We start from the raw sequence: 143,623 nt of genomic DNA, 5'->3' as shown, positions 1-143,623 counted from the left end.
GCAGCTAGCTACTCTCAGTTTGCCTTACCCTTTCTGCTTAGGTGGTTAGAGAACTAATATTCTTTGTGACAAAAGCTGAGGCTGAGACGATGGCTGTGATCTGCTTCACTGAATAAATAGGACAAGTGGAGCCAAGAGGAGGAAAACTGACCCCATCTGCTTCCTAGTCAGGAGCAGAAAGTAAGCAGGTAGGGCCTCACACGCCCTGAAGATTCGTGGCAAGGTCCTGGAGCCACAGCTTCTAGCACAGTGCTGAAAAGGGGCCTCTTTACCTACAGCAGCCTGTGAAATGTGTTCTCACCCCTTTCCTTTCCCTCAGAAACTAACAGGTTACTTCTCTGGTGTCTTCAGTCTGCTTCATATTGGTGTTGGTGACAGAAACATCTCCTTCATGAAGACATTACCCAGCATGATGAATGGCAACATCAGAGGGACAGGAAATAGGTCAGAAGCAATGCATGATGGCTGTTGGGGAGGGACGAGCATTCTACACACCTTGTACAGGCCTGGGGTACTGTTTTGAGGCTTCTTTGTGGTTACAAGGCTGAGGAGTGGCTGTGTCTGGCTTATCATATCAACTCTTACTGAGGAGAGCAAAGTGTACAGCTTGTTCTATGAAGGTATCCTGGGAAACAGTTGGAAGAAGAGATGAGTTCTTAACGCCTGGTGGTTGTGCTTTCCAGAGCAGTCCTGCTTGGATGGCACTGGGATGTGAAGGTTTCCTGGATATGGGGTTGACACCAAAAAGCTGGGAAGCATTTGTGTGTTTGAGTTGTGCCTGAGCCTGGCACGCTCCGGAACCTGGGGTTTAGGTGATTCATCTGATTAGGTCTGATACCTCACAGGGCCTGGAAGTAAACCGTGTAGCTAAAACTCCTCCCCTATCCCACAGGAGGGCCAAACAGAAGAGCCGGAAGCAGAGGAGCAAGCCCGTGAGCAGCAGCCCCAGCAGCAGGAAGAGTACTGAACCGTCTCATCAGCTCTTGACACTTCCATCGTGCGTGGGGACTTTCCTTCCGGAGATTGGAACGTGTGTGGCCTGGAGCGAAGTAGAAGCCAGCTGTTCCCACCTGCTCCCATCCACAGCGATCTTGCATCCGCCAGCCATTGCTCTTGGTTCCCACTTCCTCTGCCAAGATGCATTAGCAGATGGCCACTCTGGTCAGCTCCCTGCCAGGTCATAGGGTCACATACCTTCAACTTCACCTCCTGGCCTGCTTGAGACTGGTTCTACTCCTCCCTCATACAGTGTTCCCGCCCAACACCACCACCACCACCACCATCACCACCACCACCACCACCCCTTTTTATCCTGGTGTGAAACAATGGTAATTTGATATATTGGTATTTATATTGGCATTTTCAACCCAGTGTCAGTAGATGTCACGCGCATTTGTGGTGCTTTGATGTTTTCGAGTCTAACCTCTCATAAATTTGGTCAGATAATTAATTGGAACAAAGGGAAACAGATTATTTGATATGAAAGCCATATGACAGTAGCTTGTGTCATGGGGAAAACAGTTTCTCCCTCTACTCACAACACTAAAGGGAAAAAAAATGGATTCAGAACTATGACTTCAGGGCCAGCAGTGTTGATAGAACAGCATATTAGACCACCACACAGTCGTTAGTTTTTCAGACATTCGCTCACAAGACAATACCATCTCAGCTTTGCCCTTACTCCGTGTGTCCCCACCCTCCTTCCCCCCAGGTTCTCCTGTTATTTTCTTTCTCAGGGTCCTTTCTTTGGTGGGGGTCCACTCCCCGAAAGATGTTGTCATTGGCAGTCTGCAGTTGCAAAGGTGGGTAAGGGTGGTCTCAGAAGGCAACGAGGCTTCCTGCCTCTTCCCTCTTCCTCCTTGTAAGGGCTTCAAACCCAAGTCCTCCAATTCACATTAAGGAATCCATACTAAGGAAAACTTGAGGGAGGTACCCTACACGCCAGCCTCCTGCACCGCGTCAGTGCTGGCTGCCAAGGTTGGAAGCGAAGACTTGATTGATAGCATGGTTTCAAGAGAGAAGTGTAGCCACACACAAAACCACCCATGACTCCCGTCACCTTCTGGAGTAAGGACTCCACCCTCTGCCACAAGGGGCCCTCCTTGTCACTGTCATTTGCTAAACCATGGCAATTCATAAACGGGAAACATTAGTGAATTGAAAGCATTCCTTGTTTTTTAAACTAATATTTGCACATTTCTTAGTCTCCTTCCTGATGGTCACCTGTCCTCCCCTTTTGACAGATGGAATTCTTTCCTAACTCCTTCCATTTTATTTGATTTTAGATTTAGGTTTGCTGTCTCTGGCCATATGGCCAGCAAGTGCAGAGAAATGAGAAACAAATGTGCCCACCACCCACCTTCCACTTAAAAGAGAAAAAAAATCTCAAAATAAATTTCTGAATTATGCATCATAAAGCTTCGAAATTTTCTTTATTAATTGATGGGATACCTTAAATTCTAGCGTTGAAGCTTCACAACAAGAGAAAGCTTTCCAAAATAAACCTTCACAGCAGCGTTGTGTGTAACTGAGGTCCATGTGGCAAAGATGGCTTGTATTTCTGAAATGATCACAACACGCTGTGCAGACGTGAACAGATGTTCCATGGTGTTTGGTTCTCCTTCCTTCTCTCTCCTGCTCATTCAGCCCGTCAGCGCATCTCTCTGAGGCTGGGAAGCCTCTCCCCTCGCAGTGACGTCCTCCCATGCCTGGCCGAGGTAGTGGCTGTGCTCCACAGAGCATCAGGCATCATGATGCTTTCCTGAGCCTTTTTTAGTCACTCACTTTGTTTTTGGTTTTTTAATAGCTATTATAAAGAGGTACAATAAGCAGCTATTCACAGATACCTGGGTGGTTCCTGTACCTGCCCAGGACATCTTAATACCCAGGGATGGGGGATTCATGGCCACACTCCTGTGAATGGGTACCAGGGAGTCAGGATCTTTCTTCTCCCAATACCTCTTGCTGGAAGCACTCTGTTCCTCCACCTCCCTGCACTACTAAGCTGGAGACCTACTGGCTACATGTCTGAAAAGAATGTCACCCTGGCTAGTGTAACTCCATCTTCCTTCCTAGTGGCTCAGGCCAGGCCATTCATCCATTTTAGAGAGAAGCCGTACCTCCTGTGTCCATCTTAAATATCTTGTGAAGTGCTATGTCCCGGATGGTGCCATGGATGTTTTGGGGAATCCTTTGCAGCTATTTCCACCCCTGACTCTGGGCATCCACCATTCGTGGATGGCAGAACATATTCATTCTCTTATCTTGGCATTCAGGCACACAGTCCTCTAAGCTCCAGCTCAGCCACAGAACATCACATTGGTCCAGAGGCAACCCAGCATGGGTCCCTGCTCCTCCCTCTCAAGAAGTTGATTTTTGCCTCAGTTTGCCCACACCCACTGTTGGCCGTAAGTGCTTCCATTACCACTGTCAGATTGGAAGTGATTGAAGCAAGGGATGAAGAGAAAGCTCCCATTCTAAGTAGAGAAGCAGGAAAACAATGTTCAAATTCAAACACCCTGTTGAACTGAGAGAAGTAAATTCCAGAAGGGAACCAAGATTTCCTCCCTTTGCTGGTGAGTGTTTTCCATTATTCCGTTAAGGTTTAATATGCATTCAAATTACTTTTACTAAACAGTACACCATAAAGCTTTGTTATATATTAAATGTAAACTGAAAGGAATGTACACATATGTATTGTTAATTATAAATATCGATAAGTAATGGCATAGTAGATGAAGAGGTCTTATTCAGATGCATCACGTTCATTTGACATTACCCACCTATTGTCGCATGGTAGGATAGCTTTTTGTCTCTGAATATGTGAATAACTTGACTTGCGTTGATCTTTTTACATATTTATAAAAAAAAATATATGTTAAAATCTGCCTGGACTTAAAGATTCTTGCGTTCTTATCTGAACAGTTGTCTTCCAGTGAGTACTTGTCTGTGTGACAGGATATCTGTGTGGATTCACAGATCAGTAAATACTCTGTTGCTGACTTACACAGGGAAAGGGAAGGTTTCTTCATATGTGTTGATGGATAGTGTTTTAAAGGGAAGTACAGGTTCTTACTTGAAATCAAATGTAACAACTGTAATATCTTAGAATTTACTGTTGTTTCAATTTTACTAAGTGTCATAGTTAAGATTACTGTTTCGGTGATGAAACACTATGACCAAAAGCAACTTGGAGAGGAAAGGTTTTATTTGGCTTACAAATCCTGAATCATTCACTGAGAGAAGCCAAGACAGGAACTCAAATAGGGCAGGAACCTGGGGGCAGGAGCTGATGCAGAAGCCATGAAGGGGTGCTGCTTACTGACTAGCTTCACATGGTTTGCCTATTTTCTTATAGAACCCAGGACCACCAGCCTACAGATGGCACCACCCACAATGGACTGGGCCCTCCCCCATCAATTACTAGTTAAGAAACGCCCCACAGACTTGCCTACATGAAACGTTTCCTCAGTTGAAATTCCTTTTTCTCAGATGACTATAGCTTGTGTCAAGTTGGTATATAAGTTTCATTCCTCTACAGAACACTCACTAATACACTAATAATAATTTCTATCAGAAGGACCCCAGCGCTTTGTATGCTGTGTGTCACTCTCCATTGATTGCTGAGTCTCAACAGCAATTTAGCAACATAAGCTATAGATGGAATACAGAACTTAAAACTACTGAAATAAATGGAAAAGACATATACTAAAATTGGCCCAGCAGAGAAGGGAGTCCCTGAGGTACCAAAATATGTAAGAAACCAATGACAGAGAAAGGTAGGAGCCCCTCTGACCTCAGGTTACCTGCAGCAAAACAGAGCATGTGCAGGATGGGGGTCAGGAGGAGTCAAGATCACCAAGTGTTAGAGAAAGCAGATGCTGTGTAAATGAACGATTAGGAACTGTTTGGGCCCAGAGCCTCAGACCTCAGACCTTCCCAAGATCTCTGGACAACTGCAGTCCTTGGGAGTGCCTTTCCCTTTCTTTTCTTTTTTTCTTTTCTTTCTTTTTTATTATTATTATTAATCATTCCATTCATTTACATCTCAAATGATACTCTACTTCCCGGTTATCCCCTCTACCAACCCCTCATCCCATGTTATCCCACTTCCTGGTTACCCCTCCACCACCAGCCCATCCACATCTGCCCTCCCCCTCCCTTTTGCCTGTATGAGTTCATTTCTTCACCTGCACTAGAGCCTACTTGCGTTGGATTCCAGTGTCTACTGAAGACCAGCTGAGCCTTGTGGACTAAAGAACTTTTGGATTCTTGGAACTTACCTTTCATAAGCAGCTATTGTTAGGTTAGCTGGACCACAGCCTGTAAGCTATTTTAATAATTCAGCTTTAAGCACTGGATCTCATGACTTGATGCCAGTGCAAATATGCATATATGAGATTTGTTAGGATATATTAAGGATATATAATCTTTGTGTGTGTATTATATGTATGTATATATATATATACACACATTATATGTGTGTGCATCTCATACACGTGTGTGTATATAATTAATATGTATATATGTAGGGAAATAGATTCATCTTTTTTCTATAAATTCTGCTCCTCTAGAGAACCCTGACTAGTCCAGTACTCTAAAATAGGCAGCTTCCTTACACTGAACTTGAAGGCTGTCACCGGTAAACACTGCTAATGGTTTCCGGTGCTAAGGCAGTGCCAGAAGGCATCTCTGGGCCTCTCTGAGCCTCTCTGTTCCTGTTTTGCTGAACTGGGAACTCAGAGTTTTGCAGTGTATGCCTGAAGGGAAGCTGAGCTGAAAGAGAAAAACTACAGATGCCCCAAGGACCTTCAAGCATCCAGGACATGGGCTCTGAGTGCTGGCCTGAACTCTGACACACCCTCATAAGCAAAGGCAGGCCCAGCTGAGGTTAATAGCCTGACAGTCTGGCTTTTTATTTCCTCTGAAAGAAGATGTGATGTCTGTTCAGGTTGCCAAATTTTAATCTCATAATCAGGTTTCTTGTAATGTTTTGAACGCCTTTATCAAGACTAAGTATAAATTTTGTGTTTCTGAAAAGTAATGACACATTAATATACCTTTAAGTAGGAACCAGCCCTAGTCCTGTGTGCTCTTCCAGAGAATTACAAGCCAAGAGCATACTTCCTCCTGAGCGGTAACCTCACACCCTCACACAGTAGCCTTGCCTCAGGGCTGGGAGGTCATCTACACAAAACAAAGGGTTTTAAAGGTAGGTTTCTAAGGCTGAGTGTACAGCTCAACTCTAGAACACTTACTCAGAGGGTTTGAGGACCTAGGTTCAATCCCCAGGAGCAGATTTCTCTTGGTAAACGGTTGGTAACTCTGACTGCTGAGTGACCCTATAGGAATTAGGAAGTACTGGAAAATCCACTTTTATATGTGAAGAATTTCCCTTGATCTCTTCCAGTGTGATTTAGACAAACGTACTGTGACCTCCACTAATGGAAAGTCTGCACCCCAAAAAATACCAAATAGAGTGAGTTATGTTATTTTTTTTCAATTTTTTTGCAATAATAACATAAATAATAAGTTTATTTTCATATTGTTGTTCTTCTTGTTGTTGTTGAGAGAGGATCTTACTGTGTAGCCTTGGCTGGCCTGAAACTCAGGATATAGATCAGAATTCACAGAGATCCACCTGCCTCTGCCTCCTGAGTGCTGGAATTGCAGGCATGTGCCAGCATATCTGACCTTGTATATCATCATCACCGTCAGGGGTGCGTGTAGCACACGTGGAGGTCAGAGGACAACAGTCAAGAGTCAGGTTCTCTCTGTCCACCATGGATTTAGAGTATCACAGCAAATATCTTTATCTTCTGAGCCATCTCACCAGACCCTCATTAGTCTTTTTTTTCTTTTCTTTTACTGGATATTTTCTTTACTTACATTTCAAATGTTATCCCCTTTCCCGGTTCCCCCTGGAAATCCCCTAGCCTATTCCCCCTCCCCTGCTTCTATGAGGGTGCTCCCCCACCCACCTACCCACTCCTGCCTCCCTGCCCTGGCATTCCCCTACACTGGGGCATCTAGCCTCCTCCCATTGATGCCTGACAAGGCCATCCTCTGCTACATATGCACTGGAAAAATGGGTCCCTCCATGTGTTCTCCTTGGTTGGTGCTTTAGACCCTGGAAGCTCTGGTCAGTTGATATTGTTCTTCCTATAGGGTTGCAAACCCTCTCAGCTCCTTCAGTCCTTTCTCTAACTCCTCCATTGGGGACCCCATGCTCAGTCCAACGGTTGGCTTCGAGCATCTATGGGTTAAAGTATGTTGTAACTTTAATTTTTCAAATCCTATTTTTAATGATGGTTCTTAAACACTTTAACCTCCCTTATACCCACCAGAGGTAGTGGGAAAGAAAGGATACATGGGAAGTGGACCTGTTTAGAAAGGTTTTTGGAGCAACTCCTGTCTGTGTTGTCTGGAAATCAGCAGTTCAGTCCACACGTTGGTAGCAGCAGCTCAATCCACTCACAAACACTTCATGGATACACCAGCAGTCCAGTTGAGTGGAGTCAGGTTAGCAAGCAATTACATGACCTAGCAGAAACAGCCAGGCCTCAGCCTCAGCTTGAGTCAGCAGGAGGGACCCAGAAGGACACCAGGAGAAGGTCTTGGCTATGCCTCTCTCAGGGAAGTGAAGACCAGCGAAGATGTGAGACCCACAAATGTTGCACAGGTAGCTGTACCAGCAAGCCAAGCTCTGTCTCCATCACTCTGCAGAGTCCTATTTATACCCTCCAAACATCACAGGTCCTCCATGTGCCTTGACTCAGCACATTTATCTAATCAGCCCAAGTACAAGGAGTCCCAACTAATGAAACTCAACTATGCAATGTAAGGCGAACTGATACATGCTCGTCGTTAGCAAAGAATCCTTTATCATGTGTCTTTTCACGTGCTTGCTTTAGCAGAACATCCTCTCTCCTGTATCTGCTTCAGCCACACATTCCTTCACAAATCTACCTTAGTCTTTCACCTGTGTCTGCTCCAGGAAAACACTCTTTTATGTGTTTGCCCTAGCAAAACACTATCCAACACAACTGACTCTCCAAAGAACCCTTAAGTTTCCATATCAGTATGTCAAGACAGACTCATTGTCCAGTCACACTAGCCTGAAGAGAGAGTGTGAAAGAGAAAGTCAATATGGATTTTACCAGGGAACATTATTTTTTTCAATTTTCTTGAGAGAATAGTTCTGAAGTGAGACAGAATGCTTCCCTGTTCCAGCTTCTACCTGAGATGCTGAAGCATCCTCAGTTTGCCTGAGCATCTGAGGGTATGCTGAGAGGCTGCCCTTGTAGATCTAAAGGGTTTTCCCTTATTTGACAGCAAAATGAAGGAAATCAAGCAGTGTTTTTAGTAAGCATAATTTTTAGTAAGCAAAAACCACACTGCAGGTAACTCCTGTGTATAGTTAGAACAAATAGTTTTCATTACTTTATAGCCAGTTTACGTTTAGCTTCACAAGTTCACCTCCAAGGACAAGCTATACATTACATTTGTCAGATGGCCTTATGAAGTGACATCATTGACAGCCAAGAAGCTAGTGGTGTGGTAATCTCGAATGTCTATTCCCTACCTGGCATACAGGCTGCTATGAAGTCCTCCCCTGTCATATTCTTGTGTGGCTGTCTTCTGTGTCACATTCCACAAAGCAGTAAAAAAGAAAATATCAGGGTGGTAAATGGATGCATAGGAGCAGCCCCGGTCTACCCCGGGGTGTTTGGGAACACTTCACTGCAGGATTTATGAAAGCTATACTAGGGTTCAAAGCTGTGTCTCTGAGGTTTGCTGGCCAAAACCCCCTTACTAGAAGCCACACAACACGGCTTCTCTCTGAAAGAACGAGAGTAGAAAGGGACAGCAGGATGAGACATAACCCCTCCCCCTTTTTTCCTACCATAAGAGGGTTTTTAGAACCCTTCTGGGGTCTTCCATGGGTTGTCCCTGTTTTTACTATCAGCTGTATTTGGCCAATAAAACCAGCCCTCCTAAAATGAGGTTAGTCACAGGCTGGACCTGTCTTCATAGGACAAGTGAGGTGAGAAGCCAGGTCCTGCATGGGAGCTCAAGATCCACAGAGCCAGGGTGAGGGAAGGCTTTGGAAGCATCGCATGAAGATCCACCATCCACACAAAAGAGGCAACCTTGCCAAGGTCCTTCCCTGTCAGCTGACAGCCACTGGTCAGGTGACTACTCCAGAGAGCCTGTGTCCTACAAACCAGAGAAGCTGGAGGCTGCATCACAGATAGTGCCCGTTGGCAGGCACAGTTCTGGGAAGAGAAGGACATACAGCCTCATGTGTTGTCTAACTGGGATAAGACAACGCTTGGGAATCTCCCCAAGAAAGCACAGGAGGGGAAAATCACCACGTCCAATCTTCTGTTCTCCAATTTTGCTTTGTAGGCAGGCAGCTGTAGCCCTGCTGCCCTGGAACTTACTGTGTAGACCAGGCTGGACAAGAACTCACAACAATCCTCCTGCCTCAGTCTCCCGTGGGCTGAGATTATAGCATAAGCAACCATACCCAGCTTTCCAATTTGTCCTTAAAAAAATCAAACATCAAGTATGAAGGCAGACCAGCAGACAGAAGCAATCTTTTTCTCTTAAAACCATGTCACTGGTTCCTGTGTCCTGGTGGTACCTACAGGAAGAGAGTTCTGGACCTAGCAAGTTCAGGTTACCTGCCTCAGGGATGAGAGAAGACAAGCCCTTCACACTTTTTTTGTCATTTGTTCTTCTTCTTTTTTTTTTTTTTTTTTTTTTTTTGGTTTTTTGTTGTTGTTGTTGTTTTAAGCAGCATATTATACACAATTAAAGCAAAGAGAAGAGAATGGAAGAAAAGAGGGTCGAAATGAAACCAAACATGAGGTTTGTAGTTCTATACACACCCCATCCCCTAGACTCTACCAGGACTGAAGGGAAGACAATCCCGAGTATCCAAGTAGCCAACACAACCAAGGATAAAATCATCGCTTAATTGAAAGTGTCCATTAGAACTGGGGAGTGGCTCAGCTGGTAAAGTGCTTGCCTTGCAAGCCTGGTATAGTTGCACGTGCTAGTAATCTCAAGGAGATGGAGATAGGCAGCTCCCTAGAGCTCACAATCTCAGCAGCCTAGCACATGTGACAAGTGCCATGCAGTGAGAAACTATCTCTCAACAAAAAAAAAAGAAACAAGTGGTTGGCTCCTAAGGAACACCACCCGAGGTTGTCCTCTGTCCCCACCCCTCCTACACCCTCACTGTATATATCCAGTATATATCAGTAAGGGCACTGATGCTAAGGCCTGAGGAATTTCACATACACACTTATGCACTCTCACACACACACATGTACATACAGACACACATGCATATACACACACACATGGATACATACACACACACACTATCCATGAGATAAGCATATGCCAGTAAGCACACTGATTCTAAGGCCTGAGGGATTTCAGCATAGCTCCTGCTAGATGCCATCCTAAGGTGATGTAGGGAGCCTAATTTTTAACCACTCTTTCAACACAGAAAGTGACTGCCCTAGCTAATCCTGGTGGCACAATGGCAAGATGCACTTCAGTAGGATGCAGTCCTTCAGGGACCAACTGGGCATGTAACAGTTCCTGGGAACTGGCTTGCATCCCAAGACAAAGAAGTAGTCAAGGGTGGGGGGAGAGGACCAGCCCTGCCAACTGCTTGTAGTGTCAATGCAGCTACATACTGGATGGCAGGGTGTGGCCTTCTGTGGCCCAACTAACCAGAGGGCAGACGCTGAATGCTGCTGAGTAAGGGACCTGTCTTTCCCAGAAGTCAACAGACAGGGGTGGAGCGGCTCTCTGGGTAATGCTGGGGATCCTGGCCACACAGGCCACCTCCCCATCCTGGGGATGAGGAAGGGACAGTCTCACAGGGACACAAGCTTACCAGAAGCATGGCCTCAGCTTCTGGCAAGTTTCTTTTTGTTTGTTTGGTATTTCAGTGTAAAACAATTGGCTTTTAATCTTTGGAGTTTTAAAATTATGCTGGAGAAGCCATGGGTAGAACTCAGTGGTAGAGCGTTTGCTTAGCACACGCAAGTCCCAAAATCACCATCCTCAGCACCAAACAGTTAAGTGAAATTAAATCTGAAAGCCAGTCCTGGAGAAAATTCTCTGACAGCTGGTGAGTTTCCCAAGTCTAAATGTGAAAGGAGACTGGGAGACAGCAAATCATGCTGTATCTCCAAAGCCACTCCACTGTGCAAAATGGCTTCACACATGCTATCTATGCAGAGGAAGAAGACCTGAGAAGTGTGTGAGCGGGCGCCTCCCAGCTGCACTGCCTCTAACTGTATCATTTCAGTAAACTGACATCCATTCTTCCTTTCTTTGGTTTTGAATTTTTATTACATTTATTTATTCTGGGGTGGGGCATTCATGCCAGAGTTTGCACAGAGAGGTCAGAGGACAAGTTTCCAAGAGTCAACTTTCTTTTTCCATGTGGGTGCCCTGCAGATCAAACTTAGGTCTTTGTGCCTGGTGGCAAGCACCCTTACCCACTGATCATCCACCTTGTGGGCCCTATAAATTTGATAATATATAGTATACCTATCTTACACAGCTGTTTTGAAAAGCAAACTAAAATGACAGATATAGAATACTTTGCATGGAGTAGATAATAAGTTATAGCTATCTTTAGTAATCTTGACTTCAATAGAAGCCCTGTGAGGGAGGTAATATATAACATTGTTCTATTACTACAGTATATAAATATCACATGTATATTAATAGTGCTATATTACCCTTGTGCCAAGCATTGCAGCACTGTTCCAGCCTGCAGCTCAGACAGCCCCAGGCAATGTGTGCTAGTCACATGATCCTGAAAGGCCTTCTCACCCAAGAGTTGTATTAGGAACCCAGAAATCACATAGTTTGAGCCTCTAAGCTAAGTAATTAGATGTTCTCCTACCCACCTCTTTCTGTGGACTGCACGTCAGGAACCTTCAAGGTGGGAGCTTAAGCCAAAGGCTGGAAAGGGAGGAAGCCTCAAGGACGGCTGTGGTGATCAGGAGTCAAATATAAACTTGGTCTAAGACAGAAAGGCAAAAATGGCCAACAACACAGAAGAGCAGACCCTCAGGAGAGAACTAAGGAGGATTTTAGCTAAGACTTTCTAAGTCCAGTTAGGTTCACTACCCGTTCCATGCCTAACTCCCCCAGCCTGCAACTGAGCATCCAGCCATGTGACAGCACTTCAGCAAAGACTCCGAGTGGGCACTGCCCAGCTATGCCATGGGGCCATGGGAAACTGAAACATGCCATAGGCAACCACAGGCAATTATGGAACCATGATGATTATGAAGGGCAGATTTTATTTTGATGCGTGTACAGGCATCATACAAAAGGAATGTGGTTGCTATAATAGATGTCAAATGATTCAAGCGTATCGCTTTAGTAAGCTTCACAGAATATAAATGTAAAAGAAGAGAATTAGACCATATGATTTCTGAGTTACCCTCGAGGTCTAAGAAATTCTCATTCCTAAAAGCAATATGTCAAAAGAATGGCTTTGAGCTACATGCCCCTTTCCATTCACTCCCAGACTACATTAAAAGACCATGTGTTGACCGTGTACACTCTGTCTTGGCTGTGACATCAGTTTTGAGGCAGTGACGCCCTTCCCAACCTTTTCCAATGGCTTCACATGATGACTTGGACTGAAGAGCCAGAACCACACTGAACCAGAGACAGAACTCTGATGTCAAATTCATCTGGCCAACATCTTTTGGCACAGATGATTGAGCTACCATGTGTCAAGGTGGTAGGGAGGTGTCATAAGCTAAAGAAAGCTCATTAAAAGTTGCCATTATCTATAAAAGCTTCCTCTTCCTGCCCTGCTGTCTCTCCCAAACTTCCTTCTGAAAACACCTTCTTTGTATTGAGGGCTGGGAAACCTGGGCTCTGTCCAATGAAGAGGTTATAGGAAATGTGCCCTTGGAATAAATGTCTTTCATTTGTTGTAATTTGAAAACCAGCCTTGGGTCATTTAAAGCACATATTTTACCAGACAAACTGTTCACTTTTAACATAGAAATCACACTCCCTACCTTCCTCTATACTCCCAACTTGTAAACATTGGAGAAGAGAGACTAGCCATTGACTCATTCATCAGGATAACAGCTCTTGGTAGCCTGGTGAGATCTCAGAGCACACTGCTGTAGACACTTGTGATAACACCATGGGAATCTGGTGATTGTTATGGGTTCAATGTGTTCCCCCAAAGTGTGTGTTACCAACTCAATCCCCACACATGAGTGATGGCAGGTAGGGAGGTGAGGGAGTCCTAAGCACTAAATCCCTCATGAGAAGGGATTTAGTGCCCATCGTGAAAGACTTTGAAGATGTGATATATATATATATATATATATATATATATATATATATATATATATAATCTTACAGTGACTTAATAATGAGGTGATGCATCTCCCTCACCCTTAGTCTCCACAGCCTCCAAAACTATAAGAACGGCCATGTGGGTTGGCTAGTTGGAGTTAAGAGCAGCCCAGACAAACATGTCAAATTATATAATGGGATTATTGGCTGGGAAATAGACATAACAGTGTAAAGGATAGATATCTGTTCAGCCCTTGTGCTGATTAAGGCTTATTATAAATATAAAAATTGTATGTGTTTTTTATCTGGGAACTGAACATTCAAGGTGGGATAGAAACCCCAGATTGGGATTAAAATTTTCTATAACAACAACAACAAAAAATGATACCACTTTATCACAGGTTAAAGCTTAGAGACTGAATCAATTCTATCAACAAAAATTACAGGGCAGTGTTTAATTTAGACTCTTCTTATATAAATCCACATGACTAAACCCAAAAAGTGATGAACCAGAAGCAAAAAAGGCCAAGTTAGAAAAAACATAGCAACCTTGTACCCAATGTTTCTCACAAAGTGATCCTTGAACCCTTGCAGTCCCTAAGTGTCCTCCACTGAGTCCTTGGAACCAACACTTGTCTTCACGGTGATGCTAAGATATTATTTACCTTTTACACAACTCTTTCGTAGGTACACAGTAGATCTTTCCTACATCTAAATGTGGGGGGAGGTGGGGTATCCCAGCAAACAACACAGAAGCAGACACAATGGTCCACCTGGCCAGGAGCACACTCTCAGTAGCTGCAGACAGCCAGGTTGAGACTAGGAGAGAAGCTGTTGCATCCTAGGTTGGATGGCAGATGCTGTAAGCTGAGATGTCCTGCAAACTGCTGTGAAGGTGAGGAGTCAGAACCAGTGATGCTCAAATGACACTGTCAATAGGACAAAAACAATCTACAGATTGAGAAAAGACCTTCACTAACCCCATATCTGATAGAGGGCTAACATCCAAAATATACAAAGAACTCAGTAAGTTAGATTCCAGAGAACCAAATAACCCAATTAAAAATGGGGTACACTTACTGACACAAATTGGTATAGTTATACTTTAATTGTATTTTGAAAGGAAAGTTTTATTTTAACAGGAAGGGTAATATGTAGGAGGAGCTAAGGTGGGAGGAGTAAGGAGAGGAAGAGAAAGAGTAAGGAGAGGAGGAGGAGTTAGAAGATGGGGGGTGGGAACATGGAAGCGGATGTTCGTGTGTCAAAGATAGTTGGTATATCTAGGTAGGGTATTGGGTTACACTTCTGATTGTATGGGCCTCTTGTTATTGAGCATTACCAAACTTATGAAGCCTTTGATCAACATTTTAAAAAATTGTATAAAAGCAAAAAGGAGGAGGGGGGATGGAATAGGGGTTTTCTAGAGAGGGGAAATGGAAATTCTGGCATGGCATCTGAAATGTAAATAAAATATCCAATAATAAATAAATAAATAAAATGGGGTACAGAGCTTAAACAGAGAATTCTCAACAAAGGAATCTTTAATGGCTGAAAAGCACTTAAGGAAATGTTCAACATACTTAGTCATCAGGGAAATGCAAATCAAAATTACCCTGAGATTCCACCTCTCACCAATCAGAATGGCTAAGATCAAAAATTCAAGCTACAGTAGATGCTGATGAGGATGTGGAGAAAGAGGAACACTCCTCTACTGTTGGTGGGATTGCAAACTGGTACAACTACTCTGAAAATCAGTCTGGTGGATCCTCAGAAAACTGGAAATAATTCTACCTGAAGACCCAGCTATATCAGTCCTGGGCATATACTCAAAAGAAGCATTTTGGGAGCAAGGTGGAATAGTGCAAGAGAAACTCCATAGAATCTACACCAGTGAAAACTCTAGTAGTGGAGGACAAGGAGCCTGAGACAGCCATCCTTTCTACCCTGTCAAGGCCTCAGGTGGAGGGACTAGGACACCAACCAAACCTCTGACCTACAGTTTGTCACGCCTGGATGATATCCTGTGACTGGAGTCTAACATAATCATCATCAGATAGACTTCATCCAGCATCTGATGGGAGCAGATGCAGAGACCCACAGCCAAACATTAGGTTGAGCTCAGGGAGTCCTGCAGAAAGGAGGAAGGATCGGAGAAGCCAGAGGGACTGAAGATGCAAGAACAAGACCCACAGAATCAACTGACTGGGACTCAAGTACGCTCACAGAGATCATGAAGCCTGTAAGGTTCTGGCCTAGGCCCTCTGCATAAATATTATGATTGTGAAACTATGTGTTCTTGTAGGACTCCTAACAGTGGGAGTGGAGGTTCTCTGACTCTTTTGCCTGCCTTTTGGACACTTTTTCTCCTACTGGGTTGCCTCCTCAAACCTTGATATGAGACTAGATGCCTGGTCTTACTGGAACTTCTATGTTGTGTTTGGTTGATGTCCCTGGAAGATCTGCTCTTTTCTGAAGGCAGGTGAAGGTGGATGAATCTGGAGGAAAGGGGGTGGAGGTGGGGAGAGAGTGAGGAAAAGAGACTGGAGGGAGGAGAGGAAGGTAACTGCAGTCAGGATGTAATATATGGGAGAAGAATAAATAAAGGGACAAACAGAGAGTCCGTGACTCTCAGGGAGATCTGGGAGGGATATATGTGAGAGTCTGAAAGAGGACAGGGAAGAAAGACATTATATTATAACTTCAGAAATTAAACATGTATGAAAGACAAAGGGGGGCATAATTTGGCTCACAGTTTCATTGGATGTTAGACCATCATGGTGGCAAGACCATGCCAGAAGGAACAGTTCAGTTCATGTTGGGCCAGATCATCGTGACAAACAGAAAAACGAAAGTGAGATCAGAAGCAGACCCAGCTAAAACCCTCCAAGGCCTCACTTACTGACACACTTCTGCCAGACAGGACCTACATAACAAGATTCTACAACTCTCAAAACAGCACCACCTGCTGGAGACCAGGTATGTGAACACATGATCCTGTGAGGAATGGTTCACATAAAACCATAAGAATCTTCTGAATACATGCAGCTTTAAACTTAAATAAGATGCAGAAACCACAACACATCCTGAGACAACTATAATTACCTCAGCCCTGTGAGGCATGACCTGCTGTTGCCAAAGACAGATAGCTATGGGATATGCAGTGTCAAAGACGGCCAAGCTGATCAAAAATCTTTGTTCAAGGACTCAGACCACCACTTTGGAAGAGAATTTGTTAGAAATAGGACCTGCTGGAGCCTAGTGGCCTTTTTCACACTAGAGAAAGCATGCCAGATATCTTGCCTGACCAACATGTTACAAGGGATAAAGCCACCAAGAGAGGGAACAAGTTATGCTACATTGAGGGGAGCAAAGTTTCCTACAACCTCTTTAGGGTCCTCTTTTGATCAACTTTACATACACACACACACACACACACAACATACACACTTTCTCACACACTCACACACACTCATAGACTCACACACACAAATATACACTTTCTTGTACATTCATACACACCCTCACACTCATACACACACACACACACCATATTTCCTACTAATTCTCAGAAGTCTGATACACTTTCATTTTCACTACATGAATGTCTCTGAGCTAAATCCAACCTTATAAAACCATCCCAGTCCTCACTGTTGACAACATCCTGCTCTCCCTGTTTGCTGTCATTTCCTCTTACCTCTGACCTCCTACTACCCACTGGACAAGGGTGAAAGTTCATAACACATATGAGAAGAGAGAGTGCAGAGTCTTGGTATTGCCTTTATCCTGCCCCTTGTTCCACAAATTCTCTAAGCCCAGCTAGGAGCAGCCATCCTTCTCAGAAAAGATGTTCTTCTCTGGGCAGAGGACCCACGTCAAGCAGAAACTCAGCAATCCACATGGCTAGTGAGTTTCCCATGTGCTATTCTAGTTGACACTATTCTCAACATGTACTTTCCCCATCAGTACATTCTATTTACCTTGCTTTGTCTATCCTGCCTTATAAATGACGTGTAGAATCTGGCCAAAGGCAAGGCATGACAATCAGGAGTCGGGAATAAATTAATTACAAACTATACCAAAGTAAAACTTATAGAGGTAACAAAGTTCTTTACCAGATACACCATGTTGTTGCCCACAGTGGCAGTAGCATCATTGACACAATAAATGTTGCCATTAGTACAGTTTACATTTGTTATTTTAAAAGGACCAGCTGATATGGATTGTTTTGAGTTTTTAAAAACCAGATGCCTACCATTCCTAAAGAGCACAATGATACAAACTTTCAAAGAAAATTTCAAAGAAAATCTCAGTACCAAAACAATAAATGATGTTAGATGTTGTTTCCCAGGTTGTTGGTTCTACACACCATAGCTTTGTACCACATGTAACATTGGCACATTCACAGGTACACAGCAGAGGGGATGTGAATAGAACTTCAAAGTGCTTATTGGACAGTGAAGTTGTACAGATACTGCCAGTCCTGAGAGTCCTGAGCTAAATGCTACAAGAGTCTGTGGAAGCCATATAGACCAGCCATAAACCCCTGTTGTGGAATGCAGTCCTCAGGGCAGATCATGGTCATTACCCTCCTGAACTTTCAGCAGCTGTAATTACTTGTATGAGACCTGAAGAAGACTGGACACATTGACTTCCCACCATAGAATAGAGGAGGGCATCACAAGACCTTGCTCCTCCCAGAAGATATCTAGGCAGTTAACAATTGCTAGTAGGGAGAAACTTATGAGGTCCCTCTCCTTCCTGGTATATACCCAGTTAAGAGTTGCTGATTATGATCGTTTGGATATGCTTGGCCCATGGGAAGTGGCACTATTAAGAGATATGGCCTTGTTGGAGAAGGTGTGGCCTTGTTGGAGGAAGTATGTCACTATGGGGGTGTAGTTTGACATTTTATGCTCAAGCTCCACCTGGTGTGTAGGAGACCTCTGTCCTGGCTGCCTGAGGAAACCTCCTGACTACCTTTGGATCAAGATAGAGAACTCTTAGCTACCCCATCACCATGCCTGCCTGCATGCTGCCATGCTTCCCACCATGACAATAATAGACTAGCCTTCTGAGACTATAATCCATCTCCAATTAAATGTTTTTGTTTATAAGAGTTACCTTGGTCATGGTGTCTCTTCACAGTAATAAAACCCAAAATAAGGCACTGAGGAAAAGAGATAACTTTTTTTCTTCAATAACATAACTGCCTATAAGTTGTCCATGTTCCTTCTGTGATGAACCCCGTTTAAGCTTATTGGTTCACCAAACAACCTCTGGGTAGAATCATTTGTCACTAGTGCTCTCTATCTAGGATGAGTGAGCATTTGTTTGTCTTCTCAGGAAAAGTTCACATAACACATGCAGTTGCCTGGACGAATGTCAGAATGATGCCAGTCACCTGCCTGCTTTGACCAGTAGTTACCACATCCCAGGAGAAGCACTATTCCATCTCTGGACATCTCTGGCCATGTCATAATTAGTCATAATTACAAGAGCACAAAAATCTGTGGTGCCTGAGGACATATGCATGTGTTTATTTTCCTCAGTAACACAAATAAATACAAATGTCTGCCATCACATAAATCTGAAGGGAGCATACTTTTCAACAGGTTTTTTTTTTTTTTTTTTTTAGACTATAGAACATATCACTAGGGCAGTAAAGAATCAATACATAAACCACATACAAAGATTCACAGAATGTGCCCACACTATACAGTAGGTGTTTTCCATCTCTTAAATAAACTTGCTACTAAGCTGAAATAAAAACTCAGACAGTTGGTTAAGCAACAAGTAGACATGGATGGGTTCACTATATCAGAGTCACTGGTCAGATGCTATTCTCCTCTGATGAAAGACGGTTATAATGCTGCACAGAGAAGAACCTGGATACTGGAAGAGTCACTGAGCTGCCCACATGATTTGTGGAAACCTGTGAAACGGTGCAATTTAAAGGGAAAAGCACAGGCAGTGTGAACTCAAAGTGTGCTAGAAAGTGATATCTCAGCTACACCATCCAGGTAACAAACTGACACAGCTCAAAACAAGAACCCTCAGGAAGGGCACTTTTCCAACAAACACTTCATTTTTCTATCTCTGTTTGTTTTTCTGTGTCTTCCCCCACCCCCCCAGATGAGATGTTTTCCCCTCAAACACTGCAACAGTTTAAGGGTTTGTCATCTGTGTAAACAGCCTTAAATATATCCCCTCTCCATGTATATACTCAAGATTACAACTTGTAGTTTCTGAGTTTAATGAACACTGAAGTTAGACTGTTTCCCATTACAAAGAGAAGAGGAGCAGAGCAAAGTGAATGAGTGTTCAAATCAAATAAAGCCATTCTAACATCTGGGTTACATTAGAAGAGACACCAGACAAAACACTGACTCTTGAGATTAAATCTAAATTTCCTGCCGGAGTTCTGAAAGAGCTTGAGAGTCTAGGTCCACAAAGCAACAGAGAAAAGTGATCCAAAAATGTCCTCAGCCCAAGATTCAAGAGCTACTTAGCTATTTCTCTAAATCACTGATGCTGATTTGGAGAAATAGCTGATTTAGTCAGCAATTACCCAACAGACACACAAGCAAAATTCAGTAAGAATTCTGCTTTATGATCAAACCTCCCCCCACACTACAGGATACACACCTGGAGTGTGTGTCATGGGAGATGGCAAGGCTCCTCTCCAATTCTCCTCCTCCAGCATGTTCCAAATGGCTACATCTTCCTCTCCAGAAAATACTGGCAACACACTTAGATTTCCAAAGATGTTATTTCAGTCTTCTTTTGGGGTTGAGTGGGCTTTATGTAACATACACTTCTAGAAAGAAACCCAAACGGCCTACCAATCAAAGCAACAAAGAAAACAGCAAAACAACAAAACAACATCAAGCCATGCAGCTAAAACGCAACTTTAAGGAGCAGCTCTTAAGTCTGAAAGTTGCAAGCCGACAACGGCTTCCTTGATCAGCCTTAAAGATCTGTGATTACACAGATGCTTCTGTAAAATGCTACCATTGCACACACATGCACACAAGCATGCGCATGAACATATACACACAAATGCAAGCTTTCCAAGGGTAGTAATGTCATTGTTGGTTGTGTTTACTGATGGGATGGTTGTCTTAGATACTTTTATATTGCTGCTTTGAGACACCATGACCAAAGAAACTTATAAAAGAAAGCATTTAATTTGGGGGTCATGATTCCAGAAAATACTGGGAGTCCATAAGCATCAGGGTGAAGAACGTGGCAGCAGGCGGGCAGGTAGGCACAGTGCTGGAGCAACAGCTGAGACCTTACATACAATCCACAAGGCATGAAGCAGACAGAGAGCCCGGGAATGCTGTGGGCTTTTAAAATCTCAAACCCTAGTCCTAGTAACACACTTCCTCCAACAAGGCCACACCTCCTAATCCTTCCCAAAGAGTTCTGCTATCTGGGGAGCAAGCACTTAAACATATGACCCTACAAGGGCCATTCTTATTCTAACCTCCATAATGGTTAACCCTCACTTTTGCATTAACTATATGTAAAATAAGCATGGAAGCACATATCTGGGCATGTCTCTGAGACTGTTACCCAGATCAGCTCTCTACAATCCCTCACTTCTTAAGTCAATTGAGGTTTTTGGCTTCAGCTGCATCATTCAAACCACTTTCTAAAAGGGGGGAAATACAAGCTATTGTTTTAAAATATTTATTTCATTTGCAAACCAAGCCCAGCTCTTTTGGTGGCTGATATAGGCAAGTTACTGGATCTTTCCTACACATGAGAATAAGAATAAATTTCCACCCGGACATGTATTTTTTTTCTCTCCTACTGAGTCTTCAGTTCCCAGACATCTACCCAGCTTCATTTCTTCCTGGAGGTAAATGTGAAAAACGTGTTTCCCTCATTACTCAATATGCGCAGGTCTAAATGAGTAATTAAAGCTTAAAGATACATGTCAGATATTGACTATTTTCCAGTGAATGAAGAACCACAATTAGTATATTCAGATATGCAAATAAGTCACTGGTACTGAAAATTACAATAATAATTCTAGCGTGTGCTGGGCTGTTTGACTAAAGTTCCAGATGTTTTCTATATATTATCTCTAATTGTCATGAAAACTATACAGGAAAGATGTTATCTTCCATTTTACTACAGAGAAAATGAAATTCAAAAAGACCAAGTGCAGGCTGGGGAGTACCTCTGTCAGCAAACTGTTTGCCACACAAGTGTGGAGACTCGTAAGAACCCACATAAAGAGCCAAGCATGGAGGTATATGCTTTGTAATGGTTTGAATAAGAATGTCCCCAACAGGCTCGGATATTGAACTCTTGGTCTCCAGTTGGTGGTGCTGTCTCTGGAGGTTGAGGAGACCTAGCCTTGCTGGGGAAGCACGCCACTGGACACCACTGGGGCAAGTTGTGAGGATTAAAAGCTTCATCTGCTCATAGTTTTCTTACTCTGCTTCACGGTCAGAGTTGAGCTATGAGCTCTCAGCTTCGGCTCCTGCTGCTCTGCCTCCCCACCCCTACAGAACCACAAGCCAAGACCCTTCCTTATATAAGTTACTTCGTTATGGCTTTATCATACTGCCAGGAACGTAACTAATGCATTCTTGTAATCCCAGCACTGGGGACACAGAGAGAAGAGGTTCCCTGGGGCTCACCAGCCATTGGAGACCCTAATCAGCAGCTTTGAGGCCAGTGAGAAACCTTGTCAATAAATAAATAAATAAATAAATAAATAAATAAATAAATAAAAGACAGCTCCTGGAAAGCAACACTGGTGATAAGAAAAACAAAAACTGACCTGAACCAACATAGCTTGCTTTCTTTTCTTCTTCTTCTTCTTCTTCTTCTTCTTCTTCTTCTTCTTCTTCTTCTTCTTCTTCTTCTTCTTCTTCTCTCTCTCTCTCTCTCTCTCTCTCTCTCTCTTTCTTTCTCTCTCTCTCTTTTTCTCTCTCTGTGTGTGTGTGTACACTAGCCCATGAGAACATGTGAAGTTGACATCAGGATTTCTTCCTCAACCATTTCTCCACCATATTTTTTTTAAGATTTATACATATATTTTATGTGAGTGCACAGTTGCTGTCTTCAGATACACCAGAAGAGGGCATCAGATCCCATTACAGATGGTTGTGAGCCACGGTGTGGTTGCTGGGAATTGTACTCAAGACCTCTGGAAGAGCAGTCAGTGAATGCTTTTAACTGCTGAGCCATCTATCTCTCCAGCCCCTCTCCACCCTATTTTTTGAGACAGGGTCTCTCATTGAACCTACAGCTTGCCGTTTTGGCTAACCAGGCTGGCCAGCAAGCCCTCTATCTGTCTCTGCTTCCTAGTACCAGTGCTTATAGAGAGGAGAATGTTCAGAAGCCAATCAAATTAAATAAGTAAACAACACTGGTAAAGTAGAACTTCACGGAAAGCAGTGAGTGTTCAAACGCCACACGACACCGAGTGTCACCGAGTGTCACCGAGTGGTGAGTAGATTACCACAGCCAGTGTAGAAGGTAAGAGGGAAGACATTTCAGGATGTGTCTTGGGCTTCCTCCCAACATGGCAACTCTTCTCAGGAGCCAGCCAAGAGCTCTATTCTTCTAATTTGGTCCTTAAAGTCACACCAATCCCTAAAAGCATGTACCGATAGGTGGCCCACCCTAAAATCGAAAGATTAGACTGGTCTTTGGAAAGAATGGGTAAGGATTGGCAGGCCCTCCACCTACAGCTCACACAGACTCCTCATTTTCCTTCCGAGTGTGTGAGCATCCGGAGCTCTCAGGAAGGGCTCTGCATTGGGAGCTAAACACTGCTGCTTCAAATTCCAGCATACGTTTGAAACTCTCAGTATTTATGAACACTAATATTCTATGTCCAAAATACGGATAGGAATCAGGTGTATTCCAATGAGGTTGAAATGGACAAAAAAAAAGAAATGGAAGAAAGATATATCGAAATATTTAGCAAACTAGCAGTAGAGGTAACTGTTGGACTTGAACCCCTGCTTGCCCATGTACAAGCTGGGAAACCCCGTCTGCCCTCCTTCTCCCCCCTCCCCCCTTCCTTCTGGCCAGAAAAAACTTCCCCAGCTACACAGAGAAAACTCTGGGCTAACACATCATCACTCCTCACCTCCGTGTTTCTGGCAATCCACATCCACTCAAGAGTGCCCGCCCAGAAGCTCAGTTTTCGACCACATATGGACATATTCCCAGCTCCTAGCTGACACGTCATCACTCCTCGCCTAAACTCTATAAAATCCCCTTGCTTCAGCCTGGATGCATGGCTCGGTTGACCTCCTCCTATGCAATCAGTGAACCCGCCAGGGAGCTGCCTCCTAATAAACCTGCCAATATCTGCTTTTAATTTGGTCTAATCTGGCCTGCATCAGCATCACCAAGGGGGAGAGAAAGCCTATCAGTAACAGACAAAATATAGTATTTAAACTCCGTAAAGAATATTTAAAGTCACTTATGGGTAAGTATCAAGAAAGAAAAATGGAAAAGGGAAAAGGGCTGGCCAGCAGTCACCTGGAAGTTTTGGAGTGCATTAGCATAGGAGGCTGTGGGACCTAGCTGAGTTTTGGCACCCGGTTCCTAGGCAAGCTCGCGTTTCCTTTAGACACAAGGTTTCTGCTCTTCCATCAGCTTGGCTAGTACCACCACTACCACTACATGCCCTTATAATCAGTTCTACTAAACTGACCCCGCAGAACAGGGAGCAGGCTTTAGCCTTTTTTAATTCTCCATACCTGACAAGATACCTTTAGTGCCCGGGACTTAGCAAGTGAGCATGCATGAACTGACCTGAACTACCTAAAAGAGAGCAAAGAGCTAGTCTCAAAGAAAAGTTTAGAATAAGGGATCAGGACAGAACTTAGAACTTGAGATAATAACGGAAAGTTTCGTTACTGAACTGTATGGTGGTCTATGGCCCACAACGAAGAAATACCAGTTTTACAATTCAAATAAATTTTTATTTGTGTGTGTGTGCGTGTGTGTGTGTGTGTGTGTGTGTGTGTGTGTGTGTGTGTGTGTGTGTGGTCAGAGGACAACCTTGGGAAGTCAGTTCTCTCTCAGGCTTGGATGGGGAATGCTCTCCCCACTGTGCACTATTCTAAGGTACTGAGCGTGACTGGCCACAGGGTTGCTCTGCCTGAGCTGAACTCCCCTAAAGCCTTAAAGGCTGGGGATTCCCACAGGAAGGGGACAAGCAGCCAGGATAAGGCGTGCGTGCTGCTAGCTCCGCTTGGGTGCTCCAGGCTCTCAGCACCCTCCCTTGCCCACATAGAATACTCCTTATTTGTTCCCTGGACCGTATATCAGGGAAGCTGCTACAGTAGCAACCAGAGCAGCCTTTCTCATCTGAGCATCTGGAAATCTCACTTAAAGAGTGTTTCAGACCTTATGTGCCAGGAAAAGAAAAAAAAAAAAACTTTTAAGTTTAGTGACTAGAGCATGATATTTTTAAAAACACATCTACTGAGGAGAAATCATTTAGTACTTGAAGTTTCTAATGTTTGTCAAAATCCAAGACCAGAAATTTTAGTTTTAAGAACTGTTACATTTTAGATTATGTTACTAAAACAGTGGTTGTGAAATGAAATTTATTACCTTGAACAACAAAATCACCTTTTAGTTACCAAAATTATGTTCTGTTAGGTTTTTAAATTTCATCAAAGTTCTCAAAGTCCACTAAATAATTTGTTTGTAATGTCAGGCTGAAGAAGAAAATTGGGGCCAGGGAGATGGTTCAGCATTCAAAGTACTTGCCTCTCAAGCCTGTGCTGGGATCCCCCCCCCCCCCCCCCAAACAGGGCTGATGTGGCAGCCTACCTTGTAATTCCAGCCTCAGAAAGCAGATCCCTGGAGCAAGCTGGCCTGCAAGACTAGCCACATCGGTGAGCTTGGCATTTGACTGAGAGGGCCTGACTCAGTGAAAAAGGTCAAAGATCAGAGTGATAGAGGAAGATTCCAGAAATCAACCCCAAGCTTCCACGTGCACACCACACACATGTGTGAAAATGGAAGGAGGAAATCGGGAAGGGACTAAATTGGTTTTGGGGGGTTTATTTTTGTTTGTTTGTTTGCTTGCTTGCTTGCTTGCTTTTTGTAAGTACTTCTCAGATGGCAGACACTGTAGGTTTGTTATAACCCTGAGATACAGGTGTAACCGCACCCGTTTCAGAACCAAAGAAATTGCAGACCAAACAAAAAAGAACTCTGATAGTAACTGGGCAGAAGGGAAATTCAGGCAGTGAGAAACAGTGAGTGAGCAGATGATCCAGTGTGGTTCTCTGTGAGCCCAGGATACTGAAAACTAAAATCAAATTAATAGCTGGTGGTCAGAGGCTTCCCATAATACAGCGTTAATTAGGGACAGAGCCTCAGCCCATGTCCCATCTGTCTGACCTAAAAGTTCACGTGTTTCACCCCACAATGTTGTGTTGTCTTCCTCAAAGGACTAGTTTGAGGATGCCTTACGAGCCCATGACCAGTAAGAAGACCCACCCGAGGGTGGGTCATCACTGAAGGGATTCTTGGCAGTACTGGTGACACAGATATAATGAATACTTTAGGGTCACATAACCCTCTCACCAGCGTTCTTTTTTTCTAAGTTAAAATATAACCACACCATTTCAGTCTCTCTCTCCTCCCACCAAACCCTGCCGTGCCCCTCCTCGCCCCCTTTCAGATTCTTGGTCTCTGTTTCTTTAATTGTTATTAGTATATATGTACATCTCCATTTGTGCATAAACCTGTTGGGTCCAGTTAATGTCACTTGTCTGCACATGATGTCAGTGCTGACTGAGCACCTGGATGACCAGTCTGGAAGCTCATGCTTGGGGAAGACTGCTTCTCCTGCTGTCCACAGTCCTTGCTTGTATTTACTGGGAAAGTCCCTCATTCCTAAGAAGCATTTTAGGATATAGTATACGAGCTTAGAAGTAGCCTCATTTTCATAATCCAAGGAGGAATTTAAACCAAATACTATCCATGCAGCTGGGGAGATGGCCTGCAGGCCAAGCATAAAGGCCCAATTCAGATCCCAGCACCCATATAAAAAGTGTAGTGGCCCACGTCGCTATGTCACCCACCATGGGTGTGTGGCAGAGATACAAGCATCCTTGGACTCACTGGTGGCCAAATTGATAAATTCCAGGTTCAGTGAGAGACCCTGTCTCAAAACATAAGGTAGAGGAAGGCATCCAATCCTGCCGAGGGCCATGCAGGAGGAATGACAAATGGCTTTAGAACTCATGGAACGAAGCCCAGGGGTTACTACAGACACATGGGTGGGTCTCAGTGTGGCATGACCCCAGACTATGTGTCCTGAGGACCTCATGCTCTTACAGAGTTCTCTCTGCTCACTGCCCTCACATCCCTCTTGATCAAAGAATTGTATGAAAACTTAAGGGGGCTTCCAGTCCCTCACTGGGCAGTATCTTTGGCACTCACAGTATTAATGCTTGACCTCTTTCAGGCACTGCTGCTGGAGCAGATTATGATTCTCTCACCACCCTAGAGAAGAATTTAGAGATGTAGAGTCAGCTATGGCCACCACCCTTAGAAAACATTTGGAAAAATAAAGTTGTAAAAAATCTTAGGGAACAATTTGAAGTTCAGAAAGGCATGCTCTTATTACTTAACCTAGGGACCTTTTATGGTCAGGGTACAAGAACAATGGGCAGCACTGGCTGATGTGATTCTCACCAAGGCTGGACTGGTGATAATTGATTTTTTATACCCATTTTTGCCCTCCGATTCCTGATACGATTTGTTAAGAATCTCTGATGAGTAGATATGCATTTTGAAGATTTTAAGGTAGATATGACTGGTTTTTATATAAAAGTTTAGATTTGTGATTCTTTTAAGGTTCTTACAAGATTACTTTTAAAGATAAATAATAAAATAATTACTTCTGTCTTTGTAACCACAAAAACTACCTTGCTTGCTCACACTTTGTTAATCTATAACACGTTGCTTGGCTATGAATGCACATGCAGTTTTTTGTTTTTTGTTTTTTTTTTTTTTTAGAATCATTTGTTTTCTTTACCTGCACTACACAATGTTATTTCTTGTAAAAGTATTGGAATACACTGTTTTTTCATAATCATTCACTAGAAGAAAACTAAAATGTAATCACATTGCAATTGTATACTGCTTAAAAGATTTTGCTGGGATATATATATATATATATATATATATATATATATATATATATAGAGAGAGAGAGAGAGAGAGAGAGAGAGAGAGATGCGCTATGGAAGAAAGAGTAAAAAATGGGATAGTTGGAACATTGTTTCTCCCATCCATCAACTATGTGTGTAGGTTTGTGTGAATGGGGTTGGGAACATTGTCGTTTCCATCCACCAATTGTGTGTATTTATGTATGCATGTGGGGACTACTTGGAGCCTGCTTGCTGGAGCTTTGCTCTAACCATTCTATGTAGGAGTGTGTTCATGTCTGTATGAAGGTCTGTATGCAGGTATGTATGTATATATTTGTGTGTATGAAGTTATTGGACTCTGCCTTTCGTTTCATCCACTGTGTGTGTGTGTGTGTGTGTGTGTGTGTGTGTGTGTGTGTGTGTGTGTGTGTGTGAATTTTCTCTTTCTCTTTCTCACCAGCCCCAAGGAGTTAAAGGAGTTTGTAGTTTTTCTGCTGGCCACAGAGAGCCAACCCCAGTAAATTAAGCTTTGTTTCCTCAGAAAAACGTCTCTGAGTAATTTCTCTAATTGCTGGCTGCATTTGGCAACAGTCTCTGTAGGTATTTGGATCCACCCCCATCAGCAGCCCTGACTCCCAAAGGCTGCCTTCCTCAGTTTACCCACTAAATGGATGCCAAAGCCAGTTATTGGCACAATACTGACCTCTGACCTCCACATGCACACAAATACATGCACACCCACACACATCCACATGAGCACATACCTAACACATTCACAGCGAGAGAAAGAGACAGACAGAGACAGGCCAAATGCACTAAATACTGAGAGGAAAGAAGGAAGAACAGTTGACAACAAAGACTGAGTGGGAGGGGGACGCTGAGCAAGCTTGGAAGAAGATTGTGAGAGAATTCTAAGCCTGAGGGCTAAAAAGAGAAGACAGGACAGAAATGATCATATAAAGAGAAGCATAAAAATACTCAAGATGGGATAGTGGGTTTTGGAAACAAAGAGTTACAGAAAACGAAAGCAATATAGGATGAGAAAAGTTAAAAAATCACTGAAAAGAGAGGGAGGGAGGCAAGATGACTGACAGAAAAGACAGCGAGCAAGGCCTCCAGTCATTTCACAAGTTAATTCTGTGCCGTGTCGTGGGGGGTTCTCCCCGCCCCCACTTTCCTGACAACAGGACCAGCAACTTTGAGTGATACATTTTGCAATAATAGTGTAATATATTGAAAACATCAGTGAGCAAACAGACCCTCACAATAAAAATTAAGCTCCAAGGAATGCAAATTAAGCTCGCATATGACATAATGCTTCAAAATGTGGCACATGGCGTTGAAACGGGGCCACGTTCTGAAATCATTTTCATTCCAAAGTGAGCTTCCACACCACAGGCTCTGCTACAGATTTTATTTCTACCATCCTTTGTCCACCAAGCTGTAGCTTGGAATCTACTCCATCTTTACTACTGAGCCAGCAGGGGGACCCTACGTAAGCATCCTTGGAGCTCATACACACTCCGACCGGCATCCTTAACCACATGTTGTCTGGATCGTTGCATTCGCTGCAACGAGCTTCCATACACTGTTCCAAAAGGTTTTTATCTCTCTGATTCGGGGAGTTTATGCTTACAGATCCTTAGTATGCCTGCAGTTTAAATAGGTGCTTCTTCCACACTTACTAGTCTCCTTTTATTCCTTTCTTCAAAGGCGGAAGTTAAGATGCATAAGGCAGGGCCGGAGGTGTGGCTCAGAGAGAGACGCTTATCTAGGGTTCCTAAAGTCCAGCTGCCAGCACTGCAAAAGCAAATAAACAAAACGTGTGTGTGTGTGTGTGTGTGTGTGTGTGTGTGTGTGTGTGTGTGTGTGTGTATTGGTATGTGTGTGTCTATGTGTCTGTGTAGGTCTATGTAGGTCTGTATGTGTCTGTGTATCTCTCTGTGTTTCTCTGTGTGAGTGTGTGTGTCTGTGTCTGTGTGTGTGAGTGTTTGTCTGTGAGTGTGTATGTCTGTGAGTGTGATTGTGTGTGTGAGTGTATGTGTGTCTATGTGTCTGTGTCTGTGTGTGTGTTAGAGAAAAATTTAGTCAGTATGTTAGTTCTTCAAATGGGGATATATATATATATATATATATATATATATATATATATATATATATTTTTTTTTTTTTTTTTTAAGAAGAAAAAAGTAGGCTTAAGGATATAGCTTAGGAGTAGAGTACTTGTTTAGCTTGCTTGGACCTTGGATTGGATTCCCAACATTGAGAAAGGGATGGAGGCTGGGGATGGGGGAAAGGGAAGGAAAAGGGGAGTTAGGGAAGCAATCAGGAAAGGTATCCCGTGGCTCTTGTTTTTTAGAGACGTATTTTACTAAACCCAGAAGTATTTTATTAAGGAATTCAAGCTAAATATTTAACAAGTGCAGCTTCTAACAAGACAGGGACCTGAATTACACAAGATTCAAATTAAAGCATCAGCTATGAGCTAAATAATCTACTGAAGTAAAAATCAACTTTATGGCCAGACACTGCCATGAACAACAAAACCCAGCAAGCATAACTCATCCACATGGCCACTACTTGCCATCACCGAGAACTGCAGCCTCCCCATGGCAATGGGTGTCTAAGCTACAATCCACAGAGCTCTTGGTCCTCTCTACGAGCCCTGCTCCTCCTTGGCTGTCAGTCAACACTGCAATCTTCTTTAGCAGATTCCAGCCATCTCCACAATGGACCCAGCCTTCTTCTACCTGCACAGCTATATGCTTCCTGCATGGATACCCTCATGCAGAGACTACAGACTGCATTCTTACCTAAAGCCAGTGGAGGAGCAGCCATCAGCCTCCAACCAAGACAGGCTGAGGTCTAATTTCAAGTCCTCCACTCACTCACTGTGCATCTCCAGACAGTTTACTGGATCTCCAAGAGCTTTGCTGTTTTCTCCACAGGATTGCTATGGAGATGTTATGAGCCTGATACATGGAAAGACATTTCCCAAGACCTAAAGTGAGACTTACTTATTCGGAAGTAATCATTTTCAGAGTACACCATGGTAAGAAGTGGTCTGATCTTATAAAATACATTATAATGGAAAAGTAGCTGGTCTTTAAAAGCCAGGAGTTGTAATTGCAGCCCTGGCTCTGCTAGATAACAATAACCAAGTCACTTAGCCTCTGTGGTCCACTGCACAACCGAGTGGTTTTACTGACTTGAAGGACTAGTAAACTTTCAGCTTTTCTTGGTACACTTATGTTTAAGAGGGTTTTAAGAGCAAGCCTGGGAAGGGACTAACAATATAGAATTCTTTACACAGAAATAAGTTCTGGGTTCTGACAACTTATAAATGAACTTTTGAACGAAAATCAATTCTGTTTGGAGACTGCTTGAGCCACTATGATAGATTTTCATAAAACTGGAAAAAAAAAAAAAAAAAAAAAAAACAAAGAACTTTGGTGAAGTTAGGAAGTCTCTCCCATGCTCCTCTGGGATGGATCTCCCACATCTGTGCTTTCATGCTGGATGAGATCCAGGTCGTACTCAAGTTTTTGGTTAACTAAACACTACTGATTCTGACAAAACTGATTTCCCTTTGGCACACAGTAGGTGCATGCACATGCATGTGTGTTTGCATGAATATATGCATGCACATGCATGTGTGTTTGCATGTGTGTATGCATGCACATATATGTGTGTTTGCATGTGTGTATGCATGTACATGTATGTGTGTTTGCATATGTTTGCATGTATTATGCATGCACATGTATATCTGTTTCCATGTATGTGTGCATGCACATGCATGTGTTTGTATGTGTGTATGCATGCACACTTGTGCCAGCCCCCATCTAACTTTCTAATTTCAACTCAAACGCATCACCCATCCTACCAGGAGACTCTGTTAATTCAAGATGCAGTTCAAAGCTCCTTGACTCTCTCCTCCAAAAATCAAGAATCCAACAAGCAATGACAAAGTCACAAAAGCAAAATGAAGAGACCTCATTGGAAAATAACACACACCATGCTGCTCTATCAAGGTCCTGTGCTCTTCCTGCTCCCCAAATTCATCATTAACAAGAGTTAGGGCCCCACACTCATGACTTCTTTTAATGTAATTGCCCCTTTACAGGTCTTACCTCCAAATACATGTTAAAACACCTTAGTAAATATGCCGAGGCTATAGAGGTGTTAGGACGTCAGCATGTGGCTTAGGGAGGACACAGTTCAATCCATAATAGATGGATCACAGACCTCATTGTTCTAGCTTTCTGCTGTTATAACAATGCTGCCATAAATACTATCGTATGTGCATTTTTGCACATGCTTGTGAACGTGTCGGTAGAATTAACTCCTCGAAGTAGAACTGCTGAGTCGAAGGAACACATTCATGTCTATTGTTACTGTCCCCCAAATTTCTGTGTGATTGGAACTTCCTCTAGAAGTGAGTGTGCGCTGTCATTTCCCATCACACACAGCACATGGCCTGCATCACATCTGTCCAGTTTGCTATTCTGCCAGTGTTAAGTTGTCTCATTTTGATTTACTTATTTTAACTCTAGGTGAAGTTTATTCTGTAAGATTAAATTGCATATGGTATGTATCGTATGATAAGATGCCATGAGATGCCACAGTGATTAAATGCTCATGTTCTAGATAGTAAGTTAATGAATCAAAAAACATTAAGTGTCTGTAATGGTTAATCTTGCCAACTTGACAGGATTTACAGTTTCTCTAGAGACAAACCTCTGAGCCTATGTATGAGGATGTTTCCAGAGAGTAGTAACTAAAAGAGGAAGACCTGCCCATCTGTGGGTGGTATCATCCTATAGGCTGAAGTTCCAGACTGAAAAAAGAAGAGACATGAGGAGTCTGCCGTCTCTCTCTGCTTGCAGATTGTGAATGTACTGCAAGCAGCATGTCCCATGCCCTCCGTTCATGAGAGGCTGTAAACCCTTAAACTGTGAGCCAAAATAAGCCCCTCTTTCCTTAAGGTGTTCTTGCATACCATTTTAATGTAGCAATGAGACAATAACCAAACCAGCATCCTTACTGAAGTTTACAGCAGAAAAGAACCATGAACAGGCCAATGAAGCAGGACCTGTTCTACATAAAGGCTGTTCTAAGCAGTACTTGCTGAGTGAAACTGGTCACTGGGAAACCATTAGTCTTTGGTCCTTGCAGTACAAACCCCTAACTATCTGTGCCTTGCCGAATAGCTGCATTCATGTCTTTAGTAACTTTAAGTTAATTAAGGTTTTTCCTTCTACTTATTTTCCTCCAGTTAATATATTCACCATGATTTGTCCTGATATTTACAAACTACATTGAAAGAAACAGTTGTTTTTTATTTGAAGCTTTTCTGGGAAACTTTGGCAAATAAGTCAAATTTAATTTTTAGTCTCTGACTAGGATAGACCTCATTGTTTTTGCATACTACCACATTTTTAGAAACTGTAAAACAGGGCCCCACAAGCAGGAGCTGGTATCAGAAACAGACGCATTTAGTGAACAAAGGAAGTTTCGACAGAGGCTGGAAGGATGGGTGTATGTTTGCTATAGGACATACTTTTTTTTTTTTTTTTAAAGAAATATGGCCTGCAGGTCTTTGGTATGAGTGTCCTTATTCAGATGAGGATGAGGACCCCGCAATGGGGAAGAAGGTCCTTCCATATCTAAGAACTGTCTGGGTTTCCTGAGAGCCTTCTAATAGCAGCAGCAATATTTGTGAACATTCGTGGATTCTGCTGGCCACATGTAAATCTGAATCGCACATTAAGGTTTCCGTGCCTCGGGATTTCATCATGCTTTTGGCAGGGGCCTGTACACATAAGGAGACCTTTTGTCAAACCACATAACTCTGGCTTGTTTATGAGTTCTAAAATTAAATTATCTCGCATAAATGCTCTGAAGGTAATCTTCATATTAGTGTCAACAGTCCACAGTGCCACCACAAAAGACACAGTCACAATTCATTCTGTGACACTGGGCAGCCCTTCAGCTTCCTTGGTGGTACAATGTGCTGTTTCATGGGAGTTTTGTGACCTACAGACTCTCACGAGTCTGGGGAGGGAAACTGTAGCTGGAAACACTTCTGCCAGATCTGTAGCAAAAGCATTCACGATTGAACAATGGAAATACATGAATGTAAAAGAACAAAAACACTACTTCAGAGCCTACAAACATTTTTCTGTGTGGGACCAAATAGTAAACATTTTACATTTTCCAGGCCGTACGGTCTACATTTATGGGCAACTACTAAATTTTGCTGTTGTGCCGTAAGAAAAATCACCATAAATAATGCATAAATGAAGAGCCACTGGCACTGTTCTAATAAAACTTTATTTAAATAAAATGGACAGCCACACAGATTTGACCTCTGGGCCATACACTCCACATAAACACATAAACTGCTCTGGACTTGTGTTTCTCTCCCTGTCTTTGTGTTCTGCTTTTGTAGATGTATACAGTTAATAAGTACCAGACACTGCTAGGCTAAATTTAATGCCTGATATAGTAACACAAGATTGAAATCCCAGTGTTCAGGAGGTAAAGGCAGGAAGATGAGGAGTTCAAGAAAGCCTGTCACATAGAACAAGGACAAAGGACTTGTTGAGACTATATCAATATAATAATTGCTACTGGGGCTGGGAAGCCAACTCCCTGGGGAAAGCTCTTGCTGTGCAGGTGCTAACGCTTACGTTAAGATCCCCAACATCCATGTAAAAGTCAAGCCTAGTTATGCACATCAGTGACCCCAGTATTGGTGGCTCAGGGACAAGTGGATCCCTGGAGATCTCTGGCCAGACAATCTTATCAATATCTCTTCCTAAGAAGTAATCTTGTTACCAAAATGTGCTATTTTTAAAAACAAGAGTATACACTAGAAATATCTTATCTTATCTTATCTTATCTTATCTTATCTTATCTTGTCATATCTTGGGTGAAATGAGTGACTATGATGATAAAAATATAGAACCGTACAGCATGTGAGGACACGGGTAACAGGTACCATGCATATACCAAACAGTGACTTCCACCAGATTCCATATCTGCCACCATCTTGACCCTGAACTTTCTTTCCAAGACTGTTAAATACGATTTTTATTATTTTCAAACCAAAAATAAATAAATAAATAAATAAATAAATAAATAAAAGAAGAAGAAAAGAAATGTTACCCAACAAACAAGAAAATTATGAGTCACAAGGATGGAAAGAGGCGATCTCTTCACCATAAGTGGTGGACACTCTGTGCTATGGAATTTGTCCGAGACTGTGGCGGGAGCCGTTTGAACCACCGGTGTCCTGATGGCACTAGGGCTTGTAGTTGAATTGTAAGTTGTTGCTTGCCTAACCTTCTGCACAGTTTCAACTGCTCTTGTTATGCTTACCGTCCTACCATCTGGAGTTTCCCTTTGATCAAAATTCACCTCCTCCGGCAGGATGCAAGCCACCAGTATCCCATGTAATTAAGGAAGAAAGAGACTGAGCATCTGCCTTGGAAACATGGAGATTTTCTACAGTTGCCAAAAACAATTGGAAATACTTGAATACTGAGATTATACATTCAGTCAAATCAGCCATTACAAACCACCAGCTTTGTGCAAAGACAAAGCAGAAGTAAAACTACAAAAGAGGTTGGTGATACAGCTCGTACTTACCAAACCACGGTCTCCTGGCAGGGTCGGTGGGACTGAAAACTAGTCGGGGTAGGAGGGTCTCAGCAAGACCAAGGCTAAGAGTTTATTACTGCCAACAATCAGACTTTTTATACTCTTATCAGAAACAGAATATAATGGCAGTTGCCAGGGAGAAAACAATCGTAGTTGCTGGATACACTGACGTTAAACAAGCTACACAGAGTGCACAGGATTAAGGTCTGAGGCTGATTGTCTAGCCAAGCTTCTGTATGTTTCGCTGACTTCCAGGGAGTGCAGAGATACACGGCTGGCCTGGATGCCCCACTACCTCAGGAGTGCCTCCGTTTCTCAAGAACAGAGAGGTCTCAGGTGGTGGCAGCTCATGGCTTTAGTCTCAGCACTTGGGAGGCAGTGATAAGCAGATCTCTGAGTTTGAGGCCAGCCTGGTCTACATAGTGAGTTCCAGGGAAGCTAGGGCTACACAGAGAAAAAGCCAAGAGGGAGGGAGGGAGGAGGAGGGAGGAAGAGAGAGAGAGAGAGAGAGAGAGAGAGAGAGAGAGAGAGAGAGAGAGAGAGAGCCGAAAGGTACACAGTGCCCCAGGAGGCATGGACTCTAACCTGAAAACCCTCTCAAAACCTCTCAAGGCAGCTAAACCAGGCCAACCCCATGATTCCTTGCAAAAGGTTATTCTCTGACAGAGCCTCTGGGAAAGGAAAATGAATGTTTTCATATCCCACTCATAAAATCTAAGCACAAATCCATAAGCTAGTCTATGGCCTTTACTGCAGGAAAAGAGAAACAACAAACCCGTTTCTGTTTTTCAGAGTGTGTCTTCTGAGAACAGAAGAGACTTGACCCTAAAGGATTTGCCAAATCATATACAGATCATGTTGTGTAAGGTTAAACAAAAATTTTTGTCAGAGCTGGAAAAATGGCTCAGCAGTCAGAGCAGTCACTGCCCCTGTAGAGGACCCAGGTTAGGTTCCTAATACCCACCCGGAAGCTCATAGTCAACCCCAGGTCTAGGGGACACAGCATCCTTCCCTCTTCCATGACCATCAGGCACTCATGTAGTGTACATACATACATGCGGGCAACACTCACACATAACATAAAAATGACTTTTAAATAGATGTTATTAGATAAATATGTTTTGTTATTCACTAGAAAATAAAACACTACTGTGACAGTATTGTGACCTCAGTTTCTTAGACATTGAAGATTGGGGGCTTTGTTTGTTTAAGTATATTTTTTATTAATCCCTCGAGAATTTCATACATTCATAGGATGAACTTTAATAATACTTAGTCCCCACTCCTTCCTCTTTCTCCTCCAGGTTCACCCTAATACCTCCCAACCCCTACCACCAAATCCAATTTGTGCTGCCCATATGCCCATGGATATCGGGTCATCCACTGGAGCATGATCACCTACCAGGCGCCATGCCCTTAAAGAAAACCTACTCCATCCCCGCCCCTTGAAACCATCAACTATCGGTAGCTCCTCAGCAGGAGGAGGTTCATGTATCTCTTCCCACTCCATACTGGAATGCTGGCCAGCTTGAGCTTACTTAGGTCTTATGCAGGCAGTCACAGCTGATGTGAGATCACCCTATAGCAGCCCTGGCATGTTCCCTCTAGTACTCCCTGACCACTGGAACTTACAATTTTTCTGTGTCCTCTTCTGCACTGGTCACTGAGGCTCCTTGGAGAAAAGGTGTGACATAGATGATCCATTTACAGTTGAGCACTGCAATGACACTTATTCTATGGACTTCGGTTAGCTGTGAATTTCTCCATAAATCACCATTCACTGCACAAAAAGCCTCTCTGATGAGGTCTGAGAGCTGCGCCAATCTATCAGCACAGAGATACAAATTTGTAGAGAAGTTTGCAACTATGCCCTTTTAGCAAAGTATCAGCAAGTGTTTCACCCTTGGGGCCAATGAACTGTCCATGAGTTTGTGGCCAAATTTGTTGTAATATTTCCTCCTGTGGTATGGATCTTAAATCAAATTTGTAATAGCAGTTTGTTACCTGCATAATGTTCATGCCATTATTCTTAACATACTGCATATCTTGATATAACACTCATTATTGTAGCTCACAATTCACAGCTAGATTGTACTGCTGAACACACAAACACACAGGGGAGACAGGGAGAGGGAGAGGAAGACGGACATGGGCAGATTCACGTTTTAGACATTGGTGATTATTATTTGGAATATTTTCTCATTTTGGTCTCTGCTTGGAAAACTTTGGGAAAACTTTCTTTTGACTAACATGAGCTCTCTTCTGTTTGAGGTTGAGCATTGTGTCTGCTGTCTATAACTGCCATATGACAAATGGGACCTCTCTATCCTTTTCAATTGTCCCTCCTTTCTGCCTGCTACTCTCCATCACAGGCTAATACATTCTTAAGTACAAGCCCCTTGTGTGCTCATGACTGTGATAACTGAGGTATGGCTAAAGGGGCCTAGTGTGGTCTCGAGTGCTGGGGGGGTGGGGGGGGGAATCTGGTAGAAACTGTTTTGGGAACTTGTCTTAGGCTTTTACTGCATGGACAGACACCATGACCAAGGCAACTTTTAGAAGAACAACATTTAATTGGGACTGGCTTACAGATTCAGAGGTTCAGTCCATTATCATCCAGGCAAGAACATGGGAGCATCCAGGCAATCATGGTGCTAGAGGAACTGAGAGTTCTACATCTTCATCTGAAGGCCACTGGTTCCCACATGATTAGGAGGAGGATCTTAAAGCCCACCCTACAGTGACACACTTCCTCCAAGGCCACCCCTACTCCAGCAAGGCCACATCTCCAAACAGTGCCACTCCCTGGGCCAAGCATATTCAAACCCTCACAGAACTGGAGACTGACACAAAGGAATGGAGATGGGTTAGAAAAGAAGGCTGGGAGGCTGGAAGGAAAGAGCTAAGCTAAGGCAGAGTCCCCCAGAGGGTGGGGGGAAGGAGATCCTGAAGCTGGTTGCTTCAGAACTGAAATAGAATGCAAGCTCTGATGGAGGTGTCTATGGCCTCAAATGTGGGCTGTGGCATCTACTTCCTGTGTTGTCTTAAATGACTTCTCTCACTTCTCCACCCCTTCTGAGTTTCTTAATCTACAAAATGGAGATAATATTACACATTTTGCATGATGCATGTTAATGTTTAAATGAGATCAGGTGAAAAACTGACACTAGATAATGCATTATAGCTTTTATAACTTTCAATGTTCTGGCTATCTGGAATAATTATACAAAAAGGATGTCCGTGTCAGAGTACATAGATTGGTTTACCATTGTTAAAAGCACTCTGTAGGGACTGCTGGGCTGTTCTGCAGTTAAGAGCTCTTCTTGTTGTTCCAGAGGACCTGCGTCAGTTCCCAATGCCCACGTCGGGCAGCTCACAGCAGCCTGTAACTCTAGCTCTGGGGATCTTGTGCTTTTCCAAGGATATCCACATGCATATGCACATAAACACACACACACACACACACACACACACACACACACACGTAGGATTAAACTATGGAACTTCTGCTCATTCCCAGAAGGAAACCAATCAATTGATTAGAGAATTTTATTGTGATTTTGGACTTCTGACTTTTAAGCAGTTCTGAAAATACTTGGCCAGAGAGATATTTCAATGCATGCCATGTAAGCATCACAACCTGAGATCTATTTCTGAAATCCAATAAAGGTGGAAGGAAAGGACCAGCTACACACAGCCATCCTCTGACCTCCACATCCCTGCCATAGCAAGCATGTATCCCCGCACATATCAGACGCTAACACTTAAGAATGAAATCGCATGACTTCTATTATCTTTAATCATTTGTAAATATCCTTGTAGTTAGGATATATTAATAAATATCCACCATCGACATATACAGTAGACATATAGATGTACAGGGTAAGAGAATTTGTCACCATAAAATATCAATTATTCTTTCCTGTAGCCAACCATTCTGTGACATGCACTTCTGTTTTATAATACTTTTATTTATTCTTTGAAAGTTTCATACATGGTGCTTTTGTTAGGCTTTCTATTGCTGCAATGAAACACCAGGATCATGAAGCAAGTTGGGAAGGAAAGGATTTGTTTGGCTTACACTTCCACATTGTAGTTTGTCATTGAAAGAAGCCAGGAGAGGAACTCAAATAAGGCAGGACCATGGAAGTAGGAGCTGATGCAGAGGCCATGGAGGGGTGCTGTTCGCTGGCTTGTTCTTCACGGCTTGGTCACCCTGCCTTCTTGTAGAACCTAGGACCACCAGGCCAGGGATGACGCCATAGGAAATGCCCTACAGCTGGATATTGTGAAGGCATTTTCTCAATTGAGGATCCCTCCTTTCAGATGACTCTAGCTTGTAAAACCAACCAGGACACGTGGATACAGTGTATGTTAATCATAATGACCACAACTTCCTCGTGGCCCCTATATGCATTTATTAAGAAGTCGTCTATAGCCAGGTGTGGTGGCTCACGCCTGTAACCGCAGCACTAGGAAGGTGCAAGCAAAAGGATATGAGGTTTAAAGTCACCCTCATATATAGCAAGTTCAAGGCCAGCCTGAGCTTCATGAGACATTTCACCAAACAACAATGAAAACGGAAGTTATCCGCAGAATGTAATTTGGAGTGATGCCGTGACAGTGCTGACTATTCAGTGTTAAGTCCCACATGGAATTAAAGGCCACACTGGAAAACCGTGATCCCAGTTACTGCCCAAATCCTTTTGGTATCTGCTCTTATTATTTCCCCTGCTCTCCAGTGGGCTAAGGATTATACCTACTAGTGCACCAACTGCCTGTTAGAAGTTTTAATGTCCAGGATACACACCTAGTAAGTTCCATAAAGTAACTGCTAATTAATGCATCAACATTTGAAGTCTGGCCCAACTTCAAAACCCAGGTTGTTCATATCCTACTCCGCTGCTTGCCAAACTTGATAGAGAAAGAGAAACCATTTCCAAACCAATCAAATGCCCTGCCTACAAAATATCTACACCACACACACATCACACACACACACACACACACACACACACACAGCCCTCACCAAACTTCAATCTGATAACTCCTGGTGGGGGTTGGCAAAATTCAAGAAACAGATACACAGAATCCGGTCCTTGAGTAAACAGGGAGATTTCAAATTCAAAAAAGCAGAAGGTTAAAAAAATTCAGAAGCTCTGATCTGAGACAACCATTTAATTAAAAATTACAACACTACTTTTGGCTTGTAAGGCAGCATCACATAAATGAGCTGCATCCTAAACTAATTAGAACTCCAAGTTATATAAACATAACTTGGCAATTTGATTACTTACTAATTTGAATGAGGCATTGCAAAGGGCACATGAAAACTCTATGCATAAATCAAGGGAATTTCTCCAATTCCAAAGAATCTCATTTTCAGGAGTTAAGTCACAATTAAAAGTGAGTTTAAATGACAATTAAGGAAGCCTGACAACACGACGTGCCTGAACCTGGAGTGAGACGTAATAAATCTAGGATAGTTTCTCTTTCATCTATGATAGGAATTTATTTGTGTGATGATAAGCAAGAAATTGAAAAAAAATAAAGTATTAGAATCTAAGTAACAGAACAGAAGTCAACAGGCACACCGACATGAGTGGACACTCGAGCTTCAGAGCCTCACTTCGAGAAACAGGCACCAGTTGTACGGACCGTTTGTAATCTTCTCCGGGAGTCTGAGTTTTTTTAACCCAGTGGGGATATGTTGTATACAAATTTCTCATTCTCACTTAAAGCACTTCCCCAGGAGGATTCCATCATTGCAGCCCTTCATTCTTCCTAGGAAGTCTGTGATATTTCACCACATGAACACACCGTAATTTATTTACCCAATCCCTACAGAAAGCTGCATAGTTTGTACTGCTGTAAACAGTGCTGCAGAAATTACACGGTAGTGCGGACATGCCAGTTCATTAGCAGATAGAGTCCGTGGCACAGACCTGACGCTTCTGTTCAGTTCAGCAGCCTGGTCATCTCCTGGAGGATACAGTAAACATTTCCATATTGCTCTCGAACAGCTGCTCTCAACCTGAAGGTCGAATGACTCTTTTACAGAGGGCACCTAAGAAACAAATATTTACATTATAATTCATAGCAGTAGCAAAGTTACAGTTGTGAAGTAGCAATGAAGATAATATTATGGTTGGAGGACACCACAACATGAGGATCTGTGTTAAAGAGTTGCAGCATTGGGGGAGGGGGGGTGAGAAGCCCTGCTTTAGAGCCTCCAGGATGGACATCTTACTTTACTATGACTCATCCAGGGACATCTCAATCTCTCTTCTGTTGGGTTAAGTCCTTCCAGTAACCTGTTTCCATACCGAATGCAGAGGCCGTCCTAGGGCCCTGTGTCTGTCCTTCCTGTCACACATTCCTCTTCACGGTTGGTGAGTGGCACCTCCATCCTAGGACATCCAGTCCCAGTGGCCTTAGAATTCTCTGTGTAGCTCAAGCCTAGTTTCTGGACATGTGGTCTTCCTCCCCCGGTGTCAAGGCCAAAAAGGTAGCTTGGAGAGGCTTCAGGTTGGGTTCACACAGGATGCACACATGGTCCTTGCCCAGCAGGACTAAACCAGGGAGCAGTTCTTGGGTCTCCATTTATTCTGTCCCACTCCAGGTTCCCTGGATGTTGTAATGGTTGCCATGATACACAGTATCCTATTCTCAGGCTCCATAAAGCTCCCTGAGTGGAACCAGTAGCCTAAAATTAGAAGAAACACATAAAATAAAGAATTTCCTCTTCTAAATTATATGTAACCTTACTAATGCACCTCAGCTGCCAAAACATTTGATTTGGCATATTTAAAGTATTTAGCTTTGAGAGGCTAAAGTTGTGTAGGAGTGGGGTGGAAACAGGCTGGCTTTCTTGATTCTGCCATCCAAACACAGAAAGGCAGGGGTTTTGTCATTTCAAGAAGAGCCCCCTCCCTGTGCCAGTGTTACACCCCACCATGTTCTAGAAGTTTCCCCCTATAACTGTATTTGTTTCCTTTCCACCTTGAGTCCACTCCACACTTAGTCATGCACAACAGACTGACAACATTGATATCTAAATGTCGCCTTGTCCTCTAGCTGGCTCCATTACAAGATATACATATTGCTTAACAAAGAGAGAAGACTAACGGGCTCTAAAATTAAACAGTGAACTGTAAACACCCCCATCCCCTCTGCCGAGCTAAGACAAGAAAAAACAGAACAGTTCATCTGGGAGTGCTCAAAGGTTCTCAGTAAAAGTCAAGTGTCAATCCAGATTCTAAATAGCCTATCTTTGTCAAATGTAAAAATGCTACCAAATTTGGTTTATTTCCTCGTAGACTGTTTAACCAAACAGAATAACCCAAACACGCTTCCAGATAAAATTAGCCTTTATTTAACCTAAAGTTCAAGCTTCTTATAATTAGTAAAGAGGTGTCTAGACAGTGATGACCAGTTTAACGAAAAGACACACGTGATTAACCAAGCAGATGGCCCCTTTCAGTTTAATGAACAGAAGGGTTTTTATTTAGATTGATGACTCAACTAGGAAAGGTATTTAGTTTGAGCTGTTCCCTTGAGAACTCTAGATGGCTGGACCCCAATGATTAGTTCAGCTTGGAGACTTTCTCCTACCAGAAGTGGCTTCCATAATTCATAAAGCCTCATGTCTACACCAAGCAAGCTCAGAGCAGATGTCTGCACTCCATCAGATGGCATGCTAACTCACTCTATTTCCGGTCTCAGAAAAGCAGAACAGAAGAAGAAAAGCTTTTTCCATTTTCCAAAGTTCACATCAAATGGAAAGAAAGAAAGGAATGAAGAAAGAGAGAGAGAGAGAGAGAGAGAGAAAGAGGAGGTAGGAAGGACGGCATGAGAGAGGGAGGAAGAGAGAGAAGAAGAAACCGTTCCTCATTTAAGTCATTTTCCATGAGTGACTTAAATAGATGTTCATAAAAATTTGTCAAAGGTAAATGACCATAAAAAGTGGACCATGGGGCAGGATCCAGCGGTGGACACGGGCACTGATTGAAGGTTGCTTTTACATACTTCTCAAAAAGTTGTGCTCTCATGGTCAACTTTTAAAGCCCTTCCCTAGAGGGCTTTAAAGTCACAAGTCAAAAAGTGTCTGACAAGTTGAATTAGATCTCTGAGACCTATATGTCGACTCCTACAAGTTGTTCTCTGACATTCACAAACACACCAAAGTCTTGTCTTCTTCTTCTTTTTTAAAGAAGCCAAGTTGTACTTGGTTTCTTTGTCAGCTTGCCAGCTCTGGGCTGGCTGGAGTCTGACACTTGATTGAACACTAACAAAGCCAGCTTCAATGCCAGCTGTAATGCCTGGGCTAGTGTGCATGACACAACTTGTATAGTACTATGAGTGTTTCTCTGAAACTCCAAATGTGTAAATTGGGGGGGGGGGGGGCGGCACCCCAATCCAATGGGCTATGAGGCCCTTTCCTTTCACAAAGGGATATTTTGTTATTAAGCTCCCAGAAATGAATCATACCTAGAGCAAGTGAATGGCTAAAGTGGGTGGTCTTTCTATGTAGCTCAGGCTATCCTTGAACTCCTGAGACTCCTGTTTCAGCTCCCCTGCCATGGTTGTAGCTATGAGTCACCCTGAATGGCAGTAGCCGACATTGCTTATAAGCTATGGTTTTTCTTTTGAGCAAATGAATTACTTTACATTCCCTGGAAGTGTACTTAGATTTTGCATGTGATATCTTAATCTTTGTCCTTGATATTTTCTCAGGACTTCAAAACACACATTAATAATACCGCTGGTGATAATGGTAGAATGCTTCAAAAAAAAAAAAAAAAAAAAAAAGAAAAGAAAAGAAAACTAAAGTTAGCCCTAGGTTGACAGCTCTTTGAGTCCCTGTTTTTTAAGTCTGAACACAAATACTACGACATATTTTAAGCTACATATTAGTTTCTGATCCTAGAACAAAGTGAGGTAAATGAAACTTCCTGCAAAGTAAGCCAGTGTGTGTGTGTGTGTGTGTGTGTGTGTGTGTGTATGCATATATGTTGTGTATATATAGCAAAAGGCAGACTAGTTATAGACCTTAGGTGGTGAGTTCTTGGTATTCATAGATACCAGAATTGGCAAACAAACAAAAAACAACAACAACAACAACAAAAAAAAAAAACATTAACTCAGAAGTATTAGTGAGCCCAAACAAAAATAAACAAAGAAAGAAATAGAAGAAAATTCAATATATTGGAAAAGAAGTTTTTGTTGTTGTTTTTGTTTTGTTTTTGAAGCACTTGGGAAATTGAAGCAGAAGGATCTCATGTTCACTTGCCAGCCTGAAACACACAGTTGTGGGCTATTCTGGACTATATGAGATCCTGTCTTAAATAACAACAAAAAAAGTTGCCTCAAGAAAATACACACAGCTGGGTAGTGGTGACACATGCCTTTAATCCCAGCACTTGGGAGGCAGAGGCAGGAGGATTTCTGAGTTCCAGAACAGCCTGGTCTACAGAATGAGTTCCAGAACAGCCAGGGCTACACAGAGAAACCCTGTATCGAAAAACTGAAGGGGAAAAAAAAAGAGTTGAGCAATCCCCAGGCACATGAAAACCTTCACTAGACTTCAAGTTCCAAAACAGTCACATTAGATAGGGTCTGCCAAAAGGCACTTGTCTAGCTGGGGAGGCTGGTTCTCTCAGCCTATTCACAGAATATGGACCTATTCACAGAACTCTTGGTTCCATGATAGAGCTATGCACGCTCTGATCTTTACATTATGTGTGACTCTTAAGGGCATCTCCCCCAATACTTACATCTATCTGACCTAACCTTTGGGGACACAGGACAAAGGTATGTGCAACCTCTCTCTAGCATTTTTGGAATTTTTTATCTTGTCAGAGTTTTACACACACATACACACACACAACCAAGAATAAAAGAAATAATTATCTTTCCACTATTTCCCATATGAGCTAAAGTTCATTTAATTTACTCCATTTGCACCTTAGTCTTGACATCCACAAAAAAAAATGAACTAACAGGACACTATCTGCCTCCTTACGGGAAGAATAACTAGAGTGATACAGTAAAAGAATAGTCGCTTGGTGATTGGCCCTATGTTGCAAAATGGGTGAAAATCAAGCCTTCCTTTAGTCTATAGTACTTGTATGGTCTAGACCAAGCATACAAGGCTGATAAAACATTTTAAACATATGTTAAAAAAAAAAACAAAAAACATAACCTCTGGACTACAGGATGAACACAGAGGGACAGACATGGAGCCTCGCCTGTAGTATTAGCCAGTTAACTCTACTGAAATCAAACTGGTGGTAGTGCATGTTCTCTGCTTACCCCCCCCCCCCCAATGTTCTGGGTTCCTGAATGAAACACACACACACACACACACACACTCACACAGCCTTATATTTTAATATGCCTTAAACACCTTAATGGCTAGGCCACTTCTTAACTTCCACACAGCTAACACACTATCCCCTCTGATATTCCTGAGTTATTATTTACTAAAACCTATATTCCATCTTGGCTACCCTGGACCCAGACCTGCAGCCCTCCTGGGCTGTGACCCTCAACTCTTACATGATGGCTATGCTCTCTCTTCTGCACCTTTCAGGCCTGGTCTTTACTCCTTTCTTGGCATAGAAGCTCTCTCCCTTCCTGCTCCTTCCTCAGTTCCTTGCTCGGGATCCTAAAGTCCCGCCTCTGTCTCCCTGCCCAGCCATTGGCCACCAGCAACTTTATTTACCAATCAAAACCAACTGGAGAGGTGGGTGGGGCAGGATCCCTCATCATCTTACGTGCAGACTTGTAGATTCCCGTGTAATTTTGGGTACCAAATTAACATAAGTAGCATTTGACCAGATCCACAACAAATCCAGGATAAACAGAGGTAGCTCTGGCATCTGATCTGATCTTACCTCAAGAAGGTATCTTCCAAAGCACAAGGTATTTAAAACCCTGTGTCATTCATCAGACAGACCAAAAAAAAAAAAAAAAAAAATCACAAATGGCAGTTAAGAAGCTTTCCATGAGTATAACTAGGCAAAACCAGAGCAACAAAACAGAATAGAAAACTAAGAAATAAAGCACACAGGGCCGGGGACATAGCCCTGCCAGAGTGCTTGCCCTGCACAAATGTAGCCCAAGAGCCAATCCTCAATACCACCAGCAAAATAAATAAAAATCACATGTGTATAAGGATGTAGTATATGGACAGGGTGTCATCTGAGACTAATAGGGGAAAGATGAACTATTTAATAAGTAGTACAGTACAGATGTCATTGGGTGGGGGTGAGTAATTTTTAGACTCACTGGGTAACGTAGTTATCCATCACCGTGACAAAATACCTGAAGAGGAGGAAAGAGTATTTGAGTCCATGATTCTAGAGGCCATGGTGCACAGTCACTCGTTCAGATTGCCTGAGGCATCCAGAGAAGGAGCACAGATATGCCAGCTATACATGCAGAGGACGGCTGCTCGGGTCATAGAACCCACTAAGCAAGAAGAAAGCTAGCTCTATCTCATGTACAACAAAGCTCCTTCCCCTAAACTCATTAAGCTATGAGTCCGTAACTGGATTGACCCACTCGTGATGATGTAGTGTGGATGGTCACTAGGGATAATAGAGAGGTCAGAGTTAAAGATGTGAGGAGGAGAAGAAGCACAGGCTTACAGCAGGTCCGAGACACCCAAACAGACTTGGTAAGAGGACAGTTCGGTAGGCTCCCGGACTACCCTGGAGTCACCCTGTCTTGAGGATTAGACTGATGCACTGAAGCCCTTCTACTGACTCTTACTCCGAATACAGCTCATTGTATCAGACTTGACTGGATAAATGGCTTCTAACAAGGAAGGAGACCACCTCTGCCATCCCTAGAAATGAGGTAAGCAACAAGGATCTCAGTGACGTAGCTGGGATAGAGTGAGCTCTCTGCCATAGACGGGAAAGCTGGTCATGCAGAAGTGAACACAAAGATTGTTGTCTGATAAAGAGCCAGCAGGCCCAGCCAAGGCCTAAGAGCAGCACCTCAGTGTGATGGTAAGGTGGGCAGGAGCTGACAACTAGGACACAGTCATTGTCAACAGCTGTAAGGTGAGCAAAGGGGTGCTTCAGTAGCCCCTAACTAAGTGGGTACCAAAACGACCAAAACGGTAGGGCTCTGAGGCCTACCAAAGCCACGTGATATGAAAGGAACGCAAAATATAAGAAAACGAACACAGTTATATTTAGTTTATAATTAGAGTATACTGGGGGTAAATCTATTTTTAATAAAATTTTTAAGGAAGGGTCTCACTGTAACATCATAGTGAAGTTCTACAAGGATAGTTTTGTTCAAGAGGTAACTTTTTCCATCATCTCTGTATTCAATGAACATTATTGCAGATGATTTGTTTCCTTTGAATGTTATATGTTTTTTTCTTTATGGTTTGACTATTGTGTGACACCTGTGAGATATATATATATATATGAATATATATATATATATATATGAATATATATATATATATTCATATATATATATATATATATATATATATATATATATATATATATAAAGATCTAAATTTCTGTGTTCACAAGGTGTTATCTGTTAGTGGATACAATGAGAAACTACTGGCTCTACCAGCATCTTCTGAAGAGGCCTGCCACATATGGCCAGAAGGTGGCAGCATGCTCCAGCGAAATGTCACTAGATGACCGGGCTCTGCCTTCGCTTTTTTTTTTTTTTTTTTTTTTTTTTTTAAGGCCCCTTAACTCCCCGCTTCTGAAAGCGTGGTAAACAAATTGCTGGCTCCAGCAATTTTCAAATTGCTGTTTTCAAAGCAGCGGAGATGGGGATTGGATTCAACCTATCAACAGCTGGATCCAATGCTACCAATTACCGCCTGTTTGCTAATTCAGCATGGTGTGACGAGTCAACATCCTCACTCGGCAGGGAGGGGAGGAGAAAGAGGAAAGAACAAGAGGAACTGGGGGTTGGGATTGGGGGTGGGATGTTCAAGAAACCTGGAACACCTCATATCTGCACACTTAATGATCTTTCAACCCACTTACACACGATTAACATGAGGTGTATACATAGCAGCTACAAAAACTAACGGAGATTTTAGGTTGGTTGGCTTACTGATTCTGTGGCTATGTAAATCCTCCATTTTTGCCAAAGAATTTATCCCTGGAGGGAGTCCTTCTGCTCAGACTTTGATACATGTGTGAGGCTCAGGCAGTTCTGTAGCCTCACACCATGTATCAAACATTTAAGATGTTACTAGCATGTAATCTTTTAGCAGAATAAGAAATAGTAATTTTAGGCAAATAGATTTTTACCATAGATACACAATTAGTTGTCTATTTGGTTGGATTTGAGTTGAACAATAGCCAAATGTATTAATATGTATGTGTGTCTTCCTTATAGGTAAGCTGATATACTTACCTATAAACCAGTAGTTAATGGCATCCTTGAATTAAACCTAAGGAGTTCCTGGCATGCTTTTTAAATCATTTTTATTTGAGTTCTTCTTGTGCAGTTTCCCAGGAAACGGAAAGATCAGTTATTTAAAACACAGAATAAACTGACTTGACTTGTCAACTTAGTTTTTTTTTTTTTTTTTTTTTTTTCCAAGAACCAAGAGCAAAATGGGTTTTAAAGACCATATTGGGGCTGGAGAGACAGCTCAGTGGTTAAGTGTGTTTGCTGCTTTTCGAGGGGCGTGAGTTCAATTCACAGCCCCCTCATCACACATGGTATATATACACAGACATGCACAGAGACATACGTTTAAATAAAATAAAACCTTGTTTTAAAAATATTCTCCAGAATGAAGGCAAAGGAAAGGGTAGAGAGGATGTGGGAAATGATCACAGACGAGGACATTCACTGAGCAAAGGGCCTCCTTACGTACCTAATGGCAATGCCTTAGCATCTATGCTAATGGCACCGTTGCATATAGAAAGTTAGGTGTTTTGTCTTTCCTCAAGATGACTATCAACAGAAAACAATAAATCACATGTCAGTCCTGTTACCAAATTGCCCTTATTTAAGACTAAATTTGCAAATCTAGAATTTAATTTAGAAAAGGACTGTATGGGTTCCTGGGTGTGTCAGGCCTTATCTAGAGCAACAGAGGTCACAAGAGTTCAGAGCTACCTCATGAAAAAAATTCACCTGAAAGGTACTTTCCTTCTGGTTTGGGTGCCAAGGGGAAAATGAACTGAATCACAGGTTCATTTCAGTTTGCCCGTGATGAAAGCTTTTTAAAAGTAATTAATTGCTTCTAAGTGCTTTAGACTGTCCTGGGGAAAGGAATGCAAGTCAAGTGTTGGCAGAGAATCCGGGAAGGCTGCAACTGTTATCTTGACAATCTGTCTACTGTGAGAACTTCAGGATGAATCTCATTGCTATATATAATTGATACAAGCTAATAAAACATTTTTTTTCAAAAAAATTAGAAGATTGGAAAGAGCAACCAGTAGTTAAGAGTATGTGCCACTCTGGGACCCCAAGTTTGGGTTCCAATACCCACACTGCTCATGAAAGTCTGTAACTCCGGCTCCAAGGGATCCAACACCCTCTTCCCGGTTTCTTGGAGCCCGCACAAGCAAGCTGACATGCACAGACAAAATATTTAAAGGGTCGAATTTTTTTGTATGGTAGACAAGTCAAAGATGGAATATGAAATTTATTTATCAGTAAGACAGTTACTCAGAGAAGGAATGCAAAGAGATAAGAATGCTGAATCCTTCCTTGACAGATTAAAAAACACGTCCTATAGATGAGCTGACTGGAGGCAAGGGAGGAAGGGAGATGAGTTTCTTCCAGCAGAAAGTTCTAGAGTTTGGGAAGGGTAGATATTGAAATGTCATGTGTTCAAGAGTACAATTCAGGGAAGAAGAAACAGGATCACGTCAAGCTGATAGTAGAATGAGTGGGTATTTTGATCTGTATGCTTATATCATTTCCAAAAATCATACCTTAGAGTAAAATCAGAGCCTTAAAGGAATCCAGTACACCAATACACTTTTTTCAAAAGACTTTAAATGTGCAGCATATTTCGAAGGAGCAAAAAAATGTGGTCATTTTGGCTTTTAAAGAGTTAATAACCATCCGCTATATAAAATGTCACTTAAACAAAGCATCATGGTTGATATGCAACTTGCTTGGCAGGGTGCATGCACAAAGTTCAGCCACCAGCACCTCATGAACAGCTTGGTGAAGCACTCTTGTAACACCCACGTTCAGAAGGTGGAGGGGTCAAGGTCATCCTCAAAGCCAACCTGTGCACCTGAATCAAACACAGTGAGAGATACAAAGAAAATTGTGGTTTCAGCTGAGGCCCAAAGAAAATGAAAATCTGGTCAGCTTTATTGGGTCAATGGGTTCAATTTCCCATTTTAAAAAAGTTTAAGGCCAGCCTAAACTATATAGTGAGTGGTGGGCCACCCACTTACAGATATCCAGCAAGATCATGATTCAAAAAACAACAAATAACACAGTATTTTAATACCTCTTTTAAAGTATTAGGTTACACTACATTCTTACCTCAACCTTAAAAACTTGCATTCTTTAATATTACTAAAAATCAAACAAAACACAGTTACAGTTCCTGCTTTGACCTAAGAAATCAATGACGCCTATTATTTTCAACTTAGTTCAGACAGTCACATCCTCTTGGTCCAGGGACAGCAGAGAAACAAATTCTTTTCCAGTAGTACATTTGGCTTTTTTAAAAAGCCATAAAAGTTAAGAATATCTGTGTGTGATCAAACCGTGGCACACAGTCTCCATCTGCTGCCTGTGGATCAAGATGTAGAAGCCTAGGCTCCTTCTCTAGTATCATGTCTGCCCGGAAGCTACCATGCTTCCACCATGATAATGGACTAAACCTCTGAAACTATAAGTCAACCCCAATGAAATGTTTTCTTTTATAAGAGTTGGTGTCTTGTCACAGCAATAAAATCCTAACTAAGACAGTTCCCAAACTAACTGATAATAAGAATTATCTTGAGGACTGGTGAGATGGCTCAGTGGGTAAAGGCTACTGAGGGTTATTAACTCAGATCTCAATCCCAGCCATTCTCTGCTTCCTGATCCACAGTGATGTCAGCAGCTGCTGCTGTGCTGTCCCCATCGGCCATAGATGAAGGCACTCCACTGCGACGAGCTACCTCGCCGATAAGGAGAACGCCACACTCAGGATTCTTCTGACAGCATTTATTGAACAGCTCTTCAAGATGGAGAAAAGGGGAAGGACGCCGAGCTCAGAAAGCCCGCTGCTTAAATAGAGCTTTGGGATCCCTCATTGGCTCAAATCTTTCATCCAATTGTCATACTCGGTTTTCGCGCCATGCGCAGGCGCATTCTCAAGTAAAGCTTCTGTGAAGAACCAGGAAGCAGAAGCCTGCGCCATCTTGTAATGGCGAATGCGGCTCCTCACACTCCACCATGCCTTTCCCATTTCTGCCAACTCAAAGTCATCTGCAACTGTGAGCCAGAATAAATTCTTCCTCCTTTAAGTTGTCTTTATGGGCATTTTTGGTCATAATGACACAAGAGTAACTGAAACAGGACACCAAAATAATCATGTTTTATTCCCCTACCCTGTGTTCAATAATTTATGAGATTTCCCACTAAAGCAGCCCCCATGTACATAAAATAAGGAAAGGGCCTTTGAAGGCACTAGCATAATTGAGAGCAGTAAACACTAAATAAGATATATAAAAGGGGATTTTTGAAAAAGGCTTCAAGTGTCAGTTTAGCTGATATCCCAAATCTAGATATTAGTTCTGAATATATCTTTTGCAACTAAGTAATCGATGTGCATTTTTAAAATATTCTGTCCATTGTCTTTTTTCTCTTAACATATGATTCCATCCAAGTTAAATATAGTACCACACAAACAATGCTTCTGACTTACACCAGGGAAAGAAATAAAAAACAGAAAATTGAAACTTTTTTTGAAGGGATGCTGAATGATCAAAAATCAAGGAAGTCATTTCCACCTGAAAGAGGTGGAGTTTGGCTCTGTTTGCTCTTTAACAGATATCCTCTTGTGTCCAGGCTCCATCCCCTGTGTCTACAGAGTCACTGTTCAGAGGGTGTGAGGAGTCACATCCTTGACCCACTACACTCCAATGGGACACACCAATGACTGCAAGGCTCCCAGCTCACACAACATTTCCATTTCAGTGGTACTTCGATGACTTTAGCCTTTCCTCTCTTTTGTGTTTTTTAAGCATGGCCTTATAATTCCAATCAGAAATCTTCTCAGAAATACAGCAGGCTTCAAAGATTTCAATCCATCATGATGGGGAAGGCATAGCAGACAGCCTACTACATGGTAGGCAAGAAGCAGATGGCCTGGGAACCATCTTGTGAGAAATGGTATGAGCCTGGCCTTTTCTTAGTGTTTCATCTTCTACACTCAGGAATCTGATGACCTACTGAGATAGATGCTACTGTTGTATATACAGTTTCCATCCATTTATCCCACTCTTCTGCCTTCTACATATAATCCTAACCTCATGCACCATAATAAGATGTGTGTCCTTCAGGAGAGGACAGCTCCCTCCTCACTGCTGGGGTATGAATCTTAATTGGCATAATCCTAGCACAGAGGCTGCCCCTACACCGACTGCCTAAGCATACAGCAGATTTAGTGAGTGAGACACAAGGAGAAAATCTGCTTGGCAAGAGAGTTCTCTTAGTCTTAAAACAGAGAAGAAGGCTGTGGACCTAAGAGTACCATTCCTGTGCCAGAAAAGGAAACCAGACTAGAGAAAACCCAGTGAAGAGATGGCAGACCTAAAGCAGGCAGACATCCTGAGTCTTAACCACACTGTCAGAATGCTAATTTCATCAACCTGGGGAACGGCTTTCAGCATATAGCTAGCTATCTAGGCCAAAGGCAGAGGGGACTTAAACAGAAGGACATTTAGTAAAGACCCATCACAGAAACTTTCCTTTCCTTTCAGCTGTTCCATTCCTAAACAATAGCTTCTCAGTGTAAGAATACACAATAGGTTTGATGCAATAGTAACTGCCAAATATTCTTATCCTCAGGATGCTGCTCCAGGTCAGAGGAGTCTAGTACCCCTCCTCATAAATTGAGCTGTCATCACACATAATACAGCAGGAGTGATGTAATGCTGGTTCCAGATCTAGGTTTTTCTCCTTCTCTTTCACTCTGGTAAAAGCCAGCTACCATGTGAGAACATTCAGGCTGACTAGCTAGATGATGGACGAGAGGCTAAATACATGGCGAGGTTCCTGGAGCATAAGAGAAGCCACGTAGACCTTCCAGTCCTGGTTGAAGCACTGGAGCTGACACCATAGAGCAAGGCCTGTCAATCTCTGCCAAACAGTGCTTAAATTCCTCACCATGGAATTGTGAGCAAGAAAGCATTTGCTATATATCTATGTCTTTAGAGTGGAATGTTACCCAACAATAGACAACAAATATCAAGTAGTATTGGTTGGACACAAAGGGGATAAAAAGTAGTTAAATGTGGAGACAAACATGAGTGGTCGTGGTCAGGCAGCAGATGGTTAGGCTACCCCAAATTAGAAGTTACAACGTAAAAGCGGTTTTTCGTGAAGTTTTTATAGTAACAGAACAAAGAAAGTCATAAAAATCAAGGCACTTTACAAATATATTGGTAAAGATATCAGAGGTGGGTTGTGGCCAAGAGGAGAAATCTCAGCTGCAGGCTTTGGACACAATCTGATAACACTTAGCTTTGGTGTGAGTGAAAGCTAGTGGTCTCCTAAGTTAACACATGTCTATGGAAAACTACATCCCAAGTGATTGACCTAATGGCCACAAAGCTACCAGGTCAGATCCACAGGAGTGTAACAAAAAGGCTAAAGATGGCTCGAGATAACTTGGCTCTGGACCTGCAAAATCCCAAACTCTCCAAGTTATTGAAGTTCTAATCAGTCAGCCTTGCAAAGGTTAAATTTGAAGGTGTAGCTTCTTTCTTGGAAGTTTTGCTCACCCTCATCTATTTGATATTTTTAAATTGCTATTATTTCACAATGCCTATGATTATTGATAGTTCTAGAGGCTAGTTAGTGGACATGGTTTTCAAATATCTGATTTACATGTTAGCTAACAAAAGAGAATTTAGTTGTTTCTATGTTATCATCTTGTTACCCTTTTATTAACTTTTTGAAATAATTACAACTAAATGAAAAACTATTCATAAGAAATAACTTGATATCTTTAACGAATACAATCTCTCACAAAGTAAAGTACCTTAGCTTTTAAAGGGGAAAAGGTGGGGCTGGAGAAACGGCTCACCAGTTAAGAACATTTGCTGTTCTTCCAGAGAAGCATGATCCATTCCCAGCACTCACATATACCTGTAACTAACTACAGTTCCAAGGGACTGATTTCCCGTCGGCACTGCACACCCATGCCATATAAACAAAGACACAGACACATAAACAAAAACAATAAAAGTAAATATTTTAAAATGGTGACCACGGGACCTAAAAAGATGGTTCAGAGGTGAAGAGCATTTGATGCTTTGCAGAGGATCAAGGTTCAGTTCCCAGTACATACAAGGTGGTTCACAACCATTGTCACTGGGTTCAACGCCCTCTTCTAGCTTCTGCCAACAATGAGTGGTGTATATACAGGTAGGCGAAGTATTTATACACAGAAATAGTAAATATTTTTAATAGAAAAACCCGACTTTAAAGGCGTGTCTGGAATTTGATCTGAGTCAGAGCAGCTTGGCTTTGTGCAATGACTAGGGCTGCAAATAGAGGACGCTGCGGCTTGCCGCACAGAGCAAGAAGAGCAGCGGTGGACCGTTACTCCGTCCATTCGCCCACACTCTTATCAGAGCCCACGAAAAACAGCTGTTAAGACAGAAAAATCTGATTATGGAACTGGAAAATTGGGTGAGTGAAAAGGAAGAGACGTGACAATGGAGCACGGCCGGCGGCAAGCCCGCGGGGTGGGGTGGGGCAAGACTTTTGTGTGCGCGAGCGGAAGAGGCGGGACAGAGGGAAGATCGGATGCAGGCGAGCGGAAGGGGCGGGGACGTGCCTCAGGTCTTTGTGGCAGACGTCCGCTACCCCGGCTCCTCCAGCGCCGTAGCCGGGGCGGGAGGGCGTGTGGCAGATCCCGAAGAGACCCCTCGGCCGCCGCTTTCGGCTCGACAGCCCCGTGGTGCCCCCTCGGGCACGCGCCTACGCCGTGCTTTAACCCGGAAGCTAAAAATAGGGTGCGTGCGGCGAGCGCCGAGGAAGACAGGTGTGGAGCGGGTGTCCTGTTAGCCGGTCCGCGTAGCTGCGGGGTCGGCGCTTGGGGTCCTTCGCCGCCGGACTGAGGTAGAGCGAGGGAGCGGGCTGTGCGACTGAGAAGCGCAGAGCGGGTCGGCGTTTGGGTGAGAGCCGTGTGAACGCCGCGCCAGGCAGTCCGGGGTCAGGAGTTGAGCATTGCGAGGATGCAGGCTGAGTTCTGAGACCCGCGCCAGGCGGCTGTAGGGCGAGCCAGGCGGACTGACTTTAGGCTGCTTGACAGGGGTCAGGCTTCTCTGGTAGGGAGTGGGGCTGGCTTGGTGTGTAAGCTGGGAGACTAGGCTCTCCTACCGCTCAGCCGTGTGAGCTTAGGGCCTGGTTTTAACATAAATTGAGGGAGCATCCAAGTCTCTGTGTACATTAGGTCACGTTGTTCTTCATCTCCAAATCTAGTAAATGATTATTACCATGTTTCGTTTGAATTTAGAATACTCAAGCTTTTGAGAGCTTAAGTTGACTTTTTGCGTCCATAGGAGCATGTTTTAAATCCAAGCTAAGCATTTTACAGTTACACAATTCCTCACTAAATTCATTCATAAACCAACCCTTTTCTTAATACTGGCTCAGAACAAAGCCCACACAAAATAAGGGTCTCCATGTTTGTTGAAATTTTAAGTATATGAATGGGATCAAGTGGCAAATACACAATATTTTAGACAAATTTATGTTCCGTGCAGATTTTAAAAATGTTACCACCTTAAATGCAAGCCAACACTACATGCTATAAGCAGTAGCTACAGAAAAAAAAAATTAAAGCTAGCACTAAATTCTGCCAAAAGCTGGACTTGGTGCTGCATGCCTTTAATGAAAGAACTGCAGGGGCAGGAAAGCCGAGTTGAAGATCAGCCTCGTCTACATAGCAAGTTTCTGGACTACATAGAGACCCTGTCTTAAACAAACAAACAGGGGGAAATCTGCAGCCTGTATTTTATTGAAATTTTCTGTGTTTGGGGATGCAGCTCTGTGATGGAATGTTTGTCTAGCATAGTGAAGAGCCTGGGTTCACTGGGGGGGGGGGGGGGGGGGGAGGAGGCCAGGATGTAGCTTACTAGCACAGTGAAAGTGTTTGCCTACCATTCCTAAGGCCCTGAGTTCATTACCAGCACTGAGAACTTTTCTGGTTTATAGAGTCATGAATTTAATAAGGACTGAAAGATAAGTGAAAAGAAAATGTCACTGTGTAATCATGTTAATATTGTATTCTTACACTTCTAAAAGTTTTTCTGTCAATGGTAGGAGTTCTACACAGGAGATATGATTGTTAATGCTTCATTAACATATTTAGTCTTGAACCTGTTTACTTTCAATGTTACAAGTTTTTGGAGTTTTTTTTTTCTATGCTGTAAGTTAAAATGCTTTCATGTATTATAGGAAAGAAGAGGTTACTTAGGAAACTCCTCCCCAAGCACAAAACCCAACTGTACTAAGCTTTTTGTAAGCTATTTCAGCCCAGAATGGCTGTGGAATCCAGAGCAATTTCAACTTTAAAACCTCAGGATAATCAAGAAGAGTTAATACTAGTGAAAATAGAAGATAGTAGCTTTTCTTGGAGTCAGAAATGTAAACAGAATGGGAGTGCCCAGTCTTGCCAAGAACTATTTCGCCAGCAATTCAGGAAGTTTTGCTATCATGAAACACCTGGGCCCCGAGAGGCTCTGGGACGACTCCAGGAACTCTGCCATCAGTGGCTAATGCCAGAGTTGCACACAAAGGAGCAGATCCTAGAACTGCTAGTGCTGGAGCAGTTCCTGAGCATCCTACCTGAAGAGCTGAGAATATGGGTTCAACAGCGTGGTCCAAAAAGTGGGGAGGAAGCGGTGACTCTGCTGGAGGATTTGGAGAAAGAGTTTGATGATCCAGGGCAGCAGGTAGGAACAGAGATGTTATGTGTTTTGGGGGGGAAATTGCAGCCCTGGTTGTAGTATCTTCCCTGGTTAGAATGTTGTCTGAGGAACCATGACCTTGATGTCACAGTAGCATGTACTTACCTCCTCTGCCTTTTTTCTCCCCTATCCTTCATCTGTGGCAGTGGCCTTATTAACCATGTAAGATTCTTACTAATATATTGTACTGGTTTCAGGTCCCAGATAATCTACAAGGACCATCAGTATCATGGAAAGATTTGACATATCTCAAAACATCCCAAGATTCAACAAGCATCCAAGTCCGGCCTTTGAAGACACAGCTGAAATCCTGGAAATCTTGTCCTTCCTCTAAAAGTGGTAGGAATAGGAACTTATTTTCAAATTTATGGAACTTAGGCCTCTGGTTTTGAAGATGCAGACTTGCATTTATAAACTTGTTGCATGGGAACACTTGCATTCATCCAAACCAGAGGTGCTCACTTGAGTAGCGTTGTATTCAGCTCATAGGAATTGCAGGCCTCCTTCCTTGTATGAGTTCCCTGCCATTGATTCACTTAACCCTCTTATAACTTTGTAGAGTGCTAAAAATGTCTAATAATGTGGTTGATACTGTGTTTCCATCTTTGAGTAAGTTTCAGACCTTCATTAGTGGTTCACGGAAAAGCAGATGCATCCTAGTGCAGTAAATTAAGGAATGTAAGGCGGTCTTTGTGTGCCATGGCAGCATGTAAAGTGACAGCAAGCCAATGTGAGAATCACGGAGAGTTGGAAGTTGGCTTAGTGGTTAAGAGCATATATCAATTCTTAGCTCTCAAATGGCAGCTTGCAACCGTCTGTAACTCCAGATCTAACACCATTTTCTGACCACCTCCAGTACCACATATGCACACGCTCCATAACATACATGCAGGAAAAACACCTGTACACATGAAGTAATAAATCTAAAAATAAATAAATAAATGAATAAAACTTAAAGAAATACTCAAGGAATATTTCCTGGAGGAAGAAATATCTAAGCTAGAATTTGAATTATGAGCAAGAGAAATCCAGGTAAATAGGTAGTACAAAGCTATTGAAGTGAGAGAATACAACCCATTATGGAAATTTTAAGTACTTCAGTTTGACTTGAGAACTGATAAGGAATAATGAAAGAGAAACTAAAGGAGGAAATGAAGTACAAGTTGTACCTCATTTCACACTATTCATACCCTACCTGTAAATGGTGCAGTAGACGGGAACGGGTAAGGAAGTGGCATTATTGGATTTGTGGTTTAGAACTCAGCTTCAGAGTATAGAAATGATTTGAGAAAGACAAGATTAGAGGTTCATTAAGAGACTTGGAATCCAAGAAGCCACAGTAAATGAGGAAACCTGTGTTACTCTGGGGCATAGAGAAGACTGAAGCTGAAATCTATTAGGTGGTCATCATGAAAGAGAAAAAAAAAAAAAAACTGAACATGATCAAGTTTCATTCTTAAACAACTTGATTAATAATGGTATTATTTGTGGAAAAGAAAAAAAATCTGATGTTTAATATGGGGCATTTGAGTCCAAATACAAGCAAAACTCCAATATGACAGTCTAGAGCTTGAAGTAGAGTTGGAGATCTGAGAAGACGGGAGATTAACTGTAAGTAGTAATTCTGATGTTTAATATGGGGCATTTGAGTCCAAATACAAGCAAAACTCCAATATGACAGTCTAGAGCTTGAAGTAGAGTTGGAGATCTGAGAAGACGGGAGATTAACTGTAAGTAGTAATTGACATCTAGGGTAGAGTTTCAAGCATGAGGATATGTGAAAACCCAAAATAGATGCTGAGGGAACATAGTTTTTGAGTTACAAGCTCTAAAATCAAAAAGGAAAAGCTAAGGGGGGTGAGGGGTAACCCAGAGGAGAGTCATGTATAGTGTCTCACATTTTTAATTCTACTTTTGGATGGCTGTAGGTTTGCCCTAACTTTGATGCCAGTCTGGGCTTTAGAGTGAAATCCTTTCTCAAGAAGAAAAACAGAACAATGGAAGGTGTGGGTCTCTGTGCTATAGAAAAGCTAAGACCCAAAAAGTACCCATTCAGTTATATACAGTTATAATATTGGTGACCTTGACAAGACTTCTGTCAATAGAAGTAGCAGGGTTCAAGAAGAAGGCAAACTAGAAACCAGGCAGCAAACTCTAGGCAAACCCTTTAAAGAAATTTTACTGTGAATGTGAGACTGCTCAACAGATACATAAACAAGGAGCTTGGATTTTAAAGAGGGAGGGGTGATTTCAGCTTAAGCTGTTAAGTGAGATTGTGTTAAGTTTGTTTTGGGTTTCTGATAAAATATCCATGGCAAAAGCAATTTAGAGGGAAAACAGTTTATTTAACCTCATAATTCCAAATTATATTTCATCATTAAAGGACAACCAAGACAGTGAGAACTTGAAGCAGCTAGTCACATCCACAGTAAAGAGCAGAGAAAGTATGAATACATGCATGCCTACTACTACACTTAACTTCCTCCATATTAATACAATGTAGGACCCATATCCAAAAACTATATAGTCCACAATGGGCCTTTTCACATCAATTAACATAATCAAGACACTTCCCACCCCCCCCAAGACATCCACACAAGCCAACCTGATCTAAGTAGTCTGAGACATTCTTCCTAGCTGACCCCAGATTGTGTCGGGTTGATAATGAAAAACTAACCATTACAGAAAGTCACTTTAGAAAGAGACTGAAAATAATAGTGGTCAGCTGAAGTCTTAAAGGAAAGAAAAGATGATAGTAAAAAGGAAGGTGTAGACCTGAGCACTGGGAAAGAGAAAAGATCCCAGGAACAGTGACATCGTTGTAAACAGACCCTAATATCTTTCTTTTATAGAAAAAGAGACTAAACTAGCCATAGTGGAGATGACCTATAATCCCAACTACTTGGAAAGCTGGGTAGAAGAATCCCTTGAGACCAGAAGTAGCAGATTAACCTGTGGAACATAGTAAAATCCTTTCTCAAAATATCTGAAGAAATGTAAATTCTGGGGTTTTACTAATTCTGTTTTGCTTTACCATTTCAGATCCTAAGAATAATGAATCAACAGCAACAGAGGACATTTCAGAAGAAAAAGCACCAGAACTCTCTTGGGATCCTTCATTTAGAGGTGTCAGTGAACACAAAAGCAATTTAGAATGGCAGCAAAGTTCCCCTCTGCACAGGGGCAGTTTTAGCCAAGTGATCCTCACACACAAATCCATAGCAAAGAGAGACCATCATGACGAATCTCAAAGATGCTTGATTCTAAGTACAAACTCTGTAACATGTCAGAAAGTTTCTACAGACGATAGACCTTACAGATGTGATGTATGTGGGCATAGCTTTAAACAACATTTCTCTCTAACACAACATCAGAGAATACATACTGGAGAAAAGCCCTATAAATGTAATCAGTGTGGGAAGGCCTTTAGTCTGAGGTCATATCTTATTATTCATCAGAAAATCCATAGTGGTGAAAAAGCATATGAATGCAATGAATGTGGGAAGGCTTTCAATCAGAGCTCAGCTCTCACTAGACATCGGAAAATCCATACAGGTGAGAAAGCTTGTAAATGTAATGAGTGTGGAAAAGCATTCAGTCAAAGTTCTTACTTAATTATACATCAAAGAATTCACACTGGTGAGAAACCCTACGGGTGTACTGAATGTGGGAAAACCTTTAGCCAGAGTTCAAAGCTTATTAGACATCAGCGGATTCATACAGGAGAGAGACCATATGAATGTAATGAATGTGGAAAAGCTTTCAAGCAGAGCTCAGAGCTGATCACCCATCAGAGGATACACAGTGGAGAGAAACCTTATGAATGTAATGAGTGTGGAAAAGCCTTCAGTCTGAATTCAAACCTCATAAGACATCAGAGAATCCACAGTGGAGAGGAGCCTTATCAGTGTAATGACTGTGGCAAAACCTTCAAAAGGAGCTCAGCCCTTGTTCAGCACCAGAGGATCCACTCTGGGGATGAAGCTTACATATGTAATGAATGTGGGAAGGCTTTTAGGCACAGGTCAGTGTTGATGCGCCATCAGAGAGTCCACACTATTAAGTAACAATACAATGATTCGTAAATACATCGGTATATTTTTCTCTATCTGTTAAAAGGTTGACTTTGGAGCACAATTCCATAAAGGTAGTTTTAGATCTAAGTCTTTAGTCGATCTAACTTGCTTTGAGCAGCACTTCCCTAATGCTAATGAAATTTCCTTTGATACTTCCTGTGACTTAACAGAAAAAGATATAAGACCATTACTTTGAGTTTTGCTCTTAACATTAGGAATACTCAGGAAAAAAAAAAAAAAAAAGAAGTAATGCAATATTGGAGACCTTATTTTCTATGAGTATGTCGTGGAAAAGGCTTCATTATGCCACTCCATCTGACTGTCAGTGTAGCAGGTTTGTGAGACAGGATGGTTGGCATTAAGAGACTGCTTAAGGAACTCAAACGCTTTTACTCAACAGTCAACAAGACAAGTGGGAAAAGTTTCACTGATGATGTGTTGATCTGAAGGCAGACCCCAAATGAAATGAGCTTGAAAAGTAAAAGTTGATTTCTACAAGTGGAGAGTCTCATCTGTTCCCCACTGCCATGCTGGGAACTGAACTTAGGGCTTCACATGCTAGGCAAGTGGGCAGTACTATGTTATTTTATAATTCTTGTTTTGTGTCAGGGACTAGGGATATAATGGGGTTGGGGGGAATGATTCCTACAGTCTAATAGCTATTACCAGTCAGGTAATAACACTTAGTGTGGTCGGTCTATTATGATTTTTTTAAGAGCGCTTCTTAAGCACCTTCCCCATTTCCTTGTCCAAGATAATTTCCTTGTCCTTGGATAAGGAAACTGAAATGATATGAAGATTGAGGAGTTAACCAGGAAGGAAAGCCAGGTAACAAGAAAGGAAGAGATCTTTTTGTTTAATGGCAGGAACAAAACATGAAACATTGCCCACTGAGTTCAGAATCGCATCACATCTGTGAGAAGTATGATTGCAGGCAGACTCAAGGGCTGCAGATGAGCCTATGAAGATAAAAACCTCAAGTCCTTAGTCACAGCACCATGAAGAGCTTTGTCTTGGTCAGTGTGCCCTAGTGGAGAAGGCTAATAAGTGGTTTCCTGGCCCAACCCGAGACATTTAAATTTCTACAGAAAGAATGGTAGGAGTGGAATATATAAGAGAACAGCCTAGATAGAGACTCTTTGAGTTCTTTAGAGTATTGTAGTTGATATATTAGAAGATGCCATGGCGGGCAGGGCGGTGGTGGCACATGCCTTTAATCCCAGCACTTGGGAGGCAGAGGCAGAGGCAGGCGGATTTCTGAGTTCAAGGCCAGCCTGGTCTACAGAGTGAGTTCCAGGACAGCCAGGGCTACACAGAAAAGCCCTGTCTCGAAAAACCAAAAAAAAAAAAAAAAAAAAAAAAAAAAGAAGAAGAAGATGCCATGGCAACTGTATCTAAAGCTGTTTCTCCACCATTTCTCCATCTTATTTCTCCATCTTATTGTGACTGTGTGCTCAGGTGCTCAAAAATTGTCAGTTACTGTGTCTTTGGCTTTTTCTCAAGATACCTCACACATGTCTTATGTTAGCAATATTTAACAGTATCTTGGAAAAAAAGAAATGTAAGGACCATGCTAGAGAAGAGACAACAAAAGTAGTAATTACTATTAGTCAGGACTTTCCCTCTTAGGAACCCCTCAGGAAGAGTACCGTAAGCCTAGTGCATAGTGCAAGGGGGAAGTTGATCAACTCAAGCCTCGTCATGCCTGTACTCTGGACAGTGAGACAAAAATTCCTGGCAATTTACGCTACATAATAGGACCTAGGACCCCACCTCAAAATATTGGGAATAAAAAGCTGTTTGGAGGAATAACATACTAAAACTCAAATCTATGTAAAAACAGAAAAATTTTTATGAGGATACAAAAGTAATACTGTCTTGGATATTTATAGGTGAGTATGTACTAACCAATAAAAATAATGAGCCAAATGCTTAATGTAGATGTTAAATAGGATAATGTTTACAAAAGTGAAAATTCTGGAGCTCTTACATAGATCAAAAGGAACTGTAACAGGTGTTTGCCAAGGGCTTTGTGTATGTGTTAGTCATTAGTGCAAATCTTATTTTGTACATAGGAAATGGAGACTGGTAAGCTACAAGGTCAGAACCCTATTCTGGGAGCATGTTAACAGTGTCCATGAAAAAGATTCACTAACATTTAAACAGATCCCAGAAGTGCTAGTCAACAATCCATATGTCCAGCTGTACAACTTACAATCATATTGGAGTAAGAATGAAAGTGATACTTGTTTTTCATATAAAATTAACAAGGACTCAAGCAAATTAGAATTCTCTTGCTGATGGATATGAATACATATCTCTGGCAATCAATACTAGAAGCCTTAAGCACTGCCTTTGGCTTTGAAATTCTACCCAGAAATATACTTAAACCAGGAATATCCAGTCTTACAAGCTGTTCAAATGTGTTAAAGATTCATAATATATTAAATACAAAGTCTATACAATATGATCCCATGTAAAACACATGCATTAAAATAATAGAAATATACAATGTCAAGATGTTACACTGGTTCTGGGTGGTAAAGTTACAGGTAATGTGGTGGGTTTTTTGTTTTTTGTATTTCAAGTTTTACTACAAAATCTAATACTGCTTATAGAACAAGGGGCTACAGAATATAATTCAGTTGTAAATCATAAACTTACTATGCTTAAGGCCCCAGGCTTAATCCCTAGATCCCCAGCCCTGGGTGAGGCTGGTAGGGAACAGAAAAGCCCAAAATAGTTGTAAAAATAAGTACTTGCTTTCTATAACATCCCTGTCTCAAGTCTAACAAACTGAACTCTGATCTCTTTCACTGTTGATGAATTCAATGCACACTTACCTGCTTCATAATATTAGAATAATTCCCTTCAAACCTCTTGTGCAAGTAACTTACATGCTTAAAGATTTATGGCTGAGACGTGTGTCTTGTAAATGATTAAGAGCTTTGATCACTAGTGCTTTTCTATGAATTCGGCAGTCATATACAAGTTATCCTGACTGTATTCTCATGTTAAAGAGCTGAAGATGATCATCTTAAGTTTCAATCTTTATGAAATGGAGCAGACGCCAACATCAGCTGAAAGAAAAAGTTGTTTTGTCTTTCAACAGCTTTTTTTCTGAAAGAAACTATCTAATGCCCTCTCTCTGCTCCATGCTTTTTTTCCTCTCGCTCCAGTGGCTGTCTAAAAAGTCTATAAAACAGCAGTTGCCTTACATGGATCTTAAATCAGTTTCATCCTTTTCCTCATTTCTACCGCCTGCAACCAAAACTGAGAGATTTGAACTTTTAAGGCATTTGACAATGGTCTAATAACCTATTTTTGTGAACTGCCAAGGAGAAAGTCACATCTCTTGGGCCAGCCTAGTCTTTATGTGAAACCCTGTCTCAAAATTACTCAAAACATGGGACTAGAGAGACATCTCAGTGTTAAGAGCAGGACTATCCTTGCAGAGGATCAGAGTTCCATTCCCAGGACCCACATTACCTCTGTAACTCCACTTCAAGGGAATCCAGTGTCCTCTTCTGGCTTCTACAGGCATTTGCATTCACGTGCACATATTTTTAAAGTAGTCAGTCCAAAGGTCTTTCTTAGCTCTTAGTATTGAAGGAGGATATCTAGGTGAATTTAGTATGTCTGAGATTTTCAAAAGTTCTTGTTCTCATCCCCTTCCTCCAACAATTCAACCTTAAAGTATGAGCTTCCTGATGCTGTTTATTTAACCCAGGAAATAGAAACTAAGTGTGCTACTTCTCTTTCTACCCTTTCCACCCTCCGCTTAACTCCATTCATTTTCTTCTGTTCTTTACCTGAATGATTTAAAGCGACACTTTAAAATTTCAGTTTTATTGCAATACATTCCCATTACATGCTGATACTGTTAAGCAGTTGGGAGTGCAAATTGAATATATAAATGTTAAAGTTAAAAAAAAAAATTATAGTAAAAATTCTTACCAAAAATAATAGAATTAGGGAAAAACTCTTATATGAAGTACTTCAAAAGTTAATTTTGCTATGGGTAATGGGGTTATGGATGACTTTTATCAACACAATTAGAAAATGGATTAAATGATATCTAAAACACTGAATCATTCACTTGTCACCTGTAAGAAAAGGCAGTTCACTGTCCATTTGAATGATCCCTTTACGGTAGATCTTAGGTCATAATTGCACAACCTTTGGGAGTTAGAACCATATCCAATGTTACCTCCCCTACTGACAATAGCTATTATTACCAAGTTCTCAAAAAAAAAAAAAAAAAAAAAAAAAAAAAGTACACTCTCCTAGGTAGAAATTACCCTCAGTGATTATGGATCAATTAAAACTGCCAAATTAAGGCCGGGCGATGGTGGCGCATGCCTTTAATCCCAGCACTTGGGAGGCAGAGGCAGGCGGATTTCTGAGTTCGAGGCCAGCCTGGTCTACAGAGTGAGTTCCAGGACTACACAGAGAAACCCTGTCTCGGACAAAAAAAAAAAAAAAAACCTGCCAAATTAAAATCAAGGAAGAATTTTGTAGAATCTGAAGGATTGACTCTATTTCCCTCAAGTGGCTTATCATCTGCAAAGCTAATGCTGAGAGGCTCTCCAGACTCCAGTGTCCTTCAGCTTCCAATGCATGCTGTTTCCTTGGTATACATGCATGACTTTAGAAATACCAGTTTGATTTTTTTATCATGCTAATTCTGAATACTAGATCATGTAGATCACTTATGATATGAAACATTTCACGTTATCCAACTCAGGGTATTACAAACAGGAAAAGAAACCAACCTGGCTTCTGAACTAGGGTCAAAAACAACTCCAGAAGGAACTGGAGTGAAGTCATGATACAGGAATGTGTCCACATCCTTTCCTCATCATGCCATGTATTGCTATGACCTCTGCCTCTGTCCTGCCATTAGCCAAGCTGCTGCTTCTACATTTTAGGTCTCAATATCACATCCAAGAAATATTTAACTCATAGATGAGATAACATCCCTGATATGTCTTCCAACAGAACCCTGAATTTATCTGGCATAGTTATTGCCACACACCGTAATAACTGTTCTAATAAATATGCATATTCTATTAGCCCTTAATTTGGAGAGGGCAGTGACCAAGCCTGTTCTCCCAATGGCTAAGCCTAGCAGATTGCAAATAAGGAAGCAGACTGCAACAGAAAGCTCAGGGTTGAAAGCAACTGGGGGGGAGGGGGGGAGCAGAATGATCTTCCTTTCCTTGGATATTAAACTGATCCAGGACATGACATTTCATAGCCTCAATTCAACATTTCAGCGTTCAGTAACTCTCCTGTTAGGCACAAACTCTTTGGTTAAACAGATCTTACAAAGAGATCTTACAGGATCTGTGCCTCAATCATGGACTTACATGAAGGTGCTCAATGGCAGTTGTATCTGCAGTGGAGAGTGGAATGAAGAGATTGGTGAGAGTCCTCCTCCAGACATGGGTCAGTCTTTTTCCTCCCTTAGAAAATACCATTCTTTGTAGACAAGTTCTGGATAAAATTCTTCCAATATGCAAGCATTTTGTATGGATTTCTTTTTACAGAACACAACTGGGCTGGAAACTTCTCTATCTTCTGTGGAGTCTCACCTTCAAAGTGAATTCTTTGCATTTTACAGTTGTACAACCACTTACCCTCAGAGTTGAACTTTGGTATGTGTTCTCTGATGCTGCACAAGGGCTGACCTATGCCTAAATATTTTCCTACATTCATTACATTCATAAGGTTTCTCCCCAGAGTGAATTCTCTTGTGCACAGTGAGTGCTGAGCTTCTATTAAAGGATCTTCCACATTCATTACATTTATAAGGCTTCTCACCAGTGTGGATTCTTTGATGTTTCCTAAGAACATAAATTGTCCAAAAAGCCTTACCACATTCAGTACATTCATAGCCTTTGTCTCCACTGTGAGTCTTCTTATGCTGAATAAGGGCAGAGCTCTTGATGAAGGCTTTCCCACATTCATCGCACCTATAAGGTTTTTCTCCACTGTGAATCTTTTTATGCTGAATGAGAGTACAACACTGGCTGAAGGCTCTCCCACATTCATCACAACCATAAGGTTTCTCTCCAGTATGAATTCTCCTATGCCTAACAAGCTCTGTGTTACTCCCAAAAGCTTTTCCACAGTCACAACATTTATAGGGTTTTTCACCACTGTGAATTCTCTGATGTCTAACAAGGTCTGCTCTAAAACCAAAGCCCTTTCCACACTCTTTACATGCATAAGGTCTCTCTCCAGTATGACTTCTCTGATGTCTAATCAGCTTTGACCTTTTGCAAAAAGCTTTCCCACAGTCCACACACGCATAGAGCAGTTTCCCTGTGTGAGTTCTGGGCTGTGTAGTACCATGTACATTTTGACTAAGGATCCCTTCACCTTCATTACACTCAAAGATGTTCTGTTCTGAAGGAGTTTTCGTGTTAAAGGTTGCCAAACTGAAACTGCCTTCCTGAGAAGGAAGCTGATTTGTTTTGTTGCTTGTATCATTGCTTCCTCTTTGCTCCTCATTGTTGTCCCGATATCCCATATTTTCTTCAACTATCTGTACTGGAGAAGTTTCTCTAGGAAGTCTTCCTGGAGATGCCATGGCCACTGATGCAACACATTCAATAATTTCTTGCTTTGTTGTCAATACTTTCCCAGTCACCATCTTGCTATCTAAAAATGTGAATAGGATGTGTCATTTTTTTTTTTCATGTCAAAAAAAAAAAAAATGTTAGAGAAGAAACAAGTAAACCAAAGGAAAAGCTAAGTGCTGGTTCTGGAGAGGTAACTTAGTGATTTAAGAGTGCATATTCATCTTGCAGAGGACCCACTTCAGTTTCCAGTACCCACACAGTGGCGCACAACCATCCCTAACTTCAGTTCCAGGAGCTCCAACACCCTTTTCTTGCCTCTGTGGGACCAGGTATGCAGGTGGTGCATGTATAGTAATACAGGCAAACATGCAATCTTTTTTTTTTTTTTTTTTTTTTTTTTTTTTAAACAAAACAAAACAGGGATGGACATGCAGCCAAATAACATAGTACTTGCAAACACAAGGCCCCGAGTATGAGCTTCAGGATTGGGGAACGGTTATGGTGGGGAAAATCCTAATATAGAAGCACTCAAAAGAATAAAAAGGACAAAGAATGCAAGTCAGTATTGGAGATGTTGAGTCATGAATAAGAAAACAATACTTAGAGGTGACAAACAGTTCATACCAGCCATAAACCAGAATGGAAAGAGACTATTCTAGATTACCTAATGTGAGAGGAGAGGTGATACAAGATAACCAGGAATAAAATGTCTTAAGAGTTATATATCAACCAACATCTAGCAAAGTAGGAGAGCACGTGATACTATTAAATGTTTGTGGGATAAGAATCAGACAAAAGGAGGTATGCAGGACATAGAAAGCAAAAAGGCATTTGCAAATTCTTACAGGTTCCAAATAGGGCAAATATAAACAGTATATATATTTATATACGTACATATATTTTATATTTATATAAAAATTTTACTTACAAAGTTTATGTGTTCATATATAATTATATATTTTATATTTTAATATAGTTTTTATATAATATTTTTATATAAACATAAGCAATATATATATAAATATAAGCAAATATAAATTAAATAGAGAAAGAAAAGGCATTCAAAAAGAAATACTCTGGGTTCCTTACTCATTCTAGGTCAAGTAAGAATATTACTAATTCATCTCATAAGTATAAATGGCAAAAAACACAAAAAACAAAAAAACAAAACAGGATGCAAACAGTTGCCTAAGGGCCTAATCCAGTCCAGCTATCTTATATGTCCTTTTATTTCAACATTTTCCAGTATCTCAAAACAAGAACTACTAGATATACTTAATATAAATTGAGTTCTTTTAAGGGTTTTTATTCCACCAAAAATCCTCTAAAAATATACATTTTACAAACCAGGGCACTAAAGCTTTCAAAGGTTATAGGAAGCTATAGGATTACTAATTGATAGTCAAGATTATTGACAGCTAACTTCAAAATTTCAGGTCTTTCTCCCACGTTACCTGCCTGACTTTTTGGAAGCAAAGCTGTAGTTGCACTGAAACAAAAACAAAAAAAAAACAAACAAACAAACAAAAAAAAAAAGATTTAAAACTCATTTTAGTTCACCTGTGGAAGAGGGATAGTTTTACATGAAAATAAGTATTTCTGATATTCAAGTTTCACAACACCTTGAAAACAATGTAGCATTACAGTGACTAGCAAAGCTGAGAGCAGGCTGGCTTCCCTATCACTCCTTATGAAAAAAACCAGAGAAGACAAAGATGAAATCTGAAATGAAATTTATACTGTACTTGGATTTCAGAAATTTAAATCATGAGTTATGTCATTAGTTACTCAAGGTTGTGCTTATTTTCAAAGTCATGGGAAACGGCTAGATGGTGGCACACATCTTAAATCCCAGTGTTCAGGAGACAAAGACAGGCAGGGAGATTTCTGAGTGTGAGGCCAACCTTGTCTACATCCAGAGTTCCAAAAAAGTCAGGGTTGTAACCCATATCTCAAATAAACAAAAAGAATAAAATACTCAACAAATCACTAGTATATAATAAAGACATAAAAATGTGCATTTGTCAGGCATAGTGGTGCACAACTTTAATCCCAGTACTTAGGAAGCAGAGACAAGTGGATTTCTGTGAGTTCCTGGCCAGTCTGGTCTGCATAGTCTCAAAAACAAAACAACAAAAATACAGTAAGTACATGAAGTGAAAGGATGTGACCAGAGAAAGGTTGACCTTAGATGCATAAATCAGAAAAACAGATTTTTTTTTCCTGTTCCCCAAAAGACAGCAGACATAATGGAGACAGTAGCCTCACATTTAATCTCATGCCCCAAAAGTACAGTCACACCCTAAGGTACTAAGAGCTTCAACCTATGATGCAGTATCTAAAGGAAATTGGAGCAGAGTCTGTAAAGACTTTAATAAAACCAAGTAAGGGCCAGGTGTGGTGGCACCCAGCTTTTTACCCAGACACTCAAGAAGGCAGAGGAACATGGCTGGTCTATATATTTACTATCAGGTTCAGGACAAAAGAACAAAAACCAGAGAGAGAAAGGGCGACTAGATACATCTGCCCTAAAAGATTTAGAGATTGTTATGGTTTGGATTATATTCTCTAAGGCTTATCTGTTGGGAGCTTAGCCCCTGTGTGATGATGTCAATTGATGGAACCTTTAAGCAGGCATGCCTGTTAGGAGACCCCAAGGTCAATTGTAATGCCCTCAAAAAGGATTAAGGTGTTTCTCATAGGATTCTGGTCAGTTCTTGCAAGAACTGATCCCAGAGTTGCAGTCTCTGCATCCTGCTTCTATGTGATAACTTGCTTCTGTCTATACTCTCATAACCAACATCATGATATAGTGTTGTAGAAAGAGTCCAAACCAGAAATGAGCCAATGAAGGTAACTTAGCCTTGAACTTCTAAATGCATGAGTTAGTAAACCACTTTTTTCTTCATAATGTTAGTTGCTTCAGGTATCTCATTATACTTATTAAAAACTAATACAGACATTTAAATATTATTTTCTGTTAGTAGATAGTTTCCTGTAAGGCAGGGGATATGATAAAGTCATTTTTCAAAATTCATTTTAATGTGCCTACAGCTTAATACACAGGATATTTAGGAGGGCAGTATCAGAGTAGAGGAAAAGTTCAGAGGGTGTTTCTAAAGAGACCTCAGTAGATACCTGATCTGATTCCTTTGGTGAACTGCCAAGGTCTAAGGTCAGGCTTCTGTCCTCTTATTCCTAATTTTATCAACATACAGTGAACAGATTTACATCTTAGGGTAGATTCATACTAACCAAGCACTTGTAACTGCAGTATAACTGTAATGAGTAATGTAAATTATATAGATTTGAATGAACTGAGTAGTTCTTTTAATATAGTTAAACTTCATGGGAAGGTAACAAGATTGCTTGGTGAAAAATAAATCAGAAGCAGTTAAATATGCAGGTTAATACACATGATGTAGCTAACTGTCCATATCAATGTTGCCAATAGCTTAAAGTCCTTTTGACTCTAATACTTGGCACCTGTAATATTTTCAATTTATTGCCTCGTTTCAAATTTATCATTGTCCAGTCTATAATAATGGCATCTATGTGCATTTTATCAATTGAGAGAGTTGGAAAGACAGTGGAGGAGACGTCTGTTCATTTCTTACAGCATGTAGGATACCCAACAACATACACCCCAATAAATCTCAGAGAAACTGTCCTCTTGGGCAGCTTCCCAGCAAATGTTAAGTCACATTTCCTGGCAGGCTTTTGGAGCCCTCAAGGTGGCTTCTACTGAATCTAGCCTGCTGAGCATCTCTACCTCTCTCTGTGACTGTGCCCTCTAACAAGATCAGACCTCAGGCCTAGCAGGAGCAAATGAAACATGGCACCCTCTTGCATATGTGTTCTTCTGAGGACTTTCTACCTTAGTCTTGTACATTCTAGAGTCTGACCTTTAGTTATACTACATAGTGGTCAATGCCTTACTACTTTTCTTCTTCTTTGAGGCCATCTCATGTAGTCAATCTAGCCTGTAACATGCAACCCTCCTACCTCTCAGCCTTTCAAGTCAGTACTGGTAATACAGGTGTTGCCACCATATCTGGCTTGCAGCTGATGATTTTTAATATTAAGTTTTTCCTTTTCCAAGTTATTATGAGGCTTTAGCTTCTGACAATATTCTTGTCCCTCTTAGAAATTGCCTTGTTAGTGTGACAAAAATATTTTTAAAACAATATTAGTCTTGAATATGATATTAGGAAATCTTATTAAAGACTTACTTTTAATCCAAGTTAAAATTATATTAAAATTTCAGATTCTAGGCTGAGCCAACTGATGACTGTTTCAAGGCCAGCAGGACTTTCCAACAATACTTAGTGACAGTCGTTAAGAAAGGAAGCCTCGGCACAATTGAGAATCCTTACCTTCATCCTCAACCCTAAATGGTAGGGTTGCCTCATCTCTCTCATGGAAAATCTGGGGCTCCTGGGGTTCACTCTTGCAATGGTTCTCCAAGGACTGCAGTGGACTACTTAGAGACTGCGATGTTTCCATGAGTGTTTCTCTGTAGATCATTTCTTGACCATGAGCTGTGTCCTAGAGTAACAAGTAGCAGAACTGACTGAGGGCAGATAAGAGAAAAACCCTATAGCAACAGGGCAAGACAGAAGAAGCAGAAAACTGTCAGATGACTAGAAAAAAAACCCCAACAACAACAAAACAAAAAACAGTACTACAAACCCCCATGATTTGAATTAATGGGTAAATGAATAACTAATTTACCAAGAGACAAAAACTGATTAAGTTCCTTGAGAGCTGAGCCAGTACTACTTATCCTGGCTTCTCTATTGAACAAAAAAGACCAAAACCAGCAAAACAGAAGTTACATCTACATCTTACCTGTTTCTTGTGTTCATCAAATTCTCTCTCCAGCTCCTCCAGCAGAGTCACAGCCTCCTCTCCATTTCTGGGCCCGTGTTCTTGCAGCCAGGCCTTCAGGTCCATAGGCAAGATGGTCATGAACTGCTCCAACACCAGCAGCTCTAGAATCTGCTCCTTGGAGTGCTCCTTTGGCCTCAGCCACTGCTGGCAGAGCTTCTGCAGTTGGTTCAGAGCCTCCCGGGGCCCAGTGAAGTCACAGTAGCCAAACTGTCTGAACTGCTGACGGAAAACCTCCTGGCTCTGGAAGCTTCCCCGAAGACTGAAGTCCTGCTTCCAAACACCATTTTCTTCTTCAGCTTTCACAAAGCTGAGCCTATTTTGTCCTTTTGGTACATGACAGGCCAGGGTTGTTGTTTCTCTGAACATCCTAGACAGAATAATCAGAAAGGTTACCTAGCTGAGGCAGAGAGGAGGTGGATCCAAAGAACCCCTGAGGTAGACAGTGTTCCTGTTACACAGGGAAAGCATGTACCCACAATGTATATACATGTATATAAAGGACAGCCACTTGGGTATATATACCACTGTTTAAAAAACAAAACACCTGCAGAGCTACGGAGTGCAGCTCAGTGATCACAGTGCCTGTGTAGAAAACTGACTAAAAGGGCACTTCCATACAAATGATGACCTAAAGATTACTCAAGATTGTTTTCAGGATGTGAGACAGAAATTTTTAATATGGCCCAAATCTTGTGACCTTTAGTAATAACATTAGATAGCATTAAGGATACTAAAATGGTGCTCTATAAGAACCATCATGTTTTTATCCATTCTCCAAATGAGGCTTCTGAGGATCATAAGCTGACCAAAGGTACACAGCTAGTAAACAACAGAGCTGAACTCTGCAAGCAAGGTATTTAGCACTATTATGCCACAGAGTATCCCAAAAGACAGAGCTCAAAATCTAACACTTGCTATGAGCAGTTTACAAGAGCTACTTTATTGGGTCTCAACAATACCACTGTGCAGTAAATATCCCCCCATGTTTTACAGATGAAGAAGCATCTTGAATTTTCCCAAGTCACCAAATTGGTAAGGATATTAACCCAGGATTGCCTGACTCTCGATCACTAGCTGTTTTTATTCCAGAATGGATTACCCAGACCAATCTTGGTTTTTCTTGCAAATTAGGAATGATGGCAAGAATGTACAAGAATGTAAAAGTGAGGGTCATGGGAAATGTCCACAAGTGTATAAAGAACAAAAGCCAGAGCACAAGAGCCATGGAATCCCTTTGTTATTCACAAGAGATATGAATTTCCTTCAATATTTCACAAATACTTTAAAATTTACTATGTACTATACAGACTGCTAAACACAAGTCCCGTATTAAGTTCTTCCAAGGGACTCTGAGTTCAGTTTGGGAAAACAACAGGCAAACAGTATGATTGATCAAAGGAATCACAGGACAATCAAAGGAAGGTAAACACGAGAAAAAGACCAATGACTAAGAGCAGAGAGGGAGCCAGAGAGCCAGAGCGAGCTGCCTGCAAGATTAAAAAAATAGGAGTCTGATCTGAGTGACACAAATGGGTGTGAGAGAACATGGCCCACTGAAGAAACTGGTGAGAGTTTAGAAATAGCAGACCAATGGCTGTCACCTCCAGTTACAGCTCAATTATCAGCCACAGAAGATGGGCCCTAAGATAGATTCAGTCAGAATCCGCAGGAATATGGCTTTAGTAAATGCCCCAGATAAGTCTATGTACCCAGGTTTAAAAGTCTATGCCAGACTCTGGAACACTAATGGACAGTAAGAAAAAATACACCTAGAGTAGAACAGCCGAGCCATCCATGGTGTGAGTGGTAGAACCCCAAGGCCACAAGCATGGCTGGAAAGTCTGACTCCCATGCAGAGTAGTGTGCAGAAGAGATGGGCTACAACCATTCAGGTATGAGCCCATAATGGCTTGAAGGAAAGAAGACAAAGATACAGAAACTAAAGAGGTCTTAGAGTCCTACTTGATAAGGGTTTTGGTAGATAGAGGAGTCAAGGCTAGGAATAGTGTTTCAAGCCTGTACTCCAACATTTACTAGGCAGGAGAAAAACTGTCAATTCCAGGTAGCTCAGGCTATGTAGTGAGTTCTTAACCTATCTCTAAAGAATGAGAGAAAGATTAATTCAGGTTTCTGGGAAACTCTAGTGACTGGAAGCTGATTGTGCCACATCTGAACTATTCAGTAACAAAGTTAGGTCTGGGATCCCTACAAAGTAACATTTCCTCTGTGCTTTGACAGATATTAAGTTATTTCATAAATAGCCAAACATAAATCCATGGATAAACAACATGAACACTATATAGTGTATGTTTTGAGACAGGATCTTACTCTGCAGCTAGGACTGGTCCCCAAACTCACAATCTTCCTTACCACTTCCTCCTAGGCACCTCCCAAACCCTGTTAGATTTTAGTATAAAAAAATAATAATTACCTTTTTTTCTTACTAAATAAGTCAGTATTTAAGAAAGTTCAGAGCTACATAGTGATACCTTGTCTGGGGGTTGTGGGGGTGGAAGGACAGAATGGGACATTTGCCACCAAACCTTCTGACCTGAGAATGATACCTGGAACACAAAGGGTAAAAGGAGAATCCCTGAATGTGTTCCTCTGATCTGTGCAGGGGGGTGCGCACAACACACACACGTGAGTGCACACACATCAAATAAATTAAAATATAAACAAAAAGGGAAACAAAGAAATGATGTGTGCCATGCTGTCAGACGTTTATGGTGTATCACAGCTTTTGCCAGGGTTGCACATTGATGTGTGTAGTGACTTCTTACCTATCTCTAAAGAATGAGAGAAAAATTAATTGGGGTTTCTGGGCAACTCTAGTGACTGGAAGCTTTGTGATCAGCACTCTGTTACATCTCTAGCCTTTCAATCACAGTATTTGTGATATTACTCATTTTTTAAAATTTTTTTAAAAAGATTTATTTTTAATTATATGTAGGTGTGTGTGTCAATGTATGGCTTGTGCTCATACATGCAGTGCCTACTGAGGCTAGAAAAGGACATTGGATTCCCTAGAGTTAGAGTTACAGGTAGTTGTGAGCCAGCCAACATGGATGCTAGAAACTGACCTGAGGTCCTCTGCCAAGAGCAGTCAGTATAACCCCTGTGCTGCCTCACCAGCCCTTACTCAATTTTTATTATAAATACTATGCCTCAATACCATGTTTTTCAGGCATGACTGTCTAAATACTATGCTTCAATAACATGTTTTTCAGGCACGTGTGACTGAGAGAAGTTTATAACAAGTTTTTGTTTCTGCTACTCTAGTTCCTTCCCAGTGCCCCCATAAAATTGGTCCTAAGCATTTCCCCTTACTGTCCCTCTCCATGTCTCCTTCACTTTCAGCTAATACCCATCACCTAGTCTAGAACCCCCACCTAATCTCCAGACGCACCTATTTACCCACAGTTGTCCAACCTCATCATGAATTTTCTTGAATGTCTCAAAAGAACTTCAAATGCAGCACAGGGAAAGCACCTCATGATCTTTGCCAGCTTGAACAGGTGTTCAACAGAATAGCCATCTGGCTGTGTAGCCAGTAACCGAGACATCTACCAGTCCTCTCTAACCCCTTCCTTCTATGAAAACTAAGCCCTACAGGTTTTATTTCTTCTCTCTAGAGTCTACACTTCCTCTTCCAGCCATTACTTAAAAGTATTCCATGCGTCAAACCACGAAGCTTACCACTTGGCTTTCCTCTGATCAACTTTTGCTCACAGTGGTGTTTACTGATCAAGGTCAGCTGTTGGTTTTGACTTTCGATACCTAATGTAACTGTAATGTGCTATCAAGACTGTTATTGGGAGGGCTGGTGAGATGGCTCAGCGGTTAAGAGCACTGACTGCTCTTCCGAAGGTCCAGAGTTCAAATCCCAGCAACCACATGGTGGCTCACAACCATCTGTAATGAGATCTGATGCCCTCTTTTGGGGTCTCTGAAGACAGGAACAGTGTGCTTACATATAATAAATAAATAGACCTTTAAAAAAAAAAAAAAAAAAAAAAGACTGTTATTGGGAGACTGGAGGGTTGGCTCAGGGCTTAAGAGCACTGGCTCCTCTTCCAGAGAATCTGGGATAGAGTCCAGCACATACATGGCAGCTGACAGCTGTCTGTAACTTGAGTTCCAGAGGGTTCAATGCCCCCTTCTAGCTTCCAAGGGCACTGCAAACATTTGGCACAAAGACCATGTACATAAATGAATCTTAAAAATTGTGTGTGTGTGTGTGTGTATATACACACATATGTATACATAGGCATATAGAGAGATGTAAATTGTGGGCCAGACTAGGTTTCCACAGTGTAGCGCTCACTAGCGCTCACTAGCTAGTAATTGATTCTGGCTGTCAGGTGGGTATATTATTAGTAAGAATGCTGTATATGTGCCCTTCATGTGGCTCTGGTTAAAAAAAAAAAAAAAAAAAAAAAAAAAAAAAAAAAAAAAAAACCCAAAAACAAATCTTTTAGGATGAAGCACTCTTTAATGTACTTATCTCATTCACTAGGGCTGTGTTCTAGCTTAGTCAGATGCTCCTAAATCAGATCCCAGTAACTACATCTGTAGCACAATCCACAAATGATCCTGAGATGTCAATGCTGAGAACCCTGACTTAGTCAAGAAACTGTAAAAGACAAGGGTAAAGGGAACTGCATTTCTCTCAAAACACTTGACTTTTTGTCAAGAACTACACTTTACTGGTATGGGGAAGGTGAACTGGAGATGGTTTGGTGGTTAAGCACACTTACTGCTCAGTTCCTAGCACCCACATACTGGCTCACAACCGTCTATTACTCTAGTTCCAAGGATTCCATGCACATGGTCCATATAAACTTTCACTGGCTCATACACATAAATAAAATACATAAATTCATATACCTTAATGGTATTTCTGGTCTTGTCCATGACTACACAAACCACATTGTTTTGTCTCACTACTGTATTTCTATCATTCAACCCAATGAATTACATGGCATTGTATATTATATACAGGATTATAAAACAACGTATATATGCACGTGTGTACATACGCATGTATGCATATAATACATATATATATATATACACATATATAATATATATAATATATGTCTCTGTCATAAATAATTTCAAAGACGCACTGGTCAACACTGTCAGGTACCTAATACAAACTGAGAAACATTCCCACAGCAGTTAGCAGGTTTCAAGTAGTGACGTAGCTCACAAAAAGCACTAGCGTTGAAGTCAGACAATCCTAATCAGTCAGTCAGGTAATCATGGTGAGATTCTGGGATTCCATTCCCTCTCCTAGAAAGAGCTAATACTGTAACTACAGTAGCTAGGGCTGCACAGTATGTTAAGCACACCTTTTTATTTTGATGCTTTCACACAAACAGTCCTGAGGGCTAGCCATTTCCCTCAGCAATAAGCAATTCAGTGTGGACAATTCCTTTCCCTGGAAACCAACAGACCCAGAATCCCCTCCTCCCAACTTCTTGGTGAGGTTCTCACCCTCAAGACCATTTGAAGACTTGAAGACTAATCTCTTCAAGGTCAGCACCAAACAAGCAAGGAAATCCCCATCTCCCAGAGTGCACTCCTGCTTCACCTGATCCTTCTTACAGCAACCACAGCCAAGATTCTTGCCATTTCCCCTTGTGCTTTCTGCCCTCTGACTTTTCTATCAAGGCATGGCACATCTCTTGAGAACTGTAGGAACAAACTACCTTTTCAACCCAAAGCATCCTTTTAAAAACCACATGTCAAAACCGTCCCAGTAAGATATGCAAGGTAAGAAGCAAATTCCACTTTACAAAGAATGGGTTACAGAATAGATGTCACTGTGAAAAATTTACCAAAAGAAGAGGCACTAAAAGCAAGCCCAGGGCCCTGGCTCCCATCCTCTCACAGAAGACTGTAGAGATAGGCATACCAATGTTTCAGGGCAGCACTCACACTTAGGATACAAGTCTGAGGAAGCAAACTTGTCTGCAAGGGTATAAAGTAATTGATTCTGATCAGAAAAGCTGGATTTAGGTGTTATCTAGCAAATGGTAAAAGGGAATAGAGGTGGGAGGCATTGAGCCTGGGAGTAGGCCGGGCCCCCACTTCTGGAAGGTGAATCCCTGGCCCCTAACTAGCCACCCGCCTAACCATGAGGAAACCTCCAGGGCACTTCTGGGTAACCAATCCTCTACTGGCTGGGGCAGGCTGTTATTATTAATGTATCTGCACTGAAATGTAATGTGTCAGAATGTTACTGCTTGATCATTTAATAAGTAACAATACACTGCGCCTTTATAGTAGATCCCAGCACTGTCACCCGGCCTACACAGCATGCTATAGGGTGAATTCCACTGTTCAGTATATGCACATTGTCCCATCTTATGTGGCTTGTGGGGTAATCTGGACTGTTTTTTTTTGTTGTTGGTTTGTTTTGGGGTTTTTTTTTTTTGTTTTGGTTTTTTTTTTTTTTTTTTTTTTTTTTTTTGGTTTTTTTTTTTTTTTTGAGCCAGGGGCTCATATTTGAGCTGGCCTTTAACGATTTCATCCTCCTGCTTCCACCACCTGAGTGCTGGGGTTATAGGTCTGACTCCAGGGTCCACAATCTCAGATGACTCCACTGCTGGAATGCTGGCTCATATCTGCTTTACTCACAAAGTCAAAGTGCTCATTAGAAGAGGACCTCAGTTTTTACAAAATTGATATTTACTGTGTACAGGCATTAAGGAAGGGCTGGGCAGTTAACAAGACATTGCCCCTGCCATTATAGAGCTTAACAACAGGGAGAGGTATGTGGTAAACATTCATATCTAATTGTGAATACAAATTACCAAAAGCCTCTTGGCACAGGACTGACTGAATCTAGCTACTTGGGAGGCTGAGGCATAAGTTCTCCAAATTCAAGGTCAGCCTGGGCTAGAGTGAGCTCTGGGTAATTAGTGATATCGTGTCTCAGATTTTAAAACAGTAATAAACTTTAAAACCTACAGAGAACTCGGTGCTTTGAAAGTATCTAGTAAAGGAAAAGCCAAGACCGTAGTGAGACCTGGCCCTGGAACGAGCTTTGTCCACAGCAAGGAGCCCGCCAGCACCAACACAAGAGGCGCCGGGAAATTATAGAGTGATCCGGTAAGTGCAAAAGAACCTCAGAAGGACGCGCGGCAAGCCGAGGCACCCGGAGAGGGATAAGCGACCCGCGAACCTGCGAAGTGGCCTAGGCACAGCTCCAGACTCTTACTCCTGCGGACTCCGAGGGAAGAGTAGAGGGGAGGGTTATGGGAGGATTGCGTCCCACCAGAGGGGCCTGGAAGGCATCGAAGCCCAACGGCTGCACCCTCACACTCACCTCGGTCCGCAGGTAACCCGCACAACCCTGGGAAGCCGGAAAGCCACCGTGCTCTCGAGCCGGAAGTAGGCAGGAGCTTGCCGCTCTAGGAAACCGGAAGGCCACTTATCTATGGCTGCATGTGCCCTTTTGAGGGTGTCTCAATGACTGAATACATGATAAAATTGCAATCAAAGATTATAATGAATCAGCTCTTGAGAGTTGAATCAAGTCAGTGCGTGAAAGGGACGATTAGGTTTTCAAGGTGTGTTCTAATGACTTAAAATACATGTGTACTTGTCCCTCAAATTGATCTGGCTGTAAAGGAAGGATGATATTGTGACGATTCTCAACTTTATGAAGATCATTGTTTTGAGAGACAGAGTTTTCCTGAGTGTCAGAAAAGGATTAAACCAAAATACTGATGTTGAGCCTGATATAATACATAACTAAATTAAAATGGTTCTGAAATGCCCTTCAAAAACCAACACCCATGTTCTTTCAAGAATTCAGATTGTGAAGTAAATACAGGCAAATCTGGTCATTTTAATGCATTGCTTAATTTTAAAAAACATGACTACAAACAACAACAAAAAGAATAAATGTTCTTGCTTTTTTCTCTGGCCATAATTCTGTTCTTCACTGTTGAACACTGTATAATTTTGTAGTCATTGTAAGAAATCCGACCGCAGTTCAGAATAGACCACTCCGGACCACGCGGTTCCAAGGGAGTGGAGGTTTATTCAGGGGAAAGGGCAAAGGTGGGGAGAGGAAGATGGAAGAGATAAGAGAAAAGAGGAGTAAAGGCCGGCCATGACCACGTGGAGAGAGAAGAAAGTAGGGGAGGAGACAGAGAGGCAAGAGGGTAGAGAGAGAGTAAGAGAGTGAGAGAATAAGAGAGAGAGGAGGGGGAAAGCAGCCCCTTTTATAGTGGATCAGCCTACCTGGCGGTTGCCAGGTAACTGTGGGGAGGAGCATACCTGGCTGTTGCCAGGTAACTGGGGAGGTGGAATTTAGACAGAATACTAACAGTCATGACACTTGATTCTGTGTGCATCTCCTTACTTCCCCATGAATCTCCAAGCTGAAAGGGCCCAGGTTCAGGTTTTTGAAGGCCATTCTAAACGCTGTATGCATGTTGTGGCACAGTGTCTAGAGATACTTGTTGAATGAATAAATTTACAGAGTCTTAAAATTTTTTTTCTAATGTTAGTAAGGCACATACCTTTAATCTCAGAATTTAGGAGGCAGGGGCAGGTGGATCTCTATAAATTCCAGGCCAGCCTGGTCTACATAATGTGTTCCAGAAAAGCCAGAGCTACATAATAATAGAGACCCTGTCTCTAAATAAATAAATAAATAAATAAACCCAATAATAATACTGTCAACCGGAGGTTTCATTCCAGGATTGTGTGGTTCAACTTACACTTGTGACTCCTTGCCTGACTGCTTTCCTCCACTTTATTCCTGTCTTCCTTTCTGTCTTGTCAATGTCAAAATCCAGCATGACATGAGCACAAGACTATCTGACCTGTTCCTGTATTTGTGTAAGCCAATTTCCTGTAAGAGTACACACACACACACACACACACACACACAACATACATGCAACTACTATTGTGCTTCTCTGGTTCAACAATGATGCTATACCAGTAAAGAACATAATTTCATGACCAAAAAATGGGGTTGTAATAGTGCACACGGAAAATTTCCTCAAACAGGAACCTAAGGCAGAAGGACTGCCAGGAGTTCAAGGCCAACCTGGGTTGCAGAGTAAGTCTCAGGTCAGCCAGAGCTATACAGCTAGATCCAATCACAAAAAATAACAACACGGCCGGGCAGTGGCGGCGCACGCCTTTAATCCCAGCACTTGGGAGGCAGAGGCAGACGGATTTCTGAGTTCGAGGCCAGCCTGGTCTACAGAGTGAGTTCCAGGACAGTCAGGACTACAAAGAGAAACCCTGTCTCGAAAAACCAAAAAACAAACAAACAAAAAACACAACAACACAACCAACCGCTGCCACAAACAACATAAAACCCACCACACAAAAGAATGCAAGATGGCTCAATGCATAAAGGAACGTGCTGCCAAGGCTAACGGACTGAGTCTGATTCCAGGGACTCAACAAAATGGAGGAGAAAATGGACGAATGTAGTTTTGCCTCTGACCTCCATGCTATGTTATGGCATGTACAACAACAGGCACAGTAAATGACTAATGTAAGAAATTTTCAAGAAGGGGGAAGAATAAGAAATAAGCCAGGTCTAGTGACACAGGTCTGTGACCCCAGCAACTCAGGAGACTCAGGCAGAAGGACTGGAAATTCAAGGCCTGAGCCTTGGCTCAGTAAGAGGGTAGTGTAGTAGCTGGCCATAGGTCAACTTGACACAAGCTAAAGTTATCTGAATGGAGGGAACCTTAATTGAGAAAATGCCTCCATAAGATCTGTCTGTAAGGCATTTTCTTTATTAGCTATAGATAAGGGAGGGCACGGGGAGGGCCCAGCCCATTGTGGGTGGTGCTACTGGTGGCCCGGAATCCTGTAAGAAAGCTGACTAAGCAAAGCCGGTAAGTGCACCCCTCCATGGTATCTGCATCGGCTCCTGACTTCAAGTTCCTATCCGGCTTGAGTTCCTGTCCTGACTTCCTTGGATAACGAACAGCAATACGGTAGTGTAAGACAAACCCTCCTCCCCAACTTGCTTTTTGGTGTTTCGTTTCGTTTCAACCGTAGAAACCGTAACTAAGACCTGTGGGATGCGGGAGGCTGTATGTAAAAGATAGTTGGGGTAAAGTCTGACTAGCATGTTCAATCCCCTGTATAGATGGTAGATGGATGGCAGGAAAGAAAGGAGGGGAAGGCAGGTGGAAAAAAAGAGGGATAAACTTAGAAAGTTCACTTAGGAAAGGGCTTAAGTTTTGGGAAGGAGAAAGTGGGAAGAGAAACCGATAGAGAAAAATAGGTCACGAATTGTTCATTTCTGGTCAGAAAAAGTAACCGGCCCTAGAGGGGTTTTTTTGTTTTTTTTTTTTTTGTTTTTTTTTTTTACTCAGAAGGTGATAGATTTTGACATTCACCTTAAGAGCCACAGCAAAGTATGAGCTTTGAGCTAAGCGGGTCCATTACGCCAAAGCTGGGAGTCGCTTCAGGGAACTTCCAGGTTCCTCATTCACGGAGCGCGCAAACATGAGGGTGCACCATGGAGCCGTGATCCTCCCAGATTCCTAGAGCGGCCAAGCGAGGGTTGTCTGTGCATTGCATCGTAAACGGAAGTTGGAGGAATTGTGGGTGGTGGCGTTTGACCGGTAGTTTCTTCAGTGCCGGAGAGTCAGGGAGGCTTCTTGGGCATGGAGAGCAGCTGGGTTCTTGGCCTCGTGTTCTGTGGACAGCAAGTCCGTGCTCACTGGGCCTTTCATTCAGCTGCGTGGACGTCCGAAATGTTGGAGCTGGTGGAATAAGGAAGTGGATGAGCCCACACTAATCAGCCTGCAGAGCTGAAAAGATACCTGACTTGTGAGTGTTAGAATCGGAGGAAAGAGGATAACATAATCTTAATTTCTAAGGCAAATATTACCCCGACCCCGGATTATCGTGCTAGTATGCCCCTACTTTAGTATTAATTCATTTCCTATCTTGGTTTGAACATCTCTTGTAAGGGGAATTGTGTCACAGAGGGTTAATGTCCCCCTTCTAGGTGATCGGTAGGGAAGCTGTCACCAAGAGGAAACGCACATGGAAGTTAAATATATTTTTCTCCTTTACTTTTTCATAGCTAGAAACTCTAATCTCGGAAATGACATCTCTCCTCTGTACTGTGGTTCTCTTCTGAGCTCAGGGCTACCAAGTTCCCTGCTGGCTTCAGACCATTATGTGGACAAGAGGATCCTACAGAAGAAATGGTAATTCTCCAGTTGCTTCCTGAGGTGTCCAATTGTGCCCTATGGAGATCCAGTTCAGTTACGAATCTCCAGACCATCATTTCCTGTCAGGTGAGCCTCAGTGCACTTTGGGTTACTTGGGTGATACCAGTATTCTCCACTGTGTATACTTTCTCTGTTAAGCCCCACCACGGGTTTTTAGTGCTCCGAGCAAAGTCAACAGTTTCGTTTTGAGTTTTAGTGATCCAGTATCTATTCAGTTGCATCTCCTTTTTAAAGATGGATTATCTTTTATTCCTTGATAAATTCATACATGTAAACAATGTATTTTGACTGCATTCAACCTCAACACCCCTTATGAGTTCCCCTATACCCTCCCCACTTCCTGTCATCTTTTTCCTACACTGCCTGTAGGAGTTTTTTACATACCTTATTGCCTTGCTCTTGTATACATAATCGGGGCTTTGATGAGGACACTGACAATGTCATGTCTAAAAGATAGCATTTCACAGCACTTCTTGAGTCTTCCAATGTATTCAAGTCTTTCTGCCCTCTCTTCTGGGATATTCCCAGATTCTAGGGAGTAGGAAGGTTATAATAGATGTCCCGTTTAGGGCTTAGTAGTACTCAATGGTAATTTATTCTCAGTATATTAACTGCTGGCCACTGCAGAGAGATGTATCTATGGCCAAGGTTGAGGACAGCACTAACCTATGTGTGTAAACATAAATATTTAGTTTGTTCATTTAGCATGACAATAGTAGTGGGCTCTCCACTAGGGCCTATGGTTTTTAAGCTGATTTGCAATGCTAGGTATGAGTGAATGATCTCCTGTGGAGCAGGTTCAAATCCAACCCAAAAGCAGTTATGTGGTGGTTTGAATGAGAATGGGCCCCTCTATAGGCTAATATGTCTGAATGCTTAGTCTTCTCAAAGTGGCACTACTTGAGAACCATTAGGAGATGCGGTCTTGCTGGAGGAAGTATCCAACTGGGGATTGACTTCCAGGTTTCAAAGACCCAACCTGGGCCCAGAGTCCCTCTCTCCCTGCTGCCTGTGGATCCAGATGTAGAGCTCTCCAGCACCATGCTTCCCACCATGATGATAATGGACTAAAACTCTGAAACGTAGGCCAGCCCCAATTAAAAGCTTTATTTGATAAGTTGCCATGGTCATGGTTCTCTTCACAGTAGAACAGTAACTGAGAGACCCCCATGACCTTTGTGTCATTGTTGTACTAGTAGGTACATCTTGCCTGGGAGTGCAGTGTCTTAGTTTTCTATTGCTGTACTAAGATATCATGAACAAGACAATATAGAGAAGGGTTTCTTTGGAGGCTTACTTACAGTTTCAGGGAGTTAATGTCCATAACTATCAAGTCAAAGAATATGGCAGCAGGCAGGCAGGCACGGTGCTGAAGTAGTATAGAGTTCACATCTTAAGACACAGCCACAAGGCAGAGAGAGCTAACTGGGAATGGTGTGGGCTTTTAAAACTTCTAAAAAGCCCATCCCTAGCAACACACCTCCAACAAGGCCACACCTAAGCCTTCCCTAAAATCCCACCAACTGTGGACAAAGCATTCAAATATATGAGCCTAGAGGAGCCATTCTCATTGGAACCATGACAGACACTATTATAGCATGCAGTGTTTGCAGCTAGGGAATATCATTGATGGGTTTTCTCTCTTGGTGGCTGGAAGAACACATTCAAGCACTGTGAAATCTAGCCTGCAGGGAGAAAACTTCCAGGTCAGTTCCAGCTTGATTTCTCTATGTCTTGCCACCAGAATGTGTTGTCTATAATAGAGTCTTACCTCTTAGTCGTGGTGGGCCAACAATGGCATTAGCCAGTGTCATTTTGGGAGGCCTGACATTAACTCACAGGGAGAAAGCTCATGCCTGGCACTAAGATTTTCATTTTATAACCCATGTCTTCCGGGGGAACATTGTCCCCTCCACGCAAGGTACTTGTGTTCAGTATAGTGGGGTTTGTGAGAGGCCTGACCATGTTTTTGGGAGGATTGTGGAAAGGCTTGGAACTTTGTGCAATAAAAGTCAATGCAAGATAAGAATGTTGAGGGCAATGCAGAAGATGGAGGCCTGGCTTGTGGGGTGTCAGAAGAAAGTTTAAAGACTCTATCATATCTTTGCTGTTTTGAATTAAGATTCTGTCATTCTCACCAGTTGGTGGTTAACAAATCGGCACCACTGAAGTGAAACCTTTGCATTACTGGACAATTGATGGTGGTTAGCTGGAGCTAAGAAATTAGCTGCGATGAAGTAGAGACCAACATCACTCAGGTGAAATCTTGGAAGGGTTTCTTTAGGGTCATCACACAGAAACTGTGTTCCTAAAGCAGCCAAACGTGTAGCTTGTACTAGCAGATGAACTTGGTAGTGTAAGAATCACCCAGGTATTACTGGCTTTGAACGCATGAAGGTGTCATAGAAAACAGCTGAGACTTGGCACTTGAATAGGCTTGAAGAGTATGGCAGTTGAAAGCCCAGGAGTGAAGGGGTCATGAGGAGAAGTTGAGGCTTGACACCATGAAGTGAGCCTTTGAGAGGCTACTGGGTAAAGTACAGCCCAGTACCAAGAAATGACCACCACCAACAGCAGGACTAGGGAAGTGGAACCTACCAGGAAGCAGCACGCACGTGTACACACACACACACACACACACACACACAGAGTGGGAGAGGTTGGAGAGAAGCACTCTTTACCTGAACTGCCACCCCTGGGAGACCTGTGTGCTATAAGAAAGCAGGCTGAGGGCTAAACAAGCCAAGAAGCCGCTCTCCTCCATGGCCTTGCATCAGCTTCAAGTTCTTGCCCTGTTTGAATTTTTGCATTAGCTTCCCTCAGTGGATTATGACTCTGAATCTGTAAGCTAAAAAATCCATTCCTCCCCATGTTGCTTTTGTATTTCATTAAAGCAATAGTAACCTTAAGTAAGACAACTACTCCACCCTTGGTTCCTGTAACTGCATATATATATATATATATATTTGGCCATTAAAATAAACAGAGCATTTTTTGTCTTTTGGCTTAGGGCATACAGTGTATCGTATATGACTGCACCCCCCACTTAACCTTTAGATCATTTCTTTGTAATCCCAGTCTAGATTTTTCTGAAAGATGGAACATATAGTAAGCTGCGTGAGCCATGAGACTGTGAACTCACTGCTATACTTCCTTTTCTGTGAGATTCTTTTTTTGGAGGTAGTATTATTATGTAGGATAGCATGGTAACAGAATTTCTATAAATTTGTATCTACACTATGAATTTAATTCTTTGAAAACAATCGTCTGCCATTTTCATGACAAAACTGGCCCCATGCAATGAATCTGCCTTCAACACACAGTGACTGATCCCGCTTCAGGAAAAGTTACCTTGGTGTGTAGTAGTGTTGACTTTGGTTGTTGACTGTTTGACACATAGAATTGGTAACAGGCATTTTTACCTAGGAGACAGGAGATCCATGTTTTTGAAGCTGTATGTTACCTTTATCCTGCTACCATGACCATTCTGCACACAATCAGTCATGCTAGTGTTGGAGTAGAAGCTGATTGACCTCGCACTGTGGGGCTCCCTGTCTTCGTTCTTGAGAGGCTTCTTCCCAATGGATGTTCTTTGCTGACAGTTTATCAAGGACACAAATATATTTGCATACTTTGCCCACTCTGGGAGGCTTATCCTTATGTTTCTCCCAGAATCCTTGTTTCTTTCTAGTCTTCCAATCTTGTTCTTTTCATATACTTGATAACTGAATTGTCTCTAGCCATGAGTCAATCTAGGCTTATATCCTAGGCTATCTCCTTTCATAAATAGTAGACAGGCCATTTTATTTTCTAAAGTTCGCCTGTGGGAGAATTTGATTTCAGCAGTGTGTGAGGCCATCGCTAAGTAGGAATGCAAGTGAAAGCTTGCAGGCCTGTTTGAGAGCCTGTTCTGAGTCCACATGTGTGTGGAATTGACTGACCAGGTGAACTTGATTTTTCAATGGAATGCTGGTTTGTGTGTCCAATTTTAGATTTAGTAGTCAAAACCATTTAGTACATAACAAGCAATTTAGTATCCTGCAATCAAGGAGTTCCCATCAGTGCCTAAGAAACAATAACCCAAGATTTGTTTTTCACTTAGAAAACTAATATTGGCAGAAGCATATATAGCAGTAATCCACTGAGTTCTCTTCCAGATCCTCCATGTAGCATCTCTATCAATCACCTGTAATGCCACTAGTTGTCCTTGAGTGAGGTCAAACCCTTTCTGGGTATGGTAGCATACATCTGTAATCCCAGCACGGGGAGCTTAGGCAGGAGAACTGCCATGACTTCCGGGTCATCTTGGGCTACAAAGTGATTTCAGGGCCAGCCAAAGCTATACCACAGGACCATGTCTCAAACAAAAATGGGGTGTGGGGGGTACAGCCAATCCCTGTTTTCTCAACACACAAGAGTTGAGGCAGGAGAGTTGCCATGAGTTCCAGGGCAACTTGGACTGTAGAGCATCTCAAAGAACAAAAATAGCAAACCAACAATTTATTTAGTCATTCTAGGGGACAGTAGTTGGCTTAGAGCTGTGTTTAGCACCCAGACTGCCAACCTGAGTTTGAGGCACAGGACCTACATGGTACAAGGGAAGAACCAACTAACTTCCACCATTTATCCTCTGACTTTTCCACACACGTCCTTCTGTGTGTATTCATCCTAGGTATCTCTTCCTTTTGTATATACATCAGTTCTGTTGGGTTACAACTGTACCTTGTGATCTTATTTGATCTCCTTAATGGCCTCATCTCTAAATGCCACTTTGAGAGTTAAGATTTTAACATACGGGGCTGGAGAGATGGCTCAGTGGTTAAGAGCACTGACTGCTCTTCCAGAGGTCCTGAGTTCAATTCCCAGCAACCACATGGTGGCTCACAACCATCTGTAATAAAATCTGATGCCCTCTTCTGGGGTGTCTGAAGACAGCTATGGTGTACTCACATAAAATAAATAAATCTTAAAAAAAAAGATTTCAACATATGGATGATAGTAGAGAGGGGCACAGTTCATGTCATACATGGAAAACCAAACAATATTCTCTTTAAAATACCAACATTTGGTAATTATCTTCACAAAAGCTCAGAATAAACAGAGTTCAGCATACACATCACTAGAATAGGTAAAGAAAACAGTTGGAAGGTCACGGGAACAGAAAGCATGCTGGGAATTCGAAGAACATTTCTGGCAATTTTTTTTTTTGTTTGTTTTTTGAGACAGGGTTTCTCTGTGTATCCCTGGCTGTCCTGGAACTCACTCTGTAGACCAGGCTGGCCTCGAACTCAGAAATCCGCCTGCCTCTGCCTCCCAAGTGCTGGGATTAAAGGCGTGCGCCACCACCGCCCGGCCTGGCAATTTTTTTTTAAAGATTTTATTTATTTATTTTATATATATGGCAAATACACTGTAGCTGTCGTCAGACACAGCAGAAGAGGGCATCGGGTCCCAGTACAGATGGTCGTGCGCCTTCATGTGGTTGCTGGGAATTGAACTCAGGATCTCTGGAAGAGCAGTCAGTGCTCTTAACCGCTGAGCCATCTCTCCAGCCCCAATTTTGCCTTTCTTAGACTAAAAAAGTTTAGGTTTTTTTTCATTGTTACTTTTTTGGCTTTTGCTTCTTTGTTTGTTTGGTTGGTTGGTTGGTTGGTTACTTCAGTTTTTTTTGGTATTTTGAGACAGAATTTCTCTGTGTAGCCCTGGCTGTTCTGGAACTCTATTTGTAGACCAGGCTGGCCTTGAACTTGAAGATCCACCTGCCTCTGCCACCCAAGAGCTAGGATTAAAGACCTGTGCCACCACTGCCCGGCTAGTTTCATTTATTTGAATTGTCTATATCTGTAGATATTAAGTAGATGTATATACTTTTCTGTGTATAAAATACTAATGAGCTTAATTTTAAAACATTAATGTTTTCAAGGAAATTATTTTTATTGGAGTAGTTTACCTATAATATAATTGATATGTTTAGATTTAAATGTATATGCATGTTTTATTTTCTTTGATTTTTTTTTTCATCATTTATGTATTGTTTTCCATTATAAGGCTTTTTGGTTTTTTTTCATCCTCTGTGATCACGGTCTGTCTTAGATGTGTTTCTATCAATGCCTGAAGCCCCAGTGCTCCAGCTATAGCAAGTGATGTTTTATTATTGCTCATATATATCACATACAAAATAATTTTAAGTCCATCATTTATTCATTTTTGTGTGTATGTTTTATCACAGCATCCTAGCAACAGGAAGCTAATTTCTGCAGAAATTGTACCATGTGTGGGGTGTTGCTGTGATAAACTCTGTGACCTAAAGCAACTTGGAGTGGAAAGGGTTTATTTCAGCCCAGAGTTTATAGTCCATCGAGAAGGGAAGTCAGGGCAGGAATCCTAGAGGAGTGCAGCTTGCTGGCTTGCTGTCCATAGCTTGTTCAGCCTGCTTTCTCACATCACTCAGGGTCCTCTGTGCTTGTGTGCGCTCTCTCTCTCTCTCTCTCTCTCTCTCTCTCTCTCTCTCTCTCTGTCTCTGTCTCTCTGTCTTTGTCTCTCTCTCTCTCTCTCTCTCTCTCACACACACACACACACACACACACACACACACGGCTGGGCCCTCATCAATCATTAATCAAGAAAATACCCCACAGATTTTTTTGCCTACAGGCCAATATGAGGAAAGCATTTTTATGTTTATTCTCAATTTAGGTTCCGTCTTCCCAGATGACCCCAGCTTGTGTCAAGTTGACAAAAAAAAAAAAAAAAAAAAAAAAAAAAAGCACAAGTGGCATAGATGAAATACTGATACAGACATGGGCTTTTAGGAAGAGTGTTAGGGACTCCAGAATTCAAGGTAATTAATACCCAAATATATGGTCAACTGCACAATACTTTTCTACTTTTTACCTGTTAATGAATCAGTAGTGGAGAAGTAATTGCAGGCTAAATTTAAGAATCATATTTGTGATGGTTAGCTTTAAGTTCAACATACATTAACTGAGAATAGAGTTTCAGTTAAGGTTGTGGGATTGTGTAGGTTGGGTTTGCCTGTGGGCATGACTGTTGGGGATTGTCTTAGTTAAGTTAATAGGCATGGGAAGATCCAACCCACTAGGGACTGCAGTGTTCCCTAGTGCAGAAAGCTAAGTACAAGCAAGCAAGCTGGCTGGCATGCACTGCTCTCATCTCTCTGCTCTTAACTGTAGGTGTGTTGCAACTAGCTGCTTAAAGCTCCTGCCACTGTAACTTCCCCCACAATGATGGGCAATTTTAAGATAAACTAAACCCTTTCTTTCCTGAGTAGATTGTTGCCAAGATATTTTAGCAACTGAAATTAAACTAGAACAATATTCAAAGATAGCTGTCCAAATTGCCCGTCATATGGCTGGAAGTCCTTTGGCACAACCCAGAAAAACTCAGGTGGATAAGGAGAAGCTTGTCAAGTGCTGGTCTCTGGCTGCCATTATCTCCCTCAGTGTGTAGCAACAGTGAGCAGTAGGCAGCAAACAAGCAGAACAGGCAGAGATGACACCAACTTCTGTTACAGTCTTTGTGAGTGGCTTGGGTACTGAGACCTCTAAGTGCACTGAACCAGTGGTTCTTCCTGGGTTTACACTGGGACTCTGAAGGACAAGGCCAGGGATGAGAAAGGAAGAGTTAGAGCCTAGGTAAGGAGGGAGGCCATGGCTGATGACCCAAGCCAGCACGAATAGCCGTATCATAGTTCCTTTTTTGGTAGAATAGGGAAGCAAAAAAGCAAGTTCATAAAATTCAGCCCACAGCGGAACTGCTGGGAGCTCAAAGGACCTCCAGTTCCTCCTTTTGCAAGGCACATGTTGGTACAGTCAACAGAGAATCTCACATCTCAGTATCTGGAACATTTGACCACAGCTTTACTGTGAAACTGTCAAGAGCCCTGTGGCCAGTCTATTGCTTGTCTTGCCAAGCAGGATGCTGGCAAGGAGCAAGGTCCAGCACTCCATGTTCCATCCACGGGGTTTCAAAGAGCCTTTGATTATATGTCATCCCCAACATGGTGTTCCACCAGCTATAGCCTGCAGTCTCCCTACTCCTGCTCCTTACAGCTCTTCATCCTTCTGGCTCAGCTATGCCCCTACTTCCACTGCCCTGCTTCTTGCCCTGACCACGTTTGTTTAGTAGCTGTTTCAGAAAGCAGGCTTCCTGGCCCATTAGCATCTTGGCTTGCCATCAGCAGCCAAGACCACTGCCATGTTTCCACTGCCTCCGTGTCTCTTGCTGTTTTGTAGTACTAGCTCAGCCCACACTACTAAAGGTAGGCAGGGAAAGGTACTTGAGAGCAGCCTTGTATTGAGCCTAATGTTAAAACAACAGAAAAAGCCTTTGAGTGGCTTGTTTAATCTAAGAAGAGGTGTTTAAGCCATCACAATTTTTTATTTGGACCAGCTGCAGCTAATTGTTTAGACCAGGCACTGCCCTTCCTCTCTGTAACAAAGGCAGGTATTGGGTCAGGCTCTTTTGAACACTAGTCATGGCAGTATCTCCTAGATACTGTCAGGGCCAGTGCACCCTCCTGGCCCAGACAAAAATGGTCACAGAGTCATAGAGACAGTATATTGAGGCTTGTGATAAAAGCTCTGGTCAAAACTGCTTCAGACAGCCCTGGTGAGCCTTTGTGAACAGCTGTGATCTTCCTGTTGTTTTCTCAAGGTGTCTGTGGAGTCTCAGAGATTATGGTTGATTATGGCATAAGGATCATCTAGCTGGCTATTTGATAGTTTTGGGGGTTTGGGGTTTTTTATTTTTACTTTATAAATTCAAGTTAGCCAGGGCAGCAAGGTGGATGGGTGTCAGCAACTTGTCTTGTTCACAGGAAAATAAATTTTAAGAATCGACCACTGACACTAACAGTGATTTTTAGCTCATTTTCCTAGTACTTAGCACATCCTGTTGCCTGGAGATAGGTAAGTTGGAGGATCCATGCTGAGGAGACAGGGACTGAACTCTTAAAAGGTGTCTTAGTTATGTTGGTGTTGCCATTAACTGTTGCATAGGAGAACGTTCTCGCCAACTGAATGGTTACCCTCAGACTCCCCCTGTAACAACCAGTAATTGCAGTGTATCTTGAGTATATGGAAGTTCCCACCTGCCTATGTATGTATCTGTACTGCATAAAAGGGGGGAAATTTCTGATTACTAGGGGCAGAAATCAGGTAAATTACTAGCACTTTGGCTGCTTTGCTTGGATGGAAGTTAATTAGCCTAATGTCTAAGGGAAAAACAAAGAATTTGGTGATTTATATGCTGAACAGTACAGAACTGAGAGCCACTTCCAGACAGTTCTTGCTGAAGATCCAGGTGCTGAAGAGTTCAGAGCCAACAGCCAGGCTCCACAAAGGAGACCACTGCCAGAGAGTCCTGCTGGGTGTCACACTGAAGAGCTCTTCTGGAGGTTACACTGGAGAGGCAGTCCTGCTGGGGTTATGGTACTGAGGCAGTGGCACTGTGAAGGTCAGCTGAGGTGACCCAGAAGGGTCAGGTGGTGAAGGGCAGGTTCTGGAGGTCACTCTCTAGAGTTCAGTGCTGAGGGAACAGGCGCTTTAGTGTTCTGCACTGAGGGGACTGGGTCCTGATAAGCTGATTGGGGGTTGGGAGAATTCCTGCTAAAGAAGCTCCCCAGATTTTCTCTGACAAGTGGAGTCATAGTTCATACCAAGGACTTGGGACCTAAAGAGTTCAACAGTAAGGAAGAGCTAGCCCAACAATGGCTGCACTTCCTGTGCTTGTGCACTCAAGCAGACTTTCTGCTTACTTGTCCGAATGCTGATTTGCCTTAACTTCTAAGGAAGTGATGGCCCTTCTAGACATGCTTGCCTCCAAATGAATCTACACCTTTCACAGAGGTCACCTGAAGGGCTTTTAAGAGATGTAAGAACACAGTAACTGATGGCCTTGAAATTAACCAAACTGAATCTATCTGTGCCATTGATCATTGTTCATGGACAGCCCTTTTTTTCCTCCTGTCAACATAATGTTGCTGTGTATTTCTGGACAGATCATATGCTTTCAGGTGGTATAGAGTCTGGTGAGAGCCTGGAGTCACGGTAGGCTGGACAGCTTCAGTTGGCTTTATTCAGATGTTGAATATAACTTCAATGTGTGGAAAGGGCCTAGACAACTCACCCCAAAACACATTGAAAGTCAGTGAACGGTAAAGGAGAGTGAAGAGAGTAAAAAGGTTCACTAGCGTTCCTGAGTCCAGACTTTTGATGGAACTGCTAAGCTGTGCTCTAGATAGGTATTTATTGTCCATATCATTCAAAGTCTTGTGGTTTTGGAGGTAAAAAGGGTCCATGCTTTAAAAGAGGTAGATATGCTCCATAACTTACCTGGAGGGCTGGGGTGCAACTCAGCGATAGAGCACTTGACTGTGAGGTGAAAAGTCTTTGAGTTCAGTCCCTTGTATGTTAAAAACCACCACTAAAACAAAGTATGGCTAGTTAAACTTCACAAAGTCCCACTTAATAGGTGCATTTTTAGCACCTAGCCAGGCAGGAATTACCTTCTCAAATCTAATAGCAAAAAATGATCTTGACCCTTGATCCTCCTGCCTCCTCTCCTTAAGTGAGCAGTAGGATCATAGGAAAGGGCCATGATAACCTCAGTTGAGATGGAAATTTAATTAGTAAGTTGTAATAGTGTTCATACTGTTAGGGAGTTCAGTGTGCTGGCATAGAGAGGATACTGTGTGGTCATCTGGAAACTTAGTATCTGCTAGTGCTACAGTCATTCATTGTTGCCCACAATTTCTTATTGTTGTTTAGTATTTGCTGATTAAGTGTATTCTTTGGCAGTTTCATACATGTACATAGGACATCGTTATTCTCATCGTACCCCTTGTCTTTATACAACCCCTATTAGTTAGGCCTCTTCCTCCCTATAAGTCTTCTCCCATATGCATTCTATTTGGTTTGTTCTATGATTTCAGCTGGAGTCTGTGTGTCAACAGGTTTGGAATTACCCATTGGATCCTGATGGGCTCACTGTTAGGTACAAACTGAAGGCAATTATTGTCCCCAGGTTCTATCAGTCACCAATAGTTCAGCAGGTAGAGTAGGCTCCATTGAGCTTCTCCCTGATCTATAATTAGGTTTTAACAGACTCTAACTTGTGCAAGCCCAGTATAGGTAGCCACAGCTCCCAGGAAATCTTGTCTGCAATGGCTATGTCATACCTAAAGATAGTATTTTATGATGGGCAGTGGTGACACACACCTTTAATCTCAGTACTTGGGAAGCAGAGGCAGGTGGATCTCTTGAGTTCAAGGCCAGCCTGGTTTACAGAGTTCCAGGGCAGCCAGAGTTACACAGTGAGACCCTGTCTCAAAACAAAAACAAAAAAAAAAGTATTTCCCACCTCTTGTTCCTGTCTTCCAGCTCCTGCAGTCTTTCCACTCTTTCTCCCACAGTGTCCCCAAGCTTTAAAGGGAGTGGTACAGCTGTCCAGATTAAGACTAAGCATCCAGAACGATGTCAGTCTGTGTTCTCTGCAAAGAGAAGTCTCTCTGATTACGGATGAGAGTGGTAGCAAGAACGTAGGCTGAAGATAAGCTGGAAGCTTCCTCACCACTGCTTAGCTTTCACAGTGCTACCTGAAGGTGCTGTGTAAGCTATGTGAGAAATAGGGCCTCAAGATTCTTACTTTACTGTGAACCCCACAAACTACATTGCTAATTTGCCAAGCAAGATGGGGTCACCAGTACAATAGCAGCACAGCTGTTTTGAAGGTAAACAACCACTGTTGGGTTACATTGAGGCCTGCTTGACAGAAGAGAATACATGCCTGATACTATCAAACCCAGTCAAAAACCCACAGCTGGGGAATAGACGTAGTGAGTACTTTACTACTGTGGTTCAACTAAGTTGACATGGCACCAGACTTCGTCTAAATGTTTATGTTTATGCCCTTAATTTTTTAAGTCTGTCTTTGGAGGCTGGAGAGATGGCCCAATGATTAAGAGTACTTGCTGTTCTTCTAGAGGACCCAAGTTTACCAAAGAGCAGCCACATGGAACAGTTCACAACTGCCAGATCTGACACCTTCCTCTGGCTTCTAAGGACAGTATATACACATAGCATAAACATATACATACAGATACACATCATTTTTTTAAGTGTACTGGCACCCATGTAAAAAAAACATAAAACCAGTCTTTGTGTCAATGTTGATTTCTTGTTATTTGCATTAATGCATGCAGTTTGAGAAAGTAGAAACAACTCGGCCATCTTACTACTCTGACCCCCTTGTTTGTGATACCAAGTTTAGTTCCATCTGGAGAAAAGAATAAGTAGTGTCAGAGTTCTTTTGCACTAGATAGATATTGTTACCTGGAAATTCAGTTTTAAACTGATTGCTGTACTAGAAATGCTCTGACTTTTTGTATAAGTTGTTTAGAACACACTATGTGTTCTATGGTATACCAACAATTTTATACTGTTTCTTAAAGGCAAAGGACTGGAAAGGTTTGTATTTCCCTTTCATCATTCTCTTTAGCACCTAACGTTTAGCATAAATATGAGCATTGCTAGATCAAGTCAAACCAACTTCCCTTTCCTACATTTTTGTACTGTTTAAGTATATTAAAGTATACTTATTAAGTATATTAAGCATATTAATAAGTTACCAGCTTCAGTCACACTTGTATTATCATAGTAAATCAGTCTCATTATTCCCAGGCCTCCTGTGAAAATCATACCTTTATTTCTGATAAGTGTCTTCTACACATGTGTGATCCGTATTTGTTGAATCTTCCCAGTTTTCCTCAGTATTTTTCAATGTTGGGAAGCCTCCCATTTCATTTGAGTCTACCACCTTGCAGTCTGTCAGCCATGTGGGGCCACCTGCTACCACAGCCTCCCTCTTCCTGTAACATCTGCACATAAATACTGAAGTGTTTCACCTGGAACTTTCTTACAACATGAAGCACATTTTCCATTTAGATTTTGTTTACTGTTCCAGATGGTGAGACTAAGATCAAAATTGGAGAGCCAGCTACAGAGGAGGAAATGACAGGAAAGATTGAAACACTGACTGAAGAGTCTGGCAGCCTCACGGAGGATGTTCTCCACGGTTCCAAAGGCAAAGAATTCTGTGAATTTGGAGATGAATTGAATGATCAGATGTTCTTCAAAGGAGGACAGTATAACTGTGATGAATGTGATCAAAGCTTTGCTTGGAGTACAGGTCTTATTAGGCACCAAAGAACTCATTGGAAACCTTATGAATGTGAGGAATGTGGAAAGACCTTTCGGATGAGCTCAGCCCTGGTTCTGCATCAGAGAGTTCATACTGGAGAGAAGCCCTATCCTTGTGGTTGGTGTATTAAAAGCTTTAGTCGGAGCTCAGACCTTATTAAACATCAAAGAGTTCACACCGGTGAAAAACCTTACAAGTGTGATGAGTGTGGGAAGGCCTTCAGTCAGAGCTCAGATCTTATGATACACCAGAGAATCCACACAGGAGAAAAACCCTACCAATGTAGTCATTGTAGTAAAAGCTTTAGCCAGCATTCAGGCATGGTTAAACATCTGAGAATCCACACTGGAGAGAAGCCTTATATGTGTAACCATTGTTACAAACATTTCAGTCAGAGCTCTGATCTTATAAAACATCAAAGAGTCCACACTGGAGAGAAACCGTATAAGTGTGATGTGTGTGGGAAGGCCTTCAGTCAGAGCTCTGATCGTATTCTCCATCAGAGAATCCACACTGGGGAGAAGCCATATCCATGTGCTCAGTGTAACAAAAGTTTTAGTCAGAATTCAGACCTTATTAAACACAGAAGGATTCACACTGGAGAGAAGCCGTATAAATGTAGTGAATGTGGGAAGGCTTTTAACCAGAGCTCAGTCCTTATTCTGCATCAAAGAATTCATACTGGAGAGAAACCATATCCATGTAATCAGTGTGCCAAAAGCTTCAGTAGGCTTTCAGATCTTATTAATCATCAACGAATTCACACCGGAGAGAAGCCTTACCCATGTAGTCAGTGCAGTAAAATGTTTAGTAGAAGGTCAGATCTTGTTAAACATTACAGAATCCACACTGGGGAGAAGCCCTATGAGTGTGATAAATGTGGTAAAACTTTCAGTCAGAGTTCCAACCTTATTCTCCACCAGAGAATCCATACTGGAGAAAAACCATACCCTTGCAACAGCTGTTCTAAAAGTTTTAGTCGCGGTTCAGATCTCATAAAGCATCAAAGAGTACATACTGGAGAAAAACCATATACGTGTAATCTGTGCAATAAGAGTTTTAGTCAAAGTTCAGACCTCACTAAACATCAGAGAGTCCATTCTGGAGAGAAGCCCTACCACTGTAGTAGTTGTAACAAAGCCTTTCGTCAGAGTTCTGACCTTATTCTCCACCATAGGGTTCATACAGGAGAAAGACCATATGCGTGTACACAGTGCACCAGAAGTTTCAGTCAAAAATCAGACCTTATCAAACACCAGAGAATCCATACTGGAGAGAAGCCATATAAATGTGTATGTGGGAAGGCTTTCAGTCAGTGCTCAGCCTTTACCCTTCATCAGAGAACCCACACTGGAGAGAAACCATATCCATGTACTCAGTGCGGCAAAAGCTTCAGTCAGCGCTCTGATCTAGTTAACCATCAAAGAATCCACACTGGTCAAAAACTGCAAATGTGATACCTGTGTGAAACCTTCAGCACTGTGACCAACCTTACTGGATATCAGGATCTGCTGGGAGCTGTCTGCAGCTTCTCTGAAACAGAAAAAGAAAAGTCTGCCTTGCGTGGAACAATAAGAGGAGGTGTGCTTGAGGCTCAAGGCGAGGGGCTGAGGGTTCCATTGACCTTGGTGGAAGGAACAGGAAGGTTACTGGGTGGGAACAGATGTCTTATGTGTATATTTCAGCAAATTGTTAATGTTGGCCTGTGGCCTTGCTTCCCATGGTACTGTAGTATAAAAAAAGGCTATGAGAAATACACTCACTGCTGGCGTGGTAATGATCTGCAGCCCTCCCATACCTGTCTCTTGCATCTTTTTTCTATCTTTCCTATAGTAATCCTCACTTCCCCCTCAGACGCTGTTCGGCTTGGTGCCAGCCAGACTAGTACAAGGATCCACAGAGAAGAGAAGCTTCTGACCTCATGTTTAGGGAAACTGATGTTTTAACAAATCTGACCTTGGTGATTTTAAGTAAATCCATTCTAGGCAGGCACATGCCTTTAATCTCAGCACTTGGGAGGCAGAGGCAAGTGGATCTCTTATGTTCAAGGCCATCCAGGGCTACACAGAAAATCTGCCTTGAGGAAAAAATAGAACAAATTTGGGATGGGTGGCAGAAAAGGAGATTCATTCTGAGGAGAAAGACTGCATAAATGTGGGAAAACCTGTAGTGTACAAAGTCGGAAACCATACTAGAACAGAATCTTTCCAAGCTATAATGACCATGAACTGGGTTTTTAATCAGTATTCAACCCATGCTCCATTTAAAAAATACTGGAAGGTGGATTTTATAACAATTTACCTTAGAGTTGAGAATTACTGGTATTAAGGAAATCCTGAGGTGCTCTGGGAGTTGTATGAACATCTTCATTGTTTGTTTCTTTGTTTTTAATGAATCAATAGGCAAAAATCTTTACCATGATCTAAGAAAATCTCTTATTGGGACACAGTTCACAGAGATTTATATTATACAAAAATGTATAAAATTAATGCAGATTTAATCAATTTTAAATATCAACATGGAAGATCTCAATCAAAAATCAGAGAGAAATATATTCATCTTAGAAACTCTACCTTTACTGAATCTAAATTACCAACTGCATATCAGAAGTTATTTTAGAAGATGTAGAGAAACCTAAACTCATGTAATTAAGATGGTATTAATATTGACATCACACATGTGCTCTATGCTCATGCTGAGTATCTGTAAAGTCTCTGTGTAACCCTGAGCCACTTTGTCTCTGGAATTGGATGGTAGAGGTCCAGTTTGGGCTTCCTAGTGAGCATGAGTCTCAATGGTGCACAGCAGTATTAGTTCAACTTTCTTTACTGCATTAACAGTAATGCCGACCAAAATTTTATTGGTCTGAAATCACTTCTTGCCCTCTGAACACATGAAAAAAATTTTTTTTAAAGAAATGTATGTGAAAAACTGAATATTTTTCTCATCTATTGAACAAAACTGGAGCTGTGGTATTGCAGTACTGTAAATTCAGTAGTACCTCTGTATCCAGAAGGGATGTCCCAAGGCATAGAACTTTATCAGGCAGCTGATATAGTCTTGCTAAATTCAGGTAGACCATGACTAGACAGAGTGCATTACCCTAGCTAATAACAGTTCCCAGTTCCTAACTTAACAGCTCCAAAGAGTGACATCGATTTGAGTCCTAGTGTTTCCAGGACCACCAGCTACGAGCAGTCCTTATCATTTTTTTTTTTTTTTTTCAACAAATGGAGCTAGCTGGTCCAATCACTGCTTATTAGCCACGCTCAGTGATAACAGCTCTAGGGAAACCAGTCAGCCTGCTTTATCCAGAAATCATAAACATACAACACCATCCATAGGTGATGATGTCATTGGTACCTATGCTGACCAGATAAGGATGAAAGGAGAGGCAGGTTATATAGGCAAAGGCTAGACTTAATGTATATTCATGTTTTCCTGCTGGTGAACTGCAGTTGTAGGTTGTGAGCAGGGGAGGAACCCTTCATGGATGTGAATGGAGACAGCAGAAGCAGCTAAAGAATGGCAGCATCAGCTACTCCAAGCCTTCTGTACAGCCAAAGCAAAGTCTCAACTGTGGCTGTTTGCATTTTGGAAGATTTTGCCCTGCTGTATCACTTGGTCAGTATTACATCCTAACACCATTTCCTTGCTTAAGTACTTACTATGCACTGTGTCCATGACTTACATTTTGAGATGCCAGAATAATACATTTTTCCTTTACAATTTCACAAAAGATTCCTTCTTATTATAGACTTTAACATCCTCAGAGATTTTTTTTTTAACTTGGGTCCAATGAAAGCCTTCCACTTTTTCACTTACAGATGATAGTAGTCTTCTCTCCCATGTATCTTCATTGCCAGCATCATTACTCTTCATCTCGGGCCATTGTTGGACTTCAGTAAGGATTACTTGGACATAAGCAATGAGAGTATGCAGGCTGACTCTGATGACCCAGATAGCTACCAAGTAACTAATGGGGAAGGTGACACATGCAAAATGGACACCCTGGACAAGGCAATGATTCACATGCTAGAGGATATGCAGAAGGGTTCAAGGTTTTATACTGTTCATACATTGAATTATTTCTTAATTTCCCATTTCTATTTTAAGGACAAGTTGAACTAGGTAACTAAAACTTCAGAGAACCAAACTATGCAGCCAACTATATTTGATCATCATCTGACATGTCATTTCTAAAACCCTTAGACTTCTCTAAGTTACTTTTCAAGGACTGAAAAGATGGTTAAGAGATGTTTAAGAACACTAGCTCTGCCAGGCAGTGGTGGCACACGCCTTTAATCCCAGCACTTGGGAGGCAGAGGCAGGTGGGTTTCTGAGTTCGAGGCCAGCCTGGTCTACAGAGTGAGTTCCAGGACAACCAAGGCTATTCAGAGAAACCCAGACTCGGAAAAAACAAAAACCACTAGCTCCTTTTCCAGAGACTTGGATTCAAATCCCAATACCCACATGGCAGCTCACAGCTATCTGTAACTCCAGTTCCAGGGGACCCAATTGTTGCTTCTGACCTCTGAAGTCACCAGGCATTCATGGTGTACATACAGACAAAATAATATATACAGAACTTGATTAAAAACTTCTTGAAGAACAACTGTCTTTATTCTATATTTTTACATTTTAGTTTTTTACACTTTATTTTAGTCAGTTTTCTGCTAGCAGCCTTCAGATGAAGATGTAGAACTCTCAGCTCCTCCTGCACCATGCCTGCCTGGATGCTGCCATGTTCCTACCTTGATGATAATAAACTAAACCTCTGAACCTGTAAGCCAGCCCCAATTAAATGCTCTTATAAGAGTTGCCTTGGTCATGGTGTTTGTTCATAGCAGTAAAACTCTAAGACAACCTCCGAGAGAGAAGAATTGGAGATAAAGTTCAATTACCAATAGTCAATGATTTGTTAATATATCTGTAAGGAATCTCTGCAGAAAGAATAAAGGGCAGGATTCAGTGCATCCATGTTAAAAGATAGGACTCCTGAACATGAAAAGTCTATTCCTTCTAAAACACCTTGTCATATGTATCTCTTCTGACATCTTGGGTTGTATTCTTTATAAAAACCACTAACCTAGTAAGTAACTATCTCCTACACTCAGTGGCATCCTTGTAGCAAATGATCAAACCCATGGATGGCTTTGTAGAAACCTCTAGCACATATGTAGCCCAAAGAGCCAGTGAAAAAACAAATATGCAATCATTGGCTGAAGTTGGAGGGGACAGTCTTGGGGGACAGACCTTCACCTGAGGGCTCTGTGTCCTCTGACCTCCACGTGCACCGTGGCGCGCGCACACACACACACACACACAATTTCTTTTAGACATTTAAAGTTGCTGACAGATCTGTTTTATAGATCAGATGGCATTATTTCCTTTCAGCTCCTAACATTATTCCTTATTCATTCCTTTATTTATTTTTGACAACTTATGCCAGGAGGGGTGCTTCTCTGTTCATCTCTTTTTGGAATTTTAAACACTGCATTTAGTTGTCTGCTTTTCTAGGAAATCCAATTCATTGCATAGATGCTGTATTTCATGGTTTTTATCTGTGTTTCTCTCTTTTACCCTGTGTATTCTTAGCTTTGCTTTTGTGATCATTTCCTAGAATCTCAGTTTTGGTCATGCTTTCCTGATTTGATTTGGTTAGTTGGTTTGGTTTGCTTTTCCTTATTGATGTTTGAATGTAGTATTTCCTTCATGTTATCCTCCATCTCCAACATTTTTTCTTCAGTGTGGTCAAATATTTTGATTTCCACCAAATTTTTTATTTAGTTCATTGAATTTTTTATGTCCAGTTGCTCTGCTTTTTCCCCCAATTTCAGCTCCGATGCTTGTCTGTTCTCCCACCTGCTTTCTCATCTACAGCACTGAAAACACCCAGTTTGCTGACTCTTCTCCTAGGACCTGAATGAATTCATCTCCTTGTTGTATCCTCTTTGAGGTCCCTGATCAGTTTTACTAGTGTATTAGTTGCTTTTTTCATTGCTGTGACAAAATGCCAAACAAAAGCAACTTAAGAAAGGAAAGGTTTGCTTGGGCTCATTTTGAGGGTACAGTCCATCATAGCAGGGAAGTCACAGCACCAGGGGATTATATCATATATATACTCAGGAAACACAGGCTGACAGACACTAGTGTACAATCACTTTCTGTCCCATGTGAGTGTTGTGTGAACAGGTATCTTCACACAGGTCTTTTGTGTAAAGATGCAGAGGACAGAAATCAACATTGGATTTCTTCCTCAATGGCCCTATGCCTTATTTTTGAGACAAGGTCTCTCACTAAGTCTGGAGTTTATGAATGGGCTGGCCAGTGAGGATTTCTCCTTCCCACCAATACTGAGGTTAAAGATGTATGTCACCATATTCAACTTTGATGTTGGTTCTGGGGATCTGAATTTGGGTCCTTATGTTTACACAACACTTTTTGGCCCACTGAACTACCTCCCCAGGTTCTCACTTTCTCCTTTTCAGTTTTGGATCACAACCTATATGATGGTGCAACTTACATTCAGGATGGCTGTTCCCTCTTGAGTTAAAACTCAGTGATGTCCAAACAAATCTAATTGTATTTCCTAGATGGTTCTAAATCTCATCAAGTTGACATTATAGCTTAACCATCATGAGTTCACTCTTGGTCAAACCGACATCTATACACATCATTTTTATGTCTTTCGTTCCATCCTTGGCCCTTAAAAGCTCATGTCTACTTCATAACGTAAAATGCATTCAGTCCAGTTTCAAAGCCCCCTCCCATAGTCTTCAACATACCCAACATTCAAACGTTTAGTCTTTTCTGAGACTTAAGGCAGTGATCCCGTAGAATCAAAACATGAATTACATACTTCTAAATCACACTGGCACAGAGTGGACATTCCCATTCAGGCTACTTTTAAATTGTCTTAATTAGCTTATCAAATGGCAGGTTTCATATGACTTCCTAATACATACTTTTGGTTAACCCTGCCCCCACTTATCTTTCTGCCCCCAGGCCCTCTTAAAGACATCTACCCTCAATACCCGGCTGTACATGCATATTTTATGGGCTCTGCAACAATCCCTTACCTTTGTACACAGCACACACTTCTTGGCCATCTCTCTTCTCCCTTGAAGTCTCGTTCAGCCTTTCATGGCTCCTTTCTGATTTATTGGCCTCTGGATGCACTCTCACATACATACACAAGTTCGAAGCCAGGACATGCATATGAGAACATGCAGCGCTAGGGTGCCTCAGTGTTTTCTGATTTTATCCATTTTCCTACAAATTTCATTTTTTCTTTTTGTTTGTTTGTCTGTCTGTTTGTTTTCAAGACAGTTTTTTTCAGTGTAGCTCTGGCTCTTGCTCTGCAGACCAGGCTGGCCTCAAACTCAGAGAGATCCACCTACCTCTGCCTCCTAAGTGCTGGGACTAAAAGTCCAAGCCACAACCACCCAGCTAATTTCATTTTTATGGGTAAAAACAAAATTGTGTATATCTAACATTATGCTGGACCTTGTATGTATTTTATTAAACTTAAAACTAAGAATTTTGTTTTTAAAGGCTAAGAATTTAAAAAAAAAAAACTTTAAAAAATTCATATAAAATGTCATTTTAACTTTTTGGTTTAATTTTGCAATGCTGTGAGTCTAACCCAGAACTTTGTGGGTGTTGGCAAGCATCTTACCACTGAGCTGTCCTCCCACGAGGTATCTTTAAGTTCACATCTCACTTCTTCATTGATGTGTCTCATGGTTTCCACTGCTGTGATCAAACATGAAGCTACCGGAGGGGAGAGGGCTCTCTCTCTCCCAGCTCCCAGCTCCCAGGGCAGACATACTCCATCACTGAGGGAGGTCAGGGAAGAACAGAAGCCGAAGCTGTGGCGGAACTGACGACTGGCTTGCTGATGCTGAGCTTTACAGCACACAGGACTACCTGTCCACGGGCGACACTGCCTGCTTTGTGCTTGGCCCACCTACATCAGTCATTGATCGTGCCCTACAGACTTGCCTGTGGGGAGGAGGCAGTTCCCACTTGAGGTTCTCCTCATGATAACTTTAGCTTGGGTCAAGTGGGCAAAAATAACAACTAAGAGAGATGGTGTATGGTACAATTCTAAACATTTGTGATTGGATGCCAGACGTGTGTATTTTGTTACATGGTGTTACCACATAACCTAGATCAGCCTTCAAGTTGTGATCCTCTTGACTGCTTCCCGACTAATGAGATGTGCTATCATACCAGGATTTATAGCATGTCTTGTTGGCTGCTAAATATCTTAATATAATTGTTCTGGGATCTATTTATTTTTATCCTTCCAAGCCTTAGTTTTTAAGTGTTGCTTAAGGTGCTATTTGTTTTTGTTTTGTTTTGTTTTAAAGATTATTTTCTGGATTTAACAAGACTCTTCCTGATACTCTAATCCCAAAGTTCTCAGTTTCACCACCATCTGTGGCTAATAATACAGTTATGTATTGTACAGTGTTTAGCTATTTGTCTGGCCTTTGCCCACTAGATGCAGTAGTGGCCATATTCCATGGTGTGACAAACAAAACTGTTCAGACACTTCTGTATCTCCTCTTCAGGCAAAACCACTACAAAACACCAGAGGGGCTGGAGAGATGGCTCAGCAGTTAAGAACACTCACTGCTCTTCCAAAGGACCCAGGTTCAATTCCCAGCACCCATGTGGCAGCTCACAACTGTCTATAAGCTCAGTTCCAGGGGATTTCACTCACACACACACACACACACACACACACACACACACACACAGACATTCAAGCGAAACACTAACACATAAAAAAATATTAAATTACAGAACAACAACAAAACCTACCAGAGAATGTTCTGGGGATTGTGAAGTCTACTTTGGCCTTGTGAGTTCTAGTGGTTCTCTACCGCAGAGATTGTTCTTTACCCAGTTTCACAGGTGCTCCTAACTATTCAAACACCCGGGCAGAAGCTTCTGGAGAATATATGTCTTCTCTCTGTATTTTCTCCTGGCAGATTGTGTCTTGCATCCTGAAAACAGAGTCCAGCCACACTGGATTCCTGGGTCTATCTTCCACTTTGGGAGACCACTAAGCTTTGCCCCTCCCTCTCCGTGTAGTGGCCTAGAAACTCCAGTAATAACAAGGACAAAAGTCTACCAAACAAGTCTCTCATCTCACCATCTTTTGCTTCTAATATATATTCACTACTAACTCAGACAGGTTAGACTTGTTCCCTCTAATTCCACTTTAACCCAAAATTTTCTGAGTAATTAAAAAGCCAGCATAGTAAGCTAACTAAGAAAATACTAATGAGAAGAATGCTTCATATTGTGAGAGGTGAGTAGGTAGGAGAGAACCTGGATCCAGTGGTAGGGTTAACTTTAGACAGAAGCAGCCAGTTATCTCAAGGAAAAGTAACAAGCCAACATATGGACACTTAGGGTTGTGGTTGTTTTTCTAAGTGTATGTTTATGATCATGTGTATGCATGTGGATTTTTGTCAAGGAACAATAATACAATTTACACAAGTTTGCCAGGGAAGGTTTCATTGAGAGACTTAGTTTGAGGAAAGAGACACATGAGAAAAGCAACTAGAAAGAACTGAAAGCAGTGTGGATTTACATGAGATGGTAAGAGCAGACGCCTCGAGCAGAGTGAACACAAGCCGAGTCTCATATGAGGGCAGAGGTACGTGGAAGAGTGGCAGGAAGACCCAGTTAGCTAGCACTGGCTGAGTTAGGACCTTTCTTTTGAATGCTCTGAGAGTCTATAAAAAGTTCTAGGCAAAAAAGCAATATGGCGGCTAAGTGTGGAAAACTAGGACTATCCAGTTTAATTCCTAAATGCTTTATGGGCTGGGGTTTTTATTGTTTGAGACAGGATCTCACTATGTAGACCAAACTGGCCTGACACTCGAGATCTGCTGGGATTAAAGGCATTTGCCAGCACCACATCCTTATGTATCTTCTTATGGAGGATATACAGTAGAAAATAGATAAAAATCAAAAACTACCCAAAACTTGAGGGTACAATCTGAATAGTATTCTAACACTATAGACTTCATTGATGTGAAACCATACATGTATGTGTGTGTGTATGTATATATGTGTGTATATATATACACATATATACACACATATATACACACACATATATACATATATTCATACACATCATGTGCATGTTTAAGCCACACACACACATATACATGTATACACATGTATTTGTGTATCTTAAGGTTGGTTTTTTTTTTTTTTTTTTTTTTTTTTTTTTTTTTTTTTTGGTTTTTCGAGACAGAGTTTCTCTGTGTAGCCCTGGCTGTCCTGGAACTCACTCTGTAGACCAGGCTGGCCTCGAACTCAGAAATCTGCCTGCCTCTGCCTCCCAAGTGCTGGGATTAAAGAGGTGCGCCACCACCGCCCGGCTTAAGATTTCTATTGCTGTGATAAAACACCATGACCAAATACAATTTCGGGAGCAGATGGTCTAATCCACTTAGACTTCCATATCATAGTTTCTCATGGTAGGACTCAGGGCAGGAACCTGAATGAACTGATACCTTGGAAGCACACTGCTTACTGGCTTGCTGTTTGCTCAGCCCACATTGTCAGATCATCCGTATCACCTGACCAGGGTTGGCACCGCCCACAATGGGTGGGCTCTTCCACATCAATCATCATCACGAAAATGCCCAACAGCCTTGCATAAGATTCTTCCCCCAAATCAGGTATTGGGCTTGTACAGGGAATAAAATGTGCCCTCTCCCTAAACACATGTTAGATAAAGGTAATTTTGAAGGGCTCTAAGGACCACACACGTAGGTTTGAAGGCAATGCTCTAAGAGCATTGTTAGCTAGGTACAGCGGAGTGCTGGCAGTTGCTGTGACGCATGCTAGCGTCGTTTTTGGAAGAGGGAACCTTAACTGAAAATGTGCCCTAACCATAATGGCCTGTGGCAAGCATGTGGTGCATTTTCTTGATGGGGGAGGGCCCAAGTTCACTGTGGGTGCTGCCAACCCTGAACTAGTGGCCTTCGTGCTGTAAGAAAGCAGGTTCAAGAAGCCATTAGGTAAAAGCTAATAAGCAAGCAGCATTCCTCCACGGCCTCTCTAACAGTTCTTGCCTCCAAGTTTTGGTCTTGAGTTCCTATCCTGACTTAATTCAGAGACAGGAGTTAAGTCAGGGCAACTTAAGAGTTGTAAGATGGAATAAACCCTTTCCTCCCCAAATTGCTTTTGGTCCTGGTGCAATAGAAACCGTTAAGACAAGCTGAGTCAGTAGTTTAACACACCTGGACCCAAAGGAATCTGGAGGGAGGCAATATAAGAACATTGTTCAGACATGAAAGCCAGCATTCAGTAACTGTCAGAATGTCAAGAATGCAAGTGGTGTATGAATTGGGAAGGACAAAGACTAAGGTAACACATGGCAGAGGTTAACAGAGCCCAATCATAGAAGGCCATGCTAATTTTATTAATTTATATAATGCATGAAGTTTATAATTTAAAACTACAAAGCTTTACTACAAATCAGTAAGAAAATACAAATACCCTATATAATAATCAGGACAGAAGCCAAATACAATTATCTTAAACAAGAAAGGGACTTTATTGGCTCAAAAAACTTTAAAGTCCAGAGGTAGGGCAGGCTTTAGGCACATCTGGATCTATGGCCCCCAGAAAAATAACAGAACTTAAGTTTTCTCACCATCCATGCTGGCCTGAATTTCTCCATGTAGTAAGAATGCAGGCTCACATTGTCTCCAGTGTCTCCAAAGCTTTCTTGCCAGTGGTTGCAGTTCTGCTAAGCACTCTCCCTAACTTGCTCTGAACTATATGCCTACTCTCTAACCACTGTGGTTAGGATGCTGTGTGGCTCGGGCCAGTGGGATATGGGATGGGTTATTTACAATTAGTATGGATAATGTTACCACAAATGAAGGGAGAAATGCAGAACAGACACCCATACATAACCCAGTACAAAAGCAGCAGAAGCTATGAATGAACAATCCTCAGGGAATTATAAATGACCAGCAAAGAGCTCTGTCTTCACTATTCATCAGGGAAATGGAAGTAAGGACAGTTTCTTTTTTCTCTATACTTCCCCAACCATAAGGACTGTCATGTGTAGGTAAGGCTGTGTGGGGAAATGAGCACTTTTCAGAACTGGTGAAGACTTTACTGTCTAACAGCTAGCCATGCACTTTACAGAAATTTAAATACCAGACAGAAATATCTTAAAATTCCTATATAATCCTGTTTGTTTAAAAGGTGTCCACAGTTCTGCATATTCACATGGAAATGTGTAGAAACTGTACCAGGATGTACATACAGTACACTGCAAAGTGGAGCCAACCAGAAACCCTGAAGGAAAGTCTCTGGTCTTACACTTGTCTATCTTACGTTTTGTATGGTGTTAACTGTAATAATTTATACTTTCATAATTAAAACAAAGAAAGAAATGGGCAAGGACAGACGAGGACATCAAAATGTTCCATCTTACTAATGAAAGAAAGAACTGGCCTCTAGGATGAGTAGCATGGACAGGAGTGCAGGAAACAGGCATTCTTACTAATGGAGTCATAAAATTAGTACAAGTTGTATTTACCCTCAAAAAGGTCAAATATGTACTTTATGAGCCAATAAATCCATTTCTAGTTATTTGTGTTACAGACACAACTACATAGGTAGTAAATGTATGTCTATAGATGTTAGCCATACCTATTATGTATAAAGGACCTACTAACCCATCACTATGAGGTTGCTTAGATGGACTGTAAGTGTATTCATGCAATGGAATACTATGCAGCTATGAAAATGTCCCCATCAGTGTGAGAATGAAAGCAAGTGTCACTACAGGTGTACAATGGAGATATGTTACTACCTCAGGTTTGTGGAGGATTAAAGCACAGTAAAGCACTGGAGTTGGGTGCCTGTACTCAACCCCAAAGGTCACCTATTATCTTAAAAGATGTTTTCTTAAATGTGTATAGTGCTAAATTTGGAAGGATAATAAACTAGATTACCACTACTTCTGGCTAAATCTGATGTCTTTTTTCATCTTTTGTTTTTGCATTGTGAAAAATTCAAATGGGCATATACAATAGCTTTTCAAGTTTGTTAACTGGAAAAACAAAACAAAACAAAACACAAAAAATGTAGTGCTTACTTACTAAGCAGGACTTGAATCCTTGACAGACCAATCAAAAATCTTGGCCTTGGGAGTTTTAGCTCTGCCATGTCCAAGTCACGTGATCTTTGGGTCTTGTTTTTCAAGTCCACAGATCTAGGTGATTAGGTATCCCAATCCAATCCTTAGCACGCACATTGTTTCAGTACAGAAAATGTCCCCTACGCTCACGTAGGTGTAAGACAGGCTGCAATGGTCAGACATCAACTAGGTGTGATTATTTAAGATCAGCCTGTTGGGCCAGTTAGTATGCATGCCTTAAGAGAACTGCTAACCAGAAAGGTGCTGGCTAGGCAGGCCACTGCTTGGCACCTGCTACATGCCTACTTCATTACTGTGTACCCCCAAAATATGTGTGGGGATAGGTCTGAGATCTAACTATAAAGTTGATTAGTTAAGCAGAGTCAGTTAAGTAAAAACCCCTTGTCTGAGCTTCCTTCCCAAAAGGACAAGTGTCAGGGCTGATGGACCTCACATGGTCACCAACTCTCATACTACTTCTGTGCTTTCACGTCACCAAGCAGCTTTGGCCTTCATGACAAATCTATCCTAAAACTGTTACGACTGACATTCCACCCAGAAGTTACTCCCCTTTACCTACCCTCAGAGTTCTGTCTTCCTGCAGGCTTTATATAAATGTGCCACCTCAAAATCCTACTGGGAAAGAAGCCAGTCACTAATAAATAAGTAAGGCGATTCCAAGCTACTTTATCTTAGAGCAGAGCAGTTTGCAGCTTTTATTGGACATTAGCTTGTTTCCTCTCAGCCACAGAGAAAAACCCAAACAAAAATCCCTACATTTTCTTGTATAACTTAAAAATACATTATAGCATTACTACATATTTATACTTCAATAAATCTTAATCTATAAAGCACATTTCTTATAATTGTTATCAGGAAATCATGAGCAAGCTTCATTCTGCTTCATTTTACCAGCTGCCTGGCATTTATTACTGCTTCTCAACAGGCTCACGCAAAAATCTCACTTTTCATGGTAAAATCTGACAAAGCACCAGATATGACCCAAATCACTGGAATTATTAAATATTTATACTTGCATGGATAATTTTCCATGTAACAATGCCTGTCTTACATAAAAAAGCCCTTCTCTTACCTAATGCTTTAACTTTCCAGAGTTTTCCATTAAACAGCAGAACTGCAGACTCGGGTTCTCAGCCAAGGCATACAGAATCCTTCTACTGAAGTGTATTACTTTTAATACATTTTTTAAAAAATGTGTTAAGACTGTAAATTAAAAAAAATCAACTCTGACAGTTAATAAACTAGTTATTAATAGCTTAGTTGTTTAAAGTACAGTCCATTCAATGTGTAGTTACAACCACAATGCTACTAGAAACGATGTTCGGATTTTTAAGCTTCATTAACTTTCAAACTAAAAGAGTGTGTCTTGAGCTTACCTCTGAAGAATGCTAAGAGCTGACTAGCTAGCTCTCTGAGCCGACATCTCCCTCCAAACACAACACACTGGCAAGAGAACCACAACTCTGGGGCTCTCAGAGGTGACCTGGGAATGCTGATGGGGAAACCCCTCATGACTTACAGTGGAACAAACACCTACCTATGTACAGTAGGATTACAGTACCTAGCACAGTGCATTGTCGGTAGAAATGTTTAATAATAAATGTATGGCTGTTTTAGCCTGGTGTTCAACCCTTTTGTACCAAAGGAATAAAAATAGCAAACCTGATATTGTTGCCCACCCCATCAAGGAATGTCCTATCCTTAACTAGGATGAGGCAAAATGAGTTAGATGTTTGAGTTTCTCTAAAAGCCATGTCATATAATAACCTTAATTGTACATCTGCCTCCCAACATCACTTCGCTCTTCCTTAGTGTCTGATTCACCATCACTTTTACAACAGTCTGTTTTTACACAGGAAAGTCGCTTTAATTAGTAAGATTCCCACAAGTTAGGTAAACTCACTTTTCGTTTTGCTGTGGGATGACTGTAGCTAAGTGACATGCCTCACTGGGTACCTCCCCAGTGCGTCCCCTCCACTCTCTGAAGCTCTGCTACCATCACTCAGTGAGATCTCAAGGCTCATCTGACTCCCAGGCTTTGACCTTTACCTTCTATTTTCTCAAAAATACTCAACCTGAACAAAAGGAAACTAAGCTTTCAAGAATGTTTCTAAATCTTGAAGATGGGCTTTTAGACTTTACAATTCCTGTGTTGCCTTTTAAAATAAAAAGGTGTGCACCCTCACAGAACAACACTCCGATGACCAACACAGAAATGGAGTAGCTGTCTGAAAAAGGGTCAAAGAATCAGGTAGCTCATTACTTGGGGAGGAAAAAAGAGAATATAAACATCACATGGAAAATTTAGGTTTAACACCTGAATTACTTAACATTTCAGTTTCTAGGCAGGTATAACACCATTTCTTTCAAGATAATAATGGTGAAAGATTTTTTTTTTTTGTATTTCCCAGTGTATTTTCTCAGTCAATGGGGAAAAATAGTTTCCATATCTCTTCATGTTTTAAATTTTGTCTTCATTTCTGAAGAAAAAGACCTGAGTGCTGATTGTTTCCTCCTAATTTCTTAAACCTTCACAACATTTAAAAGTTTTTCTGCATTGTGTCTTCTCTGATGTCTAAAAAGATTTGAGCTTTGACTATAGGATTTCCCACACTGAACACATTCATAAGGTTTCTCCCCAGTGTGGATTCGCTGATGATTAATGAGCCCAGAATTCTGGCTAAAGGCTTTCCCACATTCAAGACATTTGTAGGGTTTCTCTCCAGTGTGGACTCTCTGGTGCTGCACAAGGATGGAGCTTCTGCTGAAGGCTTTCCCACACTCAACACATCCATAGGGCTTCTCCCCACTGTGGATTCTCTGATGAAGAATGAGGGCGGAACCCTGACTGAAGTGTTTCCCACACTCGTCACATATGTGTTGTTTCTTTCTAGAAGGATTCTTCTTTCTTTCAAACCTGCCCTTGGGAAAACAGGTTTCTCCATATTTAAAAATCTGAGGAACACCTATATTGAGAGTGCCGGGAACTTCGTGAGACTCTCCTGCTGAAGCAAGCTCCTGCTTTGGAGCCAGCGCTCCATTTTCTGTCGTGCCATCATCATCTGAAATAGAGAAAATGTAAATATCACTCCATCTCTAGTTGGAGAGAAACGAACCTGAAGGAAAAAAGTGGGCTTTGTTGTTGATGTTGAGACAAGGTCTCACTATGCACCTGCTGCCAGCCTCAAACTCGCTATGTAGACCAGGCTGGCCTCAAATTCAGAGATCTGCCTGCCTCTGCCTCCCAAATGCTAGGATTAAAAGTGTATGCCATCACGCCTGGCCAAAAAAAAAAAAAAAAGTTTTCATGAACTAAAAATAAACAGTTTGTGCACATATATGAATATATAAGGTTGGCTACTCTCAAAAAGACAGGAAGATATGAGGTTAATGAGCTAATGGCATGATAGCAAAATGACACAAAGGGTTTTATCTAAATTTAACATAGGGGCTAGAGAGATGGCTCAGCCATTAAGAACACTTGATCCTTCAGAGGACTCAGGTTCAGTTCCCAGCATAGGCGCTGGGAAGCTCACAAGCACCACAACTCCAGCTATAGGGGATCCAACTTCCTCTTCTGACCTCTTTGGGCACCCGAACAAGTGACATACACATACATACGTATAATACACACATTAAAAAAATCATCATCAGATAAAGGGGGAGGAAAGCAAACTGATATGGTTAGGTCTGAAAAAAACTTTGGAAAAAAAAAACAATGACCATTAGAAGTTTTTTTTTTTTTTTTTTTTTTTTTTTTTTTTTTTTTTTTTAAGAGATTACATGAAAATAAAGGTATAACATAAAAATTCCGTCAAACAGATTAGTACCAGTAGCTACTGCTGAAATAGGTCAGTATGTCACAGCCAATACTGAACTTAGAGCAGAACACAGGAGTCCCGATGGGAAAAAAAAAGCCAAGAACTGGGGTGTGGTGACTTACGCCTTTAACTCTAACACTCACGGGAAGGCAAGGAAAGGACGATGTCTGTGAACTCAAAGCCAGTTCCAAGAACAAAGCAAGTTCTAGTCAGGGCCACAAAGTAGGACCAAGTCTCAAAGAATAAGACAAAAAAGCTGAGGCTACTCTGAGGGCAGCCCATGTTAACTAAAGTCATGACACTTAAAACTTCAATATACAATAAATGAAAGGTTCCCTATTAGGGAAACTTGCTCCAACTTGGAATTTGTCATGACAGCTAGAAAAATTGTTCATCTTAGAGAGATGTGTCTAGAAAAAAAATCCTCAATTTTTTTAAGTGGCAGCACTGTCTGCCCACAGGCAGGGTTAAGAACAAGTCTCACCAACAACTTTTCTGGAACTTTTTAAGCTGTAGAGAGTGAGTGTACAGTTGTCACACAGTGAGCAGCAGCACTCAGAAGACACCAGTGATGGATGATAGCTAGGTTAGTCAATTGAGAAAGCAGAAGAGAGGGAGAGCAAAGAGCCTGAGGGGTCATGAGGCTTACAGCCTTGAAAAGTCAAGTATGAAGGGTAGGTGAATACATGACCTGAAATAAGTGAAATGTTCTGGATGTGAAAACGACTAGATTGCTAAAATGAGGCCAACAGAGGGAAACTATTCTGACATTTAAGGAGAGGACACGTTTTCTACCCAGGAAAGCACATCCTGAAAGGACAAGGACAGTTCCAGAGCTATCCAATGGAACAAGGTCCCAGTGTTGCAGACTACACCTGTACCCAGTTCTGATCTGTAGCATCACTCCCTCTCAGGGGAAGACGCTGCTCATATCTTAATTTGTGGCATGCTACTATTATTTCCACCTACCTCAGGGACTGACTCCTGATGCAATCTCAGACAAAACATTACAGAAACAAACTACAGCACAAGTGTAGTATATAATAGATCGTGCACGGCATTAGTACCAGTATATTCCAATGCCCTCTCCTGACTGGACAGTACATGCATACACTTGTACACAACTTACACATAAGTTTTAAAAGACAGATAAATCTGTTTTAAGTTTTTTTGAGGGGGCTGGAGACATGTTCAGTGGATGAGCACTGGCTGCTCTTCCAGAGGACCCAGGTTTAATTTCCAGCACCCACAAGGAAGCTTACAACCATCTGTAACTCCAGCTCCAGGAAATTTGACACCATTTTCTGACTTCCAAGGGCACCCAGCAAGCACATGCTACATACACACACATAAAGACAAATACCCATACACATAAACTATAAAGGAGAAAAAGAAAGTTTTTTAAAATACTCTAGGTGAATATTGAAGCAAAAAAAACAAATAGCTGGAATTTTAGGAAAACTTCAGTGATATAATAAACAAAAGGCTACAGGCAGTTTCAGATAAATTCACCATGTCAATAAATACAGTTAGTCAGAAGACTGAAAGCAAAAGCCCATGAAACAGACGGCAGCTAAGCAATCTCATCAACAAAACAGACTTGGTCTCCAGGTACTAGCTGAGAAATGCAGGTGTAAGCCCAATATGGGCAGGTCTTCATGAAAGAAGACTGCAAAAAAGCTACAGATGTTAGTGTTCGGGAGTAAAAACTACCTGAGGCCAGTGAATCAATCATCAGAAAAAGCCAAGCTCTTAATGCATAGGTATTTCTAAAACAGCAGATTAAAATGGTTTTGCCACAAGAACAAGCAAAGCACTCTGGGAAAAGGTCACATGGTGTCCTGGTCCTCACCACAGTGCCTCAGAGAGTGGAGTTCCCAGGATGCCCACTTGAGCTGGTTCTCTACAGCATCAAGCTCAGAACTTGGTAATCCCTGAGCGTCTTCTTGAGATGCTATCTCTTCTACAAGCACTTCCCGTTTCCGTCGACGGAGGGAGACCTGAAAACAAGATTTTAGTTTGGTTGAGAAGGAATTCTGACACTAAGCATACATAACAGAAGCTATACAAAAGATACAAGAATCCTAGCTTGCAGCGCAGTAGAGGCAATGCAGAGTTGCAAGGAAACTGGAGGGAGGCGTAAACACACTTCTAACGTAGCCAAGTGAAGTTAATTCAGCAGTCGGCCTACTGCTATGTTAGTGTTTCTGCCTTGGGAAAATGAGGCGAGCATGCTCACCGGCTGTCCAGGGTCATCAAGTTCACTCTCCAAGTCCTCTAGAACAGTCACCGCCTCCTCTCCATTCTCTGGGTGATGCTCTCGAACCCAAGTCTGTAGCTCCTTGGGTAGGATGGCAACAAACTGCTCCAAAACTACCAGCTCCAGTATCTGCTCCTTTGTGTGTGTCTCTGGTCTAAGCCACAGGCGGCACAGTTCTCGGAGCTGGCTCACCGCCTCTCGAGGTCCTGGTGAATCCTGGTATCCAAATTGTCTGAACCGCTGCCGGAAAATCTCTGGGTCAGGGAGATGGTTCCAGGAAATGCTCGACCCCTCTTCGCCATCGGGATCCTCCTCTAGTTTCACTCTCAGAATCTTTTCTTCTTCATCTGGATTTGGGATGATAAGTATTGAATCTTCTTCCACTGACTGTGCAGACATCCTGTTACAATACTTCAAGAAAAGGCAATGGAGGCAAGGTATAGACCTCAGAGAAATACCCTGTTTTCTTCAAAAGTACTCCTAAGGTACAAGAAATAAAAGACACATAAATCACCAAGTATCCCATGATATTCAAAAGCAGCAGAAAAAAAGATATGTTGGTTTATTGGATTAAAAATTCCAATCAATGGGCTGGAGAGATGGCTCAGCAGTTAAGAGCACTGACTGCTCTTCCAGAGGTCCTGAGTTCAATTCCCAGCAACCACATGGTGGCTCACAACCATCTGTAATGCCTTCTTCTGGTGTGTCTGAAGACAGCTACAATGTACTCATATAAATAAAATAAAATTAAAAAAAAAAAAATCCAATCAATGCCCTATACTGACTGAAACACTACCACAGCTGTTAAACTGCAGCCAAGCTAACCTGCTGCCTATTACACCATCCACACGGGTAAGCAGTGTAAAGATGTTAATGACTAAAAAGCACAGAAACATTTCATGTTGGGAAAATATGACGTATCTGTCTAGGACCAGCACGGTTACTCAGTTGGCAAAGCCCTGCTGCCAAGCCTGATGACCAACATGTACATAAGGGAAAACTTACTTCTACAAGTGTGGTCTTCACAAGTGGGACATGACAAGTGCATGCTCCCCCCCCTCCACACACACACAAATAAGATGTAAAAATGTTTTTAAAAATGATTTAATTTCATGTGCATTGGTGTTTTTGCTTGCATGTATGTCTGTGTGAGGATATCAGACCTCTTGGAACTGGAGTTACAGATAGTTGTGAACTGCCATGTGGGTGCTGGGAATTGAACTTGGGTACTCTGGAAGAGCAGCCAGTGCTCTTAACCACTGAGCCATCTCTCCAGCCCCATTAATAAGATTAAATTTTGTGTATATAAGTCATTACATTTAATTGTGGTTCAGGCTATAATGGTAGAGTTGACAACATTCAATGATTTCAGCTAAGATCTAAAACAACATAATATTTACTATCTTGCCCTTTCGAGAAAAAAAAAAAAAGATTGCCAATTTGTGACATATAGTCAACAAAGGGTAATTTAATAACCTAAAGAATCCACGTAAGAAGCAGTCTACCTCAGTGTTCTCCAAATGTTCTAAAGCTTGGGACTCCCTGGTTCAGCCGTTAAGAAGGTATTCCCTTGCAGTGGACCCAAGTTTATTTCCCAGCACCACAAATCTCTCCATTCTCACCTCCTTAGGCACCAGGCAAACACATGAGCAAGTATACATAAAATAACAAACTAGATATTCAGAAGGGTAGGACACAAAAAACATGGTTTTTTTTTTTTTTTTTTTTTTTGTCATTTATTTTGTGTTGGAATATATCAGCACAGGCATGGAGGTCAGAGGACAACAGACAGGAGTTAGTTCACTCCTTTTGCTATGTGCAATCTGGGATCTTGGGAGCAAGCCCCCTACCTGATGAGCCACCTAGCCCACCCACTTTTCATTTTTTTGCAAACCTGGAAACATCAACCACGGCCCCGGCCCGAACCCCCTGGAATTAGACTATTCAGGGAGCTTACACATCTACACACCATACTCTACTGCTGGGCTAACGCTCACAATTGTGCATAAATACTATGTTATTTGTTTAGGAACTCCCTAAACTTAAAATGTATGTGAAAAATGTTAACTAGTAGCTAGGTATGTGTCCTTAATCTGTAACCTCAATACTAGGAAGAAGCAAGACAATCCTCACCTACATGGCAAGGCCAACCTGGGCTATTGGATCTTGTCACAGGCTTTCTTTACAAGGTTCCGTAACAGATCACATAACACTGGGGAAGAAACTATTTTATATACATAACATGCAAATGTTACCCAGGCTTCCACCACACCATCCATACATTTAAACTCAGTGACAAGCATCAACCGCACCAAATTCTATTAAGGAAAAAGCACTCACAACTTTTCACAGTGGTCGGGAGGCTTTTTCCTCAGGCAGCTTCCCCTAACTTTTCCTTTGGGAAGTTTGAGCTACTTTCTGATTCTTCTGGTATCTGCAAAATCATAACCGTGCTACAGTTTACACGTACTGTTTATCAGAGCCAAGAAAGAACCTAAAAACCAGAAACTTAAGAAAACCTTATTGAAACCGGTCAAGATGAAGACAAACGATCAGAAAATGCTGTATCAAATTGACAGGTCATATAGATACTCAGGAGTGGGATGTCCTGATAACAAAATCCAAGTTATTCGTTCTTATTCCTGGACCCGACTTTATCAACAGCTCAAGCATTTCTACGTAATAGAAACTGCTTTTTCTTTTACTTTGTATTGCACCAAGCTCGTGGGATGTGGAGGAACGCCGTCCTGCACTCGGCGGGATCCTAGTCTTCAGCGACCTCCCGCCTCACGGCGCCAAGCCCAGCCTGCCCCAGCAACTCCGACGCCCTCTTCCCAACATTCACCATGAAGGGCTGCAGAGGCCCCAGAACCACCCCGCCACACAGGACAGGCACGTCCGCCCGGAACCGGCGGGACTACAAATCCCAGCAGGTCGTGCGCGAGAACCGCCGGATCCCATCGCGGCTTGAGCGTCTCCCAGAATCCTCCGCGAGCCGCCAGAGCCTCGAAATAGAACAAAACCGGCCGTGGGGGAGGGGACAGCAGGCCGGCGAGGCTGCGGGCGCAGGAGGCTCTGCAGACCCCCGAAGTACAGCAGGCCGCCTCGGCGATTTCGCCGCGGCCTTCTATGCGCACGTCCCGGATGCCGAGCGACACCGGCCTCCGGGCCCCTACGCGCGCCCCCTCCTCCTCGAACCCTATCCCCGCGCGCCGCTGACCTCTGGCTCGGGACCCGCCGCAGCCTCGTCGTCCCGGGCAGACGCAGCGCCGCCGCTTACAGCCGCTTCCCACAAGCCCCCGGCGCGCACGGCTTCCGGTCCGCAGGACGAGGGGCGGGAGGGAATGGGGGAGCCGAAGCCCGGAGTTGCTATGGGGACGCGCGGTGAGCGGGGGAAGTGCGGCTTGATGACAATGGCCGCATTGAGGCTGCGCTTGGCCTGGCGCCTCTCACTGAGTGACTGTTGCTCTCTGTTCCGCTACAGAGAAAGGAATGGGGAGCCAGAGGACGGTGGTCGGCAGTTTCACAAGTGTGCGGTGCTCCTCGCCTGAACCCTCTGGAGTAACTAACGAAAGTGAACATTTCTGAAAATGTGCCATAATCGTGTCAGGCACCGTCGCTGTACTCCACGTGTAAATCGTTTAATATACCCTTGAAACCCCTTTGGGCCCTGAAACAAGGCTTGCCTCAAACCGTTGTCTTCCACTAGCTGTGTTTCAAAGATTACGACAGGTTATCAAAGAAACAAGATGAAACTAGTTGAGACCTTTGGCTAGTTGTCACAGAGAATTGCAGAATATATGCATGCTGGTTGTTTAATGCCAAAAAGCAGCTGCAGGCATAATCTCTTAGATCACCTTATTCCTCTTTTTAAAGTCTTCAGTGGATCTCTGCTACCTTAACTATAACATTAAGAATTTGTTGGGTTGTCCTGTAGGCCGTCTGTGGTCTGTTGCCTGCCTTTTCCTTCTGACCATGCCTGACCCGGGCTTATTGTGCAGCCTTGGCCTGCTGACCAATGAATGCCTTTCCTCCAGGTGGCCTCCGTGTGTTTGTGGACACCCTTAGAAGTGATCTCATTCCTGAGCTGTGCTTTGTTTAAAAGTCCTGTAAAAATTGGGTCCGCTCTGTCCTGGTTACCACAGTACCCACACCTATTTTCAGGATGCTGGCTGGTACATGGAAAATAAGTACACTTTGAAAAAAATGAATGAATTGTGGGCTGGTCACATTGCATTTGGCCTTTGCTAGGTCACATGTCAAGCCTCAGAAATTGCACAAAAGAGCTCTCTTTTTGGAAAAAGTCTTGTTAGAAGCATAGGTCAAGTTTGCAGAACATTTAACGGTCCTCAAGCATTGCCCTATTGCCTCATTCAGGAGAGGGCCTCTGCTGGGCTAGTGAGTGAGAGCAGTAAACCAGCAGCTGACAGAATGGCCAGAGCTCACCTTCCCATAACCCCTGTGACTTTTCTCTCTTCACTGTGAGACCTTTTAACCCTCAGGTTTGGCTATAGCCGGAATCGGCTTGGCTGTTCTCTGCAACCTTCTCTCTATTGTGACTCCTAAGAGCTAACTCAAAGCATACTTTGTTTTATTTCTTTAAGAGATTTTATAGCAAATTAATACTGAAAAACAAAAATAATAAACATACTCAAGTAAAAATGCGACATGTAAGGCTTTGCCTTTTGATCCATCCTCAGTTGATTTTAAAGTAGCAAGTGGGAACCATAGTGGGAATTCCCTTATTACTTCTTTGCAGGCAATCACTCTGGAAAACTGTCATTTCCAGCCCCATTAGGGGGACTTTTTTCCAGAATGGTAACCCTTCTTGTCTTCTTAAAAATCTAGACAAACTGGAGCATGGTGGAGCTGGAAAGACAGTCAGTTAAGAGCTTGAATTGCTGTTTAGCAGCCCATAGTTTGCTTCCTAGCTCACAACTACCTGTCACTGCAGCTCAGGGGACCCAACACCTCTTCTGTCTCTACCACACTTGCACACACATGGCACATACACAACACACACAGTCATACACATACACACATTTAAAAGATACTGTTAAGATATTTAGAGCATCCTGTTCCTCTGGGCAGCCCAAGTTAGGGAGTGGTCTCATACCAGAGTTGACGACCTTGCAGTCTGTCCCCACAGGTCTCATAGCTGAGGCTTAGTGGAATTTAAATCCTGTTGGAACAAGATGGATGGAAGGCTTGTGAGTACTTACCACAGGACCGTTCTCCTTCCATGCCTCCCTACGAGGTTGTTTTGACACCGTTTTCACCACCTCTTAGGTAACACTGCCTTGCCTTCCTAGTTTAGGTACAAACTTTGAAACCCAAATTAGTGTCCCAGCAATGAGATGTTCTATAATTCATTTTTCCCCTTTTATTTTGATATTGTTTGGCTGTAAGAGACAATATTTTGCAGATCTAGCACCTTTGGCTGATCTTGCTTGCATTTTGTTTTTGTAGAACTCAATCTACACGGTGGTACACACCTTTAATCCCAGAATTTGGGAGACAGGGGCAGGCTGATCTGCGTAGTAACTTTTAAGCCAGCCAAGGAACCGTGCTGAGACCCTGTCTCGGCCCTAAAGGGGCTTATTTCTAATTTTTTTTTTAAAAAGATTTAGTTTTAATTATGTGTATGCGTGTGTTACTGTGCGTATGTGTGTGGATGCCCTTGGCGGTCAGAGGGCATCAAGGCATCAGATTGATTACCTAGAGCTGGAGTTACAGGCAGTTGTGAGCTACTTGACATAGGCATTTGGAACCACACAGTCCCCTGCCAGAGCAGTATGAGCGCTTAAACACTGAACTAATCTTTCCAGCCCAAAAATTTATTTACTTTTATGAGTTTGAGTGTTTCACCTGCAGTATGTATGCATGTGCACCACATGTGTGGCTGGTGCCCTTGGTGGCTAGAAGAGGCATTGGATCCCCTGGAATTGGAGTTACAGATGGTTGTAAATTGCTGGTAACCTAATCTGGGTCCTTTGGAAGAACAGCCAGTGCTCTTAACTGCTGGGCCTCATTTCTTTACCAGCTAAATCTTTTTAACCTTGCTTTGTCTTTATAAAAATGTCTCATTTATTAATTGGCAAAAATAAGCCAACAGAAAACAGAGACAGGCATCGCCTGGGTGCCAGAGTCTTAGAAATGAGTAAAATGAAGATTCTTTTAAGAGGACTGACTTGCTAGGAAATAAGACTAGAAAGTATTTCTCAGGAATTGTCGACGTGCTACAGTAAAAAGAGCAGAATAGTAGCAGGGAGTGATTCCTGCTGAAGGGGAACAGGCACCCTGAGAGGATGGGCAGAGTTGTGAATGGAACCACCCCATAGACAAGGTTTGTATAAACAGGCTTGATTTTGTTTTTTAGGTCTTCTTTTAAAAAAGTTTCTTACTTATGTGTATGTTTGTGTACACCGTGTGCAAGCAGGTATTTGTGGAGGTCAAAAGCATTGGGCCCTGTGATGCTTTGAATGAGAATAGCCCCCATAGGTCACATGCTTGAATGCTTGGTCTCCAGTTGGTGGAACTGTTTTTAAAGGATTAAGAGGTGGCCTTGTTGGAGGAGTTGTGTCACTAGGGTGGGCTTTGAGTTTTCAAAATTGTAGTCCCAATTAAATAGCTGGTACACTTGCTCATCCAGTCCCCTTAACCCTGCCATCTCCCCCAACCCCTCTGTGCCTCTGACTTACTGCTCAGATATAAGCACTTAGCTGCAGCTTCACCATCATGGCTGCCTACCTGCTGCCAGACTCCCTGCCATGATGGTCATCAGCTCTACTACCCTCTGGGAACCTGAGCCCCAAATTAAATGCTTTCTTTTATATGTTGGCTTGGTCATGGTCAAGCCAGCAACACTAAGTTCCTGGAGTAGCTGAGAGCTTCCTGGACTCGGGTGAATCCCAGTAGTCAAACTGCCTGAATCTCTGGCAGAAGGTCTCCAGGCTGGAGAGCTGCACCAGTCGGGGCATCAGTCAGGGCTCGGGTCCAGACCACAGGCCTGCTCTTCTCTCTTTCCTATGAGAACACCATCAGGCTTGTCCAGGGTTTGTAGAAAGCATGTTGATGACTTTTTTTTTTTTTAACTTTGCAGCTTAGGGCTATTAGTCTAAATCCCAAGGGTGTGTAACTCCTTATACACTCCTAAAAGACACTAAAAGACACTACCAAAATACAGTAAAGATAGAAATAGAAACAAGGTAAGGGACAAAAATTTCTCTTACAACTAAACAATTAAGATCAGAAACTCAAGACTACAGAAAATCTGGCCCTTGTCCTTAATACCAACCATTTTCAAGGATTCCTTTCGTAAGACAACCAAAGAGCTAAATCTCATCAACTTATGTATGTGCTTTCCAACTTCTGAGAAGCCCTTGCCCAAAGAGGGTGATGCAATGCTACAATATGAGATCAGCCAGGACTGTAAAGGACCTGCCAGACAACAGGGACCAGAGGGGACTGAGAAGAATGTGCTCCCTGTTCTCCCTGGAGCACATTCAAAGAGCCCAAAGAAATAGCCCCATGGGAAAAAGACTTTTCTGTGAATTTTTTAGCCTCTGGTAACTGTTAAAACTATCATTTATGGGGCATAGAATCCAGGGCCTTGTGTATAGTAGGCAAGTGCTCTACCTCCAGCCCAACAATATTATTTTGGTGTTAGAAGAATCATTTTTTAAAAGCGATCACATATTCCTCATCTTAATGTTTCCTAATTTTATAGTGTTATTTCTCGTGCTGACCATCACTGTTTTTAATTACTTTACTGCTGAACCCTCACCTTCTATCTATGTTTCAGTATTACAAATACTGCCAGCAGGCACATCTTTGTGAACACATGATTTTCTCCTTCCTGATTATTGGCTTCAAGTATATATCCCAAGGCAGCTACATATTGGAGTCCAAGGAACAGGGCAAATCCTGCCCTGTTGTATATTACCAGATAAATTACAAAACAGAATATCAATCACAGTGTCACCAGCAACACAACAGGTTGTCAGGGCAGCAGTTTCTGCATATATTGCTTTGCTAACAAAAAGGAAGACCATTTTAGTCTATGAATCACTAGTAATCAAAATTTAAAATCTAGAGAGTATAACCGTGTAAGTTCAGCCACACTTCATATGCACATCTTCCCAGTGCCTCGGTTCTCCCTCTTTATGTAGCCTGTGACTTTATCCTGCCTCACTCCAAATACTATCCAAGACAGGGGAAATATAGCTGTGACATGAGTGAGCCTGAGGTTTTATAAAACCTATGTTACCAAATAATACCTTCGCACAGAAACATGATAGCACGCAAACTGTGACAGAAGACAAAGATTTTGTTCTGTTCTATGGCACTTAATAAAACTTGCTTAAGTCCTCATAAAGCCTCCCTATACAGCCCGAGAAGGTTACTTTTATCGCCATGTTGTAAAAGAGGAATCTATCATAGCAAGATGAGGTTTCCAGAGCCTAAGGGGTCGAGTACCGCCCTGAATAACGAAGTAACAGGGGCCCAACACAGAGTAAGAGGCCCACAACAGCAGACCCTGATGAGCCCTCAGTCAGAACAAGGATATGGGGCTGGCATCTCTATGGATGGGCCATAGAGGTTAAGGCTGGCTTCTGGAAATCACAGGAGAGAAGCCTGTTCAGCACTTTGGAAGGAATCACAACTGCTCCCAACTCTCCACCTGAGATATGGAACAGATGGCCCAACACCTGAAGGAACAGGGTCTCGGAGCAAAGGCTTCCCCATCCATAGCCAGGACCTGGGGGGAGGGGGTCCTATGTGCCTCCTGTGCCAGGAATTGCCTCAGCCGGCAGTAGGGGTGCAGAGAACATGGGACAGCCTGATGCAGGTTGAGTGTACATGGGAAAATAAGAGAGATGATGCTCCAGTCTGGAATCCCAGGGAAAGCCTACTCCATGCTTCATTCAAGGGCATGCAGGCCCTTGGGGGCCTGATTGGAGGCACACTCCAGACGTCAGAGCAGTTGCCATGGAGACCAGCTGCCCTTGGTTTGGAATTTGGTGCAGCCAAGGGATAAGCTGGGTGGACTTGATGAACCCTAATGAGTTCAGGGAGGGCCTGTTCCTTGCTCAAATAAAACCATCGTCGTTTCTCAGAGTTCTGTCAACAGCTAGATAAAGTTACAGAAAACAAACCCCAAAGACCTAGGCTCATGTAAAATCACAGAAACTGGGAGGCTGCTGGGTTTTGTCACAGTTTGCTGGTCCCATCTGTACATTAAATGTGGCTGTGCTCCAAATATCGATGTTTTAATGAAGTGGTCTGACGCATACTCAAACATCCACCCCCTTTTATACTCAGAACATAGTGGCCCTGTTAAAAAAAGAAAGAAGAACCAGCCTATACCATTTATTTTGTCACTAGAACATTTGTCTTTATATCCTCAAAAATGTTTAAATGCAGTCGGTTTAATGAATAAGTTTGGGACTAAATGTAGTTTCTTCCTCTGCTAGCCTGCTCTAAGGGGCTGGAGACAATTCCACAATTGCTCTCAGCTTACAACTGAGTTGGGAAATGAATTCCTGAACATCACAACGATGCTTCAGGGGCCTGGAGCAGAGGCTTTATAGACTTCTGGAAAATGCATCTGTAGAGGGAAATAGGGAATTAGCCAGGAGAGGTCTGATGCTTGAAAACTGTTAATCCATAAATGGCAATAAGACAGACTCTCTTTGGTACATGGTCAGAGGCTGTGTGGCCCCACACTGACTGAGGGCCACTGGAAACGTAGAGAGCCTGGTATCTTCTAAGTCTACACAGATGCAAGCCTCAGACAAAGGGTATCCATGATGCGCTCCAGTCTGAGGCTGCCTGGCTGGAAGCTCCTCAGTTGTCCCAGGCTGAGTCTGTGTTGAAAGGCTAGTAAGGTAGAGTCTGATGTCCCCCAGAAGCAGCAGCATCCTCAGGGATAGTGTGGCCTGGATGGCCTTCTCTTTGTCACTTTTATTCCATCTGGGTCCTCAGCTTAGTGGATGGAGCCTTGCATCTCCAGGCAGCTCTCTCCTCCTCAGGTGCCATCACACCTCTCTAGAAAGTCCCCAGAGACACACTTAAGAGTAGACTTTTAGCTGGTGGTAATACATCCCTTTAATCCCAGGACTCAGGAAGCAGAGGTAAGCAGATCTCTGAGTTCTAGGCCAGCCTGGCATATAAAGTGAGCTCCAAGACAGCCAGGGATACATGGAAAACTCTGTTTAAAAAAAAAAAAAAAAAAAAAAAAAATGAAGAAAAGTCTACTTCTACTTTGTGCAAACTGCTCCGCCCCCTGAGATGCATCCTCAGGCCTGCGAGCCTTCAATTGTATTACTGCACTCTCTCGCCCTGGTCACCCTACCCAACAGATCCTCTAATTCTACAATCCCCCAGGCTACCAAAACCCCGTCCACCTTTACTTCCTGCCTTTCCATACTGTGGGCTCCCTGTGAGCTGGCTCACCAATCTACCCATAGCTCCTCAACTACTAATGAGGCCCGGTGTGGATCTCAAATCTGACTTTTCCTTTAATCCTCTCCGGAGCCGACTGCCACCGAAGGTCATTACTTTCTTCATAGGCACCTTTAACGGGCCACAAACTACTCCTCACCTCTGATTCTCCTGTTCTGTATTTCTGGGCCAACCACACCATCTATTCATTCTCTCCAAAAGAAACGTGGGCTCTCTGATGATGTCTTTCACTTGAATATGTGTCAGGCTGAGCCAATGTGCATTCACCATTGTGCTTGCTATGTCCGTTGTTCCCTGTATGGTGACTGGCACATCGATCTCTACTGAAATCCATGCTTTACAAGTATATGGATAGACACACGTGAGGAATAGACAGGTCAGAAGAGTCAGTTTCCCATTAGTCGTGGCATCCTGAGCACGAACTACATACCGATGAATGAGAAATTTTATTTTATTGGTAATGAGAGTCCAAAGTAATATCAAAGGGAGATAAATAATGCAGCCAAAATGTTAAACCCGAAACTGAACAGAGATGGTGTGATGTTCCATAGGTGTCAGTGAGACAGATAATCCGTAAAGAGGGCCTCATGACTCACAGAATGGCTGCAATTAGATGCCGGTTATAACAAAAGCATAATGGTGTCGTGACTCGTTGAATGTGAACAGATGAGGAATACACATTTTATGCAATACTAAAAATACACACCTAAAAGACGGTACCACACAATGAACGAGAGATGCATTAGCATTTTAGGGTCTTCTAGCTGTATTTTTAGCACAGAGTTCCATACAGTCTTGCTTCTTGCCAGTCATGGGGCTGACGAGATGATAATCCAGACTGCAACTAAACTTTGTGGTTGCGGGGGGGGGGTGTGTGTGTGTGTGTGTGTGAATGTGTGCGCATGCGTAGAGCCCCTCGCCTCTGCCTGTGTCCACCCTTCCCGGTCTGGTGTTACAGATACGAGCCACAACCCTGCCTCTTACGTGGATCAGAACTCAGGTCCTCACACCTGTGTAGCAAGCACTCTGCCCATGGAGTTAACTCTCCGGATCCTAAAACTAAATTTTTAATGATGCCATATTTGGGGTATATTACCACAACAAATTACCACCAAGTATCAGTGGTTTAAAACATGGCAAGGTTGTTACCTCATGATTTGGAGAATTGCTAGGAATCTACAGTCAAGGTGTTAAAGACCACACTAGACTGAAAACAGAAGGAACTCACTTCCGGTTCCCAATGCTCGCTGGTGGTAATTGCCAGCAATCCGCTCCTTCCCTTGGCTTGTAGCAGCACAGGCCCAGTCTCTGCCTCGGCTGCTCTGCTCTCCGGCTGCATATTACTTTCTCATCTTCTCTCATAAAAAAAGGTTACCATACAGTCGGGCTTCATTTAACTCATTTCACAAGCAATAGAAGACCATTTACAAATAAAATCACATTTATGGATCCCATATAGACAAGAATTGGCGGGGTGGTGGTGGGGGCTAACAGTTCACTAAAATTCATATTTATTTGGTTCTTTTTCAAGTGGAATGGTCCCCATAAGGCAGTCTCTTCTGTGGCAGAAGACGTAATATTATGATGTGCCACTAGAAGGCGCAAAAGAGCCGTGACTGAGTAGCTGCGTAGACTCAGCTCTTACAGGACTCAGCATCTACTCTCTCTGACAGCCCACGCATACCTGTTTTGGGCAGTTTTGCTACACAGTGCCTCCCCGAGCTACCTGGCTGTATTTGGTTTTCCCTTGCACCTCGAGGGAAGACTTCTGGCAAATTCCAGGGGGCAGGTTTCCAGTCACTTTGAATATCATGGCCCAACTCTGGCTTTTCAGCTAACTGTCAAGTAAACCGTGGTGCCAGGCAGGCAAGATTACCAACGTGGGGCTGGAGAGATGGCTCAGGGCTTAAGAGCACTGACTGCTCTTCCAGAGGTCCTGAGTTCAATTCCCAGCAACCACATGGTGGCGCACAACCACCTGTCACGTGATCAGATGCCCTCTTCTGGTGTGTCTGAAGACAGCTACAGTGTATTCATATAAATAAAATAAATAAATCTTAAAAAAAAAAAAAAAAAAAAAAAAAAAGATTACCAACGTGGAGAATACTAGTAGCCGGAACTGGACGCATGTGGCACAACACCTGGCTGTATGTGAAGTTAAAAGATTTTCATTTGCTACTAACCAGACTCCAGGTAGGCACTACCAGTCCAAGGTCACTTAAAATGGCACAGAAGCCTCGAAACTTCCCCAGTCACCTAGGTTGTTCAAAACTGCCCTATAATTCTGGGTTATTCAAAACTGCCCTATAATTCTGTACAAAGACTTTGTCTTTTCCCCACCCATGGGGGGGCGGGTGTTCTACTGACTCACAGTAGTTCAGGTATCTGTTTTCTGGCCTTGTTAGGTGTCTTAAAGAAGGGAAAATTTAAATGTTCCCTAACAAGCAAACTTTCTAGAAAGTAAATCAATCTTTCTCTCACTCCCCTTACACCCCCCCCCCCCCAACTCCAGGCTATATGCTGCTCAGGCTGGCCTTGAACTTGCTATGTAGCCAAGGATAACTTACATTCCTCTGTCTCTACCAGGTATTACAGGTGTGAGCCACCGTTTCTGTTTTGCACAGTACTGGAGATGGAGCCAGGATTTTCTAGGCAAACAGTCTAACACCTGAGCTGTAGCCCAGCCTCAGAAACTGACTCTGATTCTCACCTTATACTATAGGAACATTATTATTATTTTTTTTAACATGGAAAGCAATGACCTATGTGCTGGTTGGTTTTTGAGTCACCTGGACACAAGCTAGGAAGAGGAAAACTCAACTGAGAATATGCCTTTTCTATAGGCAAGTCTGTGGGGCATTGTCTCGATTAATGACTGATGTGGGTAGACCCAGATCACTGTGGGTGGGGCCATTCCCAGGCAGATGGTTCTGAGTTGTATTAAAATAGAAATAAATAACAAGCTGAATGACCCACAGAGCAATCCAATAAGCAGCATTCCTTCATAGTCTCTGCTTCAGTTTTCATTTCCACATTCCAGGCCTTGACTTCCCATCATGGTGATACAAACGATAAAATAAAGTTAACCCTTTCCTCCCCAAGCTGCTTTTGCTTTTGGTCTAATGTTTTCTCACAGCAATAGGAAGGAAAGTAAGACACTATGCAAGACCTAAAACTAAAACTCTTATCCATCCATCCATCCATCCATCCATCCATTCTGTTATTATTATTGTCATTATTTGGAGACAGGGTTTTTCTGTGTAGCCCTGGCTGTCCTGGAACTCGCTTTGTAGACCAAGCTGGCCTCCAACTCACAGAGATCTGCCTGCCTCTGCCTCCCAAGTGTTGGGATTAAATGGAAAGAAACCTTTTGCACACTATACCTAGTACTGAATTTGTCATCAGATCATATAAAACTCTTATGAGGCAGTTGGACAAAAGAAACTGGATGGAAAAGCAGTGCAGGGGTTGGGAGTGCTGCTCAGTGGGAGAATGAAAGGTAGTTTGCAGAAGGCCCTGGATTTGGATTCCAGGAATACACACACATACACACACACACACACATACACACACATACACACACACACACATATATACACACACACACACACACAGATATATACAGTCACACACAGAGACATACAAACACACATACACACACAGAGACACACACAGATATATACACATACACACATACACACACATACAGACACATGCAGACATTCACAGATATACACACATACACAGATATACACACATAGACACACAGACACAGACAGACACACATACACACACAGAGACACATAGTCACACAGACACACACTGAGAAAGAGGCAGAGACAGACAAAGACAAACTGAGAGACAGAGAAACAGAGACAAACAGAGAGACAGAGGCAGACAGAGACAGACAAAGACGCGGAGAGAGCTAAACATATCCACACAACCACTGTGCTCCAGCAGCTCTTGACCGTCTCCTAGAAAGACAGGTCGGTCGTCAGCAGACTTTCAGCTTCTCCATTTTCTATTGTTGCTGGAGTCATGTCGGAGCTCCTTAGACTAAAACCCAGGTTCTTGTACCACAGCACCAGGCAGTGCCCTTCTGCGGGCATTTTGGTTCCAAGCCTAGCTGGCAAAGCTTGTGAAGGAAGCTTGGATCTATACAAGAGCCAGGGAAAGCTGGGTAGCAAATTTTCCTTCTAAATATTTTAGAAAGATCTGTGGTCATTGGCAGTGGCTTTGCTCCAGCAGAGGATGCTGTGTTCGTGCTCTCAGCTGCTGGCCTCCAGTGCTGTTTGTTCCTCTGCGGTTTTCAGCCCAGAGAACCCATAGCGGAGGAATTCTGTTAAATCCCCCAATGTCCTGCCTATGACACGAAAGAGAACAGTCACTACTATGAGTTTTTGGTTTCCAAAATCACTCAGAATGGCGAAATGCAAACCTTCATTGGGACACAGATGTCTCCTAGGAGGGGCAACCTTTGATACATTTTTGCTTGTTGGTTTGTGTGTACACATGCTTTGTGGGGGAGCACATGCATGTGAACTGTGTGCATGGGCTTGTGGTGGCCAGGGCTTGCTGTTGTGTGTCTTTCCAGTCACTCTCAACCTTAATTTTTGGAAGCTGAAACAGGCTCTCACACTGAACCTGGATCTCAGTGACTCAGCTAGAAGGGCTGGTCCACAGGTCCCCGGGGTCCTTTTGTCTCCATCTTTCCCAAGAGGAATTAGGATGCAAATGGCTGAGCTACTGTGCATGGCTTTGCACATAGGTGCTGGGGACTAAGCTCAGGCCCTCACACTTGCACAGCAAGCCAGCAGTTTATGGATGAGCCTTCTCCCCAGCTCCTCTGTCAAATAGGCTTACCAAGGGAAACAGTTTAGCATTTCAAATAACTTCGATATTATGTACACAATCACTGTTTTCATTGTCAGGAAGCAGTCTATTAAGCACTTGCTACAACTAGGGAGAAGGAGCCGGGAACACCTAAGTAGCTCTAATCACAGTAAAGGGGACTGCTTCGTTGTAGTGAGTGCTGGTGACCCAAATAAAGAGCCGTTTCTTATTTTATACATTGATGAAAACAGAGAGACACTCCTTCCTCTAGGAAAATGAAGCCCAGTGTGGAATTATTCTAAAGTTTCCAAATTCTCTTTTCCACAGTAGCTAGCCAGAGAGCACACACGCTAGATTTCCCTTTCCTATCTGGGAAGTCAGTTCTGAACACTGCTACATTGTATTGCACTGCTTCACTGCAGAAGTTAACATCCTGGGACAAGCTCTTCACCGCATCGCCGGGCTGCACACCAGAAGGGGGGTCACCACTGGACAAGGGCTGACCCCCTTTTTAGAACCCAGTCCTTAAATCCTTCAGAGATCCCTGCAACAGGAAGGTTGGCGGGGTTGGGGGGAGGATGCTGCTCAGGACTGTGGGGAGTCCCAGGAACTGAAAGAGACCAAGTGTCACCAAGGTCACACTGCCTGAAGGTTGCTTTTTTTTTTTTTTTTTTTTTTAAATAGACCAATAAACACCTTTATTACATGAGCTGTGAATGAGTGATGGTTTATTTGCTTTTCCAGGCTTTGATCTTCCTCAGACACAACTCCAGCTCCTTGCCTTCCAGCACACAGTTATGTCCCACTGGCCTTGTCGTGAGGTAACACAGGCGAGAAGCTTGCCCTGCTGGAACTGCTCCTCCAGGAGGCTGCTGATTCTGGCGTTCTTTTTCCTTTCATCGTATTCCTTTTGAATTTTCTTTCATCTTGTTTTGTTTAAAATCTCTTTCTCCTCTGGAGTCAGCTTGGTCCCTGTTTTGCCGCCCAGGAGCAGTTGCAGAGTTGGCTGTGTCAGCACGGTGTGCTGTCAATAAACACTGAGTCTTGGTGCGGACCAGCTCATTATTGGGTGCATAGCAGACAATATCATTGATCCTTGCTTCATGAGTACAGCGCTCAGAGCCCCAGGAAAAGTCCCCACATCCTGTCTCAGGGCACAATACGCCTTAGTGCCTCGCCAACCTCAGACAGTGTAACCGCTGAGGGCCAAGCTCAGTGTTGGCAGCAGGCTGTCTCAGCTCAAATTGCCCCTTTCTGTGGCATGGCTTCCTCTTCCTCTCCATCCCTGCCCTGTGTTTTGGTGCTTGGACCAGTTGTCCTGAGAGATGTCTGTCTCTCAGTGCTGGCTGGAAAGATATACAACTCTGTGTTCCATTGCTGTGAGGAGACACAGGACTGGAAACAACACTTATAAAGGAAAGCATTTAACTGTGGCTAGCTTGCAGTGTCAGTGGGTTATCCATTACCATCAAGGTGGGGAGCATGGCAGCACACAGGCAAGCATGGCGGCACTGGAGAAGGAGCTGAATCTACGGCAGCAGGAAGAGAGAGCCACTGGGCCTGGCTTGGGCCTTTAAAACCTCGAAGCACAACCCCACTAACACTCTTCCTCCTTCAAGTCTGCACCTCCTAACCCTTCAAATATGACACTCCCTAAGCATTCAGATAGATGAGCCCATGGCGGGGGCGGGGGGGCATTCTCTTTTCTTTTGTTTTTTATTGATTCTTTATGAGGTTCACATCTTCACCCCAGTCTCACTTATCACCCTCTCCCCTCATATCTGACTTTTACCTTTGTAATCCCTTCAAATAAACACATACACACACCACCACCAACAACAACAACAAAAGCAAAGCATAGAAAACATCTCACTGTGGATGCTGTAGTGTGTCAGTGTGTCCCAGTGGATATCACAGTACACCCCTCTGTCCACACATCTTCTCTCAAAAATGCTCACTGCAAGTTCCTGGCTTCTGTGACATCATCATTATTGAGCCTCCTTGGGACTCCTCCCTGTGACGTGGAGATCCTGCAGCTTGGGAACAGCAGGATTGGCCCTTTCATGGGTCCCAACCATTCGCAGATGATATGGATTTTGGAGTCAATTTAGAGCCCTGGATCCAGGCCTGGGTAGCTGAGCTGGTCAGCTTGCCAGCTCTCCTTTAACCTCACCACCAGGGTGAGCTCTGCAGTATTGCTTTGGTTTGGCCACCCAATGCGTATAGAAGGGAGGATCAGCTCCCCTGCACTCGCCTCAGGGCCTGCTCACCCACACCCAGGCCTCCAGAGTCAGCTCCACTGTGCTGGCCAGTCATGGTGCAGAGCCCACTCTCCCAAGTGCTGAAGCCCGTGAGGGGCTAGGCCAGCTCTCCTGCTCTCACACCCTCAGGGCTGGCTCGCATGCCTTTGCTATCAGGGCCAACTCCACTAATGTTGCCCAGGTGAGGTGTGTCGGAGGAGCTAAGGTGGGAGGAGTAAGGAGAGGAGGAGTAAGGGAAGAGGAGGAGAAGGAAGAGGAGGAGCTAAGGGAGAGACGGAGGAAAGAGGAGGACATGGAGGCTGATGTTTGTTTGTCTGTAGCAGTCAAAGGTAGTTGGTATATCTAGGTTGGGTATTGGGTTACACCTCTGATTGTAAGGGTATCTTGTTATTGATCATTACCAAATATATAAAGCCTTTGGATAATCTAAGCATTAGAGTCTCATCTGTACCAAGCCCGTGTGGTTGGCAGGATGGTCTGGGCACTGCCCAGCCTTGCCGAGACACCATGGAAGATTGGCAGAGCCATCTCCCATGCTGGCATCTCATGGGTGGCAAGGCTGGTGTTTCTAGCTGGCTGTTTCTAGCTGCGGCGTGCACGCACGTGGCCTCTGGCCACATGGCTGAGCTGGGCAGAGCCGCTGCAGATTAGATAGTCAGCTTGTCTGGCGGTCGTTTTTTAAATAATTACTACAACAGAGGTGCGGGGCCTGCTCCCCCCGAGTGCTACAGCCAGTGATGGGGTAGAGCTAGTTCTCCTGCTCTCGTGACCCAGAGCCAGCTCTCCTGACTACTGCAGGTGGCAAGGGGTAGGGCATCACCTATACCACCTCACACCAGATAAATGTTGGGGCCAGCTCTCCCTCACTCTCGCCCCCTTGCTCTTCTTCGCCCCTTCACCAGGGACAGCTCTACTGTGCAGATGAGGTGCAGGGCCTGCTCTCCTGAGTGCTGAGGCAATGAGGGGCAGGGCATGCTCACTCAGGCCCGCTCACACACTGTCATTATCCTGACTGCCTCAGGTGGCATGGATTGAGGGGGCAGGGGCATCTCCCTCTCCTCTCCCCCTCCCAGCCTGGGGGTGGGCATTCTTCTTCAAACCATTACAAGCTCCTTGTTGAATAATCTCATTGACAGAGACACGTTCCTACTCCGTTTCCCAAAACTGGTGTGTGTGTGTCTGTGTGTCTGTGTGTGTGTCTGTGTGTCTGTGTGTCTGTGTGTCTGTGTAGGCCAGAGGTCATGCTTAGCTGTTTGTCCCTCACAGCATACTATATCACCTTTTATGTTTTCTGAGACAGTCCCTCAGGGTCTGGAGTTTACCAAGTAAACTGTACTGTCTGGTTATCAAATCCTAGCTCCACTTCCCCAGTGCTGGGTTACTGAACTCACTGCCGTGCAGGCTTTGGAAGTGAAGATCCAACTGAGGTCCTCATGCTTTTGTGGCCAGTAGGTGACCAACTGAGCTATCTCCCCGAGCAGAACTAAGTTCTCAGAGCAGACAGGAGGCATCAAGTGGACGATGTCCCAAGAGGCTGGGATTGCCAACCCCAGGACCATGCTCTCTCTGCCACCAAAACAGATGTGTGACCTGACATACTGTCAGAGTACAGAAAGATGGAGAGTTTTTTCAAGATAGTTTTTAACCTAAGGGCATAAATAATCTTTAAAGCCAAGTTTTTTTTTTAATAGGAGAAATAGTTTTTTTTTTTCATTAAAAAAAGGAAGGAGGCTTCTTGAGAAATTTCTTCACTCTTTTTCTTTCTTTTCTTGAGTTATAAAAACCTGTCTTTGACATGAAAGTAGAAGCAGAACCATTTAGAGAGAGGGGAGAGACCAGTGAGAGTCGGTGTTTGAAGCCGAGAACGGGTTTGCGGGGCTGAGCGTGTACAAAGGGTGGGTACATATGTATGAACACGTCAGAATAAAACACTTCCCCCTCCTTTTCAGACAGGGTCAGACACATTTAACATTTGCACAGTGAAACCACAGTAGCAGCCAGAGCTGGCAAAGAGACTTGCTCTTATTAATAAGAACACATTAAAAGGTCCAGAGAGCTTTGGGGGGAAGATTTTTATTTTTGACCAAAGAAAACATTCCACTCCCCCACAACCCCCCACATTTATTCGTCACTTGAAGGCAGTTTTAGGTTGGGCTGGTTGTGTGGAGACAAAAAGAAAGATGAAATCCAAACAGCTGAAGATGGAAAATGTGCCGCACAAAATATCTTCCCCCGACAACAGCTTAGCCATGGGAACCAGTGGTGCAGAGCTTTAAGCTCACAGATAGGCCGACACTTGCTAGTAAGCTGACTCTAAGATGGGGAGTACCTGGGGTTATCCAGGGTGAGCCAGTGGAAATACAAGTTGTGAAGAGAAGCTGAGAGACACTTAAAGAATATGCAGGCGGGACTCATTCTGAGAATCCAGGAGACTGTTGTCAGCAACGGAACACAATGACACAATAGCAATTGGCCAACTTGTGAAAAATACTTGTAGAATCATACTAAATATTTATTATGCAGTTGCTAAAAGAACAGGACAGGAGGAGAGAGGAGGACCTGTCCTTTTCCTCCAGGACAAACAGCAGGTTTTGTCCTTTTGTCCACTAGAGGGCAGAAACGGAATGAAAGTTTTCAACTGGATTTCTATCTGCAGACTTCCCTCATTTTAGTGGACTTAACAAGTTGTTGTTTTGCATGAATTTTGTCACAGAGTCTTCCTATACATAGTAATACATCGCCCTTGTTAGCTTGGAACTCACTATGGAGATCAGATTGGCCTCGACTCTGTGGAATCCACTTATTTCTGATTCATTGAGATTAAAGGTACGCATCACCACAAACTGTTCTGAACATGTTCTTTTAATTTTAGGGCTCAGAAAAACACTATTTCCATATATCACATGATCTAGCTCAGCACTTCGAAGTATATACCAAAAGGACTGAAAGGCAATTCTACAAGAGATCTCCCTGAACACCCATCACTCCTCCAGTTACAGAATTAAATGCGGTGCCCATGATTGTAACCATGTGCACACTGCCCCTGTCTAATGCTCGCCCTAGCTCTGGCATGTCGAGCCCCAACTGAAGGAGTAAATATGGAGGACTTCCTACCATGGCTTGAACAAAGCAAACCGCCCACTGGGATGAAGGAGAGAACTGTGTACTCTGCTGGAGAGAAACTGTTGCCTGCAGAAAATGGATGGATCTAAAGATCATCATGTCAAGCACAATAAACCAGGCAGAAAGAGCAAATATCATGTTTTCTCTCATATGTGGAATGTCTGGTGGTGAGCAGAGACAGAGAAATGTATGGGGGAGGGGCTTCTGGGGAAGAGGAGGGGATGCTAGGACAAGAAAGGGTAGTAGGGGACCATGTGACCAGAGGAAATTATACGTGTGGATGAAAATGTCGCAATGATACTCTTTCTCACTAGTAAGACTAATTTCAGTGAAAGAAAAAGACAGCAGACATCGTGTGCCTAATAAACGTCCCTTTTTAGCCTCCCCAGCTCTGGTGGCCACCGCTGTGCTTTTCTAAGAGTGTGACCTACCTCACTTAAGTGGAGTCACACGGCGCTGGACTTTGTGACTGGCTTATTTTAGTTCACGTGACTTAAGGTTCACGCACATTATAGCGCTTGGCAAGTTTTCCATCTTGTGTGCAAATATACTACACTTCCTTCATCCCTTTATCTGTTGCTGAACATCTAGGTTGCTTTCGAGAACATTTCTGCAGTGGAAGTGGGAGAGCACATCTTTTCTAAATCCCATTTCTGCTTGTTTAGTTCTAAACCTAGATGTGGGACCACAAATCTAAGCTTTATAGGCTGTGACACAACGGGCACTCTTGGTATATTAGCCTACAGTCTGGCTGTAAAAGTTGATGCTGGGCCCGGGGAGATGGCTCAGTCGGTGAAGTGTCTGCCATACAAACAGGGGGAATGGTTTGGTTCCCAACACCCCTGTAAAAAGCAGTGTAGAACTGCGGGCCTATATATCACTAGAGGCAGGGAGGCAGGAGGATCTCTGGGGCCTTCTGGTCAACCAGTCTAGCTGAACCACTCCACTGAATTCCAGGTTGAGAGAGAGAGAGAGAGAGAGAGAGAGAGAGAGAGAGAGAGAGAGAGAGAGAGAGAGAGAAACTAAGGTGGAGAGCTATTGAGAAAGATGCTTGTTATCAGCATCTGGCTTCTGCATCTCACACACACACATGTATGCACGCACACATACACACACACACACACTTGAGCATGCGCACATGCAGACCACAAGTGATAGTTCATTAGTGTCATCTGTATTTAGTTAAAGTGTACTGATACTGAATGTCTGTCCATACCCCACTGGTGTTTGGTCTTGTCTCAGTAGTCTTCTACTATCTCCGTTATAGTAAATTTTTGTTTTGTTTTGTTTTTTGAATCAGGATTTCCTGTGTTGCCCTGGCTGTCCTAGAACTTGCTCTGTAGACCAGGCTGGCCTCAAATTTAGTGCTGGGATTAATGGAATTAATAACCACCACCACTCAGTGGGTTATAGTAATTTTAAAGACATTGCTGCACACGAGCCAGCATTTGCTATGTATTTTGATAGTTTTTATTATTTGTACTTCAATATTTGTGAAGGTTTTTTACTTTTTAAAAAACTTCTGTGGCCAAATTGTTGTCTCTACTGCAGAGCAAGGCAGCGGAGGAAAGGCTGACTTTTAAAATTGCTACTTTTTAATTTTTAAAATAAGAAATTAAATTCGACTTATCCATTTTATCTTATGTATGAGTGTTCTTGCCTGCATGTATGTATGTATACCTGTATGTATGTGTACCACATGTATGCCTGGTGCCTGCAGAGGACAGAAGAGGGTGTCAGATCCCCTGGAACTGGAGTCAGGGTAGTTGTGAACCATCAGGTGGATGCTGCGAATCAAACATGGGCTCTCCGCAAGACAAACAAATGCTCTTAACCGCTGAGCCATTTCTCCAGCCACCCCCCTTTACTTTTCAATAGTATTTCCCATGAAATTAAAGGCTGATATTATTTTAGTTTTTGTGTCTATATGTCTTTACTTTTACATTTTCTAGTTTATTTGGGGTCCTCTGGAAGTACTTTTCCCACTATACATAATTAAAATATAATTGAAAAACTTCTGCATTTCATATTTACTCATAATATTCTTTGATATAAGGAACAAAATGAAAAATATCTTGTTTGTTTGTTTGTTTGTTTGTTTCAGTGCCAGGGTTTGGACCCAGAGCTTCCTGCATGCTGGACAAGCTGACTACCACTGCCCCTAGCCGCCATGATTGTCCCAACCTTGACTAATTGCCTCCTTCCACCCACTGACTTGAAACGCCATTTTCATGCCATTCACCGTTGTTGAGTGGCTGCTCTTCTTCTTGGCTCTATTACTTCTTTGATTTTTAGCATAGCCGCTGTTCCAGTTCCTGTAACCTGGTCTGTTCTTACTCTCACCAGTATCACATTCCTGGACTCTGTTATCAGACAATTTCTTGTCATTCTCAGTGTCTTATAGTATTAAATAGACTTTTAACCTTTTTTTCAAGCTTAAAATAAATCACTTCACTCTATAAGAAAGGGAGAGAAGCAGACGGCACTCAAGGCTGGGAACTTAGCCTGTGAGGCACTGTGAGTTGGGGGGCTTGGAAGCTCTCAGGGCGGTCTCCGTTCGTGACTTTCTGCCCACCCATCAACTGCATCCTTGAAACCAGGATTCCTCTTTCCCAAGGTGAGAGGTAGAAACTGGAAGCCCTTTCCTCAGGTACGAGCCATAGAATCTGCAACGGCCACTCCCCACGACCCCACTTGAACCATTACTCCAGAAGGTCCTGGCCTAAGCCCCAGCAAAGGAATGCTGCTCCGAGAGTTCAGGAAGAGTCGCAACAGAAGCTTTTCTGGATGTTTCCATGCTCCATCACATTAGTTACTGCCAGTCAAGCATGGTGGCACCCCTTTGGAATCCAGCACTTGGAAGGGAGAGTCAGGCATATCACAGCCAGCCACAGCTACTTGACAAGTTTGAGGCCAGTCTAGGCTAAACGAGACCCTGTCTCAACCAAAAATCAGAAGTGCAGTGCTAATATAGATTACACCTCCAGAGGGTTCCAGTTCATCATGGTGGGGAAGCCAGGACAGCAGGCGGGGGAGCCATGAGGGCTGCAGCAGAGGGCTATGTAGCCACACTGCATCTACACACAGGAAGCAGAGAACATGAACAGGAAATGAAGTGGGGCCTATAACAACTCAATGCCTGCTTCTTAGTGATACACTTTTTCCAACAAGGATCTACCTCCTAAAGGTTCTACGCCCTTCTTCAACAGAGCCACCAGCTGGGTACCAAGCATTGAAACACATGAGTTTATAGAGAACATTTCATACTCAGACCACAGCACAGCTTATGTCTAAGCTGTCTCATAGAGGAATGACGCTTGTCACCCTTGGGATGGATATGGAAAGGACTCATCCTTTCTCATCCCTATGTAAACAGCTGACAGACAAAGACCACCCAGATGATTAAGACACAGTTCAAAGCATTATCTACAGTGGTCACACATAAGATGCATACCTGGGGTACAGCTCAGTGGTAGAACATTTGCCTAGCATACTTAAAGCCCTGGAGTAAAACTTCTAAGGGATACACTTGAAGGGAAGAGCTCAAGGGCAGTGGGTTGAAGGTACCGAGTGTGGACAGGGAGCTAAGGGGGGGGGGGGGTGATGTGCATACCACAGCCACGTCAGTGTGTCTGGATGAGACACTGAGGATGAGTTAGATGCACTTGGGAAAGCCAAGTTTTGGAGTATGAGGGGCTCAGAGCACCTGTGAGAATGTGTTAATCACTCACTAGACTCGTGGGCAGTTGATGGAAGACCTGGGGTTTCTTTGTCAAGCCTGCTTCTAACACTGGGCAGACTCTGAGATACCCTCTCTTCAAGTCCTTCAACAGCCCTTCCCAATGCATCTAACACAGAACAGAACGTTCTTTTCACCCACAAGCTCTGTTCCCACACACTATGATCTTCACCCCTCTCCCAGCCCAGCCGCCCTCCTCCACTTCCCTCAGCTTATGACCTGTGCGGGCTGCCTGTGTCCTCTACCCTCCTCTCCACACAGGAAATTTCTACTTCGACATCTGCATGCTTCCTGTGTGTTTTTGTTTCTCTATCCTCCCTTCCTCTCTTTCCCTCTCCCCCTACCCCTTTCTTCCTCCCTCCCTTTCCTCCTTATGGTGTGTGTGTTTCTCAAATACCAAGTCAGGCCTTTTCTAGTTCAGGATTTACAAGCTCTCCTCATGAATGTTTCCTTTGGTCTTAGGTATTTCTTCCCTCATGGCTCTCTAGGTCTCTTTTGTTTGTTTTGTTATTTTTAGACAGGGTCTCGCTATGGAGCCCTGGGTGTTCTGGAACTCAACTCGATATGGTTTAGACCAGGATGGTCTCAAACTCACAACCATCCACCTGCCTCTACCTCCCAAGGTCTGGAATTAAAAGTGTGTGCCACTATGTCCTCTAAGCCTCTTTTTATCTCTAGCTCCAGGACTGTCACCTTCTTCCCACAGTTTCTCATCTGTCCACTGACCAGAGGACCCCCAAAGTGCTCTGGCCCTTGGAACCGAGACAGCCCCCATGGACATAGGGGACACAAGGGGTTGTTTTGTTTTGTTTTTGTTTGTGTGTTTTCTTTTCTGCCTCCATCCTTTCCTTTGTTGCCTGGTCTTCATGTTCCATTCTTGCTTGTCACTCTGATACCACAAAGCACCCAGCAGTGTAGCCCTACCTTTCGGACCCCCTACATGCTTCTAGAAGATTACTCCCATTAACCATCTGCAGGACAGTCATGGCGTAAGAGAGCAGGAGTCACTGAGGCTGTGTTTTCCCCTGGGGCTGCCCTTTCTGGCAAGGCTACCTGCGTCAAGTGAATCTGTTTCATTTCCTGTGAAATGCTGTTGTGAAATGCTCTCCAGTCTGTCCTGAGAAATCCATGGTTCGGTCAAGTCTCACAATCACTGAAAACATGTGCCCGGCACTATAATTAACACTATTTCCTCATTGGTGAAACTCAGGTGAGACTTCTCAGGGGAAAAGAATGTTCTTCTGGGGCCTCCTTCACGGTCTTTTCTCATCTTTGTTGATTTACAGACCGCAATCTGAATAACTTGCAGAAAGACAAGAAGAAAGACACCAGAGGAGAAGGGGCACCCACTCCCTGGCTGTGTTCCAGGTCTGTGGGCTGAGGTTCCCACAGTGTCCTTCCGGGTAGGCTTCGTACTGTAGAGCTGTCCATCCTGTAGGAGGCTGGGCTGGGCTCTGCCAGAAGTTTGACTGATGGCAGTGGCCCCTCTGCAGCACCCCAGACAGCACAAGGCAACAGGGCACAAGGGCTCTGTCCCCAAGCTGACTCTGGTTTCTGGTCTCTTGGGAGACCATACCTTTGCTCATTCTCTGGTGAGCCCCACCCTTTGTAACATCTTGGTCCCTAAACCCTCCATGTTGTAAGAGCAATCGGGTTGTACAGGAATCCATCACCTGGGGAGTCAGCCACAGGCAACCGAGGTACACAACCAGATCATAGGTGTCATCACCACCTGCTCACATGCAAATTTCTGACTACTAACAGGGTCTGAGGGCAACCTGCAGGCTGCTACAAGCTACCTGTTCCACATCATCCTGACACCCTCATTTCTACTCTAGCAAAATCTTATACAGATAGGTAGGTTTGGGGAGGCCTGAGGGAAAGGCTGGCCCCTCACTGATACGAAATCCTAACCCCTTCTTCTTTTCTGGCAGTTTGGTCTGTTGGCCAGTCAGTCCCTGCCTTCCTGCTTTAAAACGGCTGCAAGCAGGAAGCCGTAAACCTCACTGGGCATACACCCAGGCCTGGCAACATTTGCAACCAGAGCAACACTTGGCTCGGTCTGGGCTGATTGATTGCTAGTACTGCTGTCTTAAGTAGAGACTTGTGGATTCAAGGCCAGTCTCTCTCTCTCTCTCTCTCTCTCTCTCTCTCTCTCTCTCTCTCTCTGTGTATATACATATATATAAATATATATAATCACATATGTGTATATATATATAAATCTATATATGTATGTGTATATATATATATTTATATTTATATTTATATTTATGAAGAAGGGAAGAAAGGAAAAAAGAATCTTTTAATCACAAAGGACACCATCAGGGCTGGGATGTAGCTCAGGGGAAGAGTGCTTGCCTCATAGGCACAAGGTCCTTGAGGTCTTGAGTTTGGGTCCCAGTACTGTCCCACTTCTAAAACTAAGAATGCTTCTAACACCAGGCCTATGACCCAGCTAGCCTCTAACCATTGGCCTAGAGAAGAACCGAGCATGGCTGAGAAGG

The 143,623-nt window shown here is 42.6% G+C and overlaps 6 protein-coding genes and 1 pseudogene across 21 annotated transcripts in view; 4 read left to right on the top strand and 3 right to left on the bottom strand.

Moving 5' to 3' along the window:
* Positions 1 to 1,205, top strand: part of Mapre2 (microtubule associated protein RP/EB family member 2) — a 93,540-nt gene extending 92,335 nt beyond the window's left edge. Inside the window, 1 exon segment of the mRNA XM_034518018.2 lies at positions 893 to 1,205. Coding sequence (XP_034373909.1) covers positions 893 to 967 — 75 coding nt within the window. The 3' untranslated portion in view covers positions 968 to 1,205.
* Positions 1,206 to 54,977: 53,772 nt separating this feature from the next.
* Znf397 (zinc finger protein 397) lies at positions 54,978 to 68,430 on the top strand. Of its 5 annotated transcripts, none has more exons than XM_076912905.1 (4): positions 54,978 to 55,082; positions 56,856 to 57,352; positions 57,565 to 57,706; positions 60,410 to 68,430. In XM_076912905.1, exons 2-4 carry the CDS (start codon positions 56,939 to 56,941, stop codon positions 61,432 to 61,434), a joined length of 1,581 nt encoding a protein of 526 aa, XP_076769020.1. In that variant the 5' UTR covers positions 54,978 to 55,082; positions 56,856 to 56,938; the 3' UTR covers positions 61,435 to 68,430. The 5 variants fall into 5 exon arrangements, with proteins under 5 accessions (XP_076769020.1, XP_034373758.1, XP_034373759.2 ...); XM_034517867.2 differs by lacking the exon at positions 54,978 to 55,082 and adding an exon at positions 55,186 to 55,408; XM_034517868.2 differs by lacking the exon at positions 54,978 to 55,082 and adding an exon at positions 55,200 to 55,437.
* Positions 62,284 to 80,337, bottom strand: Zscan30 (zinc finger and SCAN domain containing 30). 2 transcript variants are annotated; one of them, XM_034517869.2, is made up of 4 exons: positions 80,266 to 80,337; positions 72,885 to 73,293; positions 72,410 to 72,581; positions 62,284 to 68,112 (listed from the first exon to the last, which is right to left on the bottom strand). In XM_034517869.2, exons 2-4 carry the CDS (start codon positions 73,290 to 73,292, stop codon positions 67,088 to 67,090), a joined length of 1,605 nt encoding a protein of 534 aa, XP_034373760.1. In that variant the 5' UTR covers position 73,293; positions 80,266 to 80,337; the 3' UTR covers positions 62,284 to 67,087. The 2 variants fall into 2 exon arrangements, with proteins under 2 accessions (XP_034373760.1, XP_034373761.1); XM_034517870.2 differs by lacking the exon at positions 80,266 to 80,337 and having other exon boundaries at positions 72,410 to 72,630; positions 72,885 to 73,017.
* Positions 80,338 to 82,767: 2,430 nt separating this feature from the next.
* On the top strand, positions 82,768 to 105,010 carry LOC143433697 (uncharacterized). 8 transcript variants are annotated; one of them, XM_076912900.1, is made up of 4 exons: positions 82,804 to 82,915; positions 83,667 to 83,759; positions 84,082 to 84,235; positions 97,154 to 105,010. In XM_076912900.1, the coding sequence occupies exons 3-4, from the start codon at positions 84,187 to 84,189 to the stop codon at positions 98,845 to 98,847; spliced, it is 1,743 nt and encodes a 580-aa protein (XP_076769015.1). In that variant the 5' UTR covers positions 82,804 to 82,915; positions 83,667 to 83,759; positions 84,082 to 84,186; the 3' UTR covers positions 98,848 to 105,010. The 8 variants fall into 8 exon arrangements, with proteins under 8 accessions (XP_076769014.1, XP_034373756.1, XP_034373757.1 ...); XM_034517863.2 differs by having other exon boundaries at positions 84,019 to 84,235; XM_076912899.1 differs by lacking the exon at positions 83,667 to 83,759 and having other exon boundaries at positions 82,768 to 82,813; positions 84,019 to 84,235.
* Positions 105,011 to 111,274: 6,264 nt separating this feature from the next.
* Positions 111,275 to 120,049, bottom strand: Znf24 (zinc finger protein 24). 4 transcript variants are annotated; one of them, XM_034517872.2, is made up of 5 exons: positions 119,914 to 120,011; positions 119,034 to 119,127; positions 116,673 to 117,173; positions 116,286 to 116,433; positions 111,275 to 113,674 (listed from the first exon to the last, which is right to left on the bottom strand). In XM_034517872.2, the coding sequence occupies exons 3-5, from the start codon at positions 117,090 to 117,092 to the stop codon at positions 113,136 to 113,138; spliced, it is 1,107 nt and encodes a 368-aa protein (XP_034373763.1). In that variant the 5' UTR covers positions 117,093 to 117,173; positions 119,034 to 119,127; positions 119,914 to 120,011; the 3' UTR covers positions 111,275 to 113,135. The 4 variants fall into 4 exon arrangements, with proteins under 4 accessions (XP_034373763.1, XP_076769021.1, XP_034373762.1 ...); XM_076912906.1 differs by lacking the exon at positions 119,914 to 120,011 and adding an exon at positions 119,399 to 119,648; XM_034517871.2 differs by lacking the exon at positions 119,034 to 119,127 and having other exon boundaries at positions 119,914 to 120,049.
* On the top strand, positions 119,540 to 121,360 carry LOC143434381 (uncharacterized). The gene is made up of 2 exons (XM_076913015.1): positions 119,540 to 120,077; positions 120,178 to 121,360. Exons 1-2 carry the CDS (start codon positions 119,540 to 119,542, stop codon positions 120,279 to 120,281), a joined length of 642 nt encoding a protein of 213 aa, XP_076769130.1. The 3' UTR covers positions 120,282 to 121,360.
* An 11,361-nt stretch (positions 121,361 to 132,721) lies between these two features.
* LOC117719645 (small ribosomal subunit protein eS8 pseudogene) lies at positions 132,722 to 142,102 on the bottom strand (annotated as a pseudogene).
* Positions 142,103 to 143,623: the final 1,521 nt, after the last annotated feature.

This window comes from Arvicanthis niloticus, chromosome 14 (genome assembly GCF_011762505.2).
Source record: "Arvicanthis niloticus isolate mArvNil1 chromosome 14, mArvNil1.pat.X, whole genome shotgun sequence".
Classification (NCBI taxonomy): domain Eukaryota; kingdom Metazoa; phylum Chordata; class Mammalia; order Rodentia; family Muridae; genus Arvicanthis; species Arvicanthis niloticus.
This window is presented reverse-complemented; position numbering and strand designations above follow the sequence as displayed.

Coding starts and splice junctions, on each gene's coding strand:
- Znf397 (XM_076912905.1), top strand. CDS start 56,939: ATGGCTGTGGAATCCAGAGCAATTTCAACTTTAAAACCTCAGGATAAT. Junction 57,353..57,564: donor TTGATGATCCAGGGCAGCAG/GTAGGAACAGAG, acceptor TACTGGTTTCAG/GTCCCAGATAATCTACAAGG. Junction 57,707..60,409: donor TTGTCCTTCCTCTAAAAGTG/GTAGGAATAGGA, acceptor TTACCATTTCAG/ATCCTAAGAATAATGAATCA.
- Zscan30 (XM_034517869.2), bottom strand. CDS start 73,292: ATGTTCAGAGAAACAACAACCCTGGCCTGTCATGTACCAAAAGGACAA. Junction 72,582..72,884: donor TTGATGAACACAAGAAACAG/GTAAGATGTAGA, acceptor TTGTTACTCTAG/GACACAGCTCATGGTCAAGA. Junction 68,113..72,409: donor ATTTAGGGTTGAGGATGAAG/GTAAGGATTCTC, acceptor TCACATTTTTAG/ATAGCAAGATGGTGACTGGG.
- LOC143433697 (XM_076912899.1), top strand. CDS start 84,187: ATGGAGATCCAGTTCAGTTACGAATCTCCAGACCATCATTTCCTGTCA. Junction 84,236..97,153: donor AGACCATCATTTCCTGTCAG/GTGAGCCTCAGT, acceptor TTACTGTTCCAG/ATGGTGAGACTAAGATCAAA.
- Znf24 (XM_034517871.2), bottom strand. CDS start 117,092: ATGTCTGCACAGTCAGTGGAAGAAGATTCAATACTTATCATCCCAAAT. Junction 116,434..116,672: donor TTGATGACCCTGGACAGCCG/GTGAGCATGCTC, acceptor TCTTGTTTTCAG/GTCTCCCTCCGTCGACGGAA. Junction 113,675..116,285: donor CCACTCTCTGAGGCACTGTG/GTGAGGACCAGG, acceptor TCTCTATTTCAG/ATGATGATGGCACGACAGAA.
- LOC143434381 (XM_076913015.1), top strand. CDS start 119,540: ATGAAGGGCTGCAGAGGCCCCAGAACCACCCCGCCACACAGGACAGGC. Junction 120,078..120,177: donor AGTTGCTATGGGGACGCGCG/GTGAGCGGGGGA, acceptor GTTCCGCTACAG/AGAAAGGAATGGGGAGCCAG.